The sequence below is a fragment of the Molossus molossus genome, unplaced genomic scaffold (genome assembly GCF_014108415.1).
Source record: "Molossus molossus isolate mMolMol1 unplaced genomic scaffold, mMolMol1.p scaffold_m16_p_4, whole genome shotgun sequence".
NCBI lineage: Eukaryota > Metazoa > Chordata > Mammalia > Chiroptera > Molossidae > Molossus > Molossus molossus.
In genome coordinates this window covers 85,001,338-85,130,521 of record NW_023425377.1, presented here as the reverse complement: position 1 = coordinate 85,130,521, position 129,184 = coordinate 85,001,338, and the positions used below count along the sequence as shown (strand labels likewise).

Below are 129,184 nucleotides of genomic sequence, written 5' to 3'. Positions count from 1 at the left end.
TGTTTTAAACTTAACAATATGAGAATTTCCCCTCTTGATCTCCAGATCTTCATAAACCTATTTTTAATACCAAAATAATACATTATGAGAATATAAAATAATCTACTGCACTATTTCACTCTTATTGACCATTTAGATGGTTTCCATCATTTTTCTTTAAACTCTCCCCCACCCCGAACTCCAGATGACTTCTTTAGGATAGATTCCCAGGTGTGGAATTACCGGGTCAAAGGATATCGACTTTTTTGAAGGCTCCAAATCGTTTTTCTGAAAGTCTGTACTAATTGACATCACCTGGCCCGAAAGCCTGTCATCAGTGTTTGGTCTAGTCGTTACAATTAGACATCTTTTGCTAACTTTATGGGCAAAAAGAGTATCTCATTTTCATGGGGAACTATTTTAAATGTATTTGATCACTAATGAGATTACAGAGCTTTCTAGGTTTTTTTAAAAAGCTATTTCCATGTAAATTATATGTGTACATGCCTTTTGCCCATATTCCGCCTGGAATCCTACCTTTTTAAAATGAATTGATTTCCATGTGCCCTTCATATTTTAAAAAAAAATTCTATTGATCATTTTTAAGATTTAAAAAATGCCCTTTCTCCATATCCTTGCACAGGCAGCTTTGGCCTGGTCCTGTCGGGTGAGGAGCTTTGGGACGGAGCAGAATCCCCTTGGTTCTCACCAGCATCCTCTCACACACGCCCATTTTGTGTATTCAGACTTGTGAACGTGAACGTCTGTGCTGCGAGAACAGGCGTCGTTCATTGTTACCTAGAGGTAACTGTTCACTGTAAAAACAAACAAGTAGTAAAAAACGAAGCGAACGTTGGGGTTGGGCTGTGTCCTCACGCCCGCAGTCCTTGTTCCCTCCCTTCCGAGCGCTGGAGATGTTCTTAATAAAATGTGACGTGTTTTCAAATGGTCTGTGGAGCTGATTCTTTACGTCGTTTACATTGAAAGGGCACCTCCCTGCAGGAACTGGTGCCTTAGCCAGCAGCTCCCAGCGGAACAGACTGCGTGCAGAGCTTGGTGTACGTGTGATGCTGTCCAGGGATGTCCAGAACTTGTCACTCTTCGCTGACATGGAGCTTTCACCGTGCACCTCTTCCGTGACCTAAATCCCCAGTCATCACCTAGAAGATGTTCCAGCTATAATCTGCTATCTCCCCAAAGGACAGAGACAACCATCCCTGGTGCCTACTGGCCTGGCACTGCCCCTCTCTGGTCAAGACAATGTGATGGGAAGAGCAGGGGACTTGGAGTGAGATTACCTAGGCTCAAGGGATAGCACCCCAGTTTCAACATCTGTGACGTGGGCAAATTGATGTTTTCTTCACTGCACTACTAAGAAGTAGGTTAGATCACATGTGAAACGTCATCATACATATGCTGGGAAAAGATCAATAATTTGATTAGAACTGCTATTTTCTGAATGCCTGTTATGTGTCGGGTACCACACATACATGATCCCTTTAATCTTCCCAGCATGTCTGCAAAGTAGGCAAATCGACATTGTCATCCCCATTTCACAGACCAAGTGACCGACGCAGGGTAGACGTCTATGAATGTGTCCAAGCTCACACAGTTAGTGAGGGACAAACCTGGGATTTAAACTAGAATATTTCAGACTCTGAAGTCCACATCCTTTTCCATCGTATCATATTTTCCTCATTTTGATTCAGGTTCTATAAATCAATAACTTGACTATAGGTGACCAACACTATGTTGAATGAATTTACCGCAAAATAGTTAAGACTTAAGAAAGTAAATAAATTGGGATTTTTTTGCTCAACTGATCGCATCACGTTCTTAGCAATGTTCTACTATGTACAGGGATCAGGAGCTGGAGATAACCTGGTCTTATGAAGGTGAGACTGACACTGAAAAGTTATCTGTCCAGGGGATTCTCCATTTACTGACGGACTCACTTGCTTTAGGCCCTCGAATATTTCTGATATCTATATCTAGATATCAGAAATATACTATATATATCAGAAATACATATACAAATATATATACATATATATATACATATATATACATACATCTGTTAATGGCAAACTGTGTTTCTTACTGACTTGGTCGTCGGTAAGGCGAGGATCTCGGTGTCTCTGTCCCTCCTTCTCTATGCCAACCATATTGCACAGCCTTGCACAGACTCCTGAAATTTAGCACTGCTTGAAAATGTTGGTGTTCCTGTCACCTCAGCCCTGATTCAAAACTCAGTTCATTCGTCACTTCGAGTGTTGCCAAAGTGCGTAGGGCATCTGCAGTTGTGCAAATGTTTTCAGCCAGTGAGTTCTCCTCGAACTAAGTGGGACAAGGAAGTAAGTGCCGGTGGAAAGAAGCCGAGCTCATCTCCCCTGGCCTTTTAGCTGGCGGGGACCAGAGATTCTGGCTGAAAAGCACCGTCTTTCAGTGGCTGAGAACTAAAGACCCAGGGCCAGGTCCCAGGCCCAGAGAGTCTGATCTTATTGGTCTGAATTAGGGCCCCAGCACAGCTTCTCTGTCAAATTCCCAGACACAATGTTCCGTCAAGGTGGCCCATCCCTGATTTAGTCCAGCTTCCTTTCTCCAGGAGAGAAGACAGATCCGACTTGCCTAGACCACACAGCTGGTGAGTGGCCACGCCGGGGCCAGACAGTGGGTCTTTTTCCGCACCTCACTTCACAGCCTCCCTTCCCAAAGCTCGGGGCTGCCCCGCAGAGAAATATGAGCAGCCCGCCTGCTCTGTGTAACCCGGACCTACGCCCCCTCACCTGCTCGCCCACCTACTTTCCTCTTCACCGCAGTTGCCTAAGTCTGCCTCTGTCCCCGTGGCCCAGGCTCTGTCTCCAGAGGGCCCCGCTGCGGTGTCCGGCGGAGAAGCGGTCTGCCTTTAGTCTGCGAAGTCCTCAGTCCAGTGCAAGGGGCCGCATCCCGAGAGGTTTCCAAACAAGCACGGGCCGGGTTCTTTCCCTCCACTTCACTAACGTGGGCAGCTCCACTCAGGAAACTCTGGCTCGGTGTCTGAGGGGGGGCCCAGGAAAATATGTTTCAACCAGCACTTGGAGAAAAACCCACGTACCCCCTACCCATTTGCCTGCCAGACCATTAGCTTCACTGTTCCCCTCATTATGCGGTCTCCCCAAGGACAATGCAGGTCAGTCACCGGCAACCTCTCTCCCTGCTCCCTCTCCTGAGAGGCAATTAGGGTGGTAAAGAGACATCTCCCGCGGGCTCGCCTACCCACCCAGTGTCCACAGGCACAGCTGGCCCTGGCTGTCCATGGGACTCACCTGGGGCAGACATTGACCTGGGCCACCGAAGTCCTTGAGCTTAGGCCCTGACTAACCCAGCTTCCCAGGCAGAGTGACCGAAACCTGTCTCATGACCTCCATCGAAATAAGTCAGGGCTAGCCGCCTGGGGTCACGGGCCCCGGGTCTCAGGCCTCCATCCACCGATCCTTCCCAGCATCCGAGCTGAGCCCCAGCACCCAGGGGAGAAGGTGACTGCCTCAGGATGGTCCTCCCCGGGACCGGGTCTCCACCCTCCCGTTGCTCTTGTACACTTACTCCAGGCCCTCCCCTGTCTTCGTTCCTCTGTGGTTTACAGAGATCTACCTCTGTCCTCTTGGGTTCTACATTTTTAGACCTGGTTGGGGGTGGTTATAAGGTACCCAGTTTGTCTACAAGAAGACCCACTGAAGCTCAATAGGTCCGGAAAACGCCCCACCTCCGGCCGCTGCTGCGGTCCCTCCTCCATTTCCATCTCCACCCACGGCCCCCTCCGTACCAGGGACAGACCTTGAAATCGCTGCTGGTGGCTTATTCGCCCAACGTGGGGTCTGTGTTTCAGTGATCATCTCCGTGGAGGGGTGGCCCACACCCCTAACGATGCCCCCATGAGGACGCCCCTCCTCCTGCCCCGCACTAGCCCAGCTCTGGCTCTGCGTTCGTCACCTGTCCTCGGAACCTAAACCACTGGTATCTCCCACCCTCAGCCATCGCTCGACTCTCCTCTTCATCTCCATGGCTGATTCCACCCATGTGTCCACCACGGCACCCCCAGTATCCATCCGAGACCCAGCTCCCCCACCACAACACGATGTGGATAGAACATCATGGACACTTGAGAGACGAGGGGAAAGGCATTCCACGTGGGGGTGACAGACGATAGGAGCCAAGGAACGAAGAGCTCAAGCACGGGCTTGGATGGTGACGCGTGAAGAGTCAGGGTCTCTGAAGCCAAGGGTGTGTGAACAGAGAGCACAGACATAGGCAGGACCCCCCAGCAGAGGGCCCTTGAACCCCCAGGCTCCAGAATAGCCCTGACCTTTGGCCAGAGGCACGAAACACTCCTGGGATTAATCTGGGCTGCTGCCTTTCCCTGGGCTCAGGTCCTTGGCAATTCAGCTTGGTGCGGAGTGCCCTTCGGTGGAGGTCTACTTTGTTCTTGAAGGCACGATTTCCTCCCGCTAACGAGAAAACCAGCCATCTCCTATTGCACGCCTAAGGTGTTTCCAGAAGAGGCTTTTATGTACATTGTCACCTTTAATTCTTGCCACAACCCTATGAGGTTTTCTGACGGCCACTTTATGGAGGAAGAAGTTGCTTCAGAAATTGAGACGTCCAAGGACGTGTGGCTGGTAGATGCTGAAGCCATGATTTGAACCCAAATCTGAGTCTCCTGGGCCTGGGCTTCTCTTCCACACAACCTGGCACTGAGCCCACGTTCTGAGGGTCCTCCTGCCTTGCATCCCCGGGCTGGGCTTCGAGCCCCACCATCTCCCCTTGGAGCTCCATTGCCAAATGCTGGCCGGGGTGGCTCTGCTCTGCTGGGTGCACTTGATCTGCTGGGCAGAGTCTTCCAGGTTCTCACATCTTGCCCCAGCGGCCTGTTCCCGAGAAGGAACATTGGTTTTCCAATGCTGGGAAGCCTTGAGGAAGCACTGAATGTTTCGGTTTGTCACAAGGACTGGGGGCACCCACGATATTTGGTGTGCAGGGGCCAGGATGCCGAATGTCCTGTAGCCCGTGGGCCTGTCCCTCACAGGATGTGCAGTTCCACCCCGGATGGCACAGGTGTTACCGTTGCTGCATTTTATAATCGAGGAGACTGAAATCCAGGAGCAGAGGGCTTCCCCATAGGCACAGGGCTTGGAGCAAATAAGCAGCCTTCTCCCGATGTCTGTCTCTTCCCATCCCCACCATATCCCAGAAAGAATGAGATTGCTTCCCAACATTCAGGCTGTCTTGAGAATACCCTGCCTCGAGGTGAAGGGATGAACTGGGTAACCCCTCAGAGCTTCATCAGTTCGGAAGGACAATCCCAGGGCCAGATACCCACAAGGCGCAATGGATGGAAAGTGACTCATTTCTTGGGAAAGGCCGAACCCCACATCCTAGTTTGTTCTGCCTCCGCATGGGGAGCTTTTCCTGGGCCAGGAGACAGGTCCCGAAAGAACAGGCAGCCCCGGAAAATGTTGGGGACCCAGGGGTAAAGAGAATGCTTTACTGCTCTTTTGTCTGGCCATCAAGGACCAATGATCTCTCTTCCCCTAATGACGGCAGCCTCCCAGGCACCCCTGGCCTTCCCAAATACATATCGGAAGCCAACCCTCAGAGAGTTCCGAATTTAAGGGATGAGGGTGAAGGGATAAATTCCTACACGATAAACTGAGTCCATTCCCCCTGGGTCCAGGGCTCTTTGTAAACCCTGCTCTGACCCTAGATAGTGCCCAGCCCACCCTGGTCTCGAAGATGGAGATCATGATTTCTGCCAAGGGATGCACGGCAGCACCGCAAAGGCCGATGACGAGAGCGGGTCCCTGCGTCGCTGGGACGTGCATTTCAGGGCGCGCTGCTCCAGGCGGACGGGCATCAGCGGGACTTTCACCAGCATCCGTTGAGCAGCTCTGTTGCCAGGCCAGGTACCAGCTGCTGAGGACGCGGAGATGAGACCCGGCCCCTGACGTGCCCCATTTCCAGTACCTGCCGTGGGGCCCTCCCTGGGGTTCGTTGGTCGGCGGTGCTCCCCTCCTGGCGTTCAGGGGACAGTAGAGCAGTGCTCCTCTCCAGGTGCCCCTGGCGGCACTGACAGCAGAAACCCCCATGGAGGCTGAGAAAACCGGGAGGGCGGTGGAAGTGGCCTCAGTAGCAACCACGGCAGCCGCCACCAGGTTGTCTGAGTTCTCTGGCTGGTGGCAGTGGTCTGGGTGTTCCCCGGGCAGGAAGGACGGGAGTCGGGATGAGGTGACTGTCATGAGCTGAGACTGAGGGTCAGGGGCTTGTAGGATGGGGTGACAGCCGTTAGGAGAAACCATGGACAGTCATGCGGTGTGGGGCGTGGTCTGTGGGGGTAGGGGGTGTAGGGCAGAGAGGGAGTTGAGAGTCACAGAAATGCTGCCTCGTTGAGAAAGCGTTCTGATGACCAGTGACCTGAGAGACGCCCATCTGGAAGGCAAAAGAGTTTTGTTACGATGAGGAGGGTGGGAGCATGGATGGAGCTTGGCCAAGGTGGGGGCAGGCCTCTTCCCGGGCCTCCAGGAGACCAGGCTTCAGCCTGCCCAGCTGGCAGCTCCGGTTGGCCCTGTCCCAAAGCCCCAACCAGCCATCGGGTCCCCAAAACACAGACCCAGGAAGGTTGACTGAGAATCTAAGAGAGGTGATGGTTACTGTCAGTCTCGGGAGCAGCCAGATGAGGCAGAGAGAAGCCAGGACTATCAGGACCCCTGTGTTCCTGGGGGAGGGGCCAGGCCACCACGAGGACATGTGTTTCTGCCTGAGGTCATGCACCCTGCCAGTCAAGATGGACTTTCTCCCTGCCCTCAGCTTCTAGTCCTGGCTCCGTCCCTAACCAGAAGACTGACCGAGGGCACCCATGTCCTCAGACAGTCCAGCCATTCCTTCCTAACTCGGGGAGCCAAGGATTTCCGAGGCCCTCCCTGGGGTCAGCAGCCACAACAGAGGAGCCAGAGCCGGAACAGGAAAGCGTGACTTCCCAACTTACCCAGGAGTGCATGGCTTCTAGGGCTGAAGACAGTGACCGGCGGGGAAGGCCGCTCTTTCCAGTTCTCTTTGTCATGGACGCATGAGACGCGCGGACAAGGAGGACCCTGCACCTGCTACATCTCAGCCCTGCCCAGTGTGTGTCTGTGTCACAGGAGCGCAGCGCCTTGTTCGACAGATAGGAGCACAGAGGTCCCGAGAGGTCGCGACCTGGCCCAAGGTCACGGGGCGAGTCAATGCACAGTCAGGCCTAGGACCGGGGTCCCCTGATTGCAGGCCCAGGCTGGCGCCAGGGCCCGGCCGCCTGCTCTGCTCCCGTGGGCAGAGAGCGCGGGCAGGGAGGGCACGGTCCCAGCCTAATTAGAAGCTGTAGTGGAGCGGGGACATGGGGGGCCGTGCTCGCAGATTAGTGCCCCCTCCATAGATCATAGGCATGCCAAGGACATAATAAATAATCTGCCCAAAGGTTTTAAAGGTAAAAATCAGCAAACCATTAATAACGTTCCCGGCACCATACATCACGCTGAAATCTTCCCATTACCGCTCCCTGAGCCGATGTGCATTTTCTAGGCTTTTCCCCTCCCTTTCCAGTGCCTTCTGCTGCAGGCTGAAGCCCCTCCCCCAGCCTGCCTGAGCTGGGAGGTGGGCCTGTGGAACCTTTGCGGATTCCTGGAGCCAAGGAGAGGTTCCCTTTCCTGGGACCCCTGTTTCTGTGTCTGCGTTTCCTTTGGTGGGTGGCAGGGAGCCTGCCTACCTCTCCTTCTGGCTTTAAGCAGGAGTAGCTGTGGCCTACCTCTCTCTGAGGCCAAGGAGGTGTAATTAATTAATGCAACAGGGTCACTTTAAATCAGAAAAGTGCTGATGCAGCACTTTCCAATTCCTGGTGTCCCTGAGCTCTGAGGAGACAGCAGAGGGCGGGGCCCAGGCTCCCAGATCTGGGTTCGCAGGACTCGGTGTATAGTTTGAGGGTAACCTGTGGTCTCAAGCGAATCAAGAGCTGGAATGAGGAGAACGAGGGAGGGAGAAGCGAGGGCAGCAGACAGAGGGCTGTGACGTGGGGCGGCACCCGGACACCGGACAACGCGACGCGGCAGAAAGTCACCCCGTCTCCTCCGCAGCAGCACGTGTGAGAGGCCTGGCCTTGTCACCCCTTCGGCCCCAGCTTTCTGTCAGAAAAGCAGTTCCTCTGCAGCGTCCACGTGCCCCGTCTGTGCATTCTTTGAAGGGCATGTGGCTGAGTAGCTCCTGCTCAGTTTCTCCGATGCAGAGCTTACACCGACGACAGAAGAATTCCAGGCCAGCTAGTGTTCCCTCCCACAAAGGTCCCTTTATGGGACCACCATAGGGGTATCTCTTGGCAGCGTGGGGAAGGGTGGGTGACCATGAGCTGGGTGACCCCAGACCAGCCCTTTCACTCCTCTGGGCCTGTTTCTTCACCGACAACATTCCTGGGGTCCCTCCCCACTCTGCCTGCTGGGCCGAGTCACTCCCCGACGGTCCCTCGCAGAGCAGAGTCATGCACTAGTGGTCCGAGAACCTCTGGGGTCATCTGGGTTGGGGCCTGGGACCTGCCAGCTCAGCCTATTTTGACCTTGACTAAGACACGGACCTCTCCATGGCTCGGGCTTCTGTTCCAGTGCCACCCGCCCCCCCAATGTGGGAGTGGCACCACTCAGTTTACAAAGCCTGGCCTGGCTTCCTTGGGCCCTCAGACCACCCAGGGAAGAAGCAGGGTAAAAGCGGCCCCTCCCATTCGATGGATGGGGAAAGGGGTGGGGAAGGGTGAATGGGAGGGGTGGAGAAATCCTCTGGCAAAAGGCCTCTTGGGCAGGACCCTCAGGTTGTGACAGCCAGTAGCAGCGGCTTCTCGAAGAGCCTGAGACCTGCTGGACAAGGACAGTCCCCCTCCACGGATGAAGTGCCGGCCCCCAAGCATCTGGGGTTTGGAGCAAACCACGCACCCTCTGAGCCAGAACGCAACTGGGAATCACATTTCACAAGGAAGACTCAAACCCCCAGGCCTGTGGGTTCATCCCAAGTGCCTGCTCAGGGTGAACTGAAACAGGGCCCCGGCAGTCAGAGAGGAGGTTGGGCCCCAGGACCACCAAATGTGCCGACCTCTCTCTCCCTCAGCAGCAGGTACTCGGAAAGGCCCAGCATCCTCCCAGGCTGGTGGGACGTCCCAGGACCAGGCCATCTCATCCGCCTGGGTCCCGGGGAAGCCTCCTTCTAGTGGAGGGGCCCCAGGGGTACATAGGTAGATCTCGAAGGCCCCTTTGGCAGACCCCCTCTGTCGTGCCTTCTTTGTACCTACAGTTTGCCCGTCTGTCACACCCTACTTACTAACTGTGTAATTTGGGGCAAGTTACCAAAGTCTGTGAGCCTCAGTTTACCCATCTATGACAATAGGCCTAATACCCACCTGCCTCGGTGTCTGTGAGAAGGAGGTGGTGTAATAAGTGTGGACACATGCCAGAGCAAATATTGAGTAAATAAGTTATCATTGCTTAAGAGGTATAGAAAGCTCCTGGCGTACAGCCGGGCAAAGCAGGCCCATTCGAACCCGAGAGGAGTCAACTGGGAAGGGTTTCACAAAGGGATAGCCTTGATCGGCATTTTGAAGAAACACCAGGGTTTTGACCTGGAGGAGTAGGGAGCTGGGCTGGGGAGATTCCAGGGGAGGAGGCAGAAGCGTCAAAGCCCAGAGGTTTAGGGAGGGTCCAGCTTAACCAAACACAGGCTTGTGGGGGGAAGTGGGACATGTTGGCCTAGAGGCCTGGCTCCAAAAGGCCCCCTCCTCGTGCTGGGCTGTGGTCCACAGCCCAGGCATCAATTCTGATGATAGAATGCACTTTGCCACCAGCTTTCCTGAGAGACTCTGGCTTCCCTCAACTCCCTGTCACTATGACAGACCCTTGGCCCCCTCTCAGGCCTTGATGGATGGTCCCCACACTGGATTTCATACATCTCCGTCTTCCCCAGAAGCTGTGACACGAGTAATTGGTGTCATCTCTGTTGATTACATGCCAAATGCTGACAAAACAGTCCATAACAGTGAGCGCTGTGCACTGCCCTTGACTGTGTGGGCGAGGGAGCTGCTGGGAACCAACCCATCGTGGGCCCCCCAGCTCTCTGGGGTAACCCAGGGAGAGGCAGCTGGCCCAGCTGGACCAGTTGGGAGCAAATGCAAACGTATCCTGGCCCCAACCTGGAGGATGTGTTAGAATCTCTCTAACCTGATGTAGCCCAGTGTTCAGGATCCAGGATGTTCCCCAAGGCTGCACCTGGCGTCTGACACATACCTCTCTGATCAGTGCAGCCTATGGCGGCTCTGCATCCTGGGGACATGGAGGTGGAGACCTTTGAAGGTGCCCCGGCTCCTGCCGGCAAAGCTGCTACCTTTCCCCTCCGCGGATGATGCAGCTAAGGTTCAATGAGTTGTACCTACAGATACAGATTGAGGTGTGGGCGAGGGGCACTGCTTGAGGGCCAGGTGGGGTGGGGGACTTAGGAGGGTAAAAGTCAGGTCACCTGCTCATGACCAGGTCACCTGCATTTGGCCAGGTCCAATCTGGCCTCGCTGGGGCCTTGACCCTTCTGACCTCCAGAGTGGAGAGGGGGTGGAGTGGCCTCTCAAACCTCTGATCTTTCTCAAGAGGAGGGCAGCCCCACCCACAGCACATGGCTCAGCAGAGAGGCCCGCGGTGAACCAGGAACACACACAAGGGCCCTCCCAGATGTTACAGAGAGAAACACCTCCCACTCCGTACCACCCGATTCCCAGCCCAAGTTCAACAGAGAGAAACAGGGTCAGCTGAAGATTGCCTGGGGACTGTGTGAAACGTCCATTTCTCTTGATAACGAAAACCTGCCCCTTAAATAAAGACAAAACATCAAACAGCTGGATGCATGGGCCAATCCCAGTGGCCTCCTTCTAGGGCCTTCCGTAACTGGCCCTGTCTGGCACGGCGAAGAGCTCTGGGAAGAGGCCCCCTTCTGGGGAAGGCAGCCATTGTCTTACTCTGAACTCTCTCCCTGAATACTGGACAATAAGTGGCCTTTGGCTTTCGTATCAAAAACATTTTGGCCCGGGCCAGTTTCCCAATGGTTAGAGCGTCAGCCAGAAGACCGGAGAGACCCGGGTTCAGTTCCCGATAAGGGCACGTACCTTGGTTGCAGTTTGTTCCGGCCTCGATTGGAGGTGAGGTTGGCAACCACTCGATGTGTCTCTCTCACATCAATGTTTCTCTCTCTCTCTTCCCCCTCTGTCCTTCCCACTCTATCTGAAGATAAACGCAAAAATGTCCTCAGGTGAGGATTAAAAAAAACCCCAACATTTTGGTATTTTGTTTGTTATTACTATTATTACTATTGTCATTATTTGCTCCTCCCAAACAACAGCTGGTGACCGTGCTTAGCTCTCACGGTGACAGCTGCGTCCGTGGCCCCCACCACCTGCGTGCTGGGCTCCATGACGGGCCCTGTTGCAGACATCCCCTCTCTTCCGGCCCCATTTTACCTCCCTTCCCTGGTTCCTTTCCCCCTCAACTATCTTCCTTGTTTTATTTATCCTCTTACATTTTCTGCATTCTATAGGTTGCTTTAGGTCCTTTGCAGTATAAGGTGGTCTAAGCAATGGATAAACAGTCTCAGTACCAGTGGTCTAGGTTTTGTACAGGAAACAGGCAAATATTCCTCGAGGCTTATCAATGATCCCTAGACCACTCCTCCCGTGGTCTCCAACTGGGGCCTGGGGCAGGGGGTTGGTGGTTTGAGTATACAGGGTTTGGCAAAAGTAGGTATATAGTTGTTTGTATAGAAAATAATACAATAATTAATAAATAATAATACAAAAATAAACTCTGAGCCCGGGCGGTATGACTCAGTGGTTGAGCATAGACCCATGCACCAAGAGGTCGCCAGTTTGATTCCCAGTCGGGGTACATGCCCAGGTTGTGGGCCCAATCCCCAGTGGGGGACACGCAGGAGGTGGCCAATCGATGTGCTCTGTCATCGATGATTTTTATCTCTCTCCTCTCCCTTCCTCTCTCTCTAAAATCAATAAAGAAAAAAAAAAAAAACTCTGTGTGTTGTGTACTCACAACTGTAAACCTACTTTTGCCCCACCCTGTGTATTCTACACACATTTGCTCTATACCCAACTATACCCACCACCTGCCATGTGCCATAGACAGCATGGTGGCGGTGCTCAGGCACCTCAGCGGCCACCCCTAGCTGAGGGCAGAGGACTTAGCCAGCAAGACAACTGTGTCTAATGTTTGGCTAAACCCCAAGATGTTTGTCTATCTGCTGCCCTCAACAGTCAGTCCACCTGAGTGACTGGCAGGCCTGCCTGGGTGTCCTGTGAGCATCTGCTGCTCTGCACCTACTGGGGGTGTTGAAGAGCCCTCCTGCTTGGCACAGGACAGGCAGGGTAGCAAGAGAGTGAGCTCGAGGTGGCGGGGTCAGCTCTGTGGTCACCCTGGGAGCTGTGGGACACTTGCCTCCCTGACCCCAGAGGGCCGGAAGGCCTCTGCTCGGGTTAATGATTCCCTGGCTGCACCTGCCCCACCCACAGGGGAGACGGGTCCCTGAGGGGTTAGAGCAATGGGACTGCTGCCCTAAGGAGGGACAGCCGCCCTCCAGCCCTCCTTCCTGGGGCTCTGGGAACACCCCTAACCGCCCTGACACAGAGCAGTCTCCAGCCTGGCCCCTGGGACCTGCAGATCCTTCCTCGATCCCGCCTGGCCTGGGAGAGTCCCTGAAGCAGGCTCATTGTCCCACTCCTGCCACTTTTCCTCTGCCGCATTGTTCCCGTTATCAGCATCCTACACGCTTCGGCGGCTGCACAGGAAAGCGTGGCTTCGCCCAGGCCGCTGCTGAGGCGGCTGACGGCCCAGGTGTCCCGCCGGCGGGGCTGCCCGCACAATCGGGTGCCCCCATGCCTGTCTCAGAGTCCCGGTCATCTGCCAGGGTGGTGGAGTGCCGGGTACGTGGTGCTGCTCTCTTTGGGGCGTCTCAGTTCTTGGTGCTTGAGACTCTGGGCCCAGGCCCCTGCTTGCCAGCTATGATCACGGGAAGACGGCAGTTTCGCCAAGTCTCTCCATCAGGGTCCCTGCACAGGCCAGTCTCTGTGTCAGTTTCCTTCCCCGCCAAGCGCAGACCTGTCTGTTCTGTTGACAGGACCGAGTAAGGCTGAGGAAGTGAACGTGTGGAGAGTACTCTGCACCCGTTCCTGGGCCCTTTCCGAAGGGAACGTTACCTCAGAGGGGGCCTAATAAGTCCTTTACAGAGTTCTGGGGAGAAGGTCTGGGTGAAGGGAGAAGGAACACTGTTTTAGGTCTGCACTGGGCTAGAATATTTTATTTTTATTTTTATTATTTTTTAATCCTCAACCAAGGATATTTTTCCATTGATTTTTTTTTTTTTAGATAGAGTGGGAGGGAGGGAGGGAGAGAGGGAGAAACATCAATGTGAGAGAGACACATCAATTGGCTACTTCCCGGACTACCCAGACTAGGGCTGGGGATCGAACCTACAACCGAGGTATGCACCCTTGATGGGAATCAAACCCTCAACCCTTCAGTTTGTGGGCCAATGCTCTAACCGCTGAGCCAGCTTGGCCAGGGCTAGAATGTCTTAGGAGAGCTGGGTGGTACAGTTTTAGCAAATAAATAAATATAGAAGGACATCCCATTTAATTTGAATTTCAGATAAAGAATAATTTGTAAAGTATAAGTATGTCCCACGCAATATTTGGGACATACTTATACTAAAAAAATTACTCTTTGTCTGAGTTTCCAAATGAATTGAATGTCCTGTGTTCTATCTGGCAGCCCTATCTAAGACCCCCTGGTGTGGTCCAGAATGCTGCAGGGAGGTCTTTGGGATGCTCGGACGGGATTAGGGAGACGGGTCTTCTTCCTGGGTCTGTCTCATTCCCTAGAGCTTCTCTGGAGCACCTTTTCCAGACTCTTCTAGAGAAGACCTGCAGGCTGGCCTCCAGTCCCCAGAGCAGCCGAGGTCATATGTTCCACCCAGTTCTCTTCACAGCCTCCTCAGGTGGGGCCACCTGCTCAAGAGGTGCCGGTACATAGGGGGAAGCCGCAGAGCTGGCCTGGTAATTAATCCAGGTGGATCAAGGAAAGAACCCTGACTGTGCCGCCCACTTTCTTTCTACCAGCGGGGGCGTCTCGCCCTCTGCTGGCAGATGGAGATATGACAGCGTGTCTCATTCAGGGATGGTCTCTGAACAGCCGGATGGACCTCATTTACCACCTGTCTTCAACTCACCTTTATCTGCTGTGGGAGAATCTGAATTTTAGCTTTTCTACAAAGAATAAATTTACCCTCATGAATCTTTGTTGTTGAAAAACCCAATTTCTCTTACTCTAGCCAAGCAGGAACTCAGAGAAAACAAAATACAAAGCTCACTCATTTTGTCTCCCAGAAGGAGTGAACTCAGAAACTTCTAGAAATAGAAGAGCACGTAACAGTGAATGAGGTAATGTCTCCCCGTGTCATTAATAGTGGTGGGAGTGTCAGGATGGGATGACCACAGTGAAGGGCCTCTTAGCCCCTCTTGACCCCGCGCCCGAGGGCAGGCAGGATACCATTATCTCGTTTACTGCCCCAGGAACTCAGTCCTAGAGCCCCTGGTTTGCGTAGTTCACTCTTTGCTGTTCCCTTCCGTGACATGGGTAATTAGATGCTTCCTGTGATCCCCTTCTGTTTTAGCTCAAGACAATGCCAAGTGACCAGGAATCTCAGGACAAGATTCTCTGCACTCCACTCAAAAGACCAGTGACACCCTTTCTCCAAGTTCCAGCCAACGGGTGTGCTGAGAAGGGTCGCGCACCTCCAGCCAAAGAGCAGTCTTACTTCATGTACTGAATACAGGAATAGAAAAATGACATAGTTATGATTTAATACGGCTGCAAGGATTTATGACATACAGACAGGTCAGACCAATGTTTCGTGGGGACCTCAACAATTTGGGAACTTCTTAAAGGAAAATAATGGTAGATTGGGTATGTACCACTAGACTCAAAAGTGAATATTTATTTAGAATGAGTAAACGGATTGCAACACATTGCATATTTTGATAGACTTCATTTTTTGGAACAGTTTTAGATTCTTAGCAAAAGAGAGGTGCAGAGATTTCTCATACACTCCCTGCACACACAGGCACAGCCTCGCCATTATCAACACCCCCCACCAGAGAGGTACATGTGTTACAGTCGGTGAACCTACATTGGCCCATCACTATCACCCAGTCCGTGGCTTACATTTGGGTCACTCTTGGTGTTGCACATTCTGTGGGTCTGGACAAATGTATAATGACAGGTACCCACCACAATAGTATCATACAGACAGTTTCACTGCCCTAAAAATCCTCTGTGCTCCACCTCTTCACCCTTCTCTCCTCCTAATCCTAGCAACCAATGACCTTTTGACTTTCAAAACTACAGTTTTGCTCAAATCATGTATTTTTAAAGATGAAAAACTCCACAAATATCACAAAACCAGAAAAACCATTCAGTCAAACTCTGGCTCCGTATGTTTCAAACCTTGTGTCTCTGCACGGCATATGCTTCCAGCACCAGGAGCCCTAAGACATGTTCCCACCCAGGCATGTTTCTGGCCTTGAACTTTCATGGCACCAGCGAGCTGTTGGGTGTGCCTGGGAGACACAGCTACTCAGGACGGTTAGTGATGTTTAACCACACGGAAGAGACTGGCGTGTGTATACATATCACAGGTATGATGGAGGGATGCCAGAGTGGAGCGAACAACAGCCTTAACAAATTTGCCATTAAAAATAGCTCACTTTTGCAGATTTCACAAAAACATACTGTTTGAACTCATTCATAGGGCACTTTGGTCTGTGATGAGGGGTCCCGAGGCTTAACCTTCATTGGCTTCACGGTAAACCTCCCACTGCACGAGACCAAGGCCAAATCTCAACACTAATAAAGTTAACATTGTCCACAAAAATGTGGCTAAATCTTTAGAGAGCAGCACTATGGGCATCTGGTTATTTTCAGCGTCTCCGGTGTCTTGGGCGCATTTTCCCAAGAAGCATAGCCTGTAAGAGTAATTCTGATTTTTGCATGTAAGCCCAATAAATAACTACATGCTCGTTATTTACTGTTTTTAAGATCTAGTGTTATCCTGAACGTCCAGAAATGTTCAATGTAATCTGCTTAATGTCCAAATTAGGCCCGATTTGTACTGTCCGAAGCCTACCCTGGGCCCCACCCCAGAGACGTTAACATGGTGCAGAATGCTGGGTGGACAAGAATAACACAGGGAGTACATCTTGGGGGAAGTAACCCTATCTGCTGCGCTGTGAACATGAGGCCCAAAGTCAGTGGAACGGAACAGAGGAAATATAACACAATGGGTGCAGGTTGCTTTAAGGATTTCTTGAAGAGGACTGCTACAACGGGCTGAGCTCCCCAGTAAGGCAGGAACGCGTGTGAATATGACCTTCTCATCTATCGGGCTGGTTTGGACATGTTTTGGAGGAGACAAGAGAACCAGTTAGATGACAACTCCTAAGGCATCTAACTGCTTTCCCTTGTCCTAAGCTCATGCTTGGCTTTTAGGTCAACAGCGCCCTCTGCTGCTAAGCATCTCCCATGACAGCTCGAAACCCCTAAAGGGGATTGGAACAAGGTGGAAATGATGGTTTGATCCATAGGACATCAAGAGTCTTCAACCAAAACAGAGGCTTCTGTATTAGATTTAAAGATAACCAGGAGACTGTACCCCAAGGAATCCAGGCTGTTTTTCTATCTACAGCTGCATCCCAAGGACTGCACGTTCATAAGGGTACCCGGCAGGTATTCACCCCACCAGGTACCAGGCTGGGGAGGCCTGAGCCCCCCAGGAGCTCCCAGCCAAGCTCTGGTGCCCCAAGTCTCTGCCATGTGAGCAGCAGCGCTCCTCGGGGAGCTCAAACTCTCCGACTGCTCTCCCTTTGATTTCTTCTCCAAGCTTCTCGGCAGCTGACGATGGGCAGGGAGAGACTCATAACATTAAAAATGAGTCCATGATATTTAACCAGGTGCCCAGTGGGGTCTGGAGAATGTCCATGGGCATGGAAACCACCTCAACAGGTAGTAAATGACAGCGATGGACAGAAACAGGGCCTAATGCCTCCTCTTTGATCTTCAATTTCCTCCATAAAGGTCTTGGCGCCTGGGTTCAACATTGACTTAAATGTTTTGTTCTGTTTGGGCCTTGGTATAGAAACACAAATACCAACTTCCTTCTGAATGCAAGGCCACCTGATGAGAACCAGGAGGAAGCTCCCCAGGGGCAGGGTCCTGCTCGTCCCCCCACCTCCAACTTTAGTAGGTCAGATCTAGGTCTAGGGATTCTTGGAACCCTAATCTGTGCTGAGGTTCAGGTGGAAAACTTGGAAAGTGAAAAGCCAGGCTCATTATCCTTTGCGCGCGCACACACACACACACACACACACACACACACACCCCTCTGACTGTAAATACAGGATTCAGCCTATAAAAGAAACAATAAGAGCAGAATTCAATGAGGCTCCCCCGGCAAGCGGAGTGTTTAGGGTTTTCTTGGGATTCTATTGTGTAGACTGGAGTTTCTTAACACAGTAAGACAGCAAACGGCTTCCTGTTATGGAAACAGCCAAACCCTGACATTCAGAAAGTCAATCTATACAGCAACTGGATAAACAACCAAGATAATGATCAGCCATAATCGGCACAATAGCCAAAATGGGATTGCTTGGAGAGAAGGGGCTGGCGCGGACCCAGCAGTGCCGATGAATACAAGCCATCTCCTGTGTAACAATCCCCATTCATTGTACCCTGGGCTTGTGCACACCACCCTGTCCGCGGCGGCCGGGAGTGTGCGGTGCAGATCCCAGCTCTATTTATAGGCGGCTCGCCTGGAGCCGTGTGTCTGGCTCCCTGGGTGACCTTCTGAAGACCTGGGGCACTGTGCCAGGACAGGTGTCCCCTGTCTTTGTCAGCGCTCAGACTGGTGTCACACTCCAGGCCCTGTCACTCGTGGGGGGGTGAGCTCATCCCAGCCAGTGTTTGAATCCGGGCCTTGGTTTCCCCATCAATATAGGGCCATCCTAACATTATGTTCAGACCATTCTGCTGTGTCCTCTGAGGACCACACAGAGGACAGTGCCTTTGCATCACTGAGGGGACAGCAGAAATGGCTTTGTTTTGTAAAGTGTCTGAGCACCGGGCTAGCCCTTTGGCAATGGCAGGCTGGGTGCAGTCAGACCCATCCTCTGTCCCCCAAACTGCTGTCACCGAGGGGACCCTGGTCCCCTGTCAGCCCTTACTCAGCATACGTCCAGCTAGTCGACCTGACGTGGCATCATGAAATTGACACAGAGAACAACAGTCGCTCTAACTAGGTGGCTGGGAGGCCACCATGTGATTTGACCTGGAGGGCCCTGGGAGATGTTGCTGACCCCCCAACCTGTCCCTCACCAGTCAACTTCTCCCTGAAAGGAAGTGCCCACCCTTTTACTCATTGCTTTGGGTGAAATGAAACTTTGGTGCGCGTTGTGAGGGGGGACACTGTGTCAGGAGAGTCCCTGTCGACATGGGCGACCTGGGAGGAGATCTAGGGCCCGTGACTTTCTCCCTGCCTGAATACTTCTGTTTGCGAAGAGAGAGCAAGTCAGACAAGGCCGGAGGTCAGAGGGAGGCCACTGCAGGGCCTGGGTGGACAGTCTAGTGTCAGGAGGGACAGAGAAGTCTAGCCTAGCATCATGGGGACTCTTAGAATTATTCAGTGGGACAGAGGGGAGGACACAACTGATCATTCGTTTTCCTTGCCTGTAGCATTACATTCTGAGACCAAAGAGCAAAGGGGTCGCACAGTATTTTGTTTTCAAAGGGCCAGAATTTACTTTTCAGAGCTAATATTTCAGAACCAGGACAGGTGTCCCCTGGTTTTTCCAGCACTCAGACTAGTGTCCCACTCCAGGTCCTGTCACTCATGAGGCTCTTTGAGATCATTCCAGCCAAACTCAGAGGCCTGGAGGAGGGTGTGACTTCCCCAGGTTGCAGAGAATGTGACCTTGAGGCTGGAGCGACAAACCCTGCTTTCTGAGTCTATCCTTCTTCCCACTACATCTCAATGTCTGTCCCTTAGAGACTGAAATGATAGCAGATGCCCTGTTAGCCTCTGAGCTTTTCAACCCCCGAAAGGGGCCTGACCACAGGTCCTGCTCTGTGTTCAGGATCCTCCCACCCCACCCCCCTGGCACTTCCGGCCTCGATGTGGGAAGAAGGAGAGTCTGGCTCCCTGGATGCTCCCTCCAATTCCTGCCCAGGAACAAGGCCTGAGCTGGGCTGGGAGAAGCCCATGACCTGCTCCTGCAGCTCATCCCCGGCAGCTTCACCTTCCCTGTGCCCAGGGAGTGTGGGAGAGACACCGCGAGGGCCAGTGGATGGCCTCGAGCAAGAAGAGAGTCTTCAGGTCAAGAAAATCGATCCTAGGACTCAAAAAGCATGACACTCGCCATTTCCACAGCCCTTACAGTACATAAAGCTCTTCCTTCTGTATCCCGTTCCACCTTGACAACTTCCCCAACAAATACGAACAACTAATGTCCACAGGGCGAAGGAACTTCCCAAATTCCATGTGCCCGGTGAGTCCTGGAGTCAGGATTCCATCAGGTCCTTTGGTTCCAAGCCCAGTGTTCATGTCAATCAATCTCCACGAACCTGAATCCACAGGTCCTCCACTCCCACACTACACGGTGTCTGCTGGCACGGGGTAAGCGCTTATCCCCCCTGACTACAGAGATGTCACGTGCTCGCTCTTCATAACCGTTCTCTTGCACAGCCCAGGGACTTCGCCTGCCTTTCTCTGCTTTGCTTGGCATTGACGACATGGTAGGAATGATGCTGAGAAAAGGATCCCAGCCACCAAGTTCACGTCCAAGCTACACATGCCTGGAGAGAGGCGTGAACAAACAGGATGGGTTCCTGACTCACTCTTCCGAGGACGGCTCCCCCATCGCAGGTGGTACACGAGGGATGTCCGTCTTCCCAGAAACCATAGCGTGACCTACAGCAGCAGGAGCTCGCTCCCGACATGGGCCAGGAGGCTCCGTGCAGGTGGCTTCCTCATCCCACAAGCCTTCTGTGATTCTCTGCCCAGAGAGTCTTGCCTGCCCGCCAGCCACGGCTTCCGTGACCCGGCTCCCCCGTGCCTTCTGGCTGGCCAGGCTGCCTTCTCTCTCCTTCTCCCCGACCCCCGCGGGCCTCCTCCTCTCGTTTCTCCACATCTTACTCATCCCTTCAGGTGCAATTCACAGGATGGCTCCTTTGTGAAATCTTTTTGTGACCTTATTTTGCAAACGAGGAACTAGAGGATCCATGACATTAAATAACTTGCCAAAGGTTACACCACTAGTGAGTGGTAAAACACAGATTTCACACCAGGCCTGTCAGACTCCAAAATCAAGGCTTTTTATACTAACCCTACCTCCCGGTGGTGAGGAGCACGTGGGATGACGAACTTAGTGCCACAGCAAGTGTGAGAATCTGAAGCTCTGAGTCCTCTCCCCACCTGCTGGAGGGCAGGGAGCACAGGCCGTGGCCAGGGCCATGCTCACACTGGGTGTTCGGCTAGTTCCCTTCTATAGAGACTGCAGTATTGACTGATAGCAACAGCTTCCACCTACTGTCTTTTCAAAAATTCTTATGGGTTTTATTGATTTCTTAAAGAGAGAAAAGGAGAGAGAGAGAGAGAGAAACATCAATGCGAGAGAGAAACATCGATCGGTTGCCTCCTGCACACCCCCTACTGGGGATCAAGCCTGCAACCAGGCATGTGCCCTGACCGGGAATTGAACCCGGACCTCTCAGTCCATGGGACGACACTCAATCCATTGAGCCACACTGGCCAGGCCACCTACTGTCTTTATTGATAACAGCCATTTATTGAGACCCACCTATATGTGGAGAACTCTGCTAACCTCAAATGCATCACCCCATTTAATCCACACCCCCATGTCACAATTGGGTATTATTATTTCCATTTTCTGAAGAAGACTGTGCTTAGAAAAACCCGAGCTAGGCATTTTCTCCACTAAGCCTCCCGACAGCCATGGGAAATAGGGATGGTTATCTCTACGTCACCGCTGGAAAAAGTGAGACTCAAAGGACTTCAGCCACTGGCCTTATACATGGTGGAGCTGGGTGAGAGCCCAGGCCTGGTCTTTGTTCCCACACGGCCACTCCGCCTCGGTGGATGGGGGATGAGGTGGAGATCCTGCAGTCGGGACCCCTGCACCAGTGACCGTGGCCTTTGCGTAACCTGAGGGTTTCCACTGTTTCACTGGGTAGAGGGAAAGAGCAGGAAGATGAGGAAGGGCACAGGCAGTACTAGCAAAGGTGCCGTGAGGGGCAGCGGCTGAGACTGTGGGCCCAGGGACCCAGGCCCTGGCACCCAGCCTGTGGAGTTGTCTGGGGGGAGAGAGCCTGGTGGAGAACAGGGCGTTCCCTCATCCAGAAACTTCCACCATGTCCCCTTCCCAGGCTTGGCATGTAAAGGTCAAGGGCCCTGACTGGACCCCAGCAACCAAAATCCAGCCTCTGCTCCCTGGGCAGAGAGACAACCTGGAGAAAGGAAGTCTCTTCTCTGCACCTCCCTTAGAACCGGTGGTAGCCTTGGGCCTGCAGACAGTGGGAACTTTGTTGTCAAGGGAAACAGGCCCAGGATGGGACCAGCCGAAGGCCCCTTGCAGAAGGAACCTACTAGGTAGGCAGGGCACCAAGGAAGGGAGCAGAAGATGAAGTTCAAGTCTACCCAGGTACTGAATGGGGATGAGAGAGACACAGACCCTGCCCTCAAGGGCTGACTCTCGGGGAGGGCCAGGGAGCCGGCCGCAGCTGGGCCCAGTTAAATAAAACCTACCCAGTGTTCCATACATGTGTTTATCTCAGCAAACATGTATTGAATCGGACTTCAAAATTGAGGAGAAAACAAGGTGGCGAACCCCTGGCCAAAAGGCAGGGCATCGGTGATATACGCTAAGCCACAGGGTAGTGGAACATCCTTGACTCCTCTGGGCTCAGGAAGTGAAGCTAGTTTGCAGGAGAAGACGTCTGACTTGGATCGTCTCTGCCTTCAGGGACAGTGAAGCAATCTCACGATGCGTGAGACAGTTCATCGACTACGGTTCCCAAGACCTGGGATGGGTTCTTGCCTCTGTTAGTAGCTGTGTGTCATGGGCAAGTAACTTGACCTCTCTGAGCCTCCAGGTCCTTTATTTGGGGACAGTGATCACAAGGTTAATTTTCTCATTCACCAAGTCATCTCCTGAGCGCCCCTCGTGCCCCTCTAAGCCTCTGAACACAGCGGCAGACGTGACGAACAAGGACCTGCCCCCATGGAGCTTTCTCGTTAGTGAGGAGAGGCAGAAAGTGAAACAGCGAAGGGAAATAAACAAGGTCCTTTCAGGTGGTGATAGCTTGATGACTGCTATGAAGAAAGTGGGGGCGGTGGGACAGAGAACATGGTGTGGATCTGTCCCCACGACTCTGCCCTCTGCCCGAGGAGCTGGGCCCGAGCGCTTTCTCGGCTGTGCCGTTGGAATGAGTTACTGGCCTCTCCGTGTCTCCCACAAATTCACACGTTGGAATCCCACCCTGCAGTGAGACAGTGTGAGGAGGGGCTTTGGGGGGTGACTAGGTCAAGAGGGTGGAGTTCTCATGATGGGGTTTGTGCCCTTCGCAGAGAAGAAGACGGGAGAGAGCTTTCCTCTCTTCACTCCTCACCGTGTCAGGACACACGGAGACCCCTGTCCGCCCGTGTGGCTCAGTGGCTGAGCGTCGCCCCGCGCACCAAGAGGTCGCCGATTTGATTCCTGGTCAGGGCACACGCCCAGGTTGTGGGCCAAATCCCCAGAGGGGGGCATGCGGGAGGCGGCCAATGATGTTCTCTCTCATCAATGTTTCCATCTCTCCCTCTCACTTCCTCTCTCTAAAAATTAATAAAGAAAAAAAAATAAAAAAAGAAGACCTGTCTGTAAACCAGGAAGCGATTCTCCCCAGACACGAGGCCTGCCAAGCACTCCCACCCCAGCCTTCCTCGCCTCCGAACTGGGAGAAGTACGTTTTGTTTACGCCACCAGATCCACGATAGCTCGCGGAGCAGCAGAGTGGACTCAGACACTGACTCCCGCCCTGCCCCAAAGGCATGAAAGCAGCCGGCTCACCACCTCCTTCCAAGGGGGTTCCTGGACTGACTTCTCGGCCCTGGGGGGTGATTTATTCAGCCACTTTGCAGCCCTGGCGGCAACCGCAGGCCAAGCCAGACACCCAGGTGCAAAACTATAACTGCATGAACCCATGGTGACCCCAAGCCACCTGTCCTCCCTGCTTCCCTGCCTCCCCTCCAAAACGCATGCAGAGCAGAAAGAAATCCACAGCCCACACAGCTGTCCCCGAACGGTGGTGAGTTCTAGCTAGGCCAAGGGCAGCCTGGGAGGGACGGGGTGGGGTGGGGCTGCCCTGGTTTGTGCCTGTGGAGCTTTCTGGAACGTGAGTGTCTGAGCTTAGTTTGGAAATTGCAAACCTGCAAGCGATGTGGTTTGGAGTAGAAAGGGTGTGGGAGACAGTGCCCTGGGGAAGGAGAGAGCGCTGGATCAGCAGGGATCAGAGCGGGGCGAAGGCCTGGGGTGGCGGCTGCGGTCCGAGACTTGACCCGAGTTGGGCTTTGGACGGCCACGCACCAATGGGGCGACCTTCTCCACTCAGGTGCACTTGCTTCCTGCCCTCAGCGGCTCCTCCTTCCAGGTGGGGTGGCTTCTTAGCAGCTTCCACTGGCCGGGCTTCCGGAAGGTGTAAGTGGCCCCAGAGGGCCCTGGAGCTATTGTGGAATCCTTCAGTTGAAAAAACTGGACGACATACGAAGAGTGTCCTGTTTAATTCCCTCATTTTACAGGGGAGGAAACTGAGGGTCAGAGGGGAAGGTGTTCCCCTGGGACCACACGGCTAGCGCAAGGCTGCCTCACAGTCGGACAGATTTCTGGCGTCCGGCTCGGCATCCCAGCACACCCCTCGTGTGCTTGTGTCTGGTGGCCCCGCACCCAGCTCCTGTATGCAGACTGAAGGCTGGAGAGGGGAGGGCGCCATCGCCACACTTCAGGTCCAGCACAGGTCCTGGGCCGGCTCAGCTTCTCTGGGAGTGGGAGGGTGACCAGGGTGACCAGGGTTCCACGTTTGTGGTAGGAAACACGAATGTCACCGAGTCCTGGCGGTGCTTAGAGCCCAGCAGGTTTCCCCAGTGTGGACAACAGTATTCAGCCCATGCAGCCTCTCCTGGGTGGTGCCCTGTGGTGGACAGTCCCTTGCAGACCTGACTTTCTTGATTGAGGAAACAGAAGACGATTTCTGCCACTAACTCAGTGCAAGACCTCTGACCCCATGCTTCCGAGTCTCTGTGCTTACCATACAATAACACCCGCCCTTCTTACGTCATGTGGTGGTTAGACCCCAGAATAAAGTGCCTGATATGAAAAATGTACAGCTCTGTGTTCGCTCTGAAGCTGTTTATCTGGGTAGCATCGGCATCACCATTACCGTTTTGTCATCACCACTGTTGCCTGGAGAAAGCAAAGATGCACATCAACTGGGATGTTGTGATACATAATCCTAACTGCCACTTGCCAAAGGCCTCGGGTGATGAATACACATGGCAATCAGACACGGACTGTCCATAGTCAGAACTTGCTCTCCAAACAAAGGCAACCAGCGGGCTGGGGTCCTCCCAGTGGGTTCTCAGTACGTATGCATTGCCTGGCTCACCAACCTGGCCTTCGGATGGAACCAAGAGGGGCTAGAAGAGGTAGGACGTGGGGTTTGCAGTTGGAGGTTCTGCTCCTGCCACAGCGATACTGCCAGACTGGAGAGATCCTAATATCTTCTAGTGACCATGGGGTCAGCTAGCCATGGGTTCCAAGTAGTGTCCTTCTGGGTGGGCAGTCACGGCAGGCTTCCTGGAGGAGGTGGACCTTTCTACTTGGGGTGGGGGAGGAGTGACTGATTCCCTGTGCAGGGGGCAGGGCCATGCTGGCCCGAGATTTCTTGTCCAGCCAGCTGGTATGTATTGTGAAACCAATTACTGTGCACAGAGCCAAGCCATCTATGATATATTTTTCTGTTTCAAGAGAGTAAGTATCCCCAACCTGTTTCAGAACTAAAACAGTTACAATGCAGCCATTCCAGTGGCTTCCTCAGCACCTGGTGACGGGAAGGCGACCTGGGTGGGGTTTCGCACCCGGCGGCAGGCAGGTGTGTGCTCTGTGGCCTGTGTCGTGTTGGAATACAGCAAGAGGGGAGCTGGACTCCCGTCCCCACGGGCCCCCTTCTTACACCAGGCCGGCCTCGCTCGTCTGTGCTCCTGCCTGATTCCTGCGGGCACGTGAGAACAGAGCCTCCCTTTTGGTTGGACGCATTCCGTCTTACGGTCAGATTTCAGATCACAGAAAACAGCTCCGGATGAGCGGCGTGTTCGTCCTTCCCTTTTGGAAACTCACAGAGCAAGTTAGTGTCAGACTCCAGGGGAGACCCTCAGGTGCCTGCCCACAGCTGTCTCGGTGTGTCCGTTTCTCAGCCCTCCCTCCCAGATGGCGTCCTCAGCTTCTAACCCAATCCGCCCCGCTGCTGGGGACCTCGTGGCTCCTGGTCCGTGTCCCTACCCATGTCTCTGTCACCCACAGCTTGTGACCACCTGTCTCCATGGCACCTGGATTCCCTCTCATGAGCTTCTCTTATCAAACAGAGCGCGCCCTGTGATCTGGTGACCCCCTCCTCCCGCCCACCCCTTTCCCTCTCCTTTAGAACAAATCCCACAGAATTGGGGTCCCAGGGGTGGGACCGTGTCCATCACCGAGATGCAGGCGTCTAGGCCCCAGTGCCTCTGGTGGAGGCAGTGAGGTCAGGGGAATGAAGCAAAGGCCGGGGTCAGGGCCAGGGAAGGTCTGGCACCGTGGCCATCCCCAAGCCTGAATGAATAGAAGTCCCGGCGGAAACACCTGGTGGTAACGGAAATCCAGGACAACTTTTATTATCCCTGTTCACAGGTCCATTCAGACTACATTGGGGGCTTCCTACTTCCTCTGCCGGCACTTCACACTCATTCATAACAAGAAAAGCCATTGTGCTCCTGGTTATGGGCCAAGGAGCCCCACGGGGCGGGCATGAAACACATTGGCCCGGAGGCTTATTTTTAAAATTGTATTCCCTGCTGAGTTGCAGGTTCTTATTTTTTCCTCCTCCCACAAAGAAAACTTGAGTTACGGGTGGTTTTCTCTCCAGTGCGAAGGTGAGAAATAACTGTGAGACCCGTTTCTGAGTCCCCTCGGCAAGGATGTGTGGGGTCCTGTAACTGGAGTGGGAGCTGTCCTCAGCTCCGATCCTGGGTCCCGGGCCTGGCTCTGCCCACACGTTCGCTGGTTGATGTTGGGCGAGGGACCCCACCCAATGGTTCAGTTCCCAACCAGAGTCCAGAGAGCAAAGGTTCCATAACGGCCCTTGGCCAGCGCCCGTGATGATAGGTGACGGTCAGAGGGGGAGGGTGGCCATGGGCTCAGGCTCCATTTCTAAGTCAGGTCCTCAGTAAACAGGTGTCCAGCTTGGACAACCACTAACAGAGTGGGGGTCACCCAGCCAAGGGATTGGCATCAAGGCTGACATCTGGAGCTGCTGAGACTTGTCCACGTCTCTAGCTTCTTCTCCCTGAAAGAGGAATCCCACAGCCTGGAATCTTCCACCTGGCCATTACTCCGTGTATTGGTAACAATCTTCATGATTGTTCCCCAAAAGTTGGCCAGCTAGACAGCTCATAAAACTCACCTGCGAATACCTATATTCAACAGAGCGACCCTAACAGAGCAGACCTTTGTCTGCTTGCTGTGGATACTACCTGTTAGGGGAAACATTGTTGTGACACTTGTGAACACAGTGAGGAAGACTTCAGGACTATCATGATAGATGTCAAGAGTCTCAAGGTAGGAGAGAGAGGTGGAGCTCAGCTCAAACACAAGGAGGAGTGGGGTCAGTGGATGGAAATTACCAAGAGCAGAAGTCAAGGGTAGGGGGAGTCTTGCTTAGATGACCTAAGAGGGTCCTTGCTGGAGATCAGATACCACCTGGAGGAGGGTGGGGGCTGAGGAGTTGGATCAGCTATTGAGGGTAATCAGATACTGAGGGTGGAGGATTCTCTCTAAATGGACTTAGCCGGACTAAAACGTGCTAAAACGGAACTCTGGAAGGATGGACACAGAAGCCCAAGGATGAGGCCTAGTCAACAAAAGGGCTCAGAGGAGCCTGTCGAAAGTTTGGTCAAAGAGACGGTCTTGGTCATATCTGGGGAAAGGTTTGCCAAGGGAAAAATGATTCTCTTCTGGCTGCAATGACCTGCCCCCAGGGCATGCCGAGGATGAATTCTTCTCTCCCAGCTTCTCCTGGTGTGTGTGTGTGTGTGGGGGGGTATTGCTTCCGGTGGCAGCTGGGCCGAGACCCTGACTCAGTTCCTTCTGATCCTGAGTCCAGGATTGAAGAAGTGCTTTGGAAATGACATGGAGGGCGCTGGGTCTGACCCACAGCAGCCTGAGGGAACCTGGCCTCTCTTGCTGTTCCTTGTCTTTTTCATCTTGCTTCCTCAGTTGCTTGTAGCTAGGGGGGGGGGGTGATCACGGGGGGCAGGGTGGTCAACTCTGGGAGAACCTGAGGGTGTGGGCTGTTCTCCGCCGTGAGCCAAGTTGCCACCTATCCACACAGGGGCTCAGTAGGTAATGAATGAACACTTGAGTGGCTGTCGAGGGGAGGGCAGTCAGGGTGGAGGGGTGCAGAAGCAGGGCAGTGGGCCAGTCATGGCCTCTGAGCGGCGGTTTGGCAGAGCCCTGGCGAGGTGAAACTCTGAGGTTGGGGACCGCTGGCCCACCATGGGTTCTGAGAAGAGTGCCCATTATCCTGTCTGCCTTCTTAGTTCTGATGTGGGAAGTGGAAAACGAGAAAGAAAATGTGCTGATCACCCCAACTTCATCTTAATCCCAGACTTTGGAGGGTCTATATGAGGCAGCCTTGAGGGACAAACAGCTGAGCAGAGATTTCTACAGATAGGCAGAGGGTGGGTGGAGACAGCGCTCCTGAGCACGTCCCGGCTCTGTGCTCCATGCTCCTGGGCCGGACATGGGCCATCGTTGAAGGGGCAGGAGGAGCGGAGGAGCTGTCACGCCCATGAGGATTCTGCTTCATGTTTTATATTCCTCATCTTATCAACCACCACACATTGTTCCAGCAGGTATTAATATCCCCATTTTACATCTCAGGAAGCTGGGGTTCAGAGAGGTCAACTTTGCCCAGAGTCACACATTGCTAAGTGGCTGAGCTGGGACCTCATCCCTGGCCCCTCTAGTTCCCAAGCCCGAAGGCCAGCGTCTCCAGTTGCTCTGGGGATGACTTACCACTCTGTGCTCGTGCCTTTGGGAGAATCACACAGAGGAACTCACAGGAGTGTCTTCAGCCCCAGAGCAGTGTGCTATGTGAAAGGGCTTCTTCCGATCCCTCTCGATGATCCCAGGAAAAAGACACCTCCTTCCTCAAATCCTGATGGTCTCTGTCACTATAAAGCAGGGGCTACCTGGAGAAAAATAAACAGACCAACAATGAACTGGAAGGAAGACTTTTTTTATTTTATTTTATTTTTATCCCCACCCGAGGATATTTTTCCATTTTTTGTACAGATAGAGTGTGAGGGAGAGAGAGGAAGGGAGAGAGAGTGAGAAACATCGATGTGAAGGGACACATCGAATGGCTGCCAACCGCACGACCAACCAGGGCCGGGGACAAACTGCAACCGAAGTACGTGCCCTTAGCGGGAACCGAACCCGGGTCTCTCCGGACCACAGGCCGACACTCTAACCGCTGAGCCAAACTGGCCAGGGCGGAAGGAAGACTTTGAAGAAGAGTGGGCTGTGAAGAGAAGTGGGTGCCCACCTGTTCCTGGGTAAAACTGGGGGTTTGGTGTGCTGTGGCCACTCACTGGCAACAAACCCTGAGGTCTGAATTGTAGCCTTTTACACGCTGGCTGTGCACAAGTTCTTTCTGACCTCCTCCAGAACACTTGGCCACTTGCTGTGCATGAGGGCACATACACACACTCACACACATGTGCATGCACACACATGCATGCACAAATATATACACACAAACATGCATACACACATAACAGACTGCACATACATTCACACACAAACATGCATGTACACGGGTACATAGGCAAGCATACAGGCCTATACATGCACACAGGCATAAACATACACGTGCGTACATACACACACGTGCACACATGCACCCACATAAACATGCACTGTGCACACATGTACACACAAATGTACATGTACACTGGTACATAGGCAAGCATACAGGTGTACACACACACAGGCATAATATGCCTGTGTGTATACATACATGCACACATTTGGCAAGGGAGCTTGGGTGGTGCTGGTTTGCCTTCAGGAGTCTTGGCATTTCCAGAAAGGCTTTTGCTTTCCCTGCTCTTTGTGTGGCCCCTAGGTCAGGACTAACAGCCTTTCTGGGCATCATCAATCCCTAAGTGTCCCAGCCCCCCACATCCCTTTCGACCCTCAATTAGACCACGTCTCTCTTTGTACTGTCTACCTCCCCCAAATGGATCCAACCTCCATTCTGCCCATTTCTGTCACTGTCACAAATTCCATTTTCATTGTACCAGGCCTGACTGAGACCTTGACCAAAAGTCTGTGGATGGCCATGGGTGGGCCTTCGGCCACCCAAATGCAAATGGGCTACTCGCTGAGGGGGGAGCCCGGGTGGAGGGACGCGCTTCTCCAGCCGAGGCTCCAGGCTCTCCAGACTTCAGCCCTGGCCCCGATTTCGTCTCAGATCTCACTGTTCTTTCCATTTGTTGCTCTATTTCTTGGGCCACTTGACTAGTCGCAGGGTCAGTGAACTCCTGGAGATGATCTTAGAGAAAGAGTACCCCAAATCCTCCTGTTCTAGGCTGAATTGTGTTCCTCAAAATTCATATGCTGAAGCCCTAACCACTCATAATATTTGGAGATAAGGCCTTTTAAGAGGTCATCAAGTCAAAATGAGGTCATGTGGTGGGCCCTCACCCAGTCTGACTGGTGTCCTTATAAGAAGAGATTAGGCCCTGGCCAGTTTGGCTCAACCCCAAAGCATGGACGACTATGGGCGTACAGCCCACCCTATGAGAAGACGGGCTGCCAGGTGCCTGCTCAGTGCTGTGCGGCTGCTGTGGGCGCCTGGCTCCCAATGCCTCCCTCTGTGGGGCAAGTGGGGCATTACACTGGGAGGTGTGATTGCCGCAGGCCAAAGGGGAGGACTCCTCAGAGCCCTTAGGACCCATCAGGGAAGGTTCTTTGGGGGGAGGTAAGCAGTAACAAAGTTAGACAGGGGGCTCACAGAGGCATGGGGTATTGGGAGTTTGAGGAATGTTGGGGGTGGCAAGCTAGGAAAGGGGGTGGTCCCAGGCTGGGAACAAGCTGGCTGGGAGCCCCAGGCAGCCCATGGATCTCCTGAGCCGGAGCCAGGCCTGCAAGGACAGAAGGTGTGAGGTCTGAGGGACCAGCTCAGGAAGAAATGGACCTAACTGTGCAGGGTGTCAGGAAGGAAGGGCAAGCAGAGCAGGAGGCTGAAGCCAGCGAGTTCTCAAAGCTTCAGCCCTCAGAACGGAAGGAGCCTTAAGCTCCCCCGGGACTGCCTTCTGTCTGCAGGCTCGCACCCCTCTGGGGGCAGCCAGGCTCGGTCTGCTGGGACAGCACTGGCCGGGAGGCCTGGGTTCTGGTCCTGTCGGCCTGGGCTCCCTGTGTGGCCCTGAGCTGGTCAGGAGGTAAGCCACAGCTTCCTGGCCACGTGACACCTGGTTTCGGCGGTACCGGGGTGACCTCTAGAGCACCCACGCCCAGGTTCTACTTCTAGTGATGGGTTCACTGCTTTCCCGGGGCTGCACCTCCCACCTCCAACATCGAGAAGCATCTTTATTAACGTGAACTAGGCCTCCAGTTCCTTCCACCCTGGCCCAAGTTCTGCCCTTTAGGTCACTCAGAGTAGAAACCTCTGCTCCCTGACAGCCCCTGATAGACCAGGGAGTTCCCATCACGGCCCCCTGGTCTTCTTCAGGTGGGACCTCCCAAATCCACTTAACTGCCTGCTTTCGACACCGACTCAGGTCTTTCATCAGCTTGCAACCCCCCCACCCCCAGGTTTGTCGGTGTTCCTTGAGAATGCGTTCGCTCTCCTGGGCCTCGTGCTGTGGCTGGCGGGATGACACCCCTATTCAGGACGGCCCCAGTCCCGATCACTCCATCCTCTTGCCCGGCAACCTCTCCCCACAACCTGGCGCTCAGGCATCTGTGTCTACGCCCGCGGCCCTGAACTGCTTCTCACCCAGGTCCTTCCCCGGACCCGCGCTCCGTCCACAGCAAGCGCCCTGGGCCAGTTGTCAGAGGGGAGCCTGGTCCTGCTGCTCTAAGGGTTAACAGAGTGGGGAGCCACGGCCCGGATAGGAAGCTGGCTCCAGGAAAGGGGAAGGATATCTTGCTTTTTATCTGGGTGACAATGCTGAAAGTGAGCCAGTTGGGGGAGGGGCTGGAGGCCGAAAAACAACCGCCCCCAAATAAAATTATGAATGGGCCGACTCCACAACAATGCGTGAGGGTTGTGGGGAGAGGTGGGAGCCTGGGCCTGTTGACAAGCAGCAAGGTCACGGCCCCGCCAGAGCCGTAAACAAGGGCTCACAATGCCCTCCTTTCCTTAGAGCCGGGCTCCTCTCCTGGCCTGGTCCCAGGGGGCCCGCCTGCCCTGTCCCTCATCCTTGCAGGAGTCTGTCACTGAGAAGCCACCGCTGCTTCCTCAGGGAAAACCCGGTCTTTTGTGAGCGCTTACTTCCTCCTCCTGTGGGAACCACTCCGGGGGCCTATGACATCTGCTGTCTGGCGTCTTTCTCAGGGGGCCCAAGGTGGGAAAAGAGGAGGGGTGCTGGCCGCAGGGCAGGGGGGCTGCAACCTGTCCGGGGCTGGGATTGTCATCACGAGGCCGAGGGAGGGAGAACAATGAGGGGACCCCCGGCCTCCCCCCCGCGGGGTCGATGCTGGTGGGAGCTTCCTCTTCCCACAAGCCTGCTCTTTTGTGTGCGTGTGTTTATTGGGGGGTCAGGGGAATTCTTTTGTTTGCTTTTGTTTCCCTTTTTTTGTTTGGCCTCTGGCTAGCCCGGCTGGGGGTGTGGAGGGTGGCCATGCCAGCAGCGAGGGGATGGAGGAGCCCAGAGGGAGCGGCGGCAAGGGGTTTTGGGCAGAGCTTGTGAGAGAAAGTTTGGGGCTTGGGATGTGATCACTGGAGGTGTTTCCCAGCTTGTGTGTGCGCTGTCTTTGGGCAAAGGCCACAGGCACGGCAGGTGCCCTGCGACAGGCTGAAGGGCAGGGGTTCAGGGTCAAGAGCTCGGTGTAGGGGAGAGTCTCCAGCAGCTCGGAGTCTGACTCAGTCCCTCCTGCTCCCAGGCGGTGGGTCCGGGAAGCCCCACCCACGTCCTCAGGCGGAAGCTGCCCCACTGCTCCCCATGGCTGGCTCCGTGGCAGACTCATCCCAGAACACCCGAGGGAGCCCAGAGACATCACCCCTCTTGGGGGAGAAACAGCCGTGACATTGGTCCTCTCCTCCAGGGTGAGGCTCAGGGTGCCGGAGGCTCGGCTGTATGGAGAGCTCCATTCTCCAGAAGCCCTGGTCCCCAAGAGGGTGGCAGGAGTCGGGGGACAGCACACGAAGCCCAGCCTTTCTCCCCGGCTCGCTGCGCTGAGGCCTGTTCTCTCCCACTCCCTGAAACCTGTGTGGATGTCAGGGTGCACCCTCACACTGTCTCGGGCTCATATCTGAGAGGACCGTAGAGAAGTAATTGGGGAATGATTCAGAAGGCATTCCCAGGAATTATCCTTCAAACACTGGAGTGGAAGACCTCGACTCCATCAGCTAGAGTTCCTGCAGCTTCTGGAAGCTCCCCAGTTTGGCTCCCAGAGCCGCAACCCAGCCCCCGCTGCTCGGTGGGGTCCAACGGGAGGTGAGGGTCAGACGGGAGGAAAGCACCTGTCAGGCCTCCACTCTGGAAAAGGGTTTTGCAGCTGTTTCTTACAGAACCGAACAGCAGCTCCCGTGCGCCCAGCGACGGCCCGCTTGGGCATTTATCCCGGCAAGCGGACACTCACGTTCACATGAAAACCTGTACGTGGGTGTTCCTAGCAGCTTTATTCGTGAAAGCCCTGAACTGGAAACAACTCAGAAGTCCTCTACTGGGTGAGTGATTAAACACACCATGGTACATCCATGCCATGGGGACCACTCAGCTACAAAAGCAGGGGATTACCTGCACCTGCCACAGCTTGGAGGGCACACAAGGGAACTATGCTGAGTAGAGGAAGCCAGTCTCCAAAGGTTAGACTGCCTGGCTCCGTTGTGTGCCATTCTCGACGCATTCAAATGATCGAGGTGGAGAACAAGTTAGTGGTTGCCACCGGGCAGCACTGGGAGGGGTAGTGGGGGCTGTACAGGTGGCGTGGGGCAGCCTCGGTAGAGGGGCAGCTCTGTGTCTGGGTTGCAGCGGTGGCCACACAAATCTACACGTGGGATAACATGGCACAGAGCTACACACACGTCCGTGTGAAACGGCTGAAATCTGAAGTTGGGTGGCTCGTGCCAATGTCAGCGTCTCGGTGTGGATATCATACTGCAGTTACACGTGATATTGTCATTGGGGGAAACTGGATAAAGGGTACACAGGACCTCCTGTATGTTATTCCTGTGATTCTATAATTGTTTCGAGATAAAAAGTAAAAGTCACAATAAAAAATGGAACATTCTGGGCTTGATCACTACCATCCAATCAGATTCTTGTCCAGCGCACACACACAAGACATGCTCAAGACCTAATATGATGAGCCCAGCTCACGTGGCTCAGTGGATTGAGCGCCGTCCCATGCACGGAGAGGTCTCTGGTTCAATTCCTGGTCAGGGCACACACCTGGCTTTCAGGCTCAAACCCCAGTGGGGACATGCTGGAGGTGGCCCATCAATGTTTCTATTTCTCTCTCCCTCTCACTTTCTCTCTCTAAAAACAAATCAATAAAAACATATTAACAACAACAAAAAAGACCTAATACGAGGAGCCACTATTAGCTCATAGTGTACAGTGACAGCAAAAAAAGAACACGGCAGGGGTGCCTCCTCCTGCGAGCTCCGTCCCACACGCCAAAGGGGCCGGATGAGGGCGACAGGAGGTGGGACAGGGCCGCACAGCAGCTCCCCCCAGGCTCCCCGCCCCCTCACTTCCTGGACCATCACAAGCTGTCCTGCCAAGACCCAGAGGAGCTTCACCTCACACCTTTCCCACATAGCTCATGTGGATCTGTGTAAGTTGCCAGGGCACCATGACAGAGTCCCTTTCCCTTCTACTCCCTCAGAATGAGCTTGGGCATCAATAGTTTCTTTAAAAAGCCTCCCTGTAATTCAGCTGGGAAGCTGGGCCTGGAAGCCCAGGTCTAGCTCTGCCAGGGAGGAGCCACAGGTTTGCATCTGATTCTGCCAGTGGGTCACCCTCAGGCAATTCAGCAACTCCGGTGGGAACTCAAGTTCCTCCCCCGTGAAAGTGGGGCTAGCCAGCCTTCACGGGGAAGCCGCTGGCTGTAGGATGTGAGACCCCGGACACTCCGGCACCTGCTGTTGTGAGCACAGCTGCCCTTTTGCCAGAGAAGCGTTTAGGACATGCAGAGGGCACATTCGCCGGCCGGGGGTCCCAGCGAGGTTTTGTCCCAGAGGAAACAGGAGAGTGGGAAAGCGTAAAAACAGGGAGTACTTTGGAGAGAACAGGGCACCTGCTGAAATATGCTGTATGCCCACGCGTGGAGATTTCTAGAGCAGTTCTTCCCTGAGGCCAGAGTCTTCTGCACATGCACGGAGAGAACGCCATGGCTTCCACCTACATGTGGCAGTACGTCAGAGTGACGGCCCAGACCCCAGCTCACTCGGTCCCTCCTCCGTCATGCAGCAAATTCATTTGTTCATTCAATCGACCATTCCTTCATTCAACCCACAAACATTTTACTTTATGTTATTATTATTATTTTTTAACCCTCACCCAAGAATATGTTTTCATTGATTTTTAGAAAGTGATGGAGAGAGAGAGAGAGACAAACATCTATGTGAGAGAGAAACATCCATCGGTTGCCTGCCGTATGTGCCCTGACTGGGAATCAAATCTGCAACCTTTTGGTGTACAGGACATTGCTCCTACCAACGGAATCACCCGGACACGGCTCAACCCACAGACATTTAAATAAGTCTCCTTGTCATTTGGCACTGCTTAAATCAACTTTCAATGTCTCGTTTGGAACTGCATGCTCAGGCTTGAATTCTGGCTCTTCTAGAAAGTCCCAGATGCTCACTTGTTATTAGTTATCAGGGCCTGAAATATAAGACGTAACCAAGGGCAAAAGCAAGGCTGGGGAGTCCGTGAAGGAGCCCAGGGAACGGGGCCTGGGATGCCTAGGAAGTGAGACCCAGCACATGTGCCCAGGCCGACATCTTCGTGCTCAGCTGGGCAGCACCTCTGGGTGCCCGTGGCAGACCCCGCACTGCCTGTGCCGTCTGTAGGATGTTCACAAGTCACATGCAGAAAGGCCTTCCTGGGTCACAAAAGTCTTTGGAAAGCCGGGTCTTCCAAGTCGAACAGTGGCCTTTTCTACAGGACTTTCCAGAATCTTTACTGTGCTAACATCACTGTGATCCTCAAGGTGGAGATGCAGCCTGGGGGGGTGGTCCCCCAAACCTACCCGAACATAGAGGTTTTCATGAGACCCTGGGAACACTCTTTGGGAAATGCTGTCTGGTGTGAATGACAGGCTCTGTTGGAAAGGGGAGGGCTGACTCTGGGCCCCAGGAGAGGCCAGGCTCGTATCAAGAATAGACAGGGCCAGGCAGCTAGGTGAGGGGTCAGGGGTGCGTAAAGGAAGAAAGAGGGTCAGTTGGGAGCTCTTTGTAGAAGTTGGAACAAGTGACCTAAAACATCAAGGGGACATGTTGTCTACTTTAGTGGAAGAGGCTGCTCCTTCCCCTTAGAGGCTGAGGAACGTGGGGACAAGTGTGCCTGAAAGGCCAGCTCACAGGGAAGGTCAACTCAGGAGAACCAGCAAAGGAGTGTGAGTGTCACATCTGTTGGAGACAAAAGTCCTGACGAGAGAAGGGGCAGCTCTAGGGTAGCCACGGAGACTTCCCCAGCTGAGGGAGCTTCCAGAGACTCAGCCCCCGCAGCAAGAGGCCGCACTCACCAGTCTCAACCCCTGGGAATGGCAGTCTCCCCTCCCCCATTGTCCACCATGAACATCTGCCACCTAGTGGCAGAGGAAAATGCTGCTTGACAATGGATTTCCGCTCCGAGGAGGAGGAACACCTCCACGGGTTCCATGAGGTTTCATTGAATCTTACTTAATGCAAAGCATCCGCTGCATCACTAGGAACTGCTGGTCTGTTGCAGCTGATGGCATCAGCACGTTGGGGAAGAGCAAAGGTCCTCCCAGAGCGCACAGCCCTGCCCCAGCACTGCGCATCCTTCTGCGCTCTGGCCCTTGCAACCCCAGGGATCCACCACACCTCCGGAGGTGGCGGGCGCATGGACTCAAGCCCTCTCACCAGCTCTGAGGTCCACTCAGGGAGGACCTCGTGTCCTTGTTGTCCTGAGCCCTCCCAGGGGATGAATATATGGTCTTGACACAGATGTCTATGTTAGGAGAAGCCCTTCGTGGGTGTGGGCTCTCTTTGCTTCTTGAAAATTACCCCATTATACTGGAACTATCAAAATGTAGTTCCATTGGGGGATGGTAGGAGACTTGAAAGAACTTTTTAAGTTTTTAGTTCTCTGGGTTTTAGTTTCAGTTCTTGGCCAGTGTTTTGGAAGCCGTTGTCTGTGGTTCACCACTAGGAGGTGTGTCTCTTCTCCTTGGTTTTGTCCCTAGTGAAAGGTCACAGAGTGAATTCTAGCCAGTGAGGGGGACTTGCCTCTTCATCTGCCTCCCTGGACTTCAGAGAAGCGTCTTCTATTCCAAGTCCCCGCTCCCCCCGCCCACACTGTGCCTTAACCAACAAGGTTTCACTCATTCATTTTTACATGCGATTGTTGCAGGGAAATCCCAGCCTTCGTTTCTTTCTGGAGTTGGGGGTGGGCAGAAATCACGTACTTTGGGGGCCCCTTCTCAAGTTTTTCTGGTTCTAGTGAGCTGTGGGGGTCTGCTGTGCCAGGCTGCAGGTGTGGCCCAGGCTGGCGGACATCCCCAGGCTGCCCGAGTCTTGCAGAGGCAGCCCTTTGGGTCCCCACTGCTGGGCAGAGGCCAACCTCTGTGGGAACCTTGACTTGGCACCCAGAGGCTCCAGGGAGCAAGCAGCATGCTCAGGGTAGTTGATGTGCAGAAGTTGTCTTTGTGTGGATCCCTGCTGGTCTTCTCCAAGTCAGAGTCTGACCTTCTACTAGGAAATAGACATGGTTTCCTCTCGCCTGTAGGAAAAAGCTCCTGGAAATGGGTGGGAAGGGTGGGCACCATAAGATTTATCTTCAGTGAGTCAGGGGATCAGACTGACCCTGTGGCCGGGCTCCATGGAACAGAAGGAGGTTGCAGAACTCGAGATTAGCTTGGATCTAACTCCTGAATCCTGGTCAGTACACTGGAATCTGTCTTGTGGTTCTGGAGGTCTTGGGAAACATCAGGGCCCTTAGACACAGGTGAACCCAGGTATGGGTTTGCTAGGACAAATGACCTTAATTCTGAAAATTCCAACCTCAGCCAGGAAGTCCCATAACAGCCTATAGGGGGTGCCCACCACCCAGCCTGGTTCTGCATACTCCTGGTCTTTCCTTTCAGCACTGAGGGTGGGTTGGCTAGGACCAAGGAGGAGACTTTAAAGGTCGTGGAAGTAGACTGAGGTGCCGTGGATGGGACCCAGGCAATGAAGGCCGCAGCAGTGGCTGGGGGCCTTTCCAAATGTGTGAATTTGCTGCTTTAAGACTCACGAAGTCACTCAGAACTGAAAGGAGCTCAAGTATGTTCACCACTGGCTGCCCCGAGCGTGGGAAACAGGTTGGCCCAGCAAACTTGCACTTGCCTCGGCCTGCGTGCCGTCTTCCCAGCCTACTCACTCCGCCCGACGTCTCAAGGAAACGCGTTCTCTATCTAGATTACTTCCTTGCCTGGCAATCCTAGTCCAGCCCATCAAGTCCCATCAGCTTGGCCACTGAACTAGGTCCTGAGCCAATCGGCTTCTTTCTACCCCCTGGAATGCTCCCCGCCCACTTACCCACCCAGCCATCAACCTCTCCCCTGGACCACACCACAGCGCCTGACCAACCCACAGGCATCCTCTCTACTCCACTGCCAAACCCCTCGATATACCCACAGGGCCTCTCCCAAAAGCAGTGTGGACCACATCACCTGCTGGACTGCATCGTGGCTTCCCCTGGCTCAGTAGAGGAGGGCAGGATCCTCTCTGCCACGGCCTTCGTGGTCCTGTCTGCTCTGCCGCTGCCCAGCTCTCCAGCCCCGTCTGCACCGCGTGTGCCCTGAGTTCTCTCTCCACAGCCTGACCTCCTTTAGTCTCTTAGATTCACCCTGTTTCCTCTTGCTGAGGCCTTTGTACATATTGTTTCCTTTGCCTGGAACGTCCTTCCCTCCACTGTCCTCACCCCTTTCTACCTCAGGTCCAGTGCCACTTGCACAGGAAGCCCTCCGGGTATCCCACACCGGCCAGACCCTCGTCTCCTTTCCCTTTGGTCACTGGTTATGTCTCCCGCATCACCTTTATTGCAGCTGCACCTTCCTGCTAGACGCCTGTCCCCTGCGCGGTCTACGTTAACGCTCCGCCAAGTACCGGCTGCTGCTGCTTGTTCTGCTGATCCCCAGCTCCTGGTCGGGAGGCTTCTCAGCAGGCATCTGTCAAATGGATGAAAGACCAACGGAGGCCTTACGGACAAAGACAATGGGAAGTGAAGGCTGAACAATTAGAGTGAAGGGGTTATCATGAGAACTTAGAGCCTTTTAAAAGAAATAACTGTTGGTGTTGAATCCCCAGATGATGCATTGATACATTAACTTTTTTTTAATGTGTGCCTCTCACTTGGAAGATCTGGAGACCTGGGGCGGGGCCACAGGGACAAAGGTCAAGAGCAAGGGCAAAGGGGGCCTCAGAGTCTCTAGGGTAGGAGACCACATGCAACTCAGAACCAAAGCCTGGCAGGCTCCATGGGGCTCGCATCTTTCTAGATGGTTCCCCAGCAGCCTCCTGGGAATGGCCCAGGAACGAGAAGCCCACCATTTGTTCCTCTGAGCCCCTGACAAGTTATTTCAGCCCCCACGGCTTCATTTTCTCCATCTGTCAAGTGGAGAGAAATAGTATGGCTACTTCCTGGGTCTCATGGATTTGAAATGAGATTTTACAGCACGCGTGGTGTTCAACAGACCCATACATGTGTTCCACAAATATCAATATTATATTAATCCTTATTAAGGGTTCATCAAGACAGACTCCCAGAGCCCTCTCTTGTCATGGAGTAAAATCAATAGAGTAGCTAGAGGCCCGATTCTCCTTGTCGTGTACCATGTTTCTCTTCCCGGTAATTGCCCGAATTTTCATGATTAGGCAGGAAAAAATGAAACTGTTAACAGCACCTTGAGGCTACTTCTGCCAGAAAGCAAAAGGATGATCAAAATGGAGAGGCTTGTCTTGGTTTTTCCATTTGTCTGGACAGAATAAGTCCTCAAAGATTTTCCACTTGAGACTTTGCCTAAGAAATGCATTTTCTGCCTGGAAAATGGCTCGTGTAGAAGAAAAAGGGAAGCAGAGATTTCGCAGATGAATGTCTGGGATCCACGTGGCCCTTGTGGACTAGCTTCCGGGGCTCAGTTCTTGTAAAGTGGGAACACAGCTTTGCTCTTTATTTTTATTTTTTTTATTTATTAATTTGAGAAAGAAAGAGAGAGCAAAGGAGGAAGAAAGGGAGGGAGGGAGGGAGGGAGGGAGGGAGGGAGAGAGAGAGAGAGAGAGAGAGAGAGAGAGATCGCTTTGTTGTTCCACTTATTTATACAGTCATTGGTTGACTCTTGTATGTGCCCTGACTGGGGATAAAACCTGCAACCTTGGCATATTGGGATGATGCCCTAACCAACTGAACTACCCAGCCAGAGCCACAGGTTTGCCTTTCAACCCAATGCAGAGTAGATTAGAGTAGAGAGATGCTCCCTGGAGCTCCCACCAGCCATCGCCGGCTTTGCCATTACTAACACCCCCATGATTTTAGTCTCTCAAAGAAAGGGATCTCTCAAAAGTTCAAACTTTAGGGCATTCGTGAGTTAGAAATGGGGTCTTTGGTTTCAATCCAACGGCCCATAGCCTTTAAATGAAGAGGAGGATCAGAAGCTTCTTCATAACCAGTGGCTCCCAATACATTTTCTTCCAACATGTGAAGATGTTCCCTTTTGCGTAGTCCCATGAAGGCTGACTGAGGCAAGGCAGCAGAACGAGCCCTTTCTCCCCAGTAATCACCAGTCATTTTCTGCAGTGCTTTTCGCCATTCGGACACTCCCCACTGCTGTTGTCCCACTATGTGATGGTTCTGTCATTTACTGTCCATTTGGGCAGGACCATTTGAAAGCTGGGATTTTGCAAAGGTTCTGCTTTTGGAAGTGGTCTGTTGGCTCCCATCAAACAGACCCATGGAAAGAAAAGGGAATCGGGAATGCTTTATATGAGGATAGCTTGGGACTTGACCCGGGACAGTGCCATATGCAATGACTTGTTTGTTCCCTAATGGGATGGGGTGGGGACTTCTCCCTAGTCATTGAGCACCTCTGAGATGGTGCAGGGTGAGGAGACACTGTTCCATCATTCTGGGCTGTTCCTGTCACCCCCTCCCAGTGATTCATTGGTCAGCATTGTCAGGGTTAGGAAGTGAAGCCCCTCTGTGCAGTTCCTGAATCTTGAACAAGATTACCCAGGCAAAGTATGTCACAGGAAAGCTTGTCCTCAATCCTCTGGGACACATGGCCCTCAGTTCATCCCTCCAATGTGGCACTTTTATTACTATATCCATCAACCTCCGATGCTGCTGCTGGGGACTAGGGCTCCCCTACCAGACATTGAGCTTCCCCCAGACAGTGACCGTGCACCGCCTGTCATTGTTTTTCCCAACACAAAGGCACCTACACTTACTCGAATCAACGACAAAATGAATGAATGAGGGGAGGACTGCATTTTGAAGCCAAGGGTGTTTCTGCCTCACAGGGTCATTGTCTTATAGAAAAGAAGGCAACAGAGGAGGAGATCAGCGAGAAGTCCAGTGTGCAGGATTGCTTCCTGTGCCTTTTGACCTTCAGCTATGAAGCATGACCTTTACTGCTTGTTGAGCACAGACTGCTTTTAAAGGATATCCTTCCATGGCCCTCCCAGAAGGAAGGGGAGATTGGATGGTGCTCAGAGCCCACCACTTTCAGGATCTTCTGAGCATGCTCGGAAATAAGAGGACAATAAGGAAAGGTGGCAGCAGAAGGGAATTTCAAAGCAGTCCTGGAGGGAGACTGGGTCCATTTTGACTGATGGGGTAGGAAAAAGTCTTAGTGGAACTAGTCGATTTATTGAGAGTCAACTGAATGTGGAAGAAGACGGGATAACTGAGCTAACATCCGTCCCTCAAGCCCTTCCTCCCCACTATACAAATGTGTGCAATCACACACGCATGCACACACATATGCGCACACACAAATGAACACATATCAGGTCCTTTGGGAAGTAGATCATGTGGTGGACACAGGTATCTAATGGAAAGCTGCTTCTTCAGAAGAAGTAAAACCCAAATAAAAATCCAAGATAACTAGCCCAGGGTGACAGGAATTTGGATATAACAGAGTTGGCATCAAATATTCTTCTCATGCAGGCAGGGGGTCTAGGGGTTGGCTGGGAAGAAAAGGCAAAACTGGGTGGAAAACTACAGGCAATCCTGACTCAGGAAACGGAGAAGTAGAGGTTGAGTCCCTGTGCCCCAACTTTCTCCAAAAAGGCCAACAAAATGGTGACAGTTAGGGGAGTCCTGGAATCTGGAAGGCAGCTATACTCACCAATATACCACCAATATTTTGAGTCCTGGAATCTGTATGTCTTGGAAGTCCCAGCAAAAGTACTAGGACCCAGAGTCACCTTTGATATTTATGCCAGATTAGACAGTTGCCACCAGGTGGCGCCAAGCAAGAGCTGGGGCTGGGACAGACCATTCATTCATTCACTTGCAACACCCCAACCTTCCATTTTAGGAGCTTGGATTCCTGTGCCCTACTTATGGCGTGATGGCAGGGTTTTACACTAGAGCTTCTCTACGGAATAATGACAATCCTTTGGGTATCTAAAATGCCTTGTAGTTTATTTACCTAGTGCTTGCCACATTGACGATCTGGGGGTGGCAGCCATTATGAGGATGGGGGAATAAGAGCGACTCTCAGAAACTTCAACCAGTTGTCAGGCAAGGAACCTCTTCCACCTCCTCACCCTTCAGGGACATATGTGCTGTTCCTCTAGCTTCCTGAGCATTTTGAGACCTAGCCAAACGCTCCTTATTTGAAAGATGAAAGAACTTTGTTCCCAGACACCTAGTAGACCTTTTGCCTGAAATCACTCTGCCACCTGGTGGCAACATCTGAGAATTGTAGCACCGTCTTGGCCAACCCCATCTAAGCCTTGTTGGCTGGGTTCCCTCAGCTCCAAAGCCCTCTCCTGCAACCTAGTCAAGTCCTACTCATTTTGCAAAGCTCTGTGCAGCTCTATGTGGTAAAGGCACCCATACCACCTACAGTGTTATTTTCCCATTTAGCGACATGGTTCTGTCCCTCACTTCCTTTAGGTCTGATTTCACAGTGAGGTCCTCACTAATCACTGCTATAAAGCAGCCCGACCTGCAGCCTTCGCATCCTGTCCCCCTTCTTTCTTTTCCTTCACTGCGCTGTCTCCACCTGTTATATTCAGAACATGTTTGTTTATTGCTAGAACATAAGCTTTCTGAGGGTGTGCTGTCTTGTTCATGGTTCTGTCTCTGGCACACAAAAGCTTGACGGTTCTGTCTCTGGCACACAAAAGCCCCCAGTAAACACGTGTGATGAGGGAATGAACTGCACCAAATGCGCACCTGCTGTGATGGCTTTGCCTCCTCTAAACACGTGCTTTCTGTTTCGTGAACTGTATTTCGTTACATGCCATCTTGTACATAGCTTTACCTGTGTAAATCTCTTATTCATCCTAGATTACACAAAGTAACATTTGCATTTTCTAACTGAAATGGGAGCTCCATAAATATTTGTAGTATGAGGACTATACTATTACTATCTTTAATAGCAATCTCTCACATTTCTGATGTGTTTTTTAGTTTCTATCCCTTTCTACACTTGATATTCTCAACTATTCTATGAAAGAGTAAGACAAGAATTATGAATCCTATTTCCATATATGGAAACTAAGGCTCAGCAAGGTTCGATGACTTGCCCAAGATCACACAACTCCTGAGTGGACAAGCTGGGACTTCTCACTCCAGACTGAACAGTTTGTTCTCTGCTTTCCTTGATTAGTGTCCAAATGGGGTGATTGCCACTTGGATGAGCTTGCTGGGGGAGGTGACATCACAGTGTGGGCAGAGGGATCTGTGTAAAGAGCCAGGGGTCTGTGGAAAAGCCGATTCTCTGGCATTCCTCAACCCCGCTGTAGAAATCTCCTGGGGCTGCCATAATAAAATACCACAGACAGAAATGTGTTTTCTCACCAATCTTGAGGCTGGAAGTCCGAGATCAAGGTATGGGCAGGGCTGGTTTCTTCTGAGGTCCCTCCCCTTGTAGATGGCTGTCTTCTCGCTGTGTCCTCACATGGTCTTCCTTCTTTCCTGGTTTCATAAGAACACCATTCCTATTGGATTGGGGCCCACCCTAATGACCCCATTTTACTGTAATTGCCTCTCTAAAGGCCCCATTTCTAAATACAGTCACATTCTGAGGTGCTGGGGGTTAAAACTTCAAAATATGGATCTTGGGGACGCAATCCAACCCATAGCAGTCTGTTCTGTCTTTGCCGCCTATCAGACAAATGTCACCTTGGAGAGCCTCTTTATGACTTTCTACCTGTTCAGAATTGCCAGCCAGTAGGATGATGACTGGAACATGGAAAGACAAGGTCCCAAGCCATCAGCGACTGAGAGCGTGGAAAATTCCACGAGATGTTTTCAGGCAAAGCAGCTCATGTGTGCATTTCATGCGCGACCACTCTGCCTGGCAACAAAGGAAAGTCCTGAGCGAGGGGCAGGGGACTTGCCCTCTAGGGGATGTTGGCTCCAGGGCCAACAGCTAGGGGAACTTTCTGTCCACATGGTCTCACAGTTCGATCAGACACCTAAGGAGCTCCCTACATTTATCCCAATTAACTGACACCTCACATTCGTTCAGCTCCTCTGGGGGCAGATCTCTTCATGGCCCTGGACCTCACTTTCTTAAGCTACAAAATGAGACTTGGAATAGATCCAACAGTAAGATTTAAAAGGGGTTGGGCCCGGCCGGTGTAGCTCAGTGATTGAGTGTCAACCCATGCACAAGAGGTCACCGGTTCGATTCCTGGCCAGGGCACATGCCCAGGTTGTAGGCCAAATCCCCAGTGGGGGGCATGCAGGAGGTGGCCAATTGATGTTCTTTCTTATCGATGTTTCTATCTCTCTCTTCCTCTCCCTTCCTCTCTCTCTAAAATCAATAAAGAAAAATTAAATTAAATTAAAAAGAAGGGTTTGGGTTCCGGCTTTAAGTCCACTAGTTATGTGACCTGATCAAGTCACTGAAACTGTCTACAACTTGGTCCCCATCTCACAAATGAAAAGCAGAGTCAGGCAATCTCTAATTCAGTACTGGCTCTGAAGTTCTCTTTTTAAAAGAATTTTCAAGCAATTATAAACTTACAGAAAAGTAGGAAGTACGGTTACATAATAAACCTTTCCTTATCTGATTATTTGAGAGTCATCATGATCCTTAGACCCCATAACGTTTCACCATTTGGTCCACCAGGTCTTTCAAAGCAAAAGGATCCATTCAGAATGGCATGCTGCCTTGAGCTGTCTCTTCTCTTTAGTTCTCTGCAGTCTGGGACCATTCCTCCGTATCGCCTTGATTTTTACCTCCTTGATATTTTTGCAGGTTAAGGGCCAGTTGTTGTATAGACTGCTTCTCAGTGCCCGGCCCCTCCACAGGGACATCTTGCTTGGACTCTGACTTTACACATTCTCAGCCCACTGCATGGACACCAGATGCCCTAGCCAGACTGACTCTCATCTGGCCCTCGCTTCTGGGGGAAGTCCTCCTCCCCCTGCTTGGGCTCCAGTACCCTGTGCCAGGCCACTCTTCCTGTGGATGTCCTCCTCGCTGCTCTCGCCGCCCTGAATTAAGGACACAATAGGTGCCCAGCAAGGCTTTCAGACTGGATTGTTCAGCAGGAAAGGGAAGGAAAAGGAAGGAAGGGGAAGGGAATGAAGGGAAGGGGAGGGGAGGGGAGCAGAAGGAAAGGGAGGGCAGGGGAGGGGAAGGGAAGGGAGGGGAAGGGAGAGTGATAGCTTAAGACTTTAGTCCTGAGTGTGTCCCCTGAATGTGGATGGTGCCTGCTGAGTGGGGGTCAATAGGAGGAAGAGAAGGACCGGAGGCCCCAGAGTCCAGGGAGAGGCAGCCGTGGTGTTAAGTAGGAGATGTGACAGGGAGCTGGGGACGTGTAGCTTGGAGAATTCGAGGCTCCGTGAGACTAGATGCATGGTCTTCATGCCTGCACATGGGTGTCTGGGTGGCCCCAGGAGCAGCACCCAGTGCATGGGCAAGAGGGCTTCAGGGAAGCCCATTCGATCAGGATGTTCTCCTGGGCAAAGCTGAGCAGGGCTGCTCATAGGTGGTGAGCTCTGTAATTTGTGGCATTCTAGTTGAACAACTAGTGGTCTTCATATAGAGAACTTCAAGTCCAGGACAGGAAGGGGGTGGGGAGAGGAGAGATAACTCATTAGTGGCCTATCCCAACCTCAGGGCTCGTCATTCAGCTTGGCTCTGTGACAGCTTTGCTCTGCATCTACTTACTGGGTGTTAACAGGTGCCAGGCTTTGCTCATCACTTCATCTGTGTCATTGCACCTGGCCTTGCCCTTATGCAGTCCATGTGACAATTCTCCCCAATTTACAGGCAAGAACTGTGGGGCTTAGATGCTCATGTTCTTGGGGCTAAGCCCTGAGCTTTGCCCAGTGTGATTCCGGACCTGACTCCATAGCTCAGGACCACTGCCCTCAAGTCCAACCCAGGTCAGGGAAACCCAGGCCTTGTCTGCTCTTCTTGGTGTGGGTGACACTGAGATCTGGCCCTGCTCTCTGAACCCCCAGGGGAGGCTGCCTTTCCTCCCTGTGTCTGTGCAGGCAGCTGCTTACACAGCATCTGAGCCCCTGGGTCACCAAGGACAGGGCCGTGGAAGGAAGTTCCACAGGGAGGGCGGCCCATTCCTGCACAGAAAGAGGTGAGCAGAGACCAAAGATAGAAAATGCCCCTTACTGCCCTGTTCTGGTATAAACATGCAGAATTCAGAATCAAACAGGCACTTTGCGTCCCAGAGCCATGGTGCCCAGTTCAGTTATCCTGGGACCTGGGGGCGTTTAGGAATCTTGTGAGGTTCTAGTGCTCAAGCCAATGACTAACGTAAGTCTGCAGTCTCAATTCAAATGATGAAGGCTTCATTCCAACTCAACCCATACTCTTAAGTGATCCTCCTACACTTTAGAAAGCCTAGGCTTGGTGGCCAGGCACCCTATTTCTTGGTGAATAAAATTTGAATCTTGTAGGGAACTACTTTTCAAAGTGTGAAACAATGACCACCACTGGTCTGCCAACAGCTTGTTCCTGGTCCACGTAGAGATAAGTACAGAAACAGAGAGTGGGTGCTGGGGAGCCTTTATAGCCATTTAGTAGTGATTCTCTGCCGGTCGAATCTAACAATGAAAGTTTGGGCTTACACTTTATATGTTCCTTTTTTTAGTAATTCAACTTTATTATGTTTTATGAAAGTGTTGGTTTGCAGTTATTAAGAAATTCCCTGAGATTATGTACAGTCACAGTACTAAAGACTGAGTGTTGGGACTGGGAAAAAATATTTTTAACACATCTATCTAAGGACTTGTACCCAGAATAGGTAAAGAATTCTTGCAGCACAGTTAATTTAAAAATGGGTAAAAGACTTGACAGACATTTCAGAAACAAAGATTTACATATGACCGATAGGCACAGGAAAAGATATTCAACAGATATTCATTAGTCATAAAAAAACCTGTAAATTGAAACCATAAGGAGGTTCCACTACACATTCACTAGAAAGGCTAATGGCAGAGACCAAGTATGGACAAGGGTGTAGAGAAACTGCACTTCTCATACAAGGCTGGTGGAATTGTAAAATGGTCCAACCCATTAAAAAATCAGCTTGGTAAGCCCTGTCTAGTTTGGCTCAGTGGTAGAGCATCAGCCTGTGGACCAATGAGTCATGGGTTTGATTCTGGTCAAGGGCATGTACCTCGGTTGGTCCCCAGCCCTGGTTGGGGTCATGTGGGAGGAAACCAGTTGATGTGACCCTCTCATATCGATGCTTCTCTCTCTCTCCCTTTCTCTCCCTCCCCCTCTATCTGAAGATAAATAGAAAAATATGCTCAGGTGAGGATTTTTAAAAAAAAATCAGTTTGGTAAATTCTTTAAAAGTCTAACATTTACTTACCTGAGGACCCAGCCATCCAACTCCTAAATATTTACCCAAGAGACATGAAAGCACCTGTTCACACACAGACTTTCCATGTGAAATTTTACAGTCACTTTATTTGTCATAGCAAAAGATAGAAACAACCCAAATGTGTTTCAGCGGTTGAGTGGATGAAATACGTGGTGGTTTATCCATACAATGGAATATGGCTCAACTGTAACAAAGAACAAACTATTGAGACAATGTAACAACATGAAGAAATTCCCAAATCACTATGCTGAGTGAAATGAGTGCATACTGTAGGATTCAACTAACATAACATTCTAGAAAATGCAAAGGCATCTATGACACACAGCAGATCAGTGGTTGCCTGGGGCCAGAGGGGCATTACGGCTGCCCCTGGCTCTGCTGTGCCTGGGCATCGAGGGTCATGCTGCTGACCGTGTACACTGCAGACTCCGCTGTTAGAAACAGGGCCGTGGCCTGGACCTGGGCCTCTTAGACCATTGCTTTCGTTGTCCATCAGCCTTGTATGAGAAGTGCAGTTTCTCCATATCCTGTCCGTACTTGATCTCTACCAAACTGAAATGTTAGCTTTTCTAGTGAATGGATTAGTGGTACCTCCTTGTGGTTTTAATTTACATTTCTCCAATGACTAATGAATATCTGTTGAATATCTTTTCATGTGCCTATTGATCATTTGTAAATCTTCTTTTGTGAAATGTCTGTCAAGTCTTTTACCTATTTTTCTTTTTCTTTTTTCTTTTTCATTTTTTGTTCAGATAGAGTGGGAGGGAGAGAGAGGAAGAGAGGGAGAGAGAAACATCGACATGAAAGGGACACATCGAGTGGTTGCCACCCGCTGTGGACAAACTGCAACCGAGGTACGTGCCCTTAGCGGGAACCGGACCTGGGTCTCTCTGGACCGCAGGCCAACGCTCCAACCGCTGAGCCAAACCAGCCAGGGCTCTTTTACCCATTTTTAAATTAACTGTGTTGCAAAATCCTTTACCTGTTCTGGGTAAGAGTCCTTTGATAGATGTGCTGCAAATACTTTCTCCCAGTCCCCACACTCAGTCTCGGTGTGGTGACTGTACCCAGTCCTAGGGAGTTTTACAGCTCTTTCCAAGGTCACCCATGAGCCCGGGTCCTGGCCATGGCCCCCGCGGAGACCTGCTTTCCAGTTTCAGGACTGGCCAAAAGCTAATGAGGTTGGTGCCAGAGGCAGAAATAGGCCCAGTGAAGATCAAGCACCTTCTGTGAGTAAGACAGTATATAGTTTCAGGCCAACTGAGTTTTAGGAGAAGGCAGTAAAAATAAATGAAAAGGTTCAGCAGATAAAGGATAAATAAGATTCCGAGCATCCCGACATGCTAACCAGAGGGACCACAGCAAACAGGACGGGCCTCGTGGAACCACCCAGGGAGATCTGGTTGGCTGCTGAGAGCAATGCGAGTCATCTGCTGGAGTCAGGAGGCACCCCTGTTCGAAGCAGGACACCGAGTGAGTCCTCTGACCGGAGTCTGAAAAGGACATGAGAAGAACGAGGGATCGAGGAGGGAAGAATGAAGGAGTGAATACCCCCAACCAAGGAGAGGAGGAAGAGGAGACATGGAGGACTCATGGAGCCTAAATGCTGTGCTTGGCTTTTGTGACATTGGCTGGGGAGACGTGTGCAGAAGTAAACGTGGAGGAAATGAAGGAATCTCAAGGGCTATGCCTGAGAGGGGGCAGGGAGACACGGGAGGAGAAGGAGAGGGTGGGGAAGGGGGTGCCACAGGACAGTCAGGAGTGGGGAGGACGACCAGGCTGGCTGGAAATGGGAACAGGAGGAGGGATGAATTTGAGCAGCGGTTGTGAATTGTATGTTCAGGGAACAGAGCTGAGACTAGAGCATTTTGGGCAAGTTTTATTTTCTTCATCTCCCCTTCAAGAAATTTCTAGCAAAGAATTTCTAATGCACCTCCAAGTTTCGGGAGTTGGATTTGCATTTATTCTGAAGGTGATGGCATGCTGAGGATGGTCCCAAGGCAGCCCTACTCAGGTCCGCAAAGCTTCGGGGTGAGGAGCACTCGGCTCAGTGCGGGGAACTTGTCCGTCTTGCTCCTTGTTTAGGGAGTGCTGGCACTTGGTATGTTCTCAGCAGTTGATGGCTGAATGTCCCTGTAATAAGTCTGTAGTCAGGCACTGTGTGTTGCTTGTGGAATAAGTGTAGGGGAACCAGGTATTTCTAGAGAAGGCGTTAAGCAGTCGGTCTCCAGTTAGACACCTGCTCCCTCTCTTCCACTTCTCTCCTCCCTTTAGGTAAATCATTTTAGCCTCTCGCTCTCCACGTGTTTGCTTATACTCATTGCCCTGTTCACCCCCCACAAACCGAGCAAACAATGCCCCTTGTTCACCTCGCTCTGAGGATGATTGCAGACTGCAAACAAGACCTAAAGCACCTAGACTCCGGGGGTGCCCCGAGAATTGTAGTGTTAGCAACACGCTGGAGTGAACAGGGAGGTCATGGTCTGAAGAGAACCAGGGTGAGGGGGGAAGGGAGCGTCTTACTTGGGAATTTAGTCTCACTTGTGCATTTCTCAGATTTGTCTCCCCTAACCCTCGACTTGGTCGAATCTGCCGTGGAGCCCTGGACTTCAGTGAACTTTGTCACTCTGTCATTGCTTGTCGCTGGCTTCCTTGCCACGATGCAAGTCCCAGGAAGGCATCTCCTGCCTGCCTCAGTCACACTGACATCCCGGACCCGGGACACTGCAGACACTTCGTAAACGTGTGTTGACTGCATGGCTTACTGACTGACATCTTCTGTTTCTGGTGGAAGACCACAGGAGGGGAATGAGGAGCCTCCTCCCCGGTCCCATTGCTCTTCCAAGAAAGGGCGCCCCATCCGAGAAAGAGCTGTCCCAACAATCTTTGCAAAAGTCAAACCATTGATTTTTACTTTATAAGGTGCTTTTAAATTTCCCTAGAAATTCCCTTTACTGAGGAGGCTACAAGGCTTAAGCAAGTTTGACCAAATCCCTCAGCGAGTGAGTACAAACTGAGGCCCTAAACCCAAATATCAGACCCAAGGGCCAGTGTCCTGGCCTTGGAGAGTGTCCAGAGGCAGTGTATCCTGATGGTTAGATCCACTGCCTCTAGAACCAGGTGACCTGGGTGTGAATACCAGCCCTCCCACCTCACAGCGGTGTGACCTTGGGCAAGTCACTTCACCTCTTTGGGCCTTAGTTTCCTCAATCTGTAAGCAAGGCATGATACTCATACTTACTTCATAGGGTTTTTCTGAGGACGACGGGGATCTTCATTCACATGAAAGTATTTAGAAGAGTGTTTGGCACATAGGAAGCGATATATAAATGTTGCTGTTATTAACAAAGAGGGTTCCATGGTATGTCTTATATCTCTGTTCAAAGCCACTCAATCGTGTGATTGGCGGGGAGCGAATCGAAGACATTTCTGCTTTTAGCAGCAAGTGAGGGGTTGAATTAGAACTCAGGCCACTGGGCCCAGGGAGCTCTAGGGGCAGAAATATCTGTCTCCCACGAATCCTGGTCCTGAGCACTATTCACTCCGAGTGAATGCCATCCGCTCCCTCAGCCTCCCCTTCCTCCTCTGAACAAAGGCGGGGTCACCTCTGCTCTGCTACCGCTGAGGAGAGAGCGATGAGTGACAGAGTGCTTCACACAGGAGGGGTCAACGGTTTCACAATTATTTTCCAAGCAAGTGAGTTGTCAGGGGGAAATGCCAACAGAGTTTTGAGTTGGAAATGCTCGTCCTATAAGAAATGGCCCCGAATCTGTTCCGTAGGCAGCCAGGTGACCTCCAGGGGCGAGGCGACAGTCCGCTTCATGGCTCCATCTGTGCTCACAGCGGGCACTGCCAGCCGTGGTGGCAGGGAGCCCAAGCCTGCGACACACACCCAGCCACCACCAGGAAGAGGCAGCGACATCTGACATCTGTGTGGGGGTGGAAGCGGATGCAGCATTCAGAGTCGGAAAACAATATGCATTTGTCAGGGTTTTGCTCTTTCTTTTCTAAATTCAGAACATTTGGGGAGAGAACAAGAGGGAGGAATACTGATTTCCCCTCCAGGAAAGGATGATGGATGGCAGGAGCTGGCAGGAAACGCGGACACTTCCTCCCCCACCCGCCCCATCCATCCCATCACCATCTCCTCCCTGGCTGCTGGCTGCTTCTCTCCCTCCTCCCCCCCAGCCAGACCTGCTCCTGCTCCATCTCTCACCCTCTCCCTTCCCTCCCTTCCCAACCAAAACGAAGATGCTGCCTGGAAAAGGTTCCACTACACGTCTCGGACGGAGTCATCCTCCACTGTGCGTAGTGGAATCTCCGGATGAGAGGTGCGGACCCCAGTACCTGTCACTTGTGAGGCCTGAGAGCAGAGTGGGTGTTCCCGGGGGGTACAATGGCCACATCTGTGCTGTGAGCCGCAGCAGAAGCTGGACAAGGGCAGTCCCGAGCTCACCCTGCCTGCTCACAGCAGACATATGGCTGGGAGGAAGGAAACGGGAGCGCTGGAGTCTGGGGGTGGGACAATCCAACTGTTGGAGGCAGTGTAGAGAGAGAGAAGGGGGGAACGGAAAGGAAGGGGAGCGGGAGGGAATTCAACCCGAAGGAAGGCTGTCAGGGGCCCTGGAACAAGCCTGGCTCTGAAAGCCAGTGCTGACATCACCCACCTGAACTTGAAGAGCCACCAGCCTCCTGCTGGCCAGGTGCCAGGCTTTCTCGGCCTCGGCATTGCTAACATTGGGGGCTGGGCAGGGCTTCGCTGTGGGTGTTGCCCGGTGCCTCATGGGATATCTAACAGCATCCCTGGCCCTCTCTTCCCCAGATAGATGCCAGCCATACCCCAACCGAAGTTCCCAGTTGTGACAACTAAAAAGGTCCCCAGATATTGCCAAGGTATCTCCTGAGGGAGGGGCAGGGGGCAAAATCCCCACTGGGTTGAGAATCACTAAAAACAATTTCTGTTTGGAAGTTGCCCCCAGTGAGACGGTGGGCCTTTAATATTTTATCGACAGGCGCCCTGGCCGGTTTGGCTCAGCGGTTAGAGCGTCGGCCTGCGGTCTGGAGAGACCCGGGTTCGGTTCCCACTAAGGGTACCTACCTCGGTTGAAGTTTGTCCCCGGCCCTGGTTGGTCATGCGGGTGGCAGCCACTCGATGTGTCCCTTTCACGTCGATGTTTCTCTCTCTCTCTCTCCCTCCTGCTCTATCTGAACAAAGAATGAAAAAATGTCCTCGGGTGAGGAAAAAAAAAAACAAAAACATTTTATCGACAGGCATTCAAATCATGAATGAATAATTCCGAGATTTCTGTTGTCCTTAATTCTGCACCTAAATGAAGAGAAGTTTGGTGCCAGCTGGGTGCCCACTGGACACCATGGTATGTGGTTAGACCCACCCAACAGTGGGTCGGGCTGCTCCAGTTTTGTGGTCTTATTTTGTTTCCTTTTCTTTATACTAACTAATGTTTCAGAACTAATTGAGAAAGTCCATCATAAAACCCAGGAAGAGCGGATGTAATTCAGGTAAACCGAGGCACAGAAGAGGAAGCGTTTCAAGCAGTCTGAGCCAGCACTAGCTTTGGGTTTGTGCCACAGGACTCAGCTCACGTGCTGAGGGAGGGAGAGATGCACACAAGAGGTTCTTCTTGGAGTCCTGTGTCGTTCAGGCCCAACTAAGTCCGACACCTGGTCCCTTACAGTCAAGACGATGGAGTAGGAAGAGAGAAGGAATCTGGGTTTCTGGGAGCCACACTTACTCTACATCAAAGAATCAACCCTTGTGAGTTTAGCCGCTGCTCTTCCCACCTCCTGTATCTTGAACAATTCTGTGAACTTGATCTAATCACAGAAGCTCAGCTCTGTCCTGGAGGCTGGTCCTCAAGATGTTTAAAAGTTACCTCCTCACCTCAAAGTTTTTCTTGATCCTTACAGCTCAAGGCAGGCCCGGCGTCCTCTTACCTCGCAAAGCCTGTGGTCGGGTCCTCTCCCCAAACTGCACCGCTGCCACGGCCACCGTTCAGTCGTCCCCTGTCTTACCTGCCACCAAAAACCCAACTCTGCACCAGTTCACTTGTCTCCCCACCCCCTCCCTTTCTACCCTGCTTCCTTCCTTCCTGCCCTCCCTTTCTCTCTTCGTCTCTCCCCCCTCCCCTTCTCTCGTCCTTTTTCTTTTATTTCAGCATTTATTCAACAAATAGTTAGCAAGTGACTGTTCTGTTAAGTGTTGAGCTGGGCTCTGAGTGTTCGATGGGGAAAAACATGGTCTTTGACCTCGTGGGCCATGGCTAAAGCTCCCAGTCTAGTGAGGGAGATTGTCGATAAATAAATAAATGCAGTGCTGTGATAACCACAGCAGGGTGTTGAAATAAAGAGTAACAAGGAGAACAGGCTACATAGGGAAGCTAGAGACATTTTCTTACAGTAGGCATCCGGACTGGAAAGGGCATTTTCTGCAGAACGTGTTTAGCAGGGTCTACCTGGTCTATCTGGTATGACTCATGGTAAATAAGCCTGGAATCTACGAATTTATAGTAATGATGCTCTGAAAAATATCATGCAAATCATGTACCTAGCTGAATAGAAAATGGGAGATTATGAATGAAACTGCTCTTCCTTGTGCGAGTGGTGTTCCCCAGCCGTCACTTACAGGCCTGGTATGAAAGCCAGGCCAGAGCCGATCTCCTTGCAGCCAGAAGTCCGGCAGACCCAGACTTTGTCATGCTTTGCCTGTGCCCTTCAATTACACGTCCTTGAAATTATTAGTAAAACTTGATCCTGGGTGAAAGATCTGATTTATGAACCTGATTTGACAATCTTCCCCTTGTCATGGTTGCAATCAACGTTTTTTATGTGAGTGAGGGTAAAATTTATTTCTCTCAGTCAATCCTCCCACTTGACCCCCAAACCATCTTGTGTTTTAATACCTATTAAACATCTTGGCTGGATGTTCCACAGAGAACTTAAACTCAACCTATCAAAATCTGAACTTGATATCTCCTCTCTTCCCCTCCCTCTCCCCACTTCCCTCTGACTGTCAGGCAGCGGGACTGGACCTCCTTTGCTCCAGATGCTCAAACAATAGAGGTAAAATAGCACTTTAACTCCGCCACTGCTCAGAGTTAAAGTGCTATTTGTTCTTTATGTTCTTAAATCTTGCCAGGCTGTTTTTTCACCCATTGCCAGACTCTGACGGTCTCTTGGGACTTTCCTATTTTATCAACCTCCACAGTAAAAATAATGGGAAAATCTTCTGAGTTTAAAGTGTACAGATTGGAAGAATTAATATTGTTAAAATGTCCATTCTCCCCCAAGTGGTCTATACATTCAGTGCAATCCCTATCAAGATTCCAAAGACATTTTCACAGAAATAGGAAAAACCTAAAATTGGCATGGATCCAGAAAAGACCCTGAACAGCTAAAGCAATCTTATTTCTTTTAGGGTGGGGAGGGAAGGAGGGAGAGAGACAGAGAGAGAGAGAGAGAGAGAGAGAGAGAGAGAAACATTAATCGGTTGCCTCCCATATGCACCCTGAGCGGGAATCCAATGAACCCACAATGTTTTGGTGTATGGGATGATGATCCAACTGACTGAGCTACCCATCCAGGACAACTAAAGCAATCTTGAACAAGAAAAAGCTGAAGGTATCACAATTCCTGACTTTAAGCTGTATTATAAGGCTATAGTAATTAAAACAGCATGGTACTGGCATAAAAACAGACACAGCGACCAATGGAACAGAACACAGAGTTATGAAATACACCAACATATATGGTCAAATAATTTTTGACAAAATTGCCAAAAATATACAATGGAGAAAGGATAGACTCTTTAATAAATGGTATAAGGAACACTGGATATCTACATGCAAAAAATGAAATTAGACCCTTGTCTTACACCATACACAAAACTAAACTCAAATGGATTAAGGACTTAACCATTAGATCTGATCAACTCCTAGAAGAACACATGGGGGAAAGTAAAAATAAACAAGCGGGACTACATCAAATGAAAATGCTTCTGCACAGCAAAGGAAACAATCAACAAAATGAAAAGGCAACCTACAGAATATGAGAAAATGTTTGCAAATCATATATCTGATAAGGAGTTAACATCCAATGTATATAAGGGGCTTTTACAACTCATCAGCAAAAAACTAAATAACCAAATTTTAAAATGGGCAGAGGAACTGAACAGACATTTTTCCAAAAATGACCCATGGGTGGCCGACAGGTACATGAAAAGATGTTGAACTAATCATCTAATTATCAGGGAAATGCAAATCAAATCTGTAATGAGGTATCACCTCATACTTGTTAGGATGGCTATTATCAGAAAGTCAAAAGGCAAAAAGTGTTGGCAAGAATGTGGAGGAGAGGGAACCCTTGTGCACTGTTGGTGGGGATGTAAATTAGGGCAGCCGTGATGCAAAAGTATGTGAAGTGTCCTTGAATAATTAAAAGTAGAACTACCGCATGATCCAGCAATCCACTTGAGTATATATCCAAAAGAAATAAAAACCACTATCTCAAAGAGATATCTGCACTCCATGTTTATTGCAGCGTTATTCACGAGAGCCAAGATATGGAAATCAACCCAAGTGTTTATTGACAGATGAATGAATAGAGAAATGCAGCATATATATACACAATGGAATACTATTCAGCCTTTACAATGAAGGAAACCTTGCCATTTGCAACAACATGACATGACCTAGAGGACATTACACTAAGTGAAATGAGCCAGACACAGAAATATATCACATGATATCATGTATAAGTGAAATCTTAAAAAATAGTCAAACTCATAGTAGCAGACAGCAGAATAGTGGTTACTGGAAGCTGGGAGGTAGGGGGAAAAGAGAGATATTGATCAAAGGATGCAAACTTTCTAAATAAATTCTGGAGACCTAATGCACCGCATGGTGACTCTACAGCATACTTGGAATTTGCTAACAGAGTGTTCTCACCACACACATACAAGGCAACTATGGGAGGTGAGGATATGTTAATTAGCTGGATTTTGGTAATGATTTTACAATGTACATATATATCACAATATCACATTGTATACCTGAAACATATACAATTTTTATTTGTCAAAAATAAATAAAACATTAAAAAAAGAGTATAGGAGTGTGGCAGGTCCTCTCTTATCAGTCGGAACTCTTCCAGTTGTAAGCCAGAAACACAAAACTTTAATAAAAATAATCTCATCAGTTCATAAAAATCTGAGCTTATTTTTTTAGCCGTGGGCACTGCCAGAAAGTAAGGAAGTGTTCCACACATGCACACACACACTGCACACACACATGCACACACATTGAGGGGTGTTTGGCAAGGGGCACAGGAGCCAATAGGGATCTCCCAATAACTAAAGCAAAAATATTTCAGCAATAAATACAATTAAAAAATCATTTTGGACTATAACCCAAAGTAAATATATGTGTCCATGAGTCTATATTGATATACGTGAGTGATTGAATAAAGTAATAAATGGGAGAGAAGAGACAAATATCTCATGAAGAAGAATTCCAAATAAATATATCTCCCCTAAAGAGGGTGAGCAGAACTCACCATGCCTTAGGAGTGGATAGTTTGACTTCCTTCCAAAGAGTACAGTATGGAAAGAAGGTATAACAGTGACTTGACAGTGGAGAGATCCAGCTAACACTGCCTCAGCCAGGTGATCAGGGTCAACATCCACAGTTGTAAATCGTGGATATAATGCGATCAGAATGGCACTTAACCTCTGTGATCTATTTCCCCCAACCCATCACTCCAATCTGGCCATGAGAAGAAGACCAAACTCCAGCAGAGTGGCATTCAACAGTAGACTTGACTAGTACGTCTAAACATGGTCAAGTTCATGAAAAACAAGAAAAGTCTGAGAACCTTGTCACAACCAAGATGCACAAAATTACTATTGCAACCCACGCTTTGTTCTTAAGTACCAAGTGCTAACTAACATCAGCAGTTATCCACTAGGTCAGAGGTTCCCAGAGTTTCTCAGTTCACAGGCCATTAGTGTCCTAGGAATTTTTTTTACACCACTCTTAAGCCAAAAGAAATCCTTAAAGACGGCATATGTTAAGTAGTTAAGTCCAAATAACTTAATAGTAGCTGTCTGCTCAATGTCCAACAGATGATGCTGTTTCCTTCTATGTCCAACAGATGTCTCTGTATTTCTGTCGTGTGCACAGGAGTTTGTAGTAGCACCTGGGGCACTTCAGTGCAGTTTAGAAACTGCAGTTCCAGGTAGTACACTCTGATGGGACATACATGATAATGATCTGGCATGACCAATCACAGGTGAATTGACTGGATAACCTTGAAACACAGTTTCCATATCATGATAAAGCACTGCATTGCTTAGTTCAACATTAAATGGCAATGCTGCTTCCAGCTCATTATCGGAGCAGTCCTCTTCACTGCACCAAAGACCTTCCTCGCTGTGCTAGTCAGGGTTCTCCAGAAAAACAGAACCGATAGAAAGTATGTGTATACATAAAGAGATTTATTATAAAGAATTGGCTCATGTGACTATGGAGACTGACAAGTGTGGGCTGCAGTCTCAAGACCCCGGAGAGCCGATGGTGGAGATGAAGTCCAAGGGCAGTCTGCTGGCAAATTTCTTCTTGCTCAGAAAGGCCAGTCTTTTTGTTCTATTTAGGACTTCACCTGATTAGACGAGGCCCACCCACGTGATGGAAGGAAATCTGCTTATTCAGTTTCACAATTTAAGTATCAATCTTATCTAATAATGCTTTCCACACAAAGCATAGAATTAATCATCAGAGGTCCACCCCTTGCCACCCAAACACATCTTCTTAACTAACTTAATCCCTCAATAAAGGCAATAGCAGTCATATGTCTACCTAATGTGATACAAAGATCCTGTATACAATCGAAGATGCACTGACCCTTTCTCCAGAAGAGGAGGCAATGCCCTTGACTGACATTTTCTCCTTGATAGCCTGTAACTTAAGTACTATTCCATATAAAGTCCCCTTCAAAGTTAACAATACTCAAAAACTATGACATGAAGTTAACATACCTTATGTTACATGAAAAGAAGAAAGGAAACAAAGATATTTGTTTACTATTTACATACACAAACATTCATAACAAAATTAAGAAAAAATACTCATGACAATTACAGTCCCTGTTTCTATAACTGGTCCTCTAAGTCCTGATGGTGGCATAATCTCTGCAGTCCTTCCAGGAACGCAGCATTGCTGTGGTTTACTGTTTTCCTAGGTGGGGCAGTTCTAGCGGCTTCCACTTGGTCTTTCCCACATAATATCCCTCACCACACAGGCCAGGGACCAGCGTGAGGATTCTGCTCAGTGTGTCTGCGTTAATTATACATTCCAGGACTGGGGAATAACCACAGGGTAGATTTGGGGACTCACTGTGAGATGGACTTGAGCTAAAAGTCCATTGATCCCCTGACCTCCACAAGCCCCTGCTCTGACTGGTGGGGACTGTGGGTCTCCTGGGATCTGTCAGGTCAGAGCCAATGTGCAGCGGTCCCCCAAAGGTCCGATTAGTTCCTTTTCCCCAGTGCAGTGACCCTGGTGAAGGGCCGAGGGTCCCTTTGGGGAAGGCTGGGAGAAAGATTATCAGTATGAACATTTGGTAGTGCACTGGGGTTCATCAAGGGGACCCAGCCTCCCCTTCATTCAAGGAGCACAGGGTCGGTAAACTAGCTCAAGGCTGAGAGTTGATTGCAGGGCCATGGCTCTCTGTTTTTATGAGATTAGACTTCATGTACTTGACCTAGAACTTCTCTGCTTATACAGAACAAGTAAGGATTTAGTAGGCTTTCTTTCCATTTCAGTCCAAGGAACACCACGATCAACGAGCTAACACCATAGTTCTGCATAGCTCAGACCAGTCTGATTTCTGCTTCGACTCTCTGTTCATGCAGTAACCAAACTCACCTTGCCTCTGACGATTGAGTGCCCCCCCTTGTTCCCTGCCACCCGGAGGACCCAGTTACCCCCATTGCATTCAGCTTTCCCAATCCAGTGGCTGCAGGTCCCCCCGTGAGGACTGGCCTGCAGAGGAGAGCGACCCCAGAGCTGTCCAAGGATGCTGGGCTTCCCTCACAAATGTCTTCCCTCACCGGTATGTCTTCCCAGGCTGCGTGACCAGGTCTCAAGTGACAAATCCACTCCAACATTCCAACCCCCTAAGTCTTTGAATCCTTTTCTCTGTATTAAACCAAGGCAGGTCTGTGGGTCTTCTCTGGCTCATGTTTCGGCCAACCAACCACACACACCATCAGAGCCCGTCCTGACTCTGGGAACAGTAGATGCAGACCCTGCATGAGATACAACATTGGACGTAGAAGCCCGTATCAATCAATTCACCTGATCCAAATCTATGTTCCTTCCACCATTATTCCCCCTTCAGACCCATTCCCACACACGTTGCCCAGACTTCTATCTGCGTGAACTAGGAAACTCAAGCGGTTCTTTCAGAGTATAGTGCACTTCCTCCCGGGGCCCACTTTGTACTTCACCTTGAGGGGTCTGCTGGGACTCGGTCTAGTTATAGAAGCAGAGAGGGTGGTGGGGTGGGGTCCTGAGGAGAATCAGTATTGTCTTGCTTGGCAGCTGCCTCAGACAATTTGGGGTTAATCCCTTGGGGTGGGCAAAGAGGTCACTCTTTTTTTTTTATTCTCACCCGAGGGCATGTTTGCATTTATCTTCAGATAGAACGGGAGGAAGGGAGAGAGGAAGAGAAAGAGAAAGAGAAACATCGATGTGAGAGAGACACATCAAGTGGCTGCCACCCGCGCGACCCCAACCGGGGCCAAGGACAAACTGCAACCGAGGTACATGCCCTTAGCGGGAACTGAACCCGGGACTCCCCAGTCCACAGGCCAACGCTCTAACCGCTGAGCCAAACAGGCCAGGGCCAAAGAGGTCACTCTTACTGAGGGTGGAGAGACGATTGCCACTGGCAAAGAAGACTGTTCAGAATTTAGGGGCCCGATGCCCCAGCTCCATCAGGGGTCGCTCACACATCTCTACGCAGTCGCGGGCTCTCCTTCCTTCGCAAGCAATGCCTTTCACAGCAGACACCCTGCCAGGCCCAGGGTGCAGCTCACACTGCAGTCCAGCCCATCACAGGATGAGACTGAGTTTGGTTTTAGCCAGCTCAGCCCTGTGGCTTCAGGACATCAGGGTCTCCTTCCCGGCAGACGTAGAACTCTCAGGTCAGCTACGGGGCTTGCAAGTCATGAGAGCTGGACCACAGACCTTGGCTGGAAAGCTCAGGAACAAGGCTCTGTTTCTACTGAGGCTGCTCAGCTGGTAGGGTGCACACGGGGGGGGGGGGGGGGATGGTGGTCACTGTGGCCACCACTTGGAAGCCCTTTCTGAGAAACAGTTCCTATCAACGTCTGTTGTCTCCACTTCTCACCAAGGCAGTCCCCTGGCTACAGTCATCCAAGCACGTTCGCATACACCCTGCGTGGTTAGGGAATCGCACTTGTTTTATCACCAGGAGAAAATGGCCTAGAACCGCACGCAGGACAGAAGGCAGAGCAAGAGCCGGAGCGGGGGGCTGCCTGGCTCTGGGAATTTCGAGGCACGGGACATCATCCTTGGTTTCTGGGAAGTCGTTTTCCTTTGCTTCAGGCTGTGGGGCCTTCCCTCTAACTCCATCACCTTCATGATCCACTGGCTGTACTTTTCTACCACGGTGTATATCCCTGGAATGTTCCTCCTTCCACAGCTCCTTCCCCAGCTGATGACACCCACCTGGTACCACTTCTTGTCAGATTCTGTGGTGCAGACTAGAGGCCCCCCACTGTCACCCTGTGGGCAGAGAGCACAGTTCAGTGGCATGTCCCATTCTAAACTGTCCACGTGTGCATTAACTGTCACTAATGGAAGAGGACCCGCTGACCTCCCCTCCTCCAGGCAGCCAAAGGAAACCTGCCATTGCTGACCACCGTCCACCCCGTCCAGGCCCAGGGGGTGTGCAGCTGTCAGCCTGGCTCTGGAAACTAGGGGCTCAGGGCATGGGCAGTGGATGGGACAGGACTGAAGAGGGAGGAGGAGGAGGAAGGACATGCTGAAAACTCCATCTGCAGATGGGAGCGAGGAGATGGAACAAATGTTGAATCTCTGTATTGTACATCTGAAACTAATATAACCAATGTAATATTGTATACCAACAATGCTTAAATAAAAAAATTAATTGAATTTTTTTTAATCCTCATCCAAGGATATGTTTTCATTGATTTTAGGGCGAGAGAGAGAAACACCAGTCAGTTGCCTCCCATACGCGTACTGACTGCGGATTGAACCTAAAACCTAGATATGTGCCCTGACCGGGAATCGAACCCGTGACCTTTTGGTGAACGAGATGATGCTCCAACCAAATGAACCACCTGGCCAGGGCCTAAAAAATAAGTATTAAAAAAATTTACAAATGTTATGTAAAGTCAGTCATTTACCTCGATATATTTAATGGCTAAACATACAGTAGGTGTTCATTAAACATTAGCCATGGCATGGCAGAGAAGACAAGACTCCGGAAAGGGCTGTAGAGGGAAGGAATGAAGACAGAACAGATCTGAGAAATGTTGTTAGGGTTGTGGATATCAATTCTCACTTGATGGTCTTCCAGAGGCATGGGAGAGACTTTTTTTTTTTTTAATTCTTTGGTGTGGGTGTTTGTAGGGGGGTGAGTGAGTTAAGCTTTTCTATATGTGTGCCCCTCCAGGGTGGAATCACACGGGTCTATGACCCCAGTGATTATTTATATAGAAAATGTGTGCCAAGTCCCTACGGCGCACCACACACGTGTAGGACCCCCTTCCTCCATTTCACACAGGGAAACGAGGCTCAAGGGGGATTCGAAGCTTGTTCAGGGCTGCTCAGTGGCCAGGCCAGAGTTTCCTGATACCAAGGCCCAGGTTCTCTGCACCTCACTGCTCACTTCTCGCCCGCATCGTCGTGTGGCTACCAGCAAGCAATCTCTTTGGTACAGAGATGGCCTCCTGGTCCGTGATCGCTCACAGGTGAGTGGAAAGACTGGCAGGAGGGGAGGGTGGACTTTTCCCGGACATGTGCAAAGCACGGTGTCAGCCTCTTAACTTTTCTTTTTCCTCATCAACCCCACCACCTCATTTCTCTGTGAGGTAGGTATTTTGATTCTCACTTTATTATTAGAAAATTGAAGGTTGAAATAGGTTTGATCACTCTCATTGCACAGATTTTCACTCAGGAAAAACCAATTGTCAGGCAATTGTTATACAAGACCCTATGGTCTATTGGGGAGATAAAAATGTAAACAAGCCCTGCTGGTGTGGCTTAGTGGTTGAGCCTTGACCCGTGCACCAAGAGGTTGCCGGTTCCATTCCCGGTCAGGGCATGTGCTCGGGTTGTGGACCAATCCCTAATGGGGGGCATGCAGGGGGCAGCCAATCGATGTTCTCTCTCATCGATGTTTCTATCTCTCTTTCCCTATCCCTTCCTCACTCTCTAAAATCCATAAAGAAAAAAAAATTTTTTTAAGTATAAAAATAGGATTAACAGCAGTATGAACAGTATGATGAGGCAGCAGTATGAACAAATGCAGTAGTGCAGAGGGAGGAGGAATGGATTCTGTTGAGGAAATAGACCACAGGAGCCTCCCAAGTTCACCGCTGTGGCATAATTACACCGTGTGGTCACTCCTGTTTTTTGTGGGGATAGAGGCAGATGACCTGGCTTCCAGCCTGAGCCCACCCCTCCCTGGACTAAGGGGAAATCACTCAAATTCCAAATCCCTGTTTTCTCATCTGTTTAAACAGGTACAGTGAGACCTGCCCAGCCAATCTTACAGGGTAGAGAAAATGAAATTATTGAATATGTCTGAAAGAGCCTATAAAGTTATCACACTGCTTCGGATCCATTGACAGAGTGAAGGAAAAGATTGATGATTAAAATAACCATGTTGCCCTGGCGAGTTTGGCTCAGCAGTTAGAGCGTCAGCCTGCGGTCCAGAGAGACCCGGGTTCGGTTCCCACTATGGGCACGAACCTCGGTTGTAGTTTGTCCCCGGCCCTTTGTTGGTTGTGCAGGAGGCAGCCACTCAGTGTGTCCCTTTCACGTCGATGTTTCTCTCTCTCTCTCTCTCTCTCTCTCTCTCTCTCTCTCTTCCTCTCTCTCCCTCCCACTCTGTCTGAGCAAAATAAATAAATAAATAAATAAATAAATAAATAAATAAATAAATAAAATAACCATGTTTTCTCATCTGTGACAAAGAGTTCTGATTAAGTATTTTCTACATTCCTTTTCAGCTCTAAAAGTCTGTGATTCTAAAAGTCTAAGATTCTATGTATGGTGTGAAATAACTTTCACTGCAGCGGCGTAGGTGACGTGCTCAGATAACATCCCGGGAAGCAGCCAGCCCAGGACAGTGGAACTGCTCCACATGGTACAACAACCATGGGTGCGTGCCACTGGCTCTCGTCCAAGCTCACAGAATAACAGCAGTGGCCCTAAGGTGAACTGTGGACTCTGGGTGATGATGATGTGTCAATGTAGGTTCATCCACTGTAACACATGTCACTCTGCTGGGGACAGGGGTGTACGGGAAGCCTCTGTGTCTGCCTCACAATTTTGCTGTGAATCTAAGACGGCCCTAAAAAATAGTGTTAAAAAATGAAGCTTGAGAGACCAGTATGAAATTTACTCTTGAAATTAAAAATGGAACTACCATTTGACCCAGTGATCCCACTCCTAGGAATATATCCTAAGAAGCTAAAAACATCAATCAGAAAGAATATATGGACCTCCATGTTCATGGCAGCATTATTTACAATAGCTAAGATCTGGGAACAGCTCAGTAGATGAGTGGATAAAAAAGTTGTGGTACATTTACACAATGGAATACTATGCAGCTGTAAAAAAAAAAAAAGGAAATCTTACCCTTTGTGACAGCGTGGATGGACCTGGAGAATATTAGGCTGAGTGAAATAAGCCAGGCAGAGAAAGACAAATATCACATGATCTCATCTATAAGTGGAATCTAGTGAACATAATAAACTGATGAACAAAATAGGTCCAGAGACATGGAGGCATAGAACAGACTGATATAACTGAGAGGGGAGGGGGACAGGAGGAGATGGGAAGAGATTGATCAAAGAACTTATATACAGATATGCATAACCAATGGACACAGACAATAATGTGGTGAAGGCCTGGGGTGGGGCAGGGGCTGGGAGGAAGAGGGATGGGGGGAAAATTGGGGGACACTTGTAATCCTGTCAACAATAAAATAAAAAAATTAAATTAAAATATAGCTTATGTCTAGCCCTGGCTGGTTTGGCTCAGCGGTTACAGTGTTGGCCTGTGAACCAATGAGTCATGGATTTGATTCCAGTCGAGGGCACATACCTCAGTTGTGGTTTGTCCCTGGCCCTGGTTCGGTTGTGTGGGAGGCAGCCAGTTGATGTGACTCTATTACATCAATGTTTCTCTCTGTCTCTCTCTCTCTCTCCCTCCCTCCCATTCTATCTAATGATAAATAGAAAAATATCCTCCGGTGAGGAATAAAAAAAGAAAAATGTAGTTCATATCTAAATCCAAGTCAGCTTGGCTGCTCCATAACCAAACTGTCCAACAGCCAGTTGGCTGCCAACCTGTATCCCCCTCTATCCCTGCAGACTCTCATTCTTCTGCAGGACCTCCCTCAGATTCCCCTCCTCTAGTTTGCTGGCAGATGTTTGTTGGCTTCCTTTGAAGGTTCATGCATTTGACAATCATTTGTTGAGCATTTTTTATGTGCCAAGCATGGCGCTAGGCATTGGGAATTTACACACAAATAAGACAACATTACGGCTGGAGTTGAGGGGACAAATGAGAAAGCAGACCATGTTGTCCATATGATGCCTGTCATCCCAGAAGGTTGCTAGTCCTTCACAAGAGTATTGTCACTAGCTGGGATATGTTTGATATTATATTTTTCTTGACTATGGCACTTAAAAATGATTATTTTAAAAAATTGAACTCTTTTTTCATATTATAACCTTAATCAGGAGATTATAAAAAAGAAAAGTTCTAGGAAAATTAAAAGTTCTGGCAAAAAGTCCAACTGGTTTTCCTTTTAGCATTTACTTTTAATTTGTATTTTAAGCATGGCATAATCTTACAGCCATTATTTTGAACATATTTAAATATTATCATTATTAAATGATCATTTCCCTTAATTATGCAATTGCATGCTTTTTTAAAGTTTGCTAAATTTGAACGTGTGACTTTATTTTTAAGGGCAATTATTTTTAAACCGTGGGGGACTCTGCCCGGTTTCTTTGGTGTTTTATTTTTATTTTTTTTAATTTATTTTTGTTACAGATGTTTCTCCTTTTTTCCCTATTGACACCCTCCTTCCCATGCCCCCCACCCCGTCCCAGCTTTGTTGTCTGTGTACATCCGTTATGTGTACATGCATATAAGTTCTGTGCTTTAACTCTTCCTTCCCTCCCCCTTCTGAGGGTTGTCAGTTTGTACCCCACTTCCACGTCTCTGGGACTACCCCATTCCTCAGACTGTTATGTTTATTGTATTCCACAAATAAGTGAGATCATATGATACTTGTCTTTCTCTGTTTTGCTTGTTTTGCTTAGGATAATACTTTCCAAGTCCCTCCATGTCATCTCAAAGGATAAGAGATCTTTCTTTCTTACAGCTGCATAGTACCCCATTGTGTATATGTACCACTGCTTTTTTATCCATTCGTCTATGGATGGACATTTGGGCTGTTTCCAGATCTTAGTTATTGTAAATAGTGCTGCTATCAACATAGAGGTACATATATTCTTTCTGGTTGGTGTTTCAGGCTTCTTAGGGTATATTCCTAGAAGTGGGATCACTGGGTCAAATGGCAATTCAATTTTTAAGTTTTTGAGGTAACACCATATTGTTTTCCATAGTGGCTGCACCAGTCTGCATTTTCACCAGCAGTGTACTAGAGTCCCCTTTTCTCCACACCCTCACCAACACTTGTTTGATGATTTGTTGATGGCGGCCATTCTGACAGGTGTGAGGTGATACCTCATTGTTGTTTTAATTTGCATCTCTCTGATGATTAGTGATGTTGAGCATTTCTTCATACGTTTCTTGGCCATTTGTATGTCTCTTGGCCTGTTTGGAGAAGTGTCTACTCAGCTCCTCTGCCCATTTTTTAATGGTTTTTTTGTCTTCCTTTTGTTGAGTTGTATGAGGACTTTATATATTTTGAAAATTAACCCCTTATCTGTTGCATTATTGGCATTGATGCTCTCCCATACAGTAGGTTTCTTTTCCATTTTGATGGTTGTTTCTTTTGCTGTGCAGAAGCTTTTTAGTTTGATGTAGTCACATGTGTTCATTTTTCCTTTGTTTCTATTGCCTTAGGTGATGTATCAGTGAAAATTCTGCTGCGTATGATGTCCAAAATTTTGTTGCCTACATTTTCTTCTAGGATTTTTATGGATTTACGGGTCACATTTAAGTCTTTTATCCATTTTGAGTTTATTCTTGTGTATGCTGTAAGTTGATGGTCCACTTTCATTTTTTTTGCATATAGCTGTCCAATTTTCCCAACACCATTTATTAAAGAGGCTGTCTTTACTTCATTGTATGCTCTTGCCACCTTTGTCAAATATTAATTGAGCATAATGTCTTGGGTCTATTTCTCGGTTCTCTGTTCTGTTCCACTGGTCTAAATGCCTGTTCTTGTACCACTACTAGGCTGTTTTGATTACAGTCACTTTGTAGTATAACCTGATATCTGGTATTGTGATCCCACCTACTTTGTCCTTCTTTTTCAAGATTGCTGTGGCTATTCGGGGTCTTTTTTGGTTCCATATGAACTTTTGAAGTATTTGTTCTAGTTCGGTGAAATATGTCGTTGGTATTTTGATGGGGATTGCATTGAATCTATAGATTGCTTTGGGTAATGTGGACATTATAATGATATTAATTGTTCCAATCCATGAACAAGGTATGCACTTCCACTTTTTATATCTTTCTCTATTTCTTTTTTCAATGTCCTGTAGTTTTCTGCAAATAGGTTCTTTATTTTTTTGGTTAAGTTTATTCCTAGGTATCTTAATTTTTTTCCCTCAATGGTAAATGGGATTGTTTTTAGTTTCTCTTTCTGTGACTTCATCATTGGTGTATAAGAATGCCGTCGATTTCTTGACATTCATTTTGTATCCTGCTACTTTGCCAAATTCATTTATTAAGTCTAGCAGATTTTTGATGGAGTCTTTAGGGTTTTCTATGTATAATATCATGGCATCTGCAAATAATGAGAGTTTCATTTCCTCCTTTTCAATTTGGATCCCTTTTTTTATTCTTAATGTCTCATTGCTGTGGCTAAGACTTTCAGTACTATGTTAAATAAGAGTGGTGAAAGTGGGCATCTTTGTCTTTTCCTGTTCTTAAGAAAAATGCTTTTAATTTTTGCCCATTGAGTATGATGTTGGCTGTAGGTCTTTCATATATGGCCTTTATTATGTTGAGATATGATCTCTCTATTCCCAGATTGCTGAGTATTTTTATCAGAAATGGGTGCTGAATTTTGTTGAATGCTTTTCAGCATCTATTGATATGTTCATGTGGTTTTATTCTTCATTTTGTTTATGTGGTGTATCATATTTATTGATTTGCAAATATTGTACCAGCCTTGCATCCCTGGGATGAATCTCACTTGGTCATGGTGAGTAAATTTTTTTGATGTATTGCTGGATCCAATACATTTGCTAGTATTTTGTTCAGGATTTTGGCATGTATGTTCATCAGGAATATTGGCCTGTAGTTTTCTTTCTTTGCAGTGTCTTTTTCTGGTTTTGGAATTAAAATTATGCTGGCCTCATAAAACAAGTTTGGAAGTATTCCTTCTTCTTGAATTTTTAAAAATAGTTTGAGGAGAATTTTTTGAATGTTCGGTAAAACTCTCCCATGAAGCAATCCAGGCCTGGGTTTTGTTTGCTGGGAGTGTCTTAATTAATTCTTCAATTTCCTTTGTTGTTATTGATCTGTTCAAGTTTTCTATCTCTTCCTGGTCCAGTTTTGGGAGACTATGTGTTTCTAGAAATTTGTCCCTTTCTCTTAGATTGTTGAATTTGTTGCCATATAATTGTTTATAGTATTTGTTAATGATCCTTTTTATTTCTGTGGCGTCAGTGGTTACTTCTCCTCTTTTATTTCTGATTTTGTGTATTTGGGTTCTCTTTGTTTCTTGGTGAGTCTAGCTAAGAGTCCATCAATCTTGTTTATTTTTTTGAAAAACCATCTCTGTTTCATTGATTTTTTGAATTGTTTTTTTGGTCTCTATGTCATTTATTTCTGCTCTGATCTTTACTATTTCTTTCCTTCTACTTGCTCTGGGGTTTTCCTTTTGTTTGCTTTCTAGTTCTTTATGTTGTGAGGTTAAATAATCTATTAGAAATTTTTCTTGTTTCTTGAGATAGCCCTGTAGAGCTATGAACTTCCCTCTAAGAACTGCTTTCGCTGCATCCCACAGATTTTGTGTTGTTGTGTGTTCATTTTCATTGGTTTCCAGGAAGTTTTAAATTTCTTCTTTGATCTCCTTGGTAACCCATTCATTGTTTAATACTATGCTATTTAGCCTCCATGTGTTCAAATGTCTTTGCATGTTCTCATTGCAATTGATTTCTAGTTTCATGCAATTGTGATCTGAGAAGATGCTTGATATGATTTCAATCTTCTTGAACTTGTAGAAACTTAGTTTGTGTCCTACCATGTGGTCTATCTTTGACAATGTCTCATGTGCACTTGAGAAGAATGTGAATTCTGCAGTTTTGGGATGTAATTTTCTGTAGATATCTATGAAATCCATTTGGTCTAGTGTTTCATTTAGAAGTGTTTTCTTGCTAATATTTTTGTCTTGAGGATCTATCCAGTGATGTCAGTGGGGTGTTTAAGTCCCCTGCTATGATTGTATTGCTGTCAATTTCTCCTTTGAAGCCCTCCAGAAGATTTTTAATATATTTTGGGGTTTCTATATTGGGTTCATATATGTTTACCAAGGTTATATCTTCCTGTTGGATAGATCCTTTCGATATTATGTAGTGGCCTTCTTTGTCTCTAGTTATGGGCTTTATTTTGAAATCTATTTTATCAGATATGAGTATTGTTACCCCAGCTTTCCTTTCCTTTCCATTTGCTTGGAAGATTTTTTCCCCTCCTTTCACTTTTAACCTATGTGAGTGTTTTGTTGTGAGGTGGGTCTCTTTTAAACAACATATATGAGTCATGTTTTCTTATCCAATCAGCTACTCTGTGTCTTCTTATTGGAGCATTCCATCCATTTACATTTAAGGTTATTATTGATATGTACTTATTTATTGCCATTTTTGTTTATTGTGGTTCTATTTTTCTTCCTATTTCTTCTACTAATTACAGCAGTCCTTTTAACATTTCTTGCAGTGCTGTTTGGTGCTAATGTATTCCCTTAGCCTTTTTTTTTTTGTCTGGGAAGCTATTTATTTGACCTTTTATTTTGAATGATAGCCTTGCTGAGTAGAGTAGTCTTGTATTCAGATCCTTGTTTTTCATGACTTTGATTACTTCATACCATTCCCTTCTGGCCTATAGTGTTTCTGTTGAGAAGTCAGCTGATAGCCTTATGAGGGTTCCATTGTAGGTAAGTTGTTGTTTATCTCTTCCTGCCTTTAGGATTCTCTCTTTGTCTTTAATTTTGGCATTTTAATTACTATGTGTCTTGGTGTGGGCCTGTTTGGGTTCTTCTTACTTGGGACTCTCTGTGCTTCGTGAACTTGAATGCCTTCTTCCTTCAACAGATTAGGAAAGTTTTCTGTCACTATTTCTTTAAATATATTCTCTAACCCTCACTCATTTTCTGCTTCTTCAGGGACTCGTATGATGTAAATATTATTTTGTTTCCAGTTGTCCCACAGTTCTCTTAAGCTGTTTTTCTGTTCTTTAATTGTTTTTCCTTTTGGCTTTCTGATTGTTTGATTTTTTCTATCTTGTCTTCTAATTCATTGATCCGGTCCTCAGCTTCCTCTATTCTGCTCTTTAGTCCTTCCAATGTGTCCTTTATTTCTGCTATGTCATTCTTCATTTCTTCATGGTGGTTTTTAATTTCCAATTGGTTGATTTTCAATGTTTCTATGTCTTTACTTACGGTGTTGATGTCTTTACTGATGCTGTTGAGCTTCCTCAAGATTATGGCTCTGAATTCTAGCTTTGTTAACTTGATTAACTGCATTTCATTTATCTCGTCTTCAGTAGGGTCTCTTGTTCTTTCATTTGAGATATGTTTCTTTGTTTCACCGTTTTGGCTATCTTAGTGAATTTTGGAGCCTGCCAAATTTTTCCTGTGGATGTTGGTGTTCTGCTGTTTGTGGCTCCCTCTACTGGGTTTGGATGAGGGTGGGAGGACCCATGTTAAACACCACTGTCAAGTCTTACTTTCCTGGATAGAGTTGCAAGTCCAGGAAATGTTCAGTTATCCTCTAGCTTTTTGCCTGGAGGCTATTAGTCATGGTTACTTGAAGAGCCTTGGCTACTCAGTTGAATGAGAAACTCCCTCAGGTGCTCAGCATAAGGGATTTCCTGAGGGTGGGGCAGATGCTGGTTGTTAATGGGCCTCAATTTGCATTTCAATGGCCACTGGGTGGGGTTGAATCTCCAAGGGAGGGGCTGCTGCCTCTCCCCAGAGCCTTGGGAAGGAGTAAGATGACCACAGTTTTGTGTGACCACAACTCAGCAAAAGCTCTGAGCGCCCTCCAAATCCCGAGTGTCCCCACACAGTTCCAGTCCAGTCCGCCCTTCCTCTGCTAGAGCCCAAGGTGAGTGGCTGTGGCTATCTGAGCTTGTGTCCCGGCTCTGCGCTGTGGAGTTGCTTGGGAGTTTAACCCGAGGGCACTGCTCACAGCTAAGGCTGCTGCTGTCTATGGGTTCCCAGCCCCCCTCTTGCACCTTCGCAATCATACCAGGATTGAGTCAGTGTCCCTGGTTATGTGGTTCTCCAAGCTGCTTTTGTGTTGCTTTTTCCTGACGATTTGTCTTTATTTTAGTTGTAATTCCAGTTTGGTCCTGGGAGATGGTCTGGGTAGCTTCCATTCACTCCGCCGCCATTTTTCCCTCATTGGACTATTTTAAAGCCCCCCCCCCCAGTAATGCATCTAGTTTCTTAGCATTCTTGTCAGCATTTGGTGTTGTCACTTTTTTTTTTAACTACTCTGAGAGGTGTGCAGTGATGTCTCACTGTGGTTTTAACTTCATTTACTGAATGCCAATGACATTGAACATCTTTTCATGTTCTTATTTGCTATCTTATTTGCTTCATGCAATGTCTGTTCGTGTTTTCTGCTCATTTTCTAATTGCATAGTTTGTTTTTCTACTGTTGAGTTTGAAAGTTCATTATATATTCTAAGTATAATTCTTTTGTGGGATGTTATCTCAATCTGTAGCTAGTCTTTTCATCTTCTTGATAGGGTCTTTCACAGATAAAACGTTTTGATTTGATGAGGTCCAGTTGATAAATTTTTCTTTTTACAAGTTGTGTTTTAAGTATCACTCTATGTCCAAAAGATTTTTCTGTGTTTTTTTTCCCAAGAGTTTTTATGGTTTTACATTTAAGTGCATGATCTATTTTGAGTTGTTCTAATTGAACTTATTCTAGGAATTAATAGTCTCAATGTTTCTTTCTCTCTTTTTTAAAAGAATTCTTTACTCAGATTTTAGCTTTACTTTTCATTATCTTATGCTTACCAGTAAATTGAATTCACATGTATTAGCACAACTCTCTACTCTAGTTATGACTGATCCTATCTTGAGTATTAGGTTATGAGATGCTGGTTTTTACTTAAATTTTGCTTTAACAGGGCTCTTATGAAACTGGAGTGGGGGAAGGAGATTACCAACTCTTTACCATTGGATTGGGGTAGAAGTTAAGACACCCCACTTGGGCCAGTGAGGACACCAAGGGGAGTGCCCAGTTACACCTGAGGTGGGTGGAAGCCCAGGCTCTCTGGTGGCCTCCACTGACCTCAAGTGAGGCAGAGGATGGCTCATTACTGCTATAGGACAGTCAAAGTTCTTGCTCTCCTCTCGGCCTCCAACACCACCATGGCAGGCAAGGAAAGGGAGCAAGTCAAGTTTGTTCACTGGACCTTGGTTGATGGGGTGGAGGACTGTGAGGTTTTCCTGGAACAGAATATTTATTGTCAAAAAAGGAAGTGTCTTTCTTGCTAGGTTGCCCCTTTCCTGGTCCAGAGAGAGGTGTTCTTGTTTTCATTTTGTTTTGCTATCGTTTGCCTGTGCCCATGGGCATTTCTGGGTTGTGGGTTTCTTTAGCATCCAGCCTTGGATATGGAAGAGGCAAAAAGAAAACCCACAGAACTCACCGCTGTGTCATTCCTTAAATACTAGATATCCAGTCAGCTCATCCCTCCACCTTTCAGAGCCTTTGTTTTTGTTTTATAATAAGGTCTAGTGCTTTTAGCTGTACTTCATGGGAAGGACTGGCAGAAAAGGGTCTACTTCATCTTTCCCAGAACAGAAATCCCAATTCTCTTCTGTTTTGTAGTGTTTTCAGTTGTCCAGAATGTGAGGAAAACATAAGGTCCCCGTGACATCGATCCTCTCCCTCTTTTTGGTCCTCACAGCATTCACCACGCGGCAGGGAACTTCTTCTGAACCTGGTGTCATTGCTGCTGAAGTCCACTCTTTCCTCCTCATTTCCTCCTCATTCAGCCCTTCTGCATTCCTTCCTGCTCAGTGCCCACCCCCACCCCAGCAATTCCCTCTCAAGGCCCCACCTCACAGGCTACCAGGGAAAATGACACTCTCCTAACATTACACAGTGATAGATACTCTCCCTTCCATGACACAGCCTTTTCATCACTCTAAAGAATATTTAGAAAATGACATCTGCATTATCGTTTTACACCAAATGCCTGTTCTACTGTCCAGCCAGTAAGCAGGACTCATCGGGGTGGTCCCTCCCAAGATGAAGAAAGCATCTTTGAGCTTTAAAGACAAACCCTATCATTCCTCTTTAGGGTCAGAGGAATCTAATTTCTGAGTTTTTTCCATTTTTTTTCCTAGCATCAGTAAAAAAAAAAAAAAGTTTTCTTTTTGTGTTCATTTCATTAAAGCGATGCTATGATCTCAGACTTTGGTTCAATGAAACCCACATGCATGACCCAATATGTTATAGCTGTTTACCCACCTGCCTGCCCAGGAGATGGTGGGCTCCCTTTGATGAGAAACCACGTCTCATTCATGGCTGAATCCCCTGGGCTTACTACACTCAATAAAGATGGCTAAATGAATGAATTAAAATGATTCCTTGTATGGATCTCAAAGCCTCCTTGGTTTTTTGTGAATAAGTTCCAGTAATGAAAAAAAGTCTTGGAGCCCGGAGAAGATCTCAAATATTTACATAGGGTTGCTGTGTACTGACTCCCAGACATGTGCTGATGTCCTACGGACCTGGCAATGAGCACTCCCTAATCCATGTTCCCCTTCCTGAGGCCAAGCCCTGATTCCCACACATTTTCCAAACTCACTGCTTATTCCCGGGGGAGAGAGGATACCCTTGCTTTGGCATCCCTGAGGGGATCGGGGCCTGCAGAGTGAGAGAGAGGAGTTCCCTAGTTACCTGGCAAGAATCATAGCTCATATTCTTATATGAAGCACACAGCATATTCTTGGTAAGTTTTGGAAACACCTTTGAACATCTCTCCCAATCCATGATGATCATTGGCACTTTCATCAGTTCAGTTGTCACAGAGTTTAGGTCACCTGGCCCACAGAGAAAGCACATTAGAAAAGTCACTGGAGAGCAGTCCCTGTGTCAGCAATGCAGATGGCTGTGCCCTCGACCACCCTGAGCACCCTGTATCCCACCAGGCAAGGGGAGATTGGCTGCCAGTCTTCACAGGGATTGGCCAAGGCCCTTTCCAGCGAGCTTCCAGGATTTCCATCTCCTTAACTCTGACCACAGAGACATTTCAAAATTCTTCTCCTCATTGAGTAGTTTCTCATCTTGGAGGCCTCCTCCTCCCCTTCTAACTCTTGAGTAGTGTCTGGAGCCCAGAGCAACCACACACCAGTTGCTCTCTAACTACTGAACCCCTGAAATACCTACCATTTTCCAGGCCCTAGCTGGTTGCAAAGCATCCCTGTGGACCAAGAATCTCTTGCAGGCCTGAGACAGTGCTGTGCTGTTCCCGTCCCCTACCTATTTGCTCTTGTTTTTGTTGAGTTTCCTTTGGGGACAGTCCAGCAAGGCTTTCATAATCCCTTCCTGCCCTGGTACAGTTCCTCCTATTTTGGCCAAGTAACAATAGTTAACAAGAAACAACAGATTCACTTCTTAGAGTGGCTGGGCAACAGGCCAGGGCTATCCAATGTCTAGGCCAGGACAGGCATCTTGAATGCCTGTAGAAACCAGGTGGGAGACAGCAATGGGCGAATCAACGGAGATGTGAAAGAACAGAGAGTAGCAGGGCCCCTGACAAACTGGAGAGTTTAAAATCAATTAAACATACAAAAAAGACTGCTCTGTGCTGGCTGAGTACGCCCACACCTGGGGGCTGTCTCAGACCTGGCATCTCAGCCTGGGGCCAGGAGGTGATGCTTCCTTGGCCCCGCGATGAGGCTGAGATTGGGCCTCTGTGAGCCTCTGCTGTGCAGGGATTTGCTCCTTTCCTTGCCCTTGTCCCTCAGCCCTCTCTCCTTTCACCCTCCTTCCGTCTTGTTCAGATTGAGTGGTCCATTCTCAGATGCCTGTGAGGTGCTCCCCCAGCAGCCCGCAAAAGGTGCTGTGCAGTCACGTACCAGGCTTGGTCTGTCCCCATCCTGCCACCCAGCACTGGGTCCACGTGGCTGGGCTGGACTGCCTGGGCATGCAGATGGGTTCTTTCAGGTCGCTGAACACGATGTACGAGTCCAACAGCAGCAAGGCGATGTCATTGTCCATGGTGCGTCTTTCAAAGCGACCGTGCACCACTACACTGGTGACCCCCTTTACTTCCAGAGATGGGCTCTGTAAGTCGTTGGTTCCCAGCACGACGTTCAGGTCTGCGGGACTGGTGGCACAGACCACAGAGAGGAGGGTGGGAGGGGGAGGAAAGTCACAAAGCACCCCGAATTTCCTGTGCCAAAACACTGACATCTCATCTAGGGGCCTTTACGACTTGTTCTACTGGGACTGTTGCTAAGAAGATGTGAGAATTTTAAAAAGGTAAGGAGGGGGGAACAGCCAGTGTGGCAGACCACGGTGACACTGCACCCAGCACAGTCCCAGAGATGTGAAGGAGAGCCTGCCTCTGATGCAAAGGCAGAACTCAGCTTCGGGTGCTCTGAGGAGCCCACGGACAGCTACTTGGCACAAGCCAAACTAGCCCTCGGATAGGTAAGAAATGATTACATTGATCGGTGTACCAGCAACTGAGAGACCCCAGAAGGGAATGAAATTTAGACATGCCACTGATTAAACAGAAAGAATCTTCGGTAATAGTTTGGGAATTTCCTCCTGCCAGAATGGCCAGGAACTTCCCATTCGCCAACCTCTAAGTGCCCATCCCACGGGGACCTATGCACCAAGCTCCCTGGTCACAGCACGGTCACAGCTCTCACCAGGTGCTCGATTCACCCTTCAAAGTCAATCTTGCTGTGTGTCTACGAACTTTCCTGAGGTGGTGTGGCAGGTGTGGAAGAAGCACAAGGGCTGGACTCAGGATTTAAACTCTGTTTCTGTCTACTGGGCATGTGCCTTGAATGAGTCACCACCCTTACTGGACCTCAGTTTCCTTCTCGATAAAATGCAGTGGTTCATTCTACCTGCCTCAGGGTTGTTGAACAATAATACAGGTGGTTGCTGAGGAGGTCCCTGGGACATGATGAGTAATCAGTAAACGCTAGATTTTCCACCGATCTCCTGGAGATCAGAGAAAACTCCGCAAGGAGCAGGGAGGTAGGGAGTCAGAAGGCCTGGTAACCCAGGCTTTCAGAATTAGGGACATTTTCTCCTCAAAGGACTTGGCTGTTCTAGGAGAAGTAAACAGACCAAGCCCTTTAAGTCCACCAGGCCATAGATGTTCCTGGAGAGGACACTGTGTGATCACACGGAAGCCACAGTTATTGGCCCTGGGTGACAAGCAGGGCCCAGCTGAGTGCCAGCCTCAGGCTCACCGCCTCCCCACCCCCAGGGCCATCATGTCTGACTCAGGACTGACCGGCCCTAGGATTCCCCTTAGCAGTCAGGTCTGGCTGAGCGTGAGGGTGCTCCGGGGGTGGACAGTGTCAGAAGCAACAGGGATGGGCTCTTGATACTTACTTCAACCCCTCAACACTTAAGCAGTGAGCAGCAGTGAGAATCCACCACTCGTTGATGATGGCGCCGCCACAGAAATGTTCATTTCTTGCTTGGATACTCACCAGCCATGGAAACTCACCCACCTCTGCTTCCATGCCCTCTATGATTCTGGAATACTGAGGTCCTCTCTCAAAAATGGTTCTTTTACCACATGCTGGTGAAATGGAAGAGGAAGGGAGGGAAAAGATGAAACCATAAATATCCACATCAGCCTTCCAAGTAGCTCTCATTATGCTCCTTCTAGACATAAGGAAATTAGCATAATGATAGCAACTGGCCCAGGAAAGCACCCAGGGACACAAGTAAGCCAACAGAGGCCTTATTTTTGTTACATAGAGCCGGGGACATGGGTCAGAAGGCTGGCTCTGCCCCTCTCCAGCATGGTGATCTCAGGCGAGTCATTTCACTGAGCTTGTCTCTGCTCTCATCCAAGAGAAATCGGAGGAAACTGTTTGTCCAACACCAGCTATGGAGTTGCGGGCAGAATAAAACCCCCAAAAGATGTCCATGTGCTAATGGACCATGTCCTGGTGGGTAGTGCCTTACAAAGCAAAGGGGATTTTGGAGATGGAATTAAAGTTGCTAAGCAGCTGACCTTAACATGGGGAGATTGTCCTGGGTAATCTGAGTGGGTCCTGTGAATCCCAAGGGTCTTAACAGTAGTGGAGGAGGCACGAGAAGGGAGCTACGACCATGGAAGAAAGGCAGAGAGAGTTGCAGTGTTGCTGGCTTGGAAAATGGAAGAAGGGGCCACAACTGAGGAATGGGGTGACCTCCAGAAGCTAGAACAGGCAAGGCAAAGATTTTCGCCAGGGCCTCGCCAGGGAATGCGGTCCTGCAGACACCCCAGTCTTAGCCCGGTGAGGCCATGTCGGCCTCTATCCGGCAGGACTAATGTGACATAAGAAAGGCGCGTGGTTTAAGCCACCAAGTGTGTGGGAGATGGTTCCAGCAGCCCTAGGAAACAAACACGTGTGGGAAAGCAGAGTGGTCCCAGAAAGGGCCCGAACCTTCCGGAAGCCCTGAACTGTTCTAGAACATTCTGTTCCAGGCAGAGCAGCCCCATTTCTCGGGAGCCTGAGAGCACAGGCTTCAGCTGCCTGTGCAGAGAAGAGAAATCTGCCTTCTGGACAGAGTCCTGGTCCAGCTCCCAGGACAGGAGCCACCGCATGAACACTTGTTGAGCCAGCCTCATAGTGGCCAATTTGTTCATTAATGAGCTCGTCAACCAACTCTCCCCTTTGGTCCCTAATGCTCACCGTTGACAGGGTGAAGAGGACATGAACAGGGCCACCATCAAGCCTCGCCCTGCCTGGGGGAGCAGCTCTGGCCACTAGGGGGCGGGGGAGTCCACATACCAGGATGTGTGCCCTTGGCTTGGGACATGAGCAGCAAAACTGACAACAGGAGCATGGCCCTTGGCTTTGCTGTTGACCCAGGAGGTGGCGGAGGCCAGGACTGAGGGGAATGACACTGCCATTGCCGCTCTGCTCACAGCTGCCCAGCTGGTGACGTCACAATGGACTGTGTGTCTGGGGACTCAGGCTGCGCGGGCTTCTCTTCTCGCCATGTGTTGCTAATGTGGATGCACAGAGGGACTTCATCCTTGAACCATCTGGTCTAAGATCCCTTTCCCGCTGACCTGGGCACAGCCTGCCCATCACCAAGCCCTGGGTAGGCACCTTGCTTGTGGCCCCTGTCCTAAGTAGCTTGTTTGAAGGCTCAGATGCGCCCCCCCCCCTTTCACAGAGCCTCTCAGGTCAGGGGTCCCTGTGAATGTGCACTAAGGCCTGAGCAAGGGGCTGCCAGGCTGGACCCTCGGGGATGGGAGGAGCGCAGGAGGCCTGCAGGCCTCTCCCAGTTGCCTCTGACCTGGGACTCTGACATGGACCTCACAGGCTTGGTTCAGAGGCCCAGCCTTCCTTCATGCCCAGGCAGCAGGTGTCAATCCCCACCAACACTGCTTTCTGGGTTTATTCTACAAGGCCCCCAAATCTCTAGTAAGCCCACCCATGTCTACAGATGGAAAGAGCAGACTCACAGATGTAAATGCCTGGCCCATGGCTTTCCCTCGTGTCAGCGGGCTGGGTCAGCGGTTGTGGATTTGGACCTTCCTATTTACATCGAACTTCCAAGGCACTGACATGGGTGGGCCCGACCCAGACAGCCTCAGGATGGCCTCCCTGGCCTCTGGGGAAGTGAGTCACGTGCCTGCAGATCACCTCCGGACCCTGTGTGCACTCTCACCAGCCTCGCTCACGTGCAGAAAAGGGATAGTAAGGCTCATGAGTAAAGTCGTGAAGCTCAAAGTGAGATCAAGTGACTCAGGGGTGGCCTCTCTTTTTTTTTTTTTTTTAATCCTCACCCGAGGACATTTTTTCATTTTTGTTCAGATAGAGTGGAAGGAAGAGAGAGAGAGAAACATTGACATGAAAGGGACACATCGAGTGGCTGCCTCCTGCATGACTCCAACCAGGGTCGGGGACATAGGGCAACTGAGGTACATGCCCTTGACTGGAATCGCACCCGAGACTCATTGGTCTGCGGGCCGACGCTCCAACCGCGGAGACAAACCAGCCAGGCAGGTGTGGCCTCTTATTACTACATGGAGTGTGTGGCTCCAGCAATTCTCCTCTGCATGGCCCCTCCCTGCAGCTGCTCCTCAGCACCCAGGTATTCACTAGCAGGGTTGGGCCAGCCTGTCGTGTGGTCGGGGACGGTGCTGTCCCCACCTGTACTGAATGATACCTCATCTGCCTTCTCAGACAGGATATCCTGGCCCTGATGAAGGGCTAAGCTTTTCTTTAATGGCATATAAATAAAGGTCCCAAAGCACAGCGGGTCTCCTGCACTGTTCCTGCCACCAGGAAGCTCGGGGCTTTCCCTCTGAGCTGTCTTTGGACCCAGTTCTCTCCCACCCCTGGCCCTGCTACCACCCCCGGCTCAATGCCTGCAGCTTCTCCTTTGCTCATCATGTTCCATTGGTTCTGGGTGTGGAGGGGAGGAGAAGCCTGGGCCCGGGTCTGATTGGGAGGATGGAGGATGACAGCTAATCTCACCAATGAGGATGCAGGGATGATGGACACATCCACTCGAAACTGCGGCTCACTTTCTAGAAAAGTATCTGGACAAAATCACAGCTCACCTCTAGAAAGACCCATTTCCTTCTGGGTCTATAGCTCTCCTATTAACATGACTTGGGCCCTATTGCTTGTGAAATATCCATTCACTGTCTGGCATTTCTTTGCCAAACTTCTTCACAATCACAGTGGACTGACTGCACCAGGCCTGAACTGATGGGGGGATGAATGGGTGGGCAGAGCTGCCATGACCAGCCACAACTCCAGAGGGCTCCCTTCCTATAGATTACAATGAGGATGTCTCCCCCTGAAACTGGGCAGACATGGAGGCCCAGGTGTGGAGGGAATCTCTACAAGAAATCGGTAGGAATTCGGAGAGAAGAGCAGGCACGTGACGACAGGCTGCCCAGGACTGCTGCCTGGCTGAGGCCCCACCAGGGTGGCATTACTGTATCGACGTCACCACCATCCTGGCCAGCAGTTCTGGGACTGGACTAGGGAGCTGGTTTGGGTACATTAAGGTTGCCAGCTTTAGCAAATAAGTATGCTAGATGCCCAGTTACATTTGAATTTCAGATCAAGAACAAAGTTTTTCAGTACATGTACACCCCGTGCCACGTTTGGGATACGCGGTATATCTGCCTACTCATCCTGTATAGCTCATCAATCACAATACTTCTACATTCAACCTCTTTAGTATCAATTACTAAGTTATCGATTATCTGTTTCTCGGGAACTTCACCATTATGACCTGAATTGGGTCTCCCTTAAAATTCATATGTTGAAGTCCCAACCCCCAGTACCTCAGAATGTGACCAAATGTGGAGACAGGGTCTTTAGAGAGGTGACTAAATTAAAATGAGACCCTCAGGGCAGGGCCCTAATTCAATATGACTTGTGTCCTTCGAAGACGAGGAAGAGACACCAGGAGTGTCCATGCACAGAGGTGACCAGGTACAGAGGCAGCAAGAGGGTGGCCCTCTGCATGTCAAAGGGAGAGGCCTGTACAGATCCATTCACTATGGCTCCCAGAAGGAGCCCAACCCTGCCAGCTGCTTGCTCTTGGACCTCCCAGCCTGCCGGACCAGGACTATTCTGTTGTTTAAGGCACCCTGTCGGTGGCATTCTGTTACGGCAGCCTTGGCAAACAAACGCACCCACCCTCTTCCCTACTTTAGGCCACCACCGTCTTTCGTCTGTATTATCGGAGCCATTTCCTCTATGATATTCTCTTTTCTAGTTTCATCCTCTCTAAAATAATCACCATGTTTCCCCTAGAATAATCTTTTCATGCATGTGTGACTATACGGCCTGCTTTCTTCCCACCACCCTCCTCGTTACCCTCACAGTAAAACCCAAATCTAACAAGTCATAGCAGGCTTTGAGAGCTGGTTCCAGAGACTATGAAAACTTGCCCAAAAAACCGAAGCTCTGTCATGCCGAAGCAGGTGATGAAACACACGAGTCCTCAGGAAGTACAGACAGAAGTTTGCCTGGAAAGTGTCCCTTTCGTCCCCTGCAGACTCAGCTAAGCAGACACCTTGCATCCCTGCTTCCTCCCTAACCCTGCGCTGAGTGTGATGTCTCCCAGGACTGGCTCTGCCATGCATTTGCGATGCCCCAACCGAAGCAGCTGCAGCTGGCATTTTTATCATCTTTGGCTGGAGGCACAGGTTGGGCAATTCTGGACTGGAATGAAAAGAAGCAGCTCCAGCTTCTAAATCCACTGCTCATGCGCTCAAGGGACACGCCCAGGAAGACCCAGGTCTGTGCCAGGCAAGCCCAGAGCAGAGGATGGGGGCGGCCTGCAACCTCTGGCCTGGCTCCCACGGAGCTGCTTTTAGAGGCCCCAGGGGGTGCCGAGTTAGAGCAAATGCCTGGGAATGAGCCAATTACCATCAATATATCAAAGTAAATGTGTTAGGCTCAGTGAAGATGCCATTTAAAATGATGCCCAAGGGTCTTGCCCAGCCGGTGTGGCTCAGTGGTTGAGTGTTGACCCATGCACCAAGAGGCCGCCGGTTCAATTCCTGGTCAGGGCACAGGCCCAGGTTGTGGGCCCGATCCCCAGTGGGGGGCATGCAGGAGGTGGAATGGATGTTCTCTCTCATCAATGCTTCTATCTCTCTCTCCCTCTCCCTTCCTCTCTCTCTAAAATCAACAAAGAAAAAATAAAATAAAAATAAAATGACCCCCTAGGGTCTGGACTCAAAGTTTTGCAAGCACAGGGGACTTGGAGCAACACTGAAGCAACTGCCTTTGCTTCTGCAGCCTCCACTCCCCTCTTTGGAGAGACACTGAAGATCAAGGTCTGGGCCCGACACTCGGAGTTGCGGAGGCGGAGGGATTGTTTAATGCAGTCCCCTGTGTTAGATTACGTGCTCGCATTCAGTGGGAAAAGCCATGGGGCCACTGTGGGAGCGCTTGAGAAAACACCGCACTTCCCCACGTCTGTTTAGTAGCACCTTCGTCCTGTCAGCAGCTGCTCAGAAAAAAGCTCTGTGGTTAGACCAGATCTGACACCGTTTCTGGAAAGTCACAGTGGATATTCACGCATTAAAGGCTCTGAGAAATCTCACTGTAAGGAGCACGGTTTGATTTTATTTAAGCCACTGTTTCTGAAATGTATCTGGGCACAGAAGTGCCCTTCACCTGCACTCCCGGCCTTATGTGTAATATTTTCTACAGACTCTTTTAAAAATGACTTGTTCCTATGATTTTCCTGTTTTTCCTATTTGAGTGTTGTAAGTTGATTTGGAGAACCTTTAAAAAAAATTTTTTTTTAATGACATTAGCCCTCCATCTCCAGTGTGTGCTCCAAAATCGTTTCTCCTAAAAAATGTTTAATGCTCTTCCAACTCTAATTTGGACATACAGAAATTTAAAATTTATATACAATCCAGCAATATTTTTACTTCTGGTCCTTGGCTTCTATTTGATGTATTAGATGGACCTTTTCATCCTGAGATTATAAATACAACCAGACCTGTAGCATGGCTCTAAGATTAGGAATAAGATGTGGATGTCCACTCACCCTACCCTTATTCCGCATAGTACTGGAGGTCCAAGCTAGAGCAATTAGGCAAGACAAAGAAATGAAACACATCCAAATCAGGAAGGAAGAACTAAAACTGTTGCTATTTGCAGATAATATGATTCCGTATATAAAAAAATCCCAAGGATTCAACCAAACAATTGTTTGAACTAATCAATGATTTCAGTAAAGTTTGCAGGGTACCAAATCAACATACAGAAATCAGTTGCATTTCTATACATTGAGGATGAAACATCTGAAAAAGAAATAAAACTAATCCTAAACATTTACAATAGCATCAAAAACAATAAAACACGTAGGAATAAGACTAACCAAGGAAGAGGAAGTTCTATACAGAGAAAACCACACGACTTTGCTGAAGGAATCGAAGAAAACACAAATAAATGGAAAGACAACCCATGTCTTTCCACAAACGACCCTACAAAGCTTCAGTAATAAAAATGGTGTGATACTGGCACAAAAATAGGTATCTAAACCAATGAAACAGAATAAAGAGCCTAGAATTGAACACCTCCTTTTGTGGTCAACTAATATTTGATGAGTTCAAAGAGCACCCGATGGGGTAAGGATAGTCTCCAACAAATTGTGTTGGGAGAAATGAATAAACACATATAGAGCAATAAAACCGACCCATATCTTACACAAATACAGTTGTAATTTAACCTAGTTAGGAATAAGTGGGAAGGAGCAAAGGGAAGGCCACATAGTACGGGCATGCCACGTGTGCAGCTTTGCCAGAAAGCTGCAGTTTAGACGCACGCCCAGTAAAGTCTGAGTGACATAAGGAAGGTACTTGCCTATCAGTCACACCTGCGAACAGGTCATTGCGCAGAATAGGCATGGCTACTACAAGCGTGGGAAGATTTAAGATAGTTAACCTCCTAAACAAAGGAGTTTGCTCTCTTGCTCTTGGTTTACTCTCTGGCTCCCTCTTGACTTCTGGCTTCTGGGGCTCTCACGCTCCTGCATTTGCCCACATGGTTCATGGCCATGTGGGCCCCACACAATGGACTAATGGATTGCAACTAGCCTAATGCTATACAGGACCAAGCTCCACCATAGACTGGAAACTTTGGGCACTGGCTTTGCTTCTAGCTCTATTGAATCCCCAGCTACACCTCTTTCAGGACTGGATTAAGGGAAATGGGCCTTCGGAAACCAAGGGATATAATTTCATGAAAACAAACCTTTCTACCACATCTCATCCTCGCATGGGGGCCTCTGGAAATGCTTATTCCAGCAGCACTGTGAGAACCCCACTTCCACTAGCAACAGAGAACCCCACTTCCACTAGAAACCCACGCACTTCTCCAATAATAACACCACTTACAAAATTTTATACCTCAAGTTGCTAAGAGAGTAGATTTCAATGTTCTCACTACAAAAAAGAAATGGTAATAACAGACATGATGGGGTGTGAACCGTTGCTGTTGCAGTTATCATTTTGCAGTATACAGGTGTATCAGATCAACAATGTTATTCATATTAATCACACACACACACAGTGCTATACGTCAGTTGTGTCTCAATAAAGCTGGAAAACAAAAGCACCCTCAGTAAAAAATCCTAGGAGTACTGCAGAAAGAAGGGCCTTTTCTTCCGGGTTCTGTCCAGCATGCTTCCCCTTGCTGCTAAGGCTTGACTGCTGGGCAGGAGGGACACCCAGTGATGCCAGGCTCCAGCTATGGGTCCCCCTAGGAACTAGAATCCTGTCCCCTGTTCAGTGACATCCTGTTATATAAATAGGCAAAATAAGCCTATGTCTACTGGCTCCTAGATTCTTTATTTCTTCACAGCAGGCTGATACCCATTAGCTCAAAGTCTGCTAATCAAACTCAATTCTTTACACGAGTTTTTTTCAATATAGTCCACCGGAGCAATGTTTAGCCATTTAGAGCCTGCCTGCTTTGCATCCCCCATGAAACTGCACCAACACCAGCATCTATAGATGAGATAAAGACCCACTGCTGCCCTTCAGAGCTCTCTGACCCAGACTCCCAACTGTGCTGCTGAGCGACATTACCTACATGTTATGCCCCACTCTGCTCTCTTTTTCCCTTGGGAGTTCCCTAGTCTCCCTCCCCATCTGGATGGTGGTCCCCATGCCTTAGGCTCTGGATGGTCTCTTGCTGTAAAGGGCTTGCTTCTCCTGCATGCAGACCTGCCAAAGCATCTCTCAAATGAAGCTTATGGATGCTACTGCCACCTCGTGGTCATATCTTTTCCTTGGTCATCCCGCAAAACCCTGCAACCCCTACACCTCCTCACTGCAGCTGTCCCACATCAACAGTGACACCCCAGGCCTCAGGCCCAGGGCTGAGGAGCAGGCTCTCAACAACTAAACCCCCTCCATGCACCTGCTCACCAGCCATCAGTCCACCTGCACCCAGGACAGGTGTTCCGGCCTCAGTCCAGCCTTATCCAGAGGGGTGTTTCTGCTTCCTTAGCCAGGGGACTAGCTCTGCAAAAGGATGGGTTAACTTCTGTCTTCCCTTGGGCTGCAAACACATCTTCCTCAGTGAGCCCTGAACTCCAACCTTGGGGAGGGGCTCCCGTGCCACGTTCCTCCTCTCTTCCCCTGACCCTGTGGTATTCTTGGAGTCCTCCTCTGCTATAGTTTATAGTTCTCAATATCAACCTTTTCCTGCACAGTTTCTGTTTCCTGAATGGACCTTGCACATCTCTTCACTTCCCCGTGGCCACCCAACCCCTCTCATGGATCCGCCCTGGCTTCTCCAGGCCTCAGCTCTTGGAATCTGAGGGGCAGGCACCCAAGGAGCAGCGTTTCGCTGGTGTTCTCTGAGATCTGTCCTTCTGCACCTGCTCACTTCACTTCCCTCAGCTCCAGCACAGGGCTCAACTGGGAAGATGCTTGAAACACGGGACAAGAGGGATTTTTCATTGCTGCTTGTGTACAAAGGGCTCTTTCTTTTGTCTTTCAAAGTTCAATGTGTCTACAGACCTGCCCTGTGAGACTCACCATTGTTATAACTCCATGAACTGTGTGAAGTCCAGGAAGGTGAGCTCCCAAGGCAAGTGAGTATCCAGATGTCTCAGAAACACTTCTGTGGAGGCTCAATTATACATCAGTGGCGGGTTCTGATGGCTGCACACTGCTTCCCAGAGCCCTGTAAGTCTCTGAGGTCTCGTCTTAATTTACATGAGGTCTCCTCAATGTATTGTCTGGGCTGGGTATCTTAATGGGTTAGTGCACAAGGTTTATGAAGCCATGGGCTCTGCACCCACTTTGTTCCCATTGGCTTTGTACCAAAAATCTCTATACCCACTCTTCCCAAGTTAACCCTATCCAAAGGTTGACTGCTACTTCGGCATATGTCCAGTATTAGAACAATCAGTTCAAGGCTTCTGCTGTCCTCACTGCTACCTGTGTAGTCAGCACACTGTATTCATTCGTTGTACACATGCTCACTGAACACCTACCATGTGCTGTTCTAAGTGCTGGTGATACAGCAGTTGACAGAGAGTCAAGGTCTCTGTAGTCAAGGAGCTCAGCTGATCCCCTATGAAGTCTATGGGGATGAATTTTTATGGTCTGACTGCCATGAGGGGTGGGGAGTTGAGGGGAGAATCAGTAGCCCCTGGGAACATACTTATTTCAGCTAAGTCATTACAAAGTCTTCAAGCAAGAGGAGACTCGCCTCTCTCCAGAAAGGGATATAGGGGCCACTTCTGATAGGAAGGAACATTCAGTGGGATCTGAGGTTTTCAAGTACAGTGATCCATCTTAATCCAACAACTATCCCATTGCAATTTACTTGGGCACCTGTTCCCCCATTAACCACCTTTCATATAAGCATCTAAAGAGGCTATGCATTCAAGTTATGTTGAAATTCTGCTCTAGGTCTGACTTTTTATCTAATTGATAAGAGATTCTTTTAGGGCAATTGTCGGAGCGTCACTGGCTCTGGGATTATGCCTTCAAGTTGAAAAGGCAAAGCCCCAAGATTATTGGGTTGGTTCGTTTTCTGTAAACCTTCTGTGGAATGAGTAACAGTCACCCTTGTGCTCATCTCCTCCGCCACAGCATTCTATTGCAAAAGCCTAGGTAGCTGTTTCCAGGAATGGCAGATGTAACTGGAGGATCTGTTTTGACATTGCATTTGGCGGACTCCCAGAATCCCATTTTCCACTAGTGACCAGGTCATCACTGCCTTCAAATCAAACCAGGACTGACAATACATCTCAGATTCCCATCTTTGCAGTTGTTTTTTCCTGGAACTACTTTCAGCACCAAATACCCTATCAGCTAGGATTCTATCAGGAAATCAGAAAACACTATGTAGCTCAAGTAGAAAAAAGGATTTGGTACAGAGAAGTAGATGCTTACAGAACCATTCAAAGGGCTTGAGTGAAAATGTCAGGGAAAAGAATTGCTTTCAGGAGCTTAGTAAAAACTCCAGCAGTTGTAGGAACCCACTGCTAATGATATTATTAGAGGGACGATTTGCAGGAGGGTATACAAAGTCAGTGGCCAAACCTCACAACTGTCCTCTGCTGAAGTCTGCATTTACCTGCACACAGCTGCTACAGGAAAATGATGGTTTCTCCCTGACCCCTGTCTCTGAAATCTTGGCTAAGGACCTAAATCAGAAGGCTGCTGGGATCCAGGGAAATTCAGCTGCAAGCTTTCAGCCTCTACAGTTCTTAGCAGAGACTAGAAAGGCAGATATGGTATTAAATATCAAGATACAAGATCTGGCATATTAATGGACTCAAAGGGGGAGACAAGGAGTTCCCCCAGAGAGTCACTAGAAGGATGAAATGAAAGAATTCTTGCAAAGTTCTAAATGATGCTGCACAATTATTTTCTATTTGCCCTCATGTCTTCACTGCACATGCCTTGTTTGTCCTTCTCTGGGTCATAGTAGGCTGGCTCCTACCAACTGAGTCACCTGGGCTCCCAAATGACATTTGGCATCCCCTGGGAAGTGGGCGGTACTCACCGCAAGCTTAAGTGGGAGCGTGGAGGGTGTTTCTTCCCTGTCCATACCCGTTGAGCCATTGTGCTGCCAGTGGCAGGGACCCTCCTTGACCCAGGTCCTGCGGGGTGCCCCTCCTCCTCACCAGCCATTCTCACTGGTTCCCAGCAACTGTGCAGCTACCCTTTCTCTCCCCCCTTTTTTCCCTTCAGGGATCCTTCCTGATTGATATGCTCAGGGTCATCTTTCTAAACACCAGGTCCGTGGCTCCAGAACCATCAGTCTCCTTGATTTGGCCTCAGACAGCGATGGAAATATAGAAAGTCACCAGGGCTAGCAGAGGGCCCAACAGTGGGAAAATGCTGGACAGGAAGACTGAGCCCACTCTCTCGGCAGACATGAACCGACAGAGAGTCAGAGATTGGGCAGCTCCCTTGTGGAAACACAAGTCCCAGGTCCCACCTGGTACCCCACCCAGAATGGAATCAATAGGCCAGGGCCCAGTCTCTGCAGCCTGGTGCTCAAACACTGCAGGCAGCCTGCAACAGTGAAGAACTGGGCACAGCTGTATCCAAATGGGAAGGGAAGCAGGCTAAGATCCATGGGGAACAATATCTATTGATTGACTGATTGATTGATTATTTATTTATTTATTTATTTATTTATTTATTTATTTTTAGAGGGAGAGAGACAGAAACATTGATGAGCGAGAAGACCAATCAGGTGCCTTCCGCCCACCCCCCACTGGGAATCGGGCCCACAACCTGGGCATGTGCCCTGACCGGGAATCGAACCAGCTACCTCTTGGTGCATGGGTTGATGCTTAACAACTGAGCCACACTGCCCAGGCAACAATGTCTATTTCTTCATCCATCTCCGGCTCCAAATAGCACTCCTTTTCTCCCCCAGCTTGTTTACACGTCTGTTTCTTTCCCTGACAGCAGGTGCCACCAGACCTTCAACTGGGTCACAAGGGGAAGTGATGAGCCCACACAGGCCCTCAGGCCACCTCCTCCCCTGACCTCACTCCTCAGGCTCCTGGGCCTGGAGTCACAAAGCCCAGCCTTCTGCTGCCCGGGGCATCCTGGCAGGGTCTCTGCTCCCTAGAACCACAGGGAGCGAGTGGGGGATCCTCTGTCCCTGTAAGTGGGCAGAGGCCTGTCCCTGGGCTAGAGGCAGAGGGGGCAGCCCTGGGTGGTGCTGAGCCCTCCCTGCCCCACCCTGCGGGTGCCCCTCCATCCCTCCCACTGTAGCCCTGCTGAATGCTCTCAGGGACCCCATTCTTCCCGGGCAGCCAGGGAGCCATGTGTCCCTGTTGTTTCCAAGTGCACAAAGCATTAAGGCATTTTTTAAAGTTTAGGTTTTCAGATTGATTTGTATTTATTTAGCAATTCACCTTTTTAAGGTGTATAGTTCCATGAATTCTGACAGATAGAAATGGCTGTGTAACCACCTCCACAACCCAGACATAGCACCTTTCCACCCCAAAGAGTTGCCCTGTGTCTCTGGTAACCCATCCCCTTCCCCAGACCCCAGACCCAGACTCTGGCAGTGACTGACATGTTCTCTGTGCCTGTCATTTTGTGTTTTCCAGAATGTCCCCTAAATGCCATCATTCAGCATGTAGTGTGTGGCTTCTTTACTTGCCTAATGCATTTGAGATTCACATTGCTGAGTGTGTCTATAATCTTCTACATCATCCTCTCCCTCTCCTCCCCCCCCCTTCTTCATATTCTGTTCACTGTATACTGTTGTTGATGTACCACTGTTTGTTTATCTATTAACAAGAGCTAGGTTGATGAATTTGAATGCTTTGCTTATAGTTATGAGAAGTATAGTAATGTTTGCTATGTTAAAACTCTATATCTAATAACACAAACTAACTTCCTAATATTTCATCTGCCTTTTACTTATTCTGATGAGATACTTCCAAGAGATTTTAAGATAAATTTTAAAGCCTCAAAATAGCTACAGAATGAAAAATCCCATAGTCATTTCCCCTGAAATGGGAATACATTATGTATGAATATTTAAAAAACAAGTGCAGGGAGATTTCAAAATGGTGGTGGAGTGAATAGAAGCTACACAGACCATCTCCCAGGATCAAACTGGAATTACAACTAAAATAAAGACAAATCATTGAGAAAAAGCAACAGAAAAGCAGCTTCGGAGGACCATATAACCAGGGACACTGAATAGATCCTGGTAGGATTGCAGAGGCACGAGAAGGGGCTGGGAGCCCAAGGACAGCAGTGGTCTTTGCTATGAGCAGCGACCTCGGGGTTAAACTCCCAAGCCCACTCCATGGCGCAGAGAGCCAGGACAGAGCCCCAAAATAGCCACAGCCACTCACCTTGGGCTCCGGCAGAGGGATGGTGGACTGGACTGGAACTGTGTGGGGACACTTGGGATTTGGAGGGTGCTCAGAGCTTTTGCTGACTTTAGGCCATGCAGGACAGTGGTCATCTTACTCCTTCCGAGGGCCCTGAGGAGAGGTGGCAGCCCCTCTCTTGGAGATTCAACCCCATTGAGGTGTGCCATTGAAATGCAAATTGAGGCTCATTAACAACAAGCATCTGCCCCACCCTTGGGAAATCCCCTTATGCTGAACACCTGAGAGAGTTTTGCATTCAACCGAGAAACCAAGGCTCTTCAAGTAACCATGACTAATAGCCTCCAGGTAAAAATCTGGAGGATAACTGAATATTTCCTGGGCTTGCAAATCTACCCAAGAAAGTAAGACCTGACAGTGGTTTTTGACGTGGATCCTCCCACACTCATCCAAACCCAGTAGAGGGTGCCATAAACAGCAGAACACCAACACCCACAGGGAAAATTTGGCAGGCTCCAAGCCCACTGAGGTAGGCAAAATGGTGAAACAAAAAAAACAAATCCCAAATGAAAGAACAAGAGACATCTACCAAAGATGAAACAAATAAAATGCAGTTAAGCAAGTTAACACAGCTAGAATTCAGAGCCATGATCTTGAGGAAGCTCAACAGCATCAGTAAAGACATCAACACCGTAAGTAAAGACATAGAAACATTGAAAATCAACCAATTGGAAATTAAAAACCACCAAGAAGAAATGAAGAATGACATAGCAGAAATAAAGAACACATTGGAAGGACTAAAGAGCAGAGTAGAGGAAGCTGAGGACCAGATCAGTGAATTAGAAGACAGGGTAAAAAAAATTAACCAATCAGAAAGCCAAAAGAATAAACAATTAAAAAACAGGAAGACAGCTTAAGAGAACTGCGGGAAAACTGGAAACATAATAAAAATCACATCTTAGGAGTCCCTGAAGAAGAAAAAAAATGAGCGAGGGTTAGAGAATATATTTGAAGAAATAGTGACAGAACACTTCCCTAATTAGGTGAAGGAAGAGGCATTCAAGTTCAAGAAGCACAGAGAGCCCCAAGTAACAAGAACCTAAACAGGCCCACGCCAAGACACATAGTAATTAAAAAGCCAAAAATTCAAGTCAAATACAGCATCCTAAAGGCAGCAAGAGATAAGCAACAGGTTACCTACAAAGGAACCCCCATAAGGCTATCAGCTGACTTCTCAACAGAAACACTACAGGCCAGAAGGGAATGGCATGAAGTAATCAAGGTCATGAAAAAACAAAGGTCTTAATCCAAGACTACACAACAAGGCTATCATTCAAAATAGAAAGTCAAATAAAGAGCTTCCCAGACAAAAAAAAAAAAAAAAAAAAAAAAAAAATGCTAAGGGAATACATTAGCACCAAAACAGGCCATGCAGGACTGTTAAAAAAAATGTTAAAAGGACTGCTATAATTAGTAGAAGAAATAGGAAGAAAAATATAACCACAATAAACAAAAATGGCAATAAATAAGTACATATCATTAATCACCTTAAATGTAAATGGACTGAATGCTTCGATAAAAAGACATAAAGTAGTTGATTGGATAAGAAAGCATGACTCATCTATATGTTGTTTACAAGAGACCCACTGCACAACTTTGACTCGAATAGGTTGAAAGTGAAAGAATTAAAAAATATCTTCCCAGCAAACAAAAAGAAAAGAAAAGCTGGGGTAACAATACTCATATCTGATAAAATAGATTTCAAAATGAAGCCCATAAATAGAGACAAAGAAGGCCACTACATAATATTGAAAGGATCTATCCAACAGGAAGATATAACCTTGATAAACATATATGCACCCAATATAGGAGCACCAACATATATTAAAAATCTTCTGGAGGACTTCAAAGAAGAAATTGACAGCAATACAACCATAGCAGACGTCAACACCCCACTGACATCACTGGATAGATCCTCTAGACAAAAAATTAGCAAAGAAACACTCTAAATAAAGCACTAGACCAAAAGGATTTAATAGATATCTACAAAGAATTACACCCCAAAACTACAGAATTCACATTCTTCTCAAGTGCACATGGGACATTCTCAAAGATATACCACATGTTAGGACACAAACTAGGTCTCTACACATTCAAGAAGATTGAAATCATATCAAGCATCTTCTCAGTTTACAATGGCATGAAACTAGAAATCAATTGCAACAAAACATGCAGATACATTTGAAAATATGGAGGCTAAATAGCATGTTATTAAATAATGAATGGGTTACCAAGAAGATCAGGGAAGAAATTTAAAACTTTCTGGAAACCAATTAAAATGAACACACAACAACACAAAATCTATGAGATGCAGCGAAAGCAGTTCTGAGAGGGAAGTTCATAGCACTACAGACCTACCTCAAAAAAAAAGAAAAATTTCTAATAGGCTATCTAACCGCACAACTTAAAGAACTAGAAAGCAGCCCTGGCCAGTTTGGCTCAGCGGTTAGAGCGTCGGCCTGCGGTCCGGAGAGACCCGGGTTCGGTTCCCGCTAAGGGCACATACCTCGGTTGCAGTTTGTCCCCGGCCCTGGTTGGTCGTGTGGGTGGCAGCCACTTGATGTGTCCCTTCACATCGATGTTTCTCTCTCTCTCTTCCTTCCTCTCTCTCCCTCCCACTCTATCTGTACAAAAAATGGAAAAATATCCTCGGGTGAGGATAAAAAAAAGAAAAAAAAAAAAAAAAAAGAACTAGAAAGCAAACAAAAAGAAAACCCAGAAAAGGAAGGAAATAGTAAAGATCAGAGCAAAAATAAATGACATGGAGACCAAAAATACAATTCAAAGGATCAGTGAAACAAAGAGCTACTTTTTCGAAAAGATAAACAAGATTGAGGGACCCTTAGCTTGACTCACCAAGAAACAAAGAGAGAGAACCCAAATACACAAAATCAGAAATGAAAGAGAAGTAACAACTGACACTGCAGAAATACAACGGATCGTTAACAAATGCTATGAACAATTATATGGCAAGAAATTGGACAATCTAAGCAAAATGGAAAAATTTCTAGAAACACATAGTCTCAAAAAACTGGAAAGGGAAGAGATAGAAAACTTGAATAGATCAATAACAACAAAGGAAATTGAAGGGGTAATCAAGACTCTCCCAGCAAACAAAAGCCCAGGCCCAGATGGCTTCATGGGGGAGTTTTACCAAACATTCAAAAAAGAACTAAAACCCATTCTCCTCAAACTATTTCAAAAAATTCAAGAAGGAAGACTTCCAAACTTGTTTTATGAGGCCAGCATAATTCTAATTCCAAAACCAGAAAAAGACACTACAAAGAAAGAAAACTGCAGGCCAATATCCCTGAACATAGATGCCAAAATTCTGAACAAAATACTAGCAAATCAGATCCAGCAATACATCAAAAAACTTATTCACCATGACCAAGTGGGATTCATCCCAGGGATGAAAGGCTGGTACAATATTTGCAAATCAATAAATGTAATACAACACATAAACAAAATAAAAGATAAAAATCATATGATCATATCAATAGATGCTGAAAAAGCATTTGACTAAATCCAGCACCCATTTTTGATAAAAATGTTCAGCAATCTGGGAATGGAGGGATCATATCTTGACATAATAAAGGCCATATATGAAAGACCCTCAGCCAATATCATACTCAATGGGCAAAAACTAAAAGCATTTCCCTTAAGAATAGGAACAATACAGGGATGTCCACTTTTGCCACTCTTATTTAACATAGTACTAGAAGTCTTAGCCACGACAATCAGACATGAAGAAAAAATAAAAGGGATCTAATTGGAAAGGAGGAAGTGAAACTGTCATTATTTGCAGATGACATGATATTATACATAGAAAACCCTAAAGACTCCATCAAAAATCTACTAAACTTAATAAATGCATTTGGCGAAGTAGCAGGATACAAAATTAATAACAAGAAATTGATGGCATTCTTATACACCAATGATGAACTCACAGAAAGAGAAACTAAAAAAACAGCCCCATATACTATTGCGGCAAAAAAATTAAGATACCTAGGGATAAACTTAACCAAAGAAGTAAAGGACCTATTTGCAGAAAACTACAGGACATTGAAAAAAGAAATAGAGAAAAATATAAAAAAATGGAAGCACATACCTTGTTCATGGATTGGAAGAATTAATATCATTAAAATGTCCATATTACCCAAAGCAATCTATAGATTCAATGCAATCCCCATCAAAATACCAACGACATATTTCACCGAACTAGAACAAATACTTCAAAAGTTTATATGGAACCAAAAAAGACCCCGAATAGCCACAACAATCTTGCAAAAGAAGGACAAAATAGGTGGGATCACAATACCGGATATCAGGTTATACTATAAAACTACTGTAATCAAAACAGCCTGGTACTGGCACAAGAACAGGCAGATAGACCTGTGGAACAGAACAGAGAACCCAGAAATGGACCCAAAACATTATACTCAATTAATATTTGACAAAGGAGACAAGATCATCCAATGGAGTAAAGACAGCCTCTTTAATAAATGGTGTTGGGAAAATTGGACAGCTATATGCAAAAAAAATGAAACTGGACCATCAACTTACAGCATACACAAGAATAAACTCAAAATGGATAAAAGACTTAAATGTGACCCGTGAATCCATAAAAATCCTAGAAGAAAATGTAGGCAACAAAATTTTGGACATCATATGCAGCAGAATTTTTACTGATACACCACCAAAGGCAACAGAAACAAAGGGAAAAATGAACACGAGGGACTACATCAAACTAAAAAGCTTCTGTGCAGCAAAGGAAACAACCATCAAAATGGAAAGGGAACCCACTGTATGGGAGAGCATCATTGCCAATGATACATCAGATAAGGGGCTAATTTCCAAAATATATAGAGTACTCATAAAACTCAACAGAAGAAAGACAAAGAACCCAATTAAAAAATGGGCAGAGGAACTAAATAGACATCTCTCCAAACAGGACATACAAATGGCCAAGAGACATATGAAGAAATGCTCAACATCACTAATCATCAGAGAGATGCAAATTAAAACAACAGTGAGGTATCACCTCACACCTGTCAGAATGGCCGCCATCAACAAATCATCAAACAACAAGTGTTGGTGAGGGTGTGGAGAAAAGGAGTCTCTAGTACACTGCTGGTGGGAATGCAGACTGGTGCAGCCACTATGGAAAACACTATGGTGTTACCTCAAAAAATTAAAAATGGTACTTCCATTTGACCCATTGATTCCACTTCTAGGAATATACCCTAAGAAACCTGAAACACCAATCAGAAAGAATATATGTACCTTTATGTTCATAGCAGCACTATTTACAATAGCTAATATCTGGAAACAGCTCAAGTGTCTATCAGTAGACGAATGGATAAAAATGTTGTGGGCCCTGGCCAGTTTGGCTCAGCAGTTAGAGCATCAGCCTGCAGTCCTGAGAGACCCAGGTTCAGTTGCAGTTTTTCCCTGGCCCTGGTTGGGCCGTGTGGGTGGCAACCACTTGATGTGTCCCTTTTACGTCGGATGTTTCTCTCTTTCTTCCTCTCTCTCCCTCCCACTCTATCTGAACAAAAAATGGAAAAATGTCCTCAGGTGAGGATAAAAAAAAAATAGAAAGAAAAAAACGCTGTGGTACATATATACAGTGGAGCATTATGCAGCTGTAAGAAAGAAAGATCTCTTATCCTTTGAGATGACATGGAGCAACCTGAAAAGTATTATCCTAAGCAAAATAAGCCAAGCAGAAAAAGATAAATATCACATGATCTCACTTATTTGTGGAATATAGTGAACATAACAGTCTGAGGACCAGGGTAAACCCAGAGATATGGAAGTAGGGTACAGATTGACAACCCCCAGAAGAGGGGGTGTAGGGGAGGGAAGAGGTAAAGCACAGAACTTATATGCATGTACTCATAACCGATGGACATGGACAACAAAGCCGGGGACGGGGTGGGGGGGGGGTGGGGAGGAGGGTGCCAATGGGGAAAAAAGGAGAAAGATCTGTAACAAAAATAAATTAATAAAAATAAATTTAAAAAATATTTACAAAAAAATATACAAACTGATATTCATTCGCTTGGATCAGGCAAACCAAAGATGTAGAAAGGTGTCAGAATATGGAGGTGGTGAATTTGTAAAGGTATCTATTTACAGAGCTGTTGCTTCGCTCGGTGGGAATCTACATCCTGAGCAGTACAGTGAGAGGTGATGGGGTTTCTCCCCTTTTCCAACGCCTAATGGGGGGAGTTTCTCAAGGAATTGTGGAGAGCACAGCAACTTTCAGTTGAAGTGATAATGGACTCATATCTGGCTTTCTCCTTGAACATCTAGAGGTTGAGATCCTCAAGAGCAAGGAATTTCCACAGCAGGACAGAGAAAGCGGCTGCTGTTTTGGAACTGTCCTCCCTTCTAACAGAGTGTCCAAGATGCCAGGATTCTGAAGACTTGCTGTGGAACCTGTCCTCTGATCCTGCCTATGAGGGCTTCTACCTGAGGGCTATAAATACTAAATAAAATATATGAGCCATAAAAAAAGAAAAAAGAAAAAACAAGTGCACCCACAGCTTCTTGCCAGTCTCTAGTAACAACACCTGCTGTCCACACACCGGCCACACCCACAGTGATCTCTTATGAGGATTATTCAGTGGCCACATGAGGGGATGACGAACTGTTTATTCAGATTCAAGCGTTATTCCATAAATTATACCCTGTCTACCACTCAGCCTCATACAATATTCCAACTCAATATTTTGGTTTAAAGTATTTGAATTCTCAACATTAGACTAAAACAGCAATTCTATATGGTTTAACTTAATGTTCCTACAGGTCCCATAACTTCGGTACATTTGCACGTGTTCTGCCGTCTAGAAGGCCATGTTAGTATCCTATGGCTGTGGTAACAAAGTACCACAAACCGGTGGTTTGGAACAGCAGGAGTTTATGGTCTGGAGTTTTGGATGCCAGCAGTCCAAAGTCAAGTTGTGGGCAGCGTCTTTCCGAAGCTGCAGGGCGGGCTCTGTTCCAGGACTCTCTCCTAGCTTCTGGGACTTCCTCGGCTTGTGACATCACAACTCTGATCTTTATGTGCCATTTTTCTTATGTGGGTGTGTATTCACAATTTTCCTTCTTATAAAGACATCAGTCATATTGGACCAGGTGCCATCCCTGCTCCAGTGTGACCTTGTCTTAACTAATTACATCTACTACAACACTATTTTCAAATAAGGTCACATTCTGAGGTACTAGGGGTTATAGATGTATTTTGGGAGAGCACCATTTAACTCATAACAACTGCCTTCCTGCCCTTACCCAATACCATTTCTCTACCCAGACAGAGCTTATTTTCTCTGTAAAATCTTCCCTAACATCTTTTCCCACCATCTCTTACCACACCCATGATCCTCCCAAACTGGGTTGGGTGTCCCTCCATTATTCCCAGTGATACTGATACTCTTACTGCATTGTATTAAGGCAGAATCATTGCTCCCAAGTCTCTCCCAGATGGATGAGAGCTTCTAGGAGACAGAATAAATATTGTTCATCTTTGCACCATCCTCCAAGCCTGAATGTAGAAAGGGCTCCAGAATGTGCCAGCTAACCTAGTGAACAAACAAATGAACTGCACCAGGGAAATCCACCTGCAGCTGATCTCTGAAAGCACTTGTACTTGATGCACCTGTACATCTTATTCATAGAAACTGCTGGTCAGCGTACTTTCCTCTGTTCAAAGAGTTCGATGACATTAGTAGAGATACAATTAGTAGAGAATTAAAATTGCAGCTTGGTGATTTCCAGGTCCTGTGCCAGGATCCATGAATTACTTTATTGTTCTCCCAACAATATAATGATATATTATTATTATGCCCATTTTACAGATGAATAATCTGAGGATCGAAGTTCAGTAGCTCCCCTAAGACCATTGGTGACGTGAGCTCTGTTCAGTAGGAGTGAGTCCGTGTTTGCTCCGCTGTATCTGATCTGACCTGTTTGGACCGTCACGCTCAGGTCCTTCCTCCTGGGGAGTGCCTTCAGCTCTTTTCTCCTGACACATTACTGAATCTGGGAGGCCCCGACTGGTTTGGAGTCCTCTCGCTCTGCTCCCTCTGGCCCCCCAGTTCCACACTGACCTCCACATCCCAGAGGACTGGCTCATGGAACCCATCAAGTTCCTGGCCAGAACACCAGCCGGTTGCTTTGTCTGAACCATGCCAGCTCCACCCAGTGCCCTATTGTGACCTTGGTGTCAGGCTGGGTTGTGAGATAGGGAGCACAGATCACAGCCCGGCTCAGCCCCTGCACTGCTGTGCACAGACTCAGTGCAAGTCTCTCCACTGGCTTGAGCGGAGACCCATGGCCAAGGACAGGATGGAGGATGGGAGAGCGGTGTTTCTGCTGCCTGTTGCCCTGCTGCTGCCCTGGGCACACGGCTCCCTGGCATGTAGGTCTCTTGTGGTGTTCTTATGTCTGCCTCCCAGCGCAGGGGAATCACTAGGGAGCTTTTGTTCATACTGTCAAGTCCTGGCATGTCGATCTGTAGTTCTGGGTTGAATCTGAGGGACTGTACTGTATTTGTATAAATATATATTATTTTCCCATTGATTTTAGAGAGATTGGAAGGGCCGGGGGGGGGGGAGAAAGATTGATATGAGAGAGACGTGTATATTGGTTGCCTCTTGCTCTCACCCCACCTGGGGCCAGGATCAAACTTGCAACCCAAGTAAGCGCCCTTGACGGAGATTGAACCCGAGACCCTTCATTGTGCAGGCCGATGTTCCAACCCCTGAGCAACACCAGCCAAGGTAGAACTGCACATTTAGTAAGCTGCTCAGGTGAATGCAATGTGTGTGGGGGTACCTGGACAGGCCTTTCAGATCATTGTTCCCACAACACCCCAACTTTACAGTTATATGTGGACGATCCCAGTATGTGAGTGAGTGTGTGTGTGTGTGTGTGTCTGTGTGTGTTTATCACCTATGTTAAGTAGAGTTTTCCAGAGTGAATGGCCAATGTAAGCAAATCCTTCAAGGGGGTAACCGGCTGTCAAGCTGGAGATGCCACCTTGCCATAGTCCTGCAGCTGTAAGGCCATGGGTGATCCTAAAAAGGTATTTCCCTCCTACTTTCTCTTTGAAACAGTCTGAAGGCTCCTGTGGAGACTAGCTTGTCAAATACAAAACCATAACATGATAGAACTATAATGAAGGCAGTGTATTAATACCCACCATGGCTTCATCTCCCTGGGTCCTGAGAATTTATGGAGGCTTGCATTACGTTCAGCTTGTTGGTTGACAAATATCAAACCACGTGCCAGAAGCTGTTTTAGGAGCTGGGTTTATAACAGAGAATGACATACTCATTTCTTACCCTTACACAGTTTTACTACCTAAAGGGAAGGATATATTGAATGAATAATGAGTCAATAAATACGTTCATTTCAGCTCCGGGTAAGTGGTATGAAGCAGACAAAATAGGCAAGTGTGGTGCAAGGTCTGCAGGTGTTGTTGAGACTGCCCTAGTAGCTGGGCACAGAAAGCCTTCCTAAGATGACGAGATATGGGTTGACACCCACCTGATGAGAAGATGACGTATTTCCAAGCAGGAGTGACAGCAAGTGCAAAGTCCCTGAGTGATGAATGAGCTCGGTTAGGTTTTAGAGGCAGGCAGGTCTGTGTAGCTGGGGCAGAGCCAATGGGCAGGGGGCACTGGAGAAAGATGGGCTCAGAGAGGTCATTAGGGTCTGGATCATGCTGAGCCCCATAGAGGCACAGTCAGGACCTTGTATTTCATTCTGGTTATGATGAGAAGCCACTGGAGAAATAAGTGAGGAAAGTGAGAAATAAGAGGTGATTTAGAAAGATTCTCTGGCTGCTACAGAGGACAGACCATTCAGGGACAAGAGTGGAAAAAGGGAGGGAGTTGGTGGGCATGAGAGGATGGTGGCCTAGGTGGGTTTGTAGCAGTGAGGATGGAGAGAAGGGTTTGACTCGACTTGAAATGCATTCATTGGATGTGGGAGGCAAGAGAAGAATAGTCAAGGATAACTTCTAGATGCTTTTCTTGCCTAAGCAAACAGATGGATGTGGGCACCATGTATTGAATTGTGGAAGGATTGTAAGAACACAGATGTGGAGTGGGGCCAGGTAGTCAGTGATTTGATCTGGGCCATATTTTGCAATGTGTCATAGACATTGTTATAAGACATGGAGTAGGGCGGTTGGTTAGTGGGTTAGGAGCTCAGTGGAGAGGTCTGAGAGGGACACATGTGAGGCCATTTGTATAAAGATGACATTTGAAGTGATGGCTGGGATAACAAGAGAGAAGTCCTCTGAGAGAGGAGGACTTGGATTTTTGGAAGAGGAAAAGGATTCAGCCAAAGAATTTGGAAGGAATGGCCACTGTTGTTGGAAGACAATAAACAAGTGTGTTCTATCAGGGACATTTTGCCCAGAGATGACCCCAGATTGAAGCAAGAGTCTTGGGCAAAGCTCTTCAAAAAGGAAAGATTTATTTCTCCTTGGTGCAGACGAGAATGAAGCCCAATGCTATCCCTCTAAAGCAATGTTACATTAAAAAAAAATGTGCAGAGGCTGTGTGAATACCTCTCTGTGTACTAGAGATGAGAACACGGAAGCTCAGAGAGGTTACGTTAGTGGCTCCAAATCTTACAGGGAGCAGACAGTGGAGCCAACTCAGAACTTCTGACTCCAAATCCCACACCCTTTCCCTCTTGGCCAGGTGTCCGGCCAGCTAGGACAAACAAAGGAAGCGTCTCTTCATGCCCATACCACATGCCTTCTGTAGACTTGATTTCTGTCTCCAGTCAGGCTCTATTTCTCTCTCAATCAATCACATGTTGATAGAATCTCTGTGGAAAAAGAGAATTTCTGAGACACCCCAGTAGTGCCGGGAAAGACAATCCACTCCGGACCCAAGAGCTAAAATGAGACCTTCCTATCTTCATAAGATTACCAGATCTCTGGGTTGAGATCAGTCATTTGGAAAAAACCTAGAGCCTAAAGTCATTTCATCCAGCAGGATTTGCAGGGGAGTATCTCTGAACTCCCCCACAAAAAGCTTTGCTCTGTGGTGCTGGTGGACCCAAGAATTCATTTGGTTCTCTGTGTACAGAATATATGTGGAAGTTCCTTGGGCTCCCAGGGACTCTCCTAAAATTCACAACCATGGTTCACCCATTTTCCAGGTCATCCCCAATTCCATGCTATTTTCAACAAAATTGAGATGTTCAACACAAAAATATGAAAGAACGTTTGAACTCACATAAGACTTCTCCTGTAAATACATCCCCACTTCAGCCTGCCTGGCACAGGCAGCCTGACCTCAGCATCCCCACAGCGTGAGGAACGGTGCAGCTGAAATCTCAGACCTCTTAAGGTGAAGAACGAGAAGGCTAAAATGTTCTTCAACATTTACATATAAAAATTTAATAAAGATCCTTACGTTTTGTATTGATATAATTTAAGTAAAAATATTTCCCCCTAACCATTTTGAACTGAAAAGCACAGTGTTTTAGATATTCCTGGGCACCAGCTACTGATTCTCTTTTTCTATCTTCAAATAAGACCACCTCCATGGGCCACTTACTCTTGCCCCAACCCAGGCTTCCTGATTTAGGAACTCAAAGAGCAGCTGCTTCCATGGGTCTGGGGGCATTAGCATCTTTGAACGGAAGGTCCTCAATCCCCTGATCACTTGTACAGGTCATTGGTAGGATTTTACTGTTGACATTGATCTTCATCTCCCATCCCACTTGTCCATCCATCCAACCATTTGTTCAGTAAATATGCATTGGGTTTCTACAAGGTGCCAGTTTCTAAGGTGGGTGATGATGCTATAAAAATTAGCCACCCAAGGTTTCTGCCTGCATAGAGATTACAATTAAATGGGGGAGATAGACCTTAAACTAGTAGTCTCACAAATGCTTAATTACTCTTGCTAGTGTTCTGAGGGGAAGGTAGGGGATAGGATAAGAAAGATACTGAGGTGCTCTTGAAGGGCAAGTAAGATTTCTAAAAGGGTTTAGTAGCTGAGGGAAGATGTGAGCACACCCAGGAATTAACAAGGCAGGGAGGGGCGAGACTGGCCAGGGAGGGGCCTGACATTCTGGCAGAGGCCTGAGGAAGAGCCTGCGGAAGGAGGAAGCAGGTAGGATGTTGGAGGAGAGCAACTCAAAGGCAGAGATAGGCAGCAGCTGTGCTGGTAATAGCTAGTGTTGGCGGCATGTGGTAGTCAATGTGGTGGTTACTGATGTGTGGTGTGATGGTGGTGACCTGGTGGAAACATGTGATGCTGTTTGTGTGGTGTGAGGATGTGTGGTATGGTGTGTGGAGTGGGGATGTGTGGTGTGGGATTGTGTTGTGGTGGTTGTGTTGTGTGAGGTTGTGTGGTGTGGAGATGTATGGTGTGGAGATGTGTGGTGTGGGGTCATAAGGTGTGTGGATATGTGATGTGGTGTGTGGAGTGGCGATGTGTTGTGATGGGGTTGTTGGTGTTGGTGTGGAGATGTGTGGTGTGGGGTTTTGTGGTTTGGGGTTCTATGGTGGTGGTTGTATAGTTTGGGAATGTGTGATGGTTTGGTAGTATGGTGTAGGGATGTATGATGATGGGGTTGTGTTGTGTGGAGATGAGTTGTGGTGGAGTGGGGTATGGGATTGTGGTGATGGGATGTTGTGGTGTGGGAATGTGTGGTGGTAGTTGTGTGGTATGGAGTTGTGTGGTGTTGTGCTGTGTGGTGATAGTAACATGTGGGTGGGGATGTGTGATGTGGGGATGTGTGGGGATGGGATGTTGTGGTGTGGGGATGTGTGGTGATGGGATGTTTTGGTGTAGAGATGTGTGATGATGGGATGTTGTGGTGTAGAGATGTGTGATGATGGGATATTGTGGTGTGGGGATGTGTGGTGATGGGATGTTGTGGTGTAGAGATGTGTGATGATGGGATGTTGTGGTGTAGAGATGTGTGGTGATGGGATGTTGTGGTGTGGGGATGTGTGGTGATGGGATGTTGTGGTGTAGAGATGTGTGGTGGTAGTTGTGTGATGTGGGGTTGTGTGGTGTTGTGCTGTGTGGTGATAGTAACATGTGGGTGGTGGTGATGTGTAGTGTGGAGATGGTTTGAATCATATTCCTTTCATACTAATCTCTCCTGTGAATGGTTTAATGTCATTGCCTTCTCCCCGTGGACAAACCTGGTTAGCACTTAGAAGCAGTTGGCCCCGTGGGTATGAGAACAGACTCGGGAGCCAGACCGCCTCATTTCACATTTCAGCTCAGTCCTGTGTGAGCTGTTGGGTCTCAGCCAGATACCCTAATCTTAAACGTGCCTCTTGTCTCCCCTTCCAAACGGCAGTGATACATTCAGTTATCTCATGGGGTTAACGTGATATTTTAATTGTTTAGAGAAAACAGGATGACGCCTGGCAAATAGCAAGTTTCAACAGTTTAGATTTTATGATGTTTCTTTTTCTCATGACTCATAACATTTGAAAGACTTTGAAAGAAGTCAAAGTAATCCTGCTGCGTAGGAAATGCCCAACTTTTATCCTCTCAGGGTGACACTGGCATGATCTCTAGAATTAAACCTGAGTGAAGGACGGTATCACCAACCACAATAAGAAACCCAGAGAGGACCCAGTGAGGACGGAGCGGCTGGTCAATTTCCCTTCGCTGTAACATTTCTGGTGTCTGTGTCCTCTACTAGGAGAGGCCCTTGCAGAGCTGAGGAGAAGCATTTTATGTTCTACACCAAGACAATAACAAAGGCCCTGTTTTTCAGAGGACAGTGAGGCCTAACTTCAAGGAAAGAAATGTTCCCACTTGAGCTTCCTTCCCGGGGGCAACAGGCTTGTGGTTGGGTCTCCTCCCCAAAGGCCCTCAGTGGGAGACACTCCCAAGAAGATAAGCTACGGTGAAGGCAGCAGCTGTTGTACCCCACAGGCACAGTCTCACAACTGTGGTGCCCTTGGCAGCTGGGGACACTTCTGTCTGATGGGTCCCCCACCTGGTGTTAGCTGGCTAAGCCACTGCTATCTGTGTGCCGGGGTCGTTGGGGGGAGAGGGGAGGAAAAGGAGGCACTGTCCTAAGTCTCTTCCAAGCCAACCAACCTTGACTGTTGGGCCCTGGCTCTCTTTTCTCTTCCTTCTTTCTGCTTTTAGTGACATGTGGTCAAACAATAATTACCAAATCTGAGAAATCAAACATTTTGAAAATCCTGGGCGGGGAGCCTGCAAGCATTACCGAGTTCCCATGGCAGGTGAATATTTTATACCAAGGGAGACATCTCTGCGGAGGATCAATTCTCAGTGAGTGGTGGGTTCTATCTGCCTCCCATTGCTTCATAAACAAAACTAAGTAAGTATTGCAAACAGACTTCTTTTTAAACCAGTGTGGTAGATTATTGGCCCCTACATGCTTATTGTTTTCCTGGAACCTCCATCCAGATGTATCAGCCATAGAACAACGTACCAGGAGGCCTAATGCCCGGCTGGCTGAGTATCACCCTTTGCAGGTGGGAGAGACGCGGCTCTCCTTCTTGTTGTTTAGGACCCAAATGGCAGAACAAATGTTCCTTGGGCTTCTCAGCATCTTGCCAAGTGCATGTAATCCTGGTCCAAACCTCTGCAAAGTACTTTCCTAAGCATTTGCTCACACTCGGGTACATTGCAGGTGACAGTGACCACAGAGTGGGAGACTCCTACAAGGAAGGGATGAGAACCCTGGGCAGGGCGTCAGGCCTGGCCGCATGGCAGAAGCTTCCGTCTTAGCCTGAGTCCTCCAATCAGTAGTTGTGAGAAACTTCCCAGGTGTTTGTTAGATTGCTAGCCCAGCCCTTCTTGCAAATCAGGGTGAATTCCCTCTATTACTTGTGCATAGCATGGCTTCCCAGACATTCACTGATGAAATGTACAAATGAAGTTGCCCAAGCCTGAGGCCTTTAGGCCAAAAGCTGTTGCCAACAGGACAGAGCTGGAACTCACGTCTGCCTCCTCCTGCCCAGTCAGGGCCCTTGGCCTGGCTCTGTGCCAGGGGCATGGCCCAGGTGCTGCCTCTCCCCAACTCTCAGGGTCACAGCCTCAGACTGTTGGGATTATTTTCTCGTGAAGCTCACCTTTAGCTCTTTCAACACTTACCTTTTTTTTTGTTCTCTCTCCTTTTATTTTGAAATGAGATCTACCTTGGAGATCATACAGGATGACAGAAACCTTATCACCAAGAACTTGACCAAGATGAAAGTGGACAAGCTAATTATCCACCCCTATTTTGACAGCTGGCTCTTGGATAACGACATTGCTTTACTCCTGCTCAAATCCCCATTTAACTTCAGTGTCACCACAGCCCCCATCTGCCTTTCAGAGGTCACTGACATACAGAGATGGAGAAACTGCTGGGTGACTGGATGGGGCATTACTAGTGAGTTCCTATAGCCCAATCCAATGGTGGGGGTGGGGGTAAGTGGCACCCTGGTTGATGTTTCTAAATGAGAAGCACAAAGCGGGAGGCTCTGTTGGCCCTGGGAAGTCTGCCTTGTGGATTTGGGGACATTAAGTTCTCATTTAAGGTTCCATGATGTTCCTTCTCCTCACTTAGCATGGGGACTGTCCTTCCCAGGCCTTTCTGGGTCCCTGGAGCAAGTATTATGTCCATATTGTGGAATATGACCTTGAACAGGGCCTAAGACATAACCCAGGCAGACGTTTTCAGAGTCTGAGAGGAGACTTGGAGAAATTTTGAGGGATACATCAATGGGTAAAGAGGTGGCAAAATAGACTGAACTCCTGGAAACCCATACCAATGTCATCAGAGCAGTTCTGTTGGAACTGACCATGTCAGTTCTGCTCACCTGGGGTAAAGGCTCTGTGGGAAATATCCAAAAACCACAGGCCGAGGAGAAGGGGATACACTGCGAACTTGTCCTTACACAGTCACCCTGCAAACTCCTCTCACCGCTTTCCCCCGCCAACACTCAACACGCTGACCTCTTGTCCTTCATCTTAGTACATGTGTTTTTGCCTTATAATCAACAGAGCAGAGAAAAAATCAAACATATTCCCGTCAGTGCTATTATCCAAGCAGGCACTCAGACGGCTGTCCATGGATTCCCACGTGGTCCCACAGCTCAGAGCTATGTTCGAATTCCTCAGTGGGAACTGCCCTTAGAGGTTTATCATGAGCTTCGAAAAGGGCCACCTTCTTAACCTTGAGTTCCTCATGCTTCCTCCAGCACGTATTCATTGAACCTCCTCTATGATCCAAGCAGTGTTCTAGGCTCTAGGGATTCAGCAGTACTGCACAAAGACAAAACTATCCTCCTCTTGGGGAGTGAACATTCTAGGTGTTGGGCTCACCTCCTCCATTGGCAGTGAACTACTCAACGGCCCTGACACAATTCAAGCTCACCTTTATGTCTTGTGGACCCCAGGACAGAACGTGTCACTGTAGGTTCTCTTTACATCTTGTGAATTTAAAAGAAACATCTTTTTAGGACACTAGGTGGAGCCTAGCTGTTTCTGCAGAACAAGAGTATGGTGCACTCAGGTTGAAACCCTGCAGAGGTCTGGTTATGGGGACTTCTAGATTAAGAGAGGGTGGGCTTGTGAGTCTCCTGTCCATCTATCTCATTCCCTCCTTATTCAGCCCAAATGTGGCTTGTTCTCTGGACCATAGGAAAGTTCCCTTGTCATTGAGGTGAAAAGACATGATGTCTGTTGGTTGCAGCCACTCAAAGTGACCACTGTGAGCTCAGAGTCCTCCCCCCTCTGCTTCTTCTTTGGGTCAGTTCCTCTGCAAGCTGTACATGAAGACCTGCAGAAAGTCAATATCAAGCTGGTCAAATGGAGAACGTGCTTCCACATTATGCCTCTGGTCACCAAGAACATGCTGTGTGCTGGGAATCCCCAAGGTGGGAAGGATGCCTGCCAGGTAATGAAGCTTGTCCTTTGCTGGGGGAAGGGCTGCCACAGAGGGCTGGCCGACCTCTCCAGGATAGTTGGCTCCCCTCGTCCTCCTCTGGATAGGCTTCCTAAGGCTGCTGTATCAGGTAGCCACAAACAGGGTGCATTGAAACAACAGAAATGTATTCTCTCACAGTTCTTGAGGCCAGGAGTCCAAAATCAAGTACCAGCAGGGTCATGCTCCCCTAGGAGGCTCCAGGGCAGGATCCTTCCTCACCTTTTCTGGCTTCTGGTGGTTGATGGCAGTCCTTAGCGTTCCTTAGCTTACAGGTGCATCACTCCAACCTCTGCGTCCATCTTCACATGGCTTCTTCCCTGTGTGTGTGTCTCTTCTGTTTTCTCTTAAAAGGATATTGTTGGACCAGGGCCCACACTAATTGAGTAGGACTTCATCTTAATTAAACTACTTACATCGGCAAAGGTCCTATTTCTAAATAAGTCGCAGCCTGAGGTTCTGAGTGGACAGGAATTTGGGAGAGATGCTATTAACCCCGTCGAGATGCTGTGCAGGGCAGTGGTTAGGGTGCAGGCTTCCCTGCTTCTCTCCTGGCTTCTGTACTGACGGCCTTGACTTCCCTCTGTGCCTGTGCCTTTTCAGACGCCATCATCTGTAAAATGGGAATACTAAGATTTCCCACCTTTTGGAACTGTTGTGGAAATTGAGTCAATGGACAAATGCACTTAGAACAGTGCACGGTAGCGGAGGGTCATAGTCAATGCTGAGAATATCATGTTTCCACCACCATCTCTTACACCTGCTCAGTAGCATACTAACCACTTCCACAAATACATGAAAGGGGTATGCAGTAGCCCTAGGAAGCAGGCCTATTTCATATGGGGAAACTGAGGATCAGAGAAGCAGAGAGCTTTGTGGAGGGTACACCAGCAAGGTAAATGGCAGACCCAGAATGCCCACAAAGGCACGCTGACTTCTGGGCTTAGAGTTATCTTGGGGTTCCAGTAGAAACGGGCTCCAACCCCAGCCTGGCAGTGCCCAGATTTTGGGTGCTCAACAACCACCAAGGTGCTGGGAGCTACCCCTGAGTCCAGGCTGGCAATGTATCAGGGCGGGGCTTAGTGCTACACACCTGTCATTCTCTTCCATTCACAAAGCCGTCCTGGGAGAGCTGTGCATAGAAAGCATGCCTTAAAACACTGCAGAACATTTTCTTTTCTTCTTTTTTATATAATTTTTAAAATTAATTCATTTTTGTTTCAAATGTTTCTTTTTTTACCTCCATTGACCCCTCCTGATCCTGCCTCCGCACCTGTCCCTAGCATTGTTGTCCATGTTCATGGTTATGCATACCTGCATATAAGTTCTGTGTTTTATCTCTTCCCTTCCCTCCTCCCCCCTCCCCCCTTCTGAGGTTTGTCAGTCTGTGTCCTACTACTATGTCACTGAGTCTATTTTGTTCATCAGTTTGTTTTGTTCATTATATACCAGAAACAAGTGAGATCATGTGATAATTGTCTTTCTCTGATTGGCTTTCACTTAGCATAATACTCTCCAGGTCCCTCCATGTTGTCTCAAAGGATAAGAGATCTTTCATTTTTTTTTTTAATTTTTTATTTATTGTTTTCTTACAGATATTACCTTTTTTACCCCATTGGCACCCCCATCCCCACCCTACCCCCACCCCGTCCCCGGCTTAGTCGTCCATGTTCATTGGTCATGCATACATGCATATAAGTTCTGTGGTGTATCTCTTCCCACCCCCCCAACCCCTCTTCTGAGGGATGTCAGTCTGTGCCCTACTTCGATGTTTCTGGGTCTACTGTATTCCTCAGACTATTATGTTCATTATATTCCGTATATAAGTGAGATCATGTGGTATTTGTCTTTTTCTGCTTGGTTTATTTCACTTAGGATAATACTTTCCAGGTCCCTCCATGTCGTCTCAAAGGATAAGAGATCTTTCTTTCTTACCGCTGCATAGTACTCCATTGTGTATATGTACCACAGCTTTTTTATCCATTCATCTACTGATGGACACTTGGGCTGTTTCCAGATCTTAGCTATTGTAAATAGTGCTGCTATGAACATGGGGGTACATATATTCTTCCTGATTGGTGTTTCGGGCTTCTTAGGGTATATTCCTAGCAGTGGGATCACTGGGTCAAATGGAAGTTCAATTTTTAATTTTTTGAGGTAACACCATATTGTTTTCCGTAGCAGCTGCACCAGTCTGCATTCCCACCAGCAGTGTATTAGAGTTCCCTTTTCTCCACACCCTCGCCAACACTTGTTGTTTGATGATTTGTTGATGGCGGCCATTCTGACAGGTGTGAGGTGATACCTCATTGTTGTTTTAATTTGCATCTCTCTGATGATTAGTGATGTTGAGCATTTCTTCATATGTCTCTTGGCCATTTGTATGTCCTGTTTGGAGAGGTGTCTATTCAGCTCCTCTGCCCATTTTTTAATTGTGTTCTTTGTCTTCCTTTTGTTTAGTTGTATGAGCACTCTATATGTATCGGAAATTAACCCCTTATCTGATACATCATTGGCAATGATGCTCTCCCATACAGTGGGTTCCCTTTCCATTTTGATGGTTGTTTCCTTTGCTGCGCAGAAGCTTTTTAGTTTGATGTAGTCCCATGTGTTCATTTTTTCCTTTGTTTCTGTTGCCTTAGGTGATGTATCAGTGAAAATTCTGCTGCGTATGATGTCCAAAATTTTGTTGCCTACATTTTCTTCTAGAATTTTTATGGATTCACGGGTCACATTTAAGTCTTTTATCCATTTTGAGTTTATTTTTGTGTATGGTGTAAGTTGATGGTCTAGTTTCATTTTTTTGCATGTAGCTGTCCAATTTTCCCAACACCATTTATTAAAGAGGCTGTCTTTACTCCACTGTATGCTCTTGGCACCTTTGTCAAATATTAATTGAGCGTATTGCTTTGGGTCCATTTCTGGGTTTTCAGTTCTGTTCCACTGGTCTATATGCCTGTTCTTGTGCCAGTAACAGGCTGTTTTGGTTACAGTCGCTTTGTAGTATAACCTGATATCTGGTATTGTGATCCCACCTACTTTGTTCTTCTTTTTCAAGATTGTTGTGGCTATTTGGGGTCTTTTTTGGTTCCATATGAACTTTTGAAGTATTTGTTCTAGTTCTATGAAATATGTCGTTGGTATTTTGATGGGGATTGCATTTAATCTATAGATTGCTTTGGGTAGTATGGACATTTTAATGATGTTAATTCTTCCAATCCATGAACAAGGTATGTGCTTCCACTTTTTTATATCTTCCTCTATTTCTTTTTTCAATGACCTGTAGTTTTCTGCAAATAGGTGCTTTACTTGTTTGGTTAAGTTTATTCCTAGGTATCTTAATTATTTTGGCGCGATGGTAAATGGGATTGTTTTTTTAGTTTCTCTTTCTGTGAGTTCATCATTGGTGTACAAGAATGCTGTCGATTTCTTGACGTTAATTTTGTATCCTGCTACTTCGCCAAATTCATTTATTAAGTCTAGTAGATTTTTGATGAAGTCTTTAGGGTTTTCTATGTATAATATCATGTCATCTGCAAATAATGATAGTTTCACTTCCTCATTTCCAATTTGGATCCCTTTTATTTTTTCTTCATGTCTGATTGTTGTTGCTAAGAATTCCAGTACAATGTTAAATAAGAGTGGCGAAAGTGGACATCCCTGTCTTGTTCCTGTTCTTAATGGAAATGTTTTTAGTTTCTGTCCATTGAGTATGATGTTGGCTGTAGGTCTTTCATATATGGCCTTTATTATGTCGAGATATGATCCCTCTATCCCCACATTGCTGAGCGTTTTTATCAGAAATGGATGCTGGATTTTGTTGAATGCTTTTTCAGCATCTATTGATATGATCATGTGGTTTTTATTCTTCATTTTGTTTATGTGGTGTATCACATTTATTGATTTGCGAATATTGTAGCAGCCTTTCATCCCTGGGATGAATCCCACTTGGTCATGGTGAATAATTTTTTTGATGTATTTCTGGATCCGATTTGCTAATATTTTGTTCAGGATTATGGCGTCTATGTTCATCAGGGATATTGGCCTGTAGTTTTCTTTCTTCGTAGTGTCTTTTTCTGGTTTTGGAATTAGAATTATGCTGGCCTCGTAGAACGTGTTTGGAAGTCTTCCTTCTTCTTGAATTTTTTGAAATAGTTTGTGGAGAATTGGTGTTAGTTCTTTTTTGAATGTTCGGTAAAACTCCCCCGTGAAGCCATCTGGGCCTGGGCTTTCGTTTGCTGGGAGAGTCTTGATTACCTCTTCAATTTCCTTAGTTGTTTTTGGTCTGTTCAAGTTTTCTATCTCTTCCGGGTCCAGTTTTGGGAGTCTGTGTGTTTCTAAAAATTTGTCCATTTTGCTTAGATGTTCGAATTTGTTGCCATATAGTTGTTCATAGTAGTTGTTAACGATCTTTTGTATTTCCGTGGTGTTGTTTGTTACTTCTCCTCTTTCATTTCTGATTTTGTGTATTTGGGTTCTCTCTCTTTGTTTCTTGGTGTGTCTAGCTAAGGGTCCATCAATCTTGTTTATCTTTTCAAAAACCAGCTCTTTGTTTCATTGATCCTTTGAATTGGTTTTTTGGTCTCTATGTCATTTATTTCTGCTCTGATCTTTACTATTTTCTTACTTCTACTTGCTCTGGCGTTTTCTTTTTGTTTGCTTTCTAATTCTTTACATTGTGATGTTAGACAGTCAATTAGAAATTTTTCTTGTTTTTTGAGGTAGGCCTGTAGTGCTATGAACTTCCCTCTCGGAACTGCTTTCGCTCATCCCATAGATTTTGTGTTCTTGTGTGTTCATTTTCATTGGTTTCCAAGAAGTTTTTAATTTCTTCCTTGATCTTCTCGGTGACCCATTCATTGTTTAATAACATGCTATTTAGCCTTCATGTGTTGAAATGTCTTTGCATGTTCTTGTTGCAATTGATTTCTAGTTTCATGCCATTGTGATCTGAGAAGATGCTTGATATGATTTCAATCTTCTTGAACTTGTAGAGATTTAGTTTGTGTCCTATCATGTAGTCTATCTTTGAGAATGTCCCATGTGCACTTGAGAAGAATGTGTATTCTGTAGTTTTGGGGTGTAATTCTCTGTAGATATCTATTAAATCCATTTGGTCTAGTGCATCATTTAGAGTCTCTGTTTCCTTGCTAATATTTTGCGTAAAGGATCTATCCTGTGCTGTCAACGGGGTGTTGAAGTCCCCTGCTAGGATTGTATTGTTGTCAATTTCTCCTTGGAAGTCCTCCAGAAGATTTTTAATATATTTTGGTGCTCCTAAATTGGGTGCATATATGTTTATCAAAGTTATATCTTCCTGTTGGATAGATCCTTTCAATATTATGTAGTGGCCTTCTTTGTCTCTAGTTCTGGTCTTCATTTTGAAATCTATTTTATCAGATATGAGAATTGCTACCCCAGCTTTTTTTTGCCTTCCATTTGCTTGGAAAATTTTTTTTTATCCCTTCACTTTCAACCTATGTGAGTCTTTTGTTGTGAGATAGGTCTCTGGTAAACAACATATAGATGAGTCATGCTTTCTTATCCAATCAGCTACTCTGTGTGTTTTTATGGGAGCATTCAATCCATTTACATTTAAGGTGATTATTGATATGTACTTATTTATTGCCATTTTTGTTTAGTGTGGTTATATTTTTCTTCCCATTTCTACTGCTAATTACAGCAGTCCTTTTAACATTTCTTGCAGTGCTGATTTGGTGTGAATGTATTCCCTTAGCCTTTTTTTTTGTCTGGGAAGCTCTTTATTTGACCTTCTATTTTGAATGATAGCCTTGCTGGGTAGAGTAGTCTTGGATTCAGATTCTTGTTTTTCATGACTTTGATTACTTCCATCCATTCCCTTCTGGCCTGTAGTATTTCTTGTGAGAAGTCAGCTGAGAGCCTTATGGGGTTTCCTTTGTAGGTAACCTGTTGCTTATCCCTTGCTGTTTTTAGGATTCTCTCTTTGTCTTTAATTTGTGGCATTTTAATTACTATGTGTCTTGGTGTGGGCCTGTTTGGGTTCTTCTTACTTGGAACTCTCTGTGCTTCTTGAACTTGAAAACCTTCTTCCTTCACCGAATTAGGGAAGTTTTCTTTCACTATTTTTTTGAATATATTCTCTATACCTTGCTCATTTTCTTCTTCTTCGGGGACTCCTATGATGAGAATATTATTACGTTTCCAGTTGTCCCACGGTTCTCTTAAGCTGTCTTCCTGTTTTTTAATAGTTTTTTCCTTTTGTTTTCCTGATTGGTTGATTTTTTTCTACCCTGTCTTCTAATTCACTGATCTGGTCCTCAGCTTCCTCTACTCTGCTTTTTAAACCTTTCAATGTATTTTTCATTTCTGATATGTCATTTTTTATCTCTTCTTGATGGTTTTTATCTTCAGGTAGAGCCATTAATGATGCAAAAGGGTTTCCATTTCATCACATCCTCGCCAACATGGTTCTTGTTTGTTTGTTTATTTAATTCTCACCCGAGGACATTTTTGCATTTATCTGAGGACATTCTTGATGGTTTTTAATTTCCACTTGGCTTATTTTCAGTGTCTCTATGTCCTTACTCATGCTCTTGAGCTTCCTCAAGATCATGGCTCTGAATTCTAGCTCTGTTTACTTGCCTAACTGCTCCACATTGATCTCATCTTCAGTGGAGGTCTCTTGCTCTTTCATTTGGCTTCTGTTTCTGTGTTTCAACATTTTGGCTATCACTGTGGGATTTGGAGCCTGTCAAGTTTTCCCTGTGGGTGTTGGTGTTCTGCTGTTTGTGGCTCCCTCTCCTGTGTTTGGATGAGGCAGGGAGGACCCACGTTAAACACCACTGTCAAATCTTACTTTCCTGGTTAAAGTTGCCAGCCCAGGAAAGGTACTGTTATTATCTAGCTTTTTGCCTGGAGGCTAGCAGTCCAGGTGACTTGATGAGTTTTTGGTTGTCAATTGATTGAAAAACTCCCTCAGGTGCCAGCACAAGGGGATTTCATGAGGGTGGGGCAGGTGCTGGTTGTTAATGAGCCTCAATTAGCACTTCAATGGCCCACAATGTGGGGTTGGATCTCCGAGGGAGGGGCTGCTGCCTCTCCCCAGAGCCCTGGGAAGGAGCAATGTGGCCACCTTCCTGCGTGGCTGGCACTCAGCAAATGCTCTGGGTGCCCTACAAATCCCGAGTGTCCCGACACAGTTCCAGTCCAGTCTGCCCTCCCTCTGCCGGAGCCCAAGGTGAGTGGCTGTTGCTATTTTAGCCTCTGTCCCGGCTCTGCGCTGTGGAGCCACCTGGGATGTAACCCGAGGGCACCGCTCCCAGCTAAGGCCGCTGCGGAGTTGCCTACCGTGGGCTCCCAGCCCCCGTCCTGTGCTTTCCCAAGCCTACCGGGATGGAGTCAGTGTCCCTCATTATATGGTCCTCGCAAGCTGCTCTTCTGTTGCTTTTTCCCATTGATTTGTCTGTGTTATAGTTGTAATTCCAGTTTGGTTCTGGGAGACGGTCTGTGTAGCTTCCGTTCACTCCGCCGCCATTTTTCGATCCCTCGAGATCTTTCTTTCTTAAAGCTGCATAGTGTTCCATTGTGTATATGTACCCCAACTCTTTTATTCACTCATCTATTGATGGACACTTGGGCTGTCTCCAGATCTTAGCAGTTGGAAATAGTGCTACTATGAACATAGGGGTATATGTAATGTTCCTGATTGGTATTTCAGGCTTCTTAGAATATATTCCTAGAAGTGGGATCACTGGGTCAAATGGCAGATCAATTTGTAACTTTTTGAGGTAACACAATATTGTCTTCATAGTCACTGCACCAGTCTGCATTCCTACCAGCAGTGTACTCGAGTCCCCTTTTCTCCACACTCTTGCTAGCACTTGTTGTTTGATGATTTGTTGATGGCAACTATTCTGACAGGTGTGAGGTGATACCTCATTGTTGTTTCAATTTGTATCTCTCTGATGATTAGTGATGCGTGCATTTTTTCATATGTCTCTTGGCCATTTGCATGTCCTATTTGGAGAGGTATCTCTAGGTCATCTGCCCATTTTTTAATTGGGTTCTTTGTCTTCCTTTTGTTGAGTTTTATGAATACTCTATATATTTTGGAAATTCACCTCTTATCTGATGTATCCTTGGCAATTATGTTCTCCCATACAGTGGGTTCCCTTTCCATTTTGATGGTTGTTTCTTTTGCTGTGCAGAAGCTTTTTAGTTTGATGTAGTCCCATGTGTTTGTTTTTTCATCTGTTTTCTCTTGCCTTAGGAGTTGCATCAATGAAAATTCTGCTGCGTATGATGTCTAAAATTTTGTTGCCTACATTTTCTTCCAGGATTTTTATGGATTCACAGGTCACATTTAAGTCTTTTATCCATTTTGAGTTTATATTTGTGTATGATGTGAGTTGGTGGTCTAGTTTCATTTTTTTGCATGTACCTGTCCAATTTTCCTAACACCATTTATTGAAGAGGCTGTCTTGACTCCACTGTATGCTCTAGCTGCCTTTGTGAAATATTAATTGAGCATGTTGTCTTGGGTCAATTTCTAGGTTCTCTGTTCCTTTGCATTTATCTATATGCCTGTTCTTGTGCTAGTACCAGGCTGTTTTGATTACAGCGGCTTTGTAGTATAACCTGCTATCCAGTATTGTGATCCCTCCTACTTTGTTCTTCTTTTTTAAGATTGCTGTGGCTATTTGTGTGTTTTTTGTTGTTGTTGTTGTTGTTTTGTTCCATATAAACTTTTGGAGTATTTGTTCTAGATCTGTGAAATATGCCATTGGTATTTTGATGAGGATTGCATTGAATCTATAGATTGCTTTCAATATTATGGTCATTTTAGTGATGTTAATTCTTCCAATCCATGAAAACAGTGTATACTTCCCCTTATTATATCTTTCTTTATTTCTTTTTTCAATAACCTATAGTTTTCTGTGAAGAGGTCCTTTACTTCTTTGGTTAAGTTTATTCCTATATATCTTAAATTTTTTTGCCACAATGGCAAAATTTTTTTTTAGTTTTTCTTTCTGAGTTCATTGTTGGTATATAAGAATGCCATCAATTTTTTGACATTGATTTTGTATCTTGCTACTTTGCCAAATTCATTTATTAAATCTAGTAGATTTTTGATAGAGTATTTAGGGTTTTTCTATGTACAATATCATGTCATCTGTGAATAATGACAGTTTCACTTCCTCCTTTTCAATTTGGATTCTTTTTATTTTTTCTTTATGTCTAATTGCTGTGGCTAAGACTTCCAGTACTATGTTAAATAAGAGTGGCAAAAGTGGACATCCCTGTCTTTATCCTGATCTTGAGGGAAATGCTATAAGTTTTTGCCCTTTGAGTATGATGTTGGATTCAGGTTTTTTACTATTATTATTATTTTTTTATCCTCACCTGAGGACATTTTTCTATTTTTTTGTTCAGATAGAGTGGGAGGGAGTGAGAGGAAAAGAGAGAGAGAGAGAGAAACATCAACATGAAAGGGACACATTGAGTGGCTGCCACCTGCACAACCCAACCAGGGCCAGGGACAAACTGCAACCGAGGTACATGCCCTTAGTGGGAACCAAACCTGGGTCTCTTGGGACTGCAGGCCAATGCTCTAACTACTGAACCAAACCAGCCAGCACAGTTGCAGGATTTTTACATATGGCCTCTATTATGTCAAGATATGATCCTTCTATTCCCAGATTGTTGAGTGTTTTTATCAGAGATGGGTGCTGGATTTTGTCGAATGCTTTTTCTGCATCTATTGATAAGATTACAGAGTTTTTATTTTTCATTTTGTTTATGTGGTGTTATCACATTTATTGATTTGTGAATATTGTACCAACCTTACATCCCTGGGATGAATCCCACTTGGTCATGGTGAATAATTTTTTTGATGTATTGCTGGATCCAATTTGCTAATATTTTGTTAAGGATTTTGTCATCTGTGTTCATCAGGGATATTGGCCTGTAGTTTTCTTTCTTCATAGTGTCTTTATCTGGTTTTAGAATTAGGACTATGCTGGCCTCATAAAATGAGTTTGGAAGTCTTTCTTCTTCTTGGAATAGTCTGAGAAGTACGGGTGTTAGATCTTTGAATGTTCAGTAAAACTTCCTCGTGAAGCCATCCAGGCCTGGGCTTTTGTTTGCTGAGAGAGTCTTGATTACATCTTCAATTTCCTTAATTGTTATTGGTCTGTTCAAGTTTTCTATCTCTTCCCAGTCCAGTTTTGGGAGACTATGTGTTTTGAAATTTGTCCATTTCACTTAGATTGTTGAATTTGTTGCCATATAATTGTTCATAGTATTTGTTAATGATTCTTTGTATTTCTGTGGTGTCAGTTGTTACTTCTCCTCTGTCATTTCTGATTTTATTTATTTGGATCCTCTCTTTTTGTTTCTTGGTGAGTCTGGCTAAGGGTCCATCAATCTGTTTATCTTTTCAAAGAACCAGCTCTTTGTTTCATTGATCTTTTGAGTTGTTTGTTTGTTTTTTGTCTCTATGTCATTCATTTCTGCTCTGATCTTTACTATTTCTTTCCTTCTACTAGGAAAGTCAACTAGGAAAATTTCTTGTTTCTTGAGGTAGGCCTGTAGTGCTTTGAACTTTCCTCTCAGGACTGCTTTTGCTGCATCCCATAGATTTTGTGTTGTTATGTGTTCATTTTCATTGGTTTCCAGGAAGTTTTTAATTTCTTCTTTGATCTCCTTGGTAACCCACTCATTGTTTAATAACATGCTATTTAGCCTCCAAGTGTTTGAATGTTTTTGTATTTTTATTGTAATTGACTTCTAGTTTCATGCCATTGTGATCTGAGAAGATGCTTGATATGATTTCAATCTTCTTGAATTTGTAGAGACTTACTTTGTGTTCTCACATGTGATCTGTATTCAAGAATGTCCCATGTGCACTTGAAAAGAATGTATATTCTTCAGCTTTAGGGTGCAATGTTTTGTAAATATCAATGAAGTCCAACTGATCTATTTCGTCTTTTAAGGACTCTATGTCTTAGTTAATTTTTTGTCTAGAAGATCTATTCAGTGGTATCAGTGGGGTGTTAAAGTCACCCACTATGATTATATTGCTATTGATCTCTCCCTTGAAGTCCTCCAGAAGTTTTAAAATATATTTTGGTGTTCCCATATTGAGTGCATATATGTTTACCAGGATTATATCCTCTTGTTGGATTGATCCTTTTAATATTACGTCGTGATCTTTTTGTCCCTTACTGTGGCCCTCACTTTGAAGTCTATCTTATCAGATATTAATATTACCATACCAGCTTTTTTTCATTTCCATTTGCTTGGAAAATTTTTTTCCATCCTTTCACTTTCATCCTGTGTGAGTCTTTTGTTGTGAGGTGTGTCTCTTGTAGACAGCATATATGTGGGTCATGTTTTCTTATTCAGTCAGCTAGCTACCCTATGTCTTTTGATTGGAGCATTTAAGCCATTTACATTTAAGGTTATTATTGATAAATACTTATTAGTTGCCATTTTTATTTTATGCCTGTGTTCCTCTTTCTCTCTCTGTTTCTTCCTCCTCCTCCTCCTCCTCCTCCTCCTCCTCCTCCTCCTCCTCTTCTTCTTCTTCTTCTTCTTCCAACAGTGACAACATTCAGCATTTCCTGCAGTGTTGATGGTGGTAAATTCCTTTAGCCTTTTTTTTGTCTGTGAAGCTCATCATTTCTTCTTCAATTTTTTTTTTTTTTTTTTTTTTTTTTTTTATCCTCACCCGAGGACATTTTTCCATTTTTTGTTCAGGTAGAGTGGGAGGGAGAGAGAGGAACAGAGAGAGAGAGAAACATCGATGTGAAAGGAACACATCGAGTGGCTGCCACCCGCACAACCGACCAGGGCCGGGGACAAACTGCAACCGAGGTATGCGCCCTTAGCGGGAACCGAACCCGGGTCTCTCAGGACCGCAGGCCGACGCTCTAACCGCTGAGCCAAACCGGCCAGGGCTCTTCTTCAATTTTTAATGATAGCTTCTCTGGATAGAGTATCTTGGATTCAGACCCTTGTCTTTCATTACTTTGTATACTTCATGCCACTCTCTTCTGGCCTGCAGTGTTTCTATTGAGAAATCAGCTGACAGTCTATTGGGAGCTCTCTTGTAGGTAACTTTCTGTCTCTCTCTTGCTTCCTTTAAGATTCTTTCTTTGTCTTTAATGTTTGTCAATTTAATTATGATGTGTCTAGCTGTGGCTCTTTTTGGGTTCCTCTTGCTTGGGACTTTCTGTGTTTCCGAACTTGTGTGACTTTTTCCTTCACCAATTTAGGGAAGTTTTCTGTCATTATTTCTTCAAACAGGTTCTCTATTCCTTTCTCCAATTCTTCTCCTTCTGGCACCCCTATAATGCGAATGTTGTTACATTTTGTATTGTCCCAAAGCTCCCTTAAACTCTCCTCCTGCTTTTTAATTTTTCTTCCCATTTGCTGTTCTATTTGGGTGTTTTTTTTCTATTCTTGTCTTCTAACTCACTGATTCCGTCTTCAGCTTTTTAAAATTTACTATTGAATCCTTCTAAGGTATTTTTCATAACAGCTATGTCATTCTTTATTTCCTCTTGATTTTTATGCATAGCTTTTGCCTCTTTTTTTAAGCTGATGTAGTTCCCACTGAGTTCTTCATAATTCTTATTAAGTTCCTTGTAGTTCTCACCAAATTGTTTGAGCAGCCTTATAATCATTGCTTTGAATTCTTTATCTGACAAATTGCCTTCTTTCATTTCATGTTCTTTTTTTGGTGATTCCACCTTTTCTTTCATTTAAGTGTTTGTTTCTTTGTCTCACCATTTGAGCAGTCTCGTAGTTCTAGGACTGGTGAGGGATGTTGGAATGTGTAGGCAGATTGGTGTGTGTCAAATAAGGCCACTGTGTATCCAGGACTGTTTTGGTGTATGGTGCCTCTTGCCTAGGCACTGTGGGTCCTGTAGTATTAATAACTGGCAGCTGGTATTGGTTTGTCATGCAGGTCTTGGCTGCTTGAGACTTGCTGCTGCTTGGGCTGGGACACCACTCCTGATTTTCCTCTGCTAATGCTACTGGGGATGGGTCTCAGCTGCCAATCTGTGCTGCTGGTGCCCGGGGTGCATGGGTTTCACTGGTGTTCTTCTGGGATACACGGGTTTTGCTAGTGTGCTGCTAAGGTGTGTAGGTTCCACTGTAATCCTGCTGGGGTGTGTGGATCCTACTGGAACGCTGCTAGGGTGTGTGGGTCCAGCTGGTGTGCTGCTGGGGTACACTGCTGCCTGGTGGGCCTCAGCTCCTGATCAGTTGCTGCTGGGAGGGAGTGTCAGCTCCCAGTTTGAACTGCTACTGCTGTTGCTGTTGCCAGAGGGTATTCTCAGCTCCCAATCCTCTGCTGCTGTTGGGGGCTGAAGATGCTCCACTCCCAGGCTTTTGCTGCTACTGGGGGAGTGGCTCCACTCCAAATTCACTGCTGTAGTTGTCAAGGGCAGGTCTCAGCTGCCCGAGTAGTGCTGCTGCTTGGGCTGGGGCACCGCTCCTGATCAGCCTCTGCTTATGCTGCTGGGGATGGGTCTCAGCTGCCGATCGGTCTGAAGAACATTTTCACATTCTCTCAGCTAAAGCTTCACTGTGGGATTTGAACCAAGGTCTGTGTTTGTTTCCCAATTTAAGTTCTTAAGTCTAAGGTGTTCTATCTGACATCTTTCATGTAGATCCTTGCTTCTCCAGAGAAATAATTGCAATTCATTTTAAAGAAAGGTCATGGGATTTTCCAATGACTTCAAGGAATTTGGTAAAGGACAGTTTGGTTCCAAGTAAGTTGAGGTATACAGCAACTTGTTCATGAGAACATTCTGGTTAAAAGAAATCAAATGCATGCCCTGTTTTTTTGTTTGTTTATTTGTTAGTTATTGGTTTTGTATTAGGATTTGGGGCATTTTACTGAATGGTACTCCTTTTCAACTGTTTTATGTCACTTAAGATTTTCAAAGATAAACCTTTGTAAGCTGTGAAACAATATGTAATGCCTGATCCTTCTGTAAAATAATGATGTTTGCATATTTGCATACATAAGGATGTGGAAAGTTATATTTGAATAAGGAGTTTCTTCTGCATGGTTGGAATTGGAAATGTTGTTTATTTCACTTATCTAAGTATGTGGTAAAGACAATTCAAGTGCTATAGATGGTGTTCAGTATACCTTTTATACTGTTCTGTTCACTCCTCAGAGAAACCATTGCTATAGCACCTGTATCCTACCTGATACATATTTTTTATGCACAATTATGAGTTTCTATGTATACATTTAATCAGTTATATAATTATGGGTATTCTTAGTGTTGCTTTTCCATGTCTGAGTTTTCTGATTAAAGATACATAATAGAATTTTAAAAGTGGTCTGAAAGGTTTGGGGGCATTAAAAGGTGTTGTAGGCCTCAATTTTCAAGACAATAGTGTCTATTTCATTTTTCTGTGCTTACTTGGCAATCTTTTTCATGATGTTTTAAAATTTATAAATCACTTATAATTACAATATAACATTTTGTATTTTTTGAATTTCATATATACATCAGTGTGTATGCCTGTTGTATTCAACCACTAATGACCTATTATGGGGCATAATGAATTGTTGTGTTTGTGTTTTCACATTTTGCTGTGAAATAATCCAGAAAAAACAACATGGGCAGGCTGAAAGTGGATTTGGAATAAAAAGGCAGGGGGACAATTGAAAAAACAAAAGTGCTTAGAGGTCACATGGAAGAAAATCACTTCTTTGTCCATCAAAATAAATTCACACAACTGAATGAGGATGGTGACATATACCCCTTTTTTGACCAAAGCGTCATTCATCATCATTGCGTTTGACCAATTGTGTACCACCCTTTCTAACAGTCACAGATCCGGGAGCACAGCCAGGGAATTGGAGATTTTTTCCTTTTCCTTTTTCTTTTTCTTTTTTTTATTAATTTATTTTTGTTACAGATGTTTTTTTTCTTTTTCTCCCCATTGACTCGCTCCTCCCTATACCCGCCACCCTGTCCCCAGTTTTGTTGTCTATGTCCATCGGTTATGCATACATGCATATAAGTTCTGTGGTTTATCCCCCGTTCTGAGGAATGTCAGTCTGTACCCTACTTCTATGTCTCTGGGTCTATTTTGTTCATCAGTTTGTTTAGTTCATTATATTCCAGAAATAAGTGAGATAATGTGATATTTGTCTTTCTCTGCTTGGCTTGTTTCACTTAGGATAATACTCTCCAGGTCCCTCCATGTCATCTCAAAGGATAAGAGATCTTTCTTTCTTACAGCCACATAGTACTCCACTGTGTATATGTACCACAGCTTTTTTATCCACTTATCTACTGATGGGTACTTGGGCTGTTTCCAGATCTTAGCTATTGTAAATAGTGCTGCTATAAAAATGGGGATACATATATTCTTTCTGATTGGTGTTTCAGGATTCTTAGGATATATCCCTAGAAGTGGGATCACTGGATCAAATGGAAGTTCAATTTTTAAGTTTTTGAGGTAACACCACAGTGTTTTCCATAGTGGCTGCACCAGTCTGCATTCCCACCAGTAGTGTACTAGAGTCCCCTTTTCTCCACACCCTCGCCAACACTTGTTGTTTAATGATTTACTGATGGCGGCCATTCTGACAGGTGTAAAGTGATACCTCATTGTTGTTTTAATTTGCATCTCTCTGATGATTAGTGATGTTGAGCATTTTTTCATATGTCTCTTGGCCATTTGTATGTCCTGTTTGGAGAGGTGTCTCTTTAGGTCCTTTGTCTTCCTTTTGTTGAGGTGTGTGAGTACTCTATATATTTTGAAAATTAACCCCTTATCTGTTGCATCATTGGCAATGATGCTCTCCCATATACTGGGTTCCCTTTCCATTTTGATGGTTGTTTCTTTTGCTGCACAGAAGCTTTTTAGTTTGATGTAGTCCCATGTGTTCATTTTTTTCCTTTGTTTCTCTTGCCTTAGGTGATGTAGCAGTGAAAATTCTGCTGCATATGATGTCTGAAATTTTGTTGCCTGCATTTTCTTCTAGGATTTTTATGGAATCATGAGTCACATTTAAGTCTTTTATCCATTTAGAGTTTATTCTTGTGTATGGTGTAAGTTGGTGTTCTGTCTTCATTTTTTGCATGTCGCTGTCCAATTTTCCCCACACCATTTATTAAAGAGGCTGTCTTGACTCCATTGTATGCTCTTGCCACCTTTGTCAAATATTAATTGAGCATATTGTCTTAGGTCCATTTCTGGGTTCTCTGTTCTGTTCCATTGATCTATGTGCCTGTGCTTGTGCCAGTACCAGGCTGTTTTGATTACAGTGGCTTCTTAGTATAACCTGATGTCTACTTTGTTCTTCTTTTTCAAGATTGCTGTGGCTATTCGGGGTCTTTTTTGGTTCCATATAAACTTTTGGATTATTTGTTCTAGTTCTGTGAAGTATATCATTGGTATTTTGATGAGGATTGCATTGAATCTATATTTAGCTTTGGGTAGTATGGACATTTTAATGATGTTAATTATTCCAATCCACGAACAAAGTATATGCTTCCACTTTTTAATATCTTTTGCTACTTCTTTTTTTCAATGACCTGTAGTTTTCTGTGAAGAGATCCTTCACTTCTTTGGTTAAGTTTATTCCTAGGTATCTTGATTTTTTTGCCGCAATGGTAAATGGGATTGTTTTTTTGGTTTCTCTTTCTGTGAGTTCATTTTTGGTGTATAAGAATGCCATCGATTTCTTGACGTTAATTTTGTACCCTGCTACTTTGCCAAATTCATTTATGGAGTCTAGTAGATTTCTGATGGAGTCTTTAGGGTTTTCTATGTACAATATAATGTCATCTGCAAATAATGACAGTTTCACTTCCTCCTTTCCAATTTGGATCCCTTTTATTTTTTCATCTTTTCTAATTGCTGTGACTAAGACTTCCAATACTGTGTTAAAATCGAGTGGTGAAAGTGGGCATCCCTGTCTTGTACCCATTCTTAAGGGAAATGTTTTTAATTTTTGCCCATTAAGTATGATATTGGCTGTAGGTTTTTCATATATGGCCTTTATTATATTGAGATATGATCCCTCTATTCCCACATTGCTGAGAATTTTGATCAGAAATGGGTGCTGGATTTTGTTTAATGCTTTTTCAGCATCTATTGATATGATCATATGGTTTTTATTTTTTATTTTATTTATGTGGTGTATCACATTTATTGATTTGGGAATATTGTACCAGCCCTGCATCCCTGGGATAAATCCTACTTGGTCATGGTGGATAGAATTTTTGATGTATTTCTGATCCAATTTACTAAAATTTTGTTAAGGATTTTGGCATCTGTATTCATCAGGTATACTGGCCTGTAGTTTTCTTTGTTTGTAGTGTCTTTATCCGGTTTTGGAATTAGGATTATGCTGGCCTCATAAAGTGAGATAGGAAGTCTCCCATCTTTTTAGATTTTGTGGAATAGTTTGAGAAGAATGGGTATTAGATCTTCTTTTAATGTTCAATAAAACTCCCCCATGAAGCAAAGTTGGAGATTCTAATCAAACTTTAAAATGTCTGCTCATCAAAAGACACCATGAGTGATTTTGGCCTTGTACCAGGTGCTTATACCTCAAGAGTCTACAGAAGTAACTTTTTACTGTCCCTGTCATTCCCAAACAACTTTTCTCTTCTAGGGTGACAGTGGGGGGCCTCTGGTTTGCCAGAAAATTGACAATAAAACATGGTACCAGCTGGGCATTGTCAGCTGGGGAGTGGGCTGTGGCCTGAAGAATCTGCCTGGAGTGTACACGAAGGTGTCTAAGTACCTGGTATGGATTAACACAGAGACTGCGCGGTCTGGAAGGCCCTACATGCACGAGCCAGACTCTGGGTACAGTTGGCTTCTATCACCATGGGCCCTCTTGTTACTATATTTTGTGATGCTTCTATGAAACCCATGACTAAACACTGTAGTGCCTCAAAACCAGTGTCCTTCTCAGTTTGTGGAGTAAGGTCAAGGGTGGGTGAAGGTTGTGAGGAGGGAGTCTCATGTAATTTGTTGTGCCTGAAATAATCATATACTTATAGGGGTGCTTTAAAAAACCTGGACTCCAGCCTAGCCAGTGTGACTCAGTGGATTGACCATTGGCCCATGGACTGAGAGGTCTCAGTTCAATTCCCGGTCAGGGCACATGTATGGGTAGAAGGCATTTGATTGATGTTTCTCTCTCACATAGCTATTTCTATCTCTCTCTCTCCCTTCCTCTCTCTCTCTCAAAAAAAAAAAATCAATAAAAACATATTTAAAACACACACACACACACACACACACAAATGGAACCCACAACCACACCAATGGTCCCGCTGAGACTTGGGGGTAAGTTACCAATTTCAGCTTGAGTCCTCTCCAAAGGTTTGGATGGCACATCCTTCCAATGAGAGAGGATAAGAAGACAGCTTCTCTCCGCTGGCCTTGGTCAGCAGCTTCAGAACAGGACAGGTGGCTGCCATGGACTCTGGCAGAGGGCGGGGAAGCAGCATTGAAGTGGGCGAGAGCACGAAGAATCCTTATCAAGTTGAGTTTTGCCAAACCTGCAGAGTTCCCACAGGAATGTTGGCTGTTGGTAAGCAGGGAGGTATGTCTACAAGCAGATGGGTTAGGGTCCTGGAGAAAGGTAGGTTTACAAAGAATTTCCTCCTTTTCATGAAGAGAAGAGGCAGTGACGGCCAACTGGCTTTCAAGTAGAGAAGGCAGAGGCTGAAAGAGACTGTGGCCACAGTCTGTGCCCTCACCTCAGGGCAACAGGCTGACAGAGGAGGAGACAGCCAGGCCGCTCAGCCTGGCTCCTATGAAAGGGAGTCTGTGCAAGGATGGGGCTGCTTTGCCTTCTTCAAGAAGCATGTTGTCAAACTTGGATGTTTGCTGATACCGTAAGGGGGAAATGAGAGAGCCAAGTGGTTTGTTTTTCCCCAAATTGAGGTATAATTCAAGTAGAGAGAAATGCCTTGATCTTAAATATATTGTTTGATGAGTTTTTAAAAATGCTTGTAGCTGGGTAAACCCCTACTCCTATCAAGATATAGAACGTTTCCATCACCAAAGAAAAAAGCCCTCAAGTCCTTCCCCAACCAACCCCAACATGCTCTCATGCTCCATTCATTCTACCAGGGTCCACACCATTATTATTATTTTCTTTACTGTTCTAGCTGCTTTTACTTTATTTTTTAAAAACTAATCTTTATTGTTGAATGTATTGTAGCTGTTCCTCCCTTTTCCCCTATTGACCCCCTCCTCCCCATTCCTGCCCCACTCCTGCCTTTCCCCACACTGTTGTCTGTGACCATTGCATAGAAGTTCTTTGCTTTATTTCTTCCCACCCATCACCCACCCCCTTCCATTTGAGGTTTGTCAGTCTAACAATCAATTTGTATTTCTTAATCCCTTCACCTTTTTCACCCATTTCCCCAACCCCACTCGTATCTGGCAACCAACAAAATGTTCCCTGTATCTATGAAATGTTTCTGTCCTGCTTGTTCATTTTGTTTGTAGATTCAATTGTCAATGTATATGTATTTATTGCCATTTTGTTTGTTCATATTTTTTATCTTTTTTTCCTTCAAGAAGACCCTTCAACATTTCATATAATAATGGTTTGGTGGTGATGAACTCCTTTAGCTTTTTCTTGTCTGGAAAACTATATGTCCATCGAATCTAAATGATAGCTTTGAAGGATAGAGTAATCTTGGTTGTAGGTTCTTGTTTTTTATCACTCTGAATATTTCTTGCCACTCCCTTCTGGCCTGCAAAGTTTAATTTAAGAAATTAGCTGACAGTCTTATTGGAGCTCCCTTGTAGGTAACTAAATGCTTTTCTCTTGCTGCTTTTAAGATTTTCTCTTTGTCTTGAACCTTTTGCATTTTGATGATGATGTGTCTTGGTGTGGGCCTCTTAGGGTTCATCTTGTTTGGGACTCTCTGTGCTTCCTGGACTTGTATGTCTGATTTCTTCACCAAGTTAGGGAAGTTTTTGTCACTATTGTTTCAAATAGGTTTTCAATTTCTTGTTTTCTCTCTTCTCCTTCTGGCACCCCCATGATGTGAATGTTGGCATGCTTGAAGTTGTCCCAGAGGCTCCTTACACTATCCTCATTTTTTTTGGATTCTTTTTTCTTTCTGGTGTTCTGATTGGGTGTGCTTTGCTTCCTTATATTTCATATTGATGGCTTGCTTCTTGGCTTTACCTACTGTTTTATTGAATATTAGTAAATTATTTTTTATTTCATTGAGTGCCTCCTTCATTTCTGACTGGTCCTTTTTTATGCTCTTGAGGTCCTCACTAAATTCACTAAAGTTCTCACTAAGTTCATTGAGCATCCTTATAAGCAGTGTTTTGAACTCTGCATCTGTTAGATTGCTTATCTCCATTTTGTTTAGTTCTCTTCCTGGAGTTTTTTTTCTGTTCTTTCATTTGGGACATGTTTCTTTGTCTCCTCATTTTGGCTGTCTCCCTGTGTTTGCTTCTATATATTAACTAGAGTTACTATATGTCTCCTGAGCTTTGTAATGTTGCCTATTGTAGTAGGTGTCCAGTAGGGTCCAGAGGCACAGCCTCCCTGGTCTCCCAGCTGGGCCCTTGAGAGGCATCCCTCATGTGGACTGTACACCCTTCTGTTGTAATTGAGTCTTGATTGCTGTTGGCACATCAGTGAGAGGGTTTTACTCAGGCTGATCAGCTGCAAGAACTGGCTGTGCCCACTATCCACTGACCTCTGACTCCCTTGGATGATCAGCTGTGCTGGGCCCACCACACAGAGCAAGACTTACTTTAGTGGGGCTCTGGTACCCACTGAGTCCACTCATTGAGTGTGTCATTTGTGGAGGTGGTTGTGTGGTGGGGCTTTGCAGTGTTCTGAAGCTGTCCACTGGGTATGCTGGCTCTGGGGCCAGTTCAGCCACTGCCTGTGTTCTACCTGGGGCCACCAGGCATAAGCTACAAAAGCAGTCTTCAGATGGCTGCTTCTTGTGCTGGGCTTAGAGCTGCCCAGGAAAAACCAAGTTGTGAACCAAGGCTGGCTGCTTCTAGTGCCAGGCCTGGGGCTACTTAACGAGAGGTATGGGACTCGCTTAGACCTGATGCTCTTTGTTTGAGACAATTAGGAAAATCTGAAGTAGGACCCAAGACAGGTCAATCCTATGGTAAATCCATTGGAAATAGCTTGGGTGCACCTGAAGATGGTGTGGGGCAGGGCCTCAGGGAATCACCAGGATGGGGCAAATATTGTGAGCCATGTTGCTGGAATCCCAGATATGACCGCTGTCTGCCAGCCTTGTTGGGGAAGGGCTCACCAAAAGAAAAAAACCTCTGACATCACGTCTCTCCAGGAGAAAGCTGCCTCTCCAGCCCTCACCCCAATGCCAAACAACTCAGTTTTTCCCCGTATGTCTCCCCTCTGCACTGGATCTCAGAGGGAGAAAGTCTGAGTAAGTCCGTGTGTGGGCCCTTTAAGTGGAGCTGCCTGCAGCTCCAG

General features: G+C 47.2%; 2 protein-coding genes across 2 annotated transcripts; one reads left to right on the top strand and one right to left on the bottom strand.

Moving 5' to 3' along the window:
- Nucleotides 1-61,438: 61,438 nt before the first annotated feature.
- On the bottom strand, nt 61,439-78,696 carry PRSS55 (serine protease 55). The gene is made up of 5 exons (XM_036242104.1): nt 78,642-78,696; nt 77,245-77,437; nt 75,744-75,994; nt 74,563-74,705; nt 61,439-61,741 (listed from the first exon to the last, which is right to left on the bottom strand). The coding sequence occupies exons 1-5, from the start codon at nt 78,694-78,696 to the stop codon at nt 61,439-61,441; spliced, it is 945 nt and encodes a 314-aa protein (XP_036097997.1).
- Nucleotides 78,697-99,090: 20,394 nt separating this feature from the next.
- Nucleotides 99,091-125,608, top strand: LOC118643928 (serine protease 52-like). The gene is made up of 5 exons (XM_036282251.1): nt 99,091-99,178; nt 104,913-105,108; nt 105,926-106,167; nt 107,534-107,676; nt 125,351-125,608. The coding sequence occupies exons 1-5, from the start codon at nt 99,091-99,093 to the stop codon at nt 125,606-125,608; spliced, it is 927 nt and encodes a 308-aa protein (XP_036138144.1).
- Nucleotides 125,609-129,184: the final 3,576 nt, after the last annotated feature.

Excerpts from the sequence above, each read along its gene's own strand:
- PRSS55 (XM_036242104.1), bottom strand. The coding sequence starts at position 78,696 with ATGCTCCTGTTGTCAGTTTTGCTGCTCATGTCCCAAGCCAAGGGCACA. Across the intron at positions 77,438-78,641 it reads AGCCAAGGGCACACATCCTG|CATGTGGTAAAAGAACCATT; the intron begins GTATGTGGACTC and ends CCATTTCACCAG. Across the intron at positions 75,995-77,244 it reads TTAAGTGTTGAGGGGTTGAA|TCCCGCAGACCTGAACGTCG; the intron begins GTAAGTATCAAG and ends CTGTGCCACCAG.
- LOC118643928 (XM_036282251.1), top strand. The coding sequence starts at position 99,091 with ATGGCCAAGGACAGGATGGAGGATGGGAGAGCGGTGTTTCTGCTGCCT. Across the intron at positions 105,109-105,925 it reads TGCTTCATAAACAAAACTAA|ATCTACCTTGGAGATCATAC; the intron begins GTAAGTATTGCA and ends TTTTGAAATGAG. Across the intron at positions 107,677-125,350 it reads GTGGGAAGGATGCCTGCCAG|GGTGACAGTGGGGGGCCTCT; the intron begins GTAATGAAGCTT and ends TTTCTCTTCTAG.